The sequence below is a fragment of the Hyperoodon ampullatus genome (genome assembly GCF_949752795.1).
Source record: "Hyperoodon ampullatus genome assembly, chromosome: 2".
NCBI lineage: Eukaryota > Metazoa > Chordata > Mammalia > Artiodactyla > Ziphiidae > Hyperoodon > Hyperoodon ampullatus.
The window spans coordinates 511,284-615,976 of NC_136915.1; the positions used below are offsets into that span (position 1 = coordinate 511,284).

At 59.1% G+C, this 104,693-nt stretch overlaps 10 protein-coding genes across 14 annotated transcripts; 3 read left to right on the plus strand and 7 right to left on the minus strand.

The window, feature by feature from the left end:
- Window positions 1–8,036: 8,036 nt before the first annotated feature.
- AURKAIP1 (aurora kinase A interacting protein 1) lies at window positions 8,037–9,493 on the minus strand. Of its 3 annotated transcripts, none has more exons than XM_079728067.1 (4): window positions 9,312–9,493; window positions 9,029–9,118; window positions 8,309–8,754; window positions 8,037–8,213 (listed from the first exon to the last, which is right to left on the minus strand). In XM_079728067.1, exons 2-4 carry the CDS (start codon window positions 9,078–9,080, stop codon window positions 8,112–8,114), a joined length of 600 nt encoding a protein of 199 aa, XP_079584193.1. In that variant the 5' UTR covers window positions 9,081–9,118; window positions 9,312–9,493; the 3' UTR covers window positions 8,037–8,111. The 3 variants fall into 3 exon arrangements, with proteins under 3 accessions (XP_079584193.1, XP_079584194.1, XP_079584195.1); XM_079728068.1 differs by having other exon boundaries at window positions 9,326–9,477; XM_079728069.1 differs by lacking the exon at window positions 9,029–9,118 and having other exon boundaries at window positions 9,312–9,488.
- A 1,774-nt stretch (window positions 9,494–11,267) lies between these two features.
- On the minus strand, window positions 11,268–16,382 carry CCNL2 (cyclin L2). The gene is made up of 7 exons (XM_079696593.1): window positions 16,361–16,382; window positions 13,814–13,913; window positions 13,522–13,626; window positions 13,299–13,440; window positions 12,739–12,850; window positions 12,561–12,653; window positions 11,268–12,414 (listed from the first exon to the last, which is right to left on the minus strand). The coding sequence occupies exons 2-7, from the start codon at window positions 13,904–13,906 to the stop codon at window positions 12,060–12,062; spliced, it is 900 nt and encodes a 299-aa protein (XP_079552719.1). The 5' UTR covers window positions 13,907–13,913; window positions 16,361–16,382; the 3' UTR covers window positions 11,268–12,059.
- LOC307048985 (cyclin-L2-like) lies at window positions 15,630–19,242 on the minus strand (the record flags this gene model as incomplete). Its single annotated transcript, XM_079698282.1, has 6 exons — window positions 15,630–15,789; window positions 16,361–16,425; window positions 17,371–17,491; window positions 18,109–18,218; window positions 18,493–18,567; window positions 18,955–19,242. The coding sequence occupies 6 exons, from the start codon at window positions 19,240–19,242 to the stop codon at window positions 15,768–15,770; spliced, it is 681 nt and encodes a 226-aa protein (XP_079554408.1). The 3' UTR covers window positions 15,630–15,767.
- Window positions 19,243–22,275: 3,033 nt separating this feature from the next.
- Window positions 22,276–24,858, minus strand: MRPL20 (mitochondrial ribosomal protein L20). Its single transcript, XM_079698067.1, has 4 exons — window positions 24,718–24,858; window positions 24,522–24,632; window positions 23,789–23,866; window positions 22,276–22,695 (listed from the first exon to the last, which is right to left on the minus strand). The coding sequence occupies exons 1-4, from the start codon at window positions 24,802–24,804 to the stop codon at window positions 22,522–22,524; spliced, it is 450 nt and encodes a 149-aa protein (XP_079554193.1). The 5' UTR covers window positions 24,805–24,858; the 3' UTR covers window positions 22,276–22,521.
- A 3,107-nt stretch (window positions 24,859–27,965) lies between these two features.
- Window positions 27,966–32,211, minus strand: ANKRD65 (ankyrin repeat domain 65; the record flags this gene model as incomplete). Its single annotated transcript, XM_079698283.1, has 6 exons — window positions 27,966–28,751; window positions 29,130–29,664; window positions 29,849–30,111; window positions 30,747–30,857; window positions 30,932–31,005; window positions 32,166–32,211. The coding sequence occupies 6 exons, from the start codon at window positions 32,209–32,211 to the stop codon at window positions 27,966–27,968; spliced, it is 1,815 nt and encodes a 604-aa protein (XP_079554409.1).
- Window positions 32,212–33,495: 1,284 nt separating this feature from the next.
- TMEM278 (transmembrane protein 278) lies at window positions 33,496–34,971 on the plus strand (the record flags this gene model as incomplete). The annotated part of the gene is made up of 2 exons (XM_079697348.1): window positions 33,496–33,771; window positions 34,759–34,971. The coding sequence occupies 2 exons, from the start codon at window positions 33,496–33,498 to the stop codon at window positions 34,969–34,971; spliced, it is 489 nt and encodes a 162-aa protein (XP_079553474.1).
- A 6,968-nt stretch (window positions 34,972–41,939) lies between these two features.
- Window positions 41,940–46,036, plus strand: VWA1 (von Willebrand factor A domain containing 1; the record flags this gene model as incomplete). 2 transcript variants are annotated; one of them, XM_079696481.1, is made up of 4 exons in its annotated part: window positions 41,940–42,006; window positions 43,101–43,658; window positions 45,312–45,590; window positions 45,699–46,036. In XM_079696481.1, the coding sequence occupies 4 exons, from the start codon at window positions 41,940–41,942 to the stop codon at window positions 46,034–46,036; spliced, it is 1,242 nt and encodes a 413-aa protein (XP_079552607.1). The 2 variants fall into 2 exon arrangements, with proteins under 2 accessions (XP_079552607.1, XP_079552608.1); XM_079696482.1 differs by lacking the exons at window positions 45,312–45,590; window positions 45,699–46,036 and having other exon boundaries at window positions 43,496–43,617.
- A 6,540-nt stretch (window positions 46,037–52,576) lies between these two features.
- On the plus strand, window positions 52,577–70,845 carry LOC307067525 (ATPase family AAA domain-containing protein 3; the record flags this gene model as incomplete). Its single annotated transcript, XM_079724977.1, has 16 exons — window positions 52,577–52,778; window positions 56,112–56,188; window positions 56,808–56,909; window positions 57,040–57,099; window positions 57,570–57,639; window positions 57,852–58,017; window positions 58,187–58,256; window positions 58,641–58,796; window positions 59,308–59,364; window positions 59,545–59,670; window positions 59,857–59,981; window positions 61,055–61,106; window positions 61,431–61,501; window positions 62,309–62,476; window positions 63,518–63,626; window positions 70,035–70,845. 16 exons carry the CDS (start codon window positions 52,577–52,579, stop codon window positions 70,179–70,181), a joined length of 1,758 nt encoding a protein of 585 aa, XP_079581103.1. The 3' UTR covers window positions 70,182–70,845.
- Window positions 70,846–71,418: 573 nt separating this feature from the next.
- On the minus strand, window positions 71,419–76,561 carry TMEM240 (transmembrane protein 240; the record flags this gene model as incomplete). The annotated part of the gene is made up of 4 exons (XM_079698716.1): window positions 71,419–71,591; window positions 71,724–71,932; window positions 76,201–76,307; window positions 76,505–76,561. The coding sequence occupies 4 exons, from the start codon at window positions 76,559–76,561 to the stop codon at window positions 71,443–71,445; spliced, it is 522 nt and encodes a 173-aa protein (XP_079554842.1). The 3' UTR covers window positions 71,419–71,442.
- A 1,173-nt stretch (window positions 76,562–77,734) lies between these two features.
- SSU72 (SSU72 homolog, RNA polymerase II CTD phosphatase) lies at window positions 77,735–103,419 on the minus strand. Of its 2 annotated transcripts, none has more exons than XM_079698020.1 (5): window positions 103,252–103,419; window positions 93,773–93,916; window positions 80,333–80,472; window positions 79,565–79,683; window positions 77,735–78,200 (listed from the first exon to the last, which is right to left on the minus strand). In XM_079698020.1, exons 1-5 carry the CDS (start codon window positions 103,329–103,331, stop codon window positions 78,099–78,101), a joined length of 585 nt encoding a protein of 194 aa, XP_079554146.1. In that variant the 5' UTR covers window positions 103,332–103,419; the 3' UTR covers window positions 77,735–78,098. The 2 variants fall into 2 exon arrangements, with proteins under 2 accessions (XP_079554146.1, XP_079554147.1); XM_079698021.1 differs by lacking the exon at window positions 103,252–103,419 and adding an exon at window positions 98,759–98,852.
- Between the last annotated feature and the right edge of the window lie 1,274 nt (window positions 103,420–104,693).

A 104,693-nucleotide genomic window follows, 5' to 3' on the forward strand; every position in this document is an offset into this window, starting at 1 on the left:
AATCTAACGTTCTCTATTTTAAATCTATGAAAGCATGCATTAGTCTATTTAAGCCATCAGCATGGGAGCTTTATAATCAGTATACATTATTTTGGTTTCCAGGAAGACAGGGAGTTACACTACAATGCTCAGAGAATGTACCCAGTCACATGGCCCAAGAACCTCATAGAATCTCAGCCGAGACCCTGGGACTGGGGCCTCTGTACCCGCCATGGCTGCCCAGTGGATGGGTCTCAACACGCTTCCTGTGCTTCAGCCCAGTGTGGACACGTCTTCACACGCTTCGTGTGCTCCAGCCCAGTGTGGACGGGTCTCAACACGCTTCATGTGCCTCAGCCCAATGTGGATGGGTCTCAACACGCTTCATGTGCTTTAGCCCTCATATTGTCCCATCTTTGGCCAGGGAAGCCCTTTGCACCCTCCCAGTGCCTCCCGTGGCCTCTGACATGAAGAGTCATGGCAGGTTCTCGTGCGCTTCCTGCCACAGGCCTGGCGTTAGGGTTTCCAGGTAAACATCGCACAGGACATACTGAGAAATTACTTGTTGTCTATCTGAAATTCAAATTTAACTAGGGGCCTGTATTTTTTTTTTAATTTTGCCTTTTAAAAAAAATTATTTATTTATTTATTTATTTATTTATGGCTGTGTTGGCTCTTCGTTCCTGTGCTAGGGCTTTCTCTAGTTGCGGCAAGCGGGGGCCACTCCTCATCGCGGTACGCGGGCCTCTCACTATCGTGGCCTCTCCTGTTGCGGAGCACAGGCTCCAGACGCACAGGCTCAGTAATTGTGGCTCACGGGGCTAGTTGCTCCGCGGCGTGTGGGATCTTCCCAGACTAGGGTTCGAACCCGTGTCCCCTGAATTGGCAGGCGGATTCTCAACCACTGCGCCACCAGGGAAGCCCCGGGGCCTGTATTTTTATTTGCTGAAGTTGGCAACCTTACCAGGAACTAGCCATGTCTCCCAAGAGTCCTGGCTCCCACAGAAGTGGGGGAAGGCACTTAGAGCCACTTCTGGGGGTCTTGGTTGGTAGACCTCACTCTCAAACATAAGCACCCAGCTAAGTGCCACCAGAGGAAGCCCACTGACGTGGGAAACAGAGGCCAAAGTCAACAGAGGAACGCACTTGGCAGAAACAGAAACTAGACTTGGCGGTGGGGGGCAGAGAAAATATGTTAGCATTAACATCCCCACAAGGAGATGCCACCACACCCATGAAACATAAACAGGGTACCACTAAAAACACTCAAAAATCAAGAGTCTCTTAGAAATTAAGAAGGTAACAGAAATGAAAAAAATTCATTAAATAGATTAGAAGAAAATGTTGAAGATGCCAACGAGATAGAATATATAAGAGAAAATCATCCAAAACAACAGGAGTTTCATAAAAAGAGAAGAAACAGAGTGGAAGAAATGATAACAGAACGGTTCGAGAAAATGTCCCCAAACTGAATCCCAGAAGGTTAGGAGTCTCCAGATTGAAATGGGCTCCCATGGGGGCGAAAACAGATCCACACCAAAGTATATATGTCACTGGGAGTGTCTCCCCCAGTGAAGGAAAAGAGGAGCTTCGAGAGAGAACATCACAAAGGCTCTGGACTCAAACTGAGTTCAGTTTCCTCTACAGCAACACTAGGAACCAGAAGACAACAGAGTGACGCCTATGGGGTTTTACAGGAAATAATTTCCAACCTAGAATTCCATATCCAGCCAAACTGTGAACCAAGAAACAGGATCCAATAAAGATGTCTGCAGACTTGCAAGGTCTCAAAATTTTCTCGTGTTTCTTTCCGCCCGAGACTGGAGGATGTGCTCTTTCAAAGTAAGATAAGGAAAAAGGAAAAAAAAAGTAAAAAATGAAAAAAACAAAAAGGGGAAGGAAAAGGGAAGACGAGGGATCAGGGGCGCAGAGAGTCTGAGAGGATCCCCAGGGTGAAAGCTGGGCCAGAGGTCATGGGCAAGCAGCCAGCTGGACAGGTAAGGAGTCCAGGAAGAGACGTCACTCTGAGATGAATGAACCTCAGCTGTTTCTGGGAGTTGGGCTGAGAACTTGGTGTTGAAATTGTGATGAGCGCACAGAAAACTAAAGCAACTGAAAAGAAAGGAAAAAAAACCAACACAATTACTGATTCCAGGGAAAACAAAAACTCACAGGGAAGGAAAAGCAGTGACAGTGTCTCCCTTTATGGTTAGTCACGTGAACAGACACTCACGTCCCCCAACTCACAGGCCACCGAGTCAGAGAAGGAGCAGTGAGGAGAGGCAGCACATGACACCCATGAGGAAAACAAAATGTAGTGCCACGACAGGGGACACAGGTTTGAGCCCTGGTCTGGGAAGATCCCACGTGCCGTGGAGCAACTAGGCCCATGCACCACAACTACTGAGCCTGCGCTCTAGAGCCCGTGAGCCACAACTACTGAGCCCACGAGCCACAACTACTGAGCCCGCACGCTACAATTACTGAGGCCCGCGTGCCTCCGCAACAAGAGAAGCCACCACGAGAAGCCCACACACCATAACGAAGAGTAGCCCCCGCTTGCCGCAACTAGAGAAAGCCCGCACACAGCAACAAAGACCCAATGCAGCCAAAAGTAAATAAACAAATTTATTTTTTTTTTAAATTAAGTTTTGGGGGCTTCCCTGGTGGCGCAGTGGTTGGGGGTCTGCCTGCCAGTGCAGGGGACGTGGGTTCGTGCCCCGGTCCAGGAGGATCCCACATGCCGCGGAGCGGCTGGGACCGGGAGCCATGGCCGCTGGGCCTGCGCGTCCGGAGCCTGTGCTCTGCAACGGGAGAGGCCACAGCGGTGAGAGACCCGCGTACCGCAAAAAATAAAAAATAAAAAAATAAAGTGGGCTTCACTGGTGGCGCAGTGGTTGAGAGTCCGCCTGCCGATGCAGGGGACACGGGTTCGTGCCCCGGTCTGGGAAGATCCCACATGCCGCGGAGCGGCTGGGCCCGTGAGCCATGGCCGCTGAGCCTGCGCGTCCGGAGCCTGTGCTCCACAACGGGAGAGGCCACAACAGTGAGAGGCCCGCGTACCGCAAAAATAAATAAATAAATAAATAAATAATAAAATAAAAAAATAAAGTAAAAATTAAGTTTTGGAGTCAAATAGAGCTGAATCATGGCTTCGCAGCCATGTGACTGTGGGCAAGTTCATCTCTGTACTTAAGGGTCCTCCCTTATCAAACAAGGTTCATTATAGATTTGTTGTGAGGTAAGTCCTGTGAAGAACCTAGCACAATGCCTGTGGTGGAAGGAATCTCTCAAACATGTCCATTACTAATTGTTTAAAAACATAATTCTTAAAAAAAAAAAAAAAAAAAAAAAAAAAAAAAAAAAAAACATAATTCTTATTCTACAATCTATCTCTGACACACCTTTTCTCAGAAAGCCATTCTAGGATGTACTCCGTGAAAACAAGGAAGTAAACCACAAGGCAGGAAAACACGGCATTCCAGAAACAGAGGGTCCAGCTGATGAGACCAAGGGTATCCCAGGGAGACCCTGCTGGTGCCATCAAGGGCCCAGGGCAGCCCAGACAGGGCACCAGGAGGGCGGCTCCACCTGAACAAGAGTCACTCGAGGAGCTGGACGGAAGTGAGAGTTTTTAAATTCCGTCAGCAAGTTTGGAGCTGAGTTAGTGATACATAGAAAAACGTGCAAAAGAAAAAACAAGACTGGAGGATAAAGAGCTGAATGAGAAAGGAAATACAAGCTTGCTGAGCCGTGAGGCCATTTAAACTGTGGTAGACTACACCGGGAGGAGGCCGAGGCCAGCAGAGGAGCTGAAGTTGCCGCCCCTGGCGCAGGCTCGGGGTGGGTGAGGTGAGGTGAGGTGAGGCAGGAGGTGACAACTCCACGCTGAGCCACGAACAATCCTAACTGGCCGGCAAATCAACAAATAAGAATTCAACTGTAAATACAAAGTAACAAAACCAACAAGAACAAGCAAAGCGAACAGGCTCCTCTTGACCCGGAGAGAGTACCCTTGCCCGGATTCACAGGGAAGCTCAGGTCTGAGCCCCAGAGGACCCGGGGGTGACGCACCCACCCTGTTCACATGAGGGTTTTGGTGTTCCAAGGCCTTGGGGACTCCAGGATAGACCCCCAGTCTTGGTGGCCTCTGGGGCCTCCTCCACCCACAGAGGGGCCTCGGGGTGGCCGGGTCCACTCGGCAGGACTCCAGGCTGAATCAGTCTCCTCCCCTGCACCTCAGGTCACCTACACTGGGGTGGCGAGGGTGTGGGGTGCCAGGTCACAGGGCAGTCACCCGTGTCCTGTGCTCCCAAATTCACTGGGTCAATCTACACTCCACACAACACAGGCACGATGAATGCTGGCGACCTGGCTCACCCCGATCGTGAGTCTTGGCCACGGCTCAGAGGCTCCCACGGAGGTGTCACAACTCCCACCCAGCCTGCAGGCTGAGGCCGCCCCTCCTCTTGGCCTCAGGGGCCCTGACAGCCCTGCCGCCGCACAGCTGAAGCAAGGGGGCTGCCGGCCTGGTGCTGCCCCACCTGAGTCTGCGGTGCTTCCCTCCCTACTCAGCTGGGAGGGATCCTCAAAATACACACAGGCCACCCACACCCCACACAGAGAACTCCAATTTGGGAGGTGGCAGTCTCAGCTGGGGTGAACTCGAGCCCCAGCCCTGTTGCTCGGCTGACGTGTGACCCCCCCCAGGTGAGGGACCCAATGCCACGGCTCAGCCTGCTCATCCGAAAATGGCCCAGCAGTGCCCTGTGAAGCTGAGGACAGCACTAGACAGAATCCGACAGGGAGCATGGGCTGTGGCCGCCCAGCCAGGTGGCAGGCTCTGTCAGCCCCTGGCCCCCACCCTCAGGCTAACTCCAGACGCAGGTCTGGACTCCTCCGCCCCATCCTGGGGCTGCAGCTCAAGAGCCCTTCAGCGGCTTTTTCCAAAATTCAGACCTGGAGAGGAATGTTCCCTGCCTCCTCTGTCCCCCCAGGTTCCAGCATCCTTCCAGGCAAGTTCAGCGGGCCGTGGCCAAGCCAGGGGAGTGGGGCCAACCTCTGCCCCACGCCGAGACGCCCTGTCGCCCTCGCCACCCTGCAGGCTCCTTGGAAGGCAGGGAGCGCAGCTATTTGCATGCAGTTTGGGGGCGCACATGTATGTGTGTGTCTGATTGGGGCAGGGCCCCAGCCGGCCCCTCCCAGGGCCCAGTGTCCAGCCTCACACCCTACCGCAGGGATTGAGCCCGCCTGCCTCCCCCTCTTTGGCCCACTGTGTGGGCAGGAATGCCCAGGCCAGAAGACCCTGGCCGTGCCCCAAGCATGGAGGAGCACAGGGACAAGGCGTGGCGGCTGAGCTCACTGAGGTGCCTCCACACTGGGTCCAAAAGGCAGATCCCCAATCGGTGCCCAAAACCACCCCCAGCAGTTTGAGCCCTCGCTGGGGCCCTCCTCTGGCTGAACCCAAGCCCTAGGCACTGCTATGGGCTAAGGGCAGACCACAGGCCAGAACCACATCACACAGGACGGGCCCTCCCTCTGCGCCCCGCCTCAGGGGGTGCCCAGGGCTAGAACGGGAGCTGGCGGGGAGGAGGAGCTTGGGGAGGGTGGAGGCCCCATCGGGAAAGGGGGAGGGGAGCGGCCTCTGGCGGGGGGAGCTATAGAGTAAAAATAAAACCCCCGAACCACCTCCTGAGATCGTGGTTGGGGCCCAGGGCACCCGAGCCACAGGCAGGATGAGGTCTGCACACACGAGCTGGGGCAGGGAGAAGGCGGCCAAGGTGCAGGGCCTGCAAGGCAGGGGAAGGGACAGGGACTGAGGAGACAGAGCCGGGCTGGGCCAGCTCAGGAGCGGACCCGACAGGATCGGTGACCTCAGGAACAGGGGCCTTGACCATGGTACCACTGATGTCCGGGGCTACCTGCTCTCGGGCAGGGGCTGCCCTGTGCACTGTAGGGCATTTCACAGCATCCCCGGCCTCCACCAACTGTGACTCCCACTGTGACAACCAAAACTGCCTCCAGATGTGGCCGAATGCCCACTTAAGAACCACTGCTGTGAAGGAATGGCGAGGCCACGTGGCCTGGAACCACTGGGCAGCCTGCCTTCTGGGGGCGCCCCAGCTGGCACCCACCTCACGGTGGAAGAGGCTGGAGCAGGTGACCCGGGTGCCAGGGCCCTGTGGCGCTCTGCCAGCTGGCAGCCTCCAGGCGTCTGGGTCTGTCCCCCCCTGCACAGGCCGGCCAGTTGTATCCCCAGCACTCGTGGCCCCAGCTGAGCTTTGTCTCCAGACTCAGCCAGGGAAGGGCGGGGTGAGCCACGGGGCAGCCCCCGCACAGGGGCTGAAAGGAACACCGGGAGCAGCTGCTCAGTGGCCGTGGGCGTCAGCCAAGGGCGTCCGCCAAGGGCGTCACTGGCAGGCCAAGGCCCTGCTGGGAGGCCTGGTGGAGCTGGGGCCAGACTTGGCACCAAGAGGGCGTGGTCCATTCCACCCGAGGGAGGCTCCACTGCTGAGGCCCAGACCCTGGCCCTGGGACCCCTGCCCCACCCACAGCTGAGAAAACTGAGACCCAGGAAGGATGCCCGTGTCCTGGTCCTCAGCCGGGACCCCAAGGGCTGCCGGGAACCTAATCACTGCCCCCTAGTGGCCACCCATAGAAGCAATCCTGTGCCCTCAAGGGCCTCTGGTCTCCTCCAGCTCAGGGTCAGCTTCACCCTTCTCACGTCCACTCTACACAGCTACTCTATGAGCCCATCTCCCCTGATGGACAGGGACTCAGACAAGCCCCATGTAAAAGCCTGCTTACCCGGCTGGCAGGCACACACAGGACAGGGGCCCACCTGGCTCACTGAAGCATCGGGGTTGTCTGTTCCCTTCCAGGAGAAATGCTGGGAAGCCCGTGTCCAAGCACACCCCGTCCCCAGATGTGCTCGACCTGCAGGGAACCCAACCCAGGCCACAGACGCATCTCTGACAAAACACGAGGAGCCCGCACCGCCCTGGTGTGAAGCGGGACGGGGGCATCAGCAACAGAACCGTGCCCCCCGCCGATGCCGCTCCGGGGCTCAGGGAAGACGTACCCACCTTCCCCTCCGTGAATCCAACATCAGGAGTACGGCAGAAGCTGAGGATGAGAACGAGCCTCACCTGCACTCACGGACTCCGACCAGGCTCCTCCGCCTGCAGTCCAGCCCCCCAAGCCTGGATACAGAGGCCCAGGAGCCCCCCACCATTAGCGATAACACATTCCCCTCCACGCAGGAGAAACCTGGAATTTCTGAGAAACACTGGCTCACGCTAAGGCTCTAGGCTTCCCCAGCTCCATAAACGGCACCCCTTCCTCAGCCGGCCCAACCCTGAACCTTCCAGAGTGGGCCATCCCTTCCTGGTGAGCCCCTCACAACCCCCCTTCAGGGCCCCAGAAAGTGGCAGAGGCCAAGGAGCCCACAGCAGGCCACGGGTCCCCAGCTGCAGCTGAGCAGGCGACTGCACTTCAGGCCCAGGCAGCAGGGCCTGAAGGACCCCACCCATCATCTCTGAGGTCAGGGCGTCTTTCCTGCCTCCCCTCCCCATCTCCCCAGTGAGGGCCTCTCTGCCCCTTCAACTGTCCGGGTCCAGCTGCACGCATGCTTTTTTTCCCATAAACAGATCTCACAGCACCACACGACGCACAGTTGGTTGAACCTGGCACCACAAAGGAGGAGCGCTGACTATGAGCTCTGCTCGGGTTTTTCGACTGCACAGAGAGTCAACCGTGTACCCTAATCACATCACCACCGCCATCGGGGCACTCCCTAACCTCCAAGCTGGTCCCCTTGGCACAATTCCCATCTGCGTGCTCATTAGGGACAGGGCTGGGACTCTTCTCAGATGTCCCCACAGCACTGGTTCATCAACAGCCAGGCTGTCACTCCTGCAGCCCTGGCACCAGGACAAGGGCCAGCTCAGGGAAGGGACCTCCAATCTGCCACCCAGGGCCCTTGTGTCTCTTGTAACAGCAGACGCCTCAACCCCAAGACAGCTCACCCCAGGCAGAAGAGGGTCCAGGCCAGCAAGGATGGCTAAGGTCTCCGAATATTTATTACAGTGGGTCATCAGCAGTAACAGGGCTGGGGGAGGGACACACGAGGCTCATTTGCCCTTCAGGTAGATCTTGGGGGTCTGCCAGCCTGCAGGGGCTTCCTTCAGGCCCGCCTTCCGCCAGATGCGCCTCAGGTCTCTCTCGAACCTCATCTGCGAGGGCAGAGGGAGGGACCACCAATAGGTCTGCGGCACAGCCACGCACCTCAACCACCCTGCCCAGCTCTGGACCGAGGGCCCACACTCACCTGCTTCTGTTTCAGGCGTCCCTCCCTGACTTTCCGCCGCAGGAACCGGGTCCTCCTGACCAGCTTGCGGTACTTGTGATGATTCATCTTCCGCCGGCGGATCTTGAGCACGTTTTTGCACTGTATCTGGGGTGCGTCCCAGACCTCCTTACCCCCCTGCTCGACCCCTTCCCCCACCTGGCTGGGCGGACATTCATAGACTTGGGCTGGAGACACAGTCCCTGGGGCCCCAGCGCCCAGTCTGGGCAGGAGGTAGCGAACGGTCAGCCAGCTCTCCAGGGGGCTGATAGACATCTTCCTGGGGACCAGCATCTCCTCAAGCTCCATGTGGACCCGCCTTTCAGGGAGGGAGGCAACCCCACTTGGGCCTACTGGTTGCATGCTGTAACGAGGCCTGCAGGCATGCCTGCCCAACACCCCGCGGACAGGCCAAGGCCCACTGCAACCTGCAGGAGACAAGACGGCACAGTTAGTTACCGCTCGTGGGGCTACACGACCTACGCACGGCCACCGGGCCTGGGGAGCAGAACCTCCCGAGGCCCTGCTGACATTCTCAGGCCCAGACTTCCCCTCTGTGAAATCTGGACGTTTACGAAGTAGTTTGTGGCCGGGCCCCGCCTCCAGCTGGTGAGGCACAGCAGCGGGGGGAACTGAGCTGCTGACCCCACATTCCTAACCCAGGTGCGCCTCCCGCCCATCTGCCCCCACGGGGCCTCTCACCTGCCCGGGGAACAGCCCTGAGCAGCTGGGAAGTCAGGCGCACCATGAACATGGTCTGTGCTTGGCGGCGGCCCCAGGCACTCAGCGGAGCTGGAACACAGGTGCACGCCTAGGTCACTCCGGGGACTCCGGTCTCGCCCTGATTCCCGCAACCCGTCTCCCTCACCACCCTATCCCACCACGAGAACGCTGCTTCGAGCACGGCTCCCTCCCTCAAACCCTCCGCCGCTCCCCAGCTGCGCGACTCTGGGTAGGTACTGACTCTCCCTGAACCTGGTTTTACCCCGAGGCGCCCACCGCGCGGGTGGTGTCGACGCTCGGGTCTTAGGCCCCGAGCCCCAGCCGGCCGCAGTCGCCTCCGCCGTCCCTGGAGCTCGCACGCCGCGGTCTCACGCCGACTCTTCCCAGGCGAAACCAGGAGACTCAGCTGACCATTCCGCCGCCGCGCTAAGGCACTTCCGGTCCGTACCTAAACTGGCCCCCAGCCCGCGTGCGGCCGCCCGCTGGTTCCTACGGCCAGCGCCCCCTAGCGCCCCACGGCGCCCCGCTCCGCGTCGGTGCAGGTCCCACCCGGCCCAGAAAGCGACGGTTTCCGGCCGGAGGAGCCGACCCCCGCGCCCCGCCCCAGCTCCCCCTACGGCTCGCCGGCTCCGCCTGTCCCTTGCGGAGGCTAGAAAACTACATTTCCCACAACCCCGCGGGGGCCCCTCTGCGCCTGCGTGGCCCAAACTCCCGTCGCCCCCCCGACTGGTCAGGGGCCCGTGGTCCCGGGAGGTCGGAAGTGGCATTTCGGGACTGCGGAAGGGACGTTATCCCGTCGACGGAAATAGGGTTTGCGGGGGCGACGGAAGTGGCCCGAGATACTGCGGCTGCTGGGGCCGGAGGGGAAGAACCGGAGCTGCCGGGCCTGCGGGGCGTGGCCTCCACCCCTGAGCCCTCCTCCCGAGGATGGGAGGGAAGGTGGCAGACAGGTGACGGCGGCTCGGCCCGGGCTCCCGCAGCCCTGACGCCAGGAGTGCCGTGCCGGGCGTTGGGGGCAGAGCCGGGGCGCTGTCAGGAAGGACTCGGGGGTCTTGGACCCGCCACCCCATCCCTTTGGCTTTCAGCCTCCTCTCTCTGCCAGTCTGGATAAGTGGAGGAGGCCCCGCGTCTAACGCGGGATGGATAGTACGACGCTTTTTGCATAGGTGGAGTGTTTTTTCCTTCCTCAAAGCAAACAAGCTCCCATCCTGTGCCCATGGGAAGTTTTTGTCAGAAAACCAAAAGCAGCCTCCGTGGAGCATGGTGTTTGGCTAAGACCCAGTGTTGCTCCTCAGGGTAGGGGGCTCCGAGGGCACCACTTCACCCATCTAGTCCAGAAAGGCTCCGTTGTTCTCGCTGAGGTTGGCTAGGATGGCAGGATCTCAAGAATGGACGTGCGGGGGCTCCTGCTGGCACTGGGATGTGGGGAGTCTCATTGGCTCTACTGGGAGGCTTGCCCTGTAGGAGGGTCTTCCAGTGAGTCTTAGGCAGGAAATGGCCAGGCCTGGACACCCCCAGGCCCCAACCTGGCTAAGCAGGGAGTGGACGATAGGCCAGTAGGAATGCAGAAACCGTAGGCTCCCGGCCCAGCTCCGTAACTGAGTCACCAGAGGACACCATTCCGCCGAAGGGACTGCTTCCGGTTCCCAGGTCGGAAGGTCTCTGAACACGTCCTGGAGCCCACCCCTCCCTCCAGCTGCACGGCCTCCCCAGGCTTTTGTGGTCTGATCATAAGAGTGAGCCACCTGCACCCTGGGCGCTGACCCTGCCGCTTTCACACCTTCTTGGCTGTACTGACTTCAAGCACCTTTCTCCAGGCCCGCTGGCTCCAGGAAGGCCACGCCTCCCACCCGCACAGAAGTGCTGATCTGGGGAGAGCCAACACGAGGCGTAGGACAGGCCCAACAGCCCTCGATCCGCACAGAGCACACGCAGCACCCAGAGACAGGCCCGACGCCCATCCTCACCTTCACCAGCGACCTGTCTACTCGCCCGCCACCCACTCTGACGGAGGACCCCTCCGGGGTGATGCTCCTCTGGGGTCCTTGCTCCTGGCTGCCGCCAGCCTGACAAAACCTGCAGCGCATTACAAACCAATGTCCCTCAGGCACGAGGGGACTCCAGACCATTGTGTCCTTCTCAAACCCTCCCTCTACCCCACCAGCAGCAGACAGCTCAGACTCCTCACAAACCCTCACAAAGAGCAGGTGCACAAAACTCAATACAAAACCCAATGCTTTAATGAGATGAGAGACGGCAGCGCAGACGTACCACTGGAACCGGTACTGCCAGCTGTGCACGGGAGCAGGCAAGCACATTGACAAACCACAAATCCTTTAACGTTCCAAATATCCTGAGTAGAGAGAATTGTGTTTATTTAACCACATAAAATGCATATATAGGAAACTTCTCTATTTAGGAGCTGGTGGCCTGCACTCAGCATTGCACAGATAAAAATATACGACTTTCAACACAGATCTAAATACCTTCACATTTTAAAAATCAGAATTCTCTACACAATTTTTAAGCTGACGGAATTCAAGTTCTGAGTTTGCGTATATAGCTTTAACTTGTATTAAACATGTTTATTTACAACGTGGACAGAGGGAGGGGCTGTTAAGGCCATTTTCTCATAGTGAAACATTGCAAAATACGTACATAAGTACAACCTAATATAGGCAAAGGTTCGAAAAGTCATTTTCTTGGTTTACCGGAATTGAGTATCGGTACGGAAGTGAAGAGACAGCCTGTCGTAGCACCAAGCCACGCCACCGGGACGTGCGCACCCCGCCTTTGCAACCAGCAGGGCTGCTGCTGAGGCGGGACGGGGAGGGCGGTGAGCTGGGCCCGGGCCACACTAAAGGGCAGCTTGCTGGCCTCTCCATTCCATCTCCAAATTCATCACACAGTCCCGAGTCAACAACCATTTCCAGAAAGAGTCACGCCGTAGGGCCAGTGGCCGAGGTGGGCATGCCGAGGGCCAAAGGGCAGACCTTCAGGGACCCTGCCCTCACCTCCGGTGCCTACTGTGCCCGGGGTGGTCCCGCTCGTAGCGATGGCCCGCTCGCTCGTAAGACCGAGAACGCTCCCGTCGCTGGTCTCTACAGTAATGACTTTTCTTCTTGTATTTTCCAGAATTATCTGCCGGTTCCCGTGAGCGGCTCCGAGAGCGGGAGGAGCTCCGGCTCCGAGACTTGTGTGGCTTCTGGGCGGAGTACTTGCAGTCCTTGGACCTCCGGTAGCTCCTTACCTTGGAGCCTTTGTAGGGAGCGCCCCGATGGGCCTGTCTGGGTGGGGAGTCACTCCGGCTCCGTGAGCGGCTCTGTGACTTGGACCCGCCAGACGTAGAGCCGCTGTCGCTTTTCCTGTGAAGGAGACCACTGGGCAGGTGACCGCCCACCCCGACCACCTCTGGGTCAGGAGCAACTGTCCTGAGGAGAAGCCACACCACCTCCCAGGGAAGACACCCACCCTGCCAGGTGCAGCCCCAAGCGCCCCGAGCGGCACACACCTTCTCTTAGGAGAAGCGGATGGCGACGGGGACCTGGAGTAACTCTGCTCGTGACTCCCACTCCGACTTCGAGCCCCTCGCGCCCTCGGCAAGCTGAGAACAGGGCGGAGAGCAGAGTTTCAGACCCCATGTCTCTGCAGCCAACCCCAGCGGCCCATCGGGGCACGCGGACACTCACCCGTTCACCGGGCTGTCGGCCTTGGCTCTCTTCACGCCCTCCACTTTCCTCCTGGCGTTCTTCACAGAGAGTGGGGAAGGCTTGTCTCCTTGTCCTTCCTTGGGGGATTCCGCTAGAATCAAGTATGAGAAGTTACAACCCGACAGCTGTTCTGCTGAGAAACGGGTCAGCCAAGCAAGGTGGGGCCTCTCCCGCAGGACTGCTGCTGCCGACCGTGACTCCCTGCTCCCCGCCGGGCTCGGAACCACCAGACGCAGGAAGGTCACCCGTCCTGCTCGCCTTGCCTCCGGGACCGGGGAAAGGCGTCACACTTAACTCTAGGATATGACAACATTATCTACTGCTCCAGATTTATGAGTTTTTCATCAAAGACAAACTATTTGGCTAGACTGGATAAACAGCCATTTCAGGAGCCTATCCATACCCCTTCCTAATGAAACCAGAGAAAGACTTTCTAGGAGACCTCGGAGTGCTCAGACTAGCTGCAGACGTGATTCTAAGAGAAATCTGGAGGAGAGGGCCACCACCCAAGAGGAGCACGCGCACGCCCTGACGCTCACCCGGCTTGGGGGCAGGTGAGAACCGCGACGCGCTGTCCAGCACCTGGGTGCCGCAGGGCAACAGGCCCTTGGCTTGTGCCTTTGCCTCGTCGAGGGCGTACCTGCGCTTCTCCACTTCACCTTCCAGGTGGGTCAGGTCAACCTAGAAAAGCCAGAGTGCAGGATTCAGACAGATGCTTCCAGTCAAACACAGAGGTACACGTGACATGAAAAGACACAGAACCTTTTTCCGAGTATATAGCTGCAGAATTTTTAAGCAGATTTCTTGAATTTCTTCTTCAGTTGCTCCAAACAAAAGAAACCAATGGGGACGATTGGGCAAAGGGATCTGTAAACACAAGAGTAATCACCGTTATACTTTTCTTCATTGCCGACAAGATTCTCAGGGCAATAAAAACAAGCCTGCTGGTCACCAGCAAGTAGGCTTTTTACTGGCTCCAATGAGCATAATTTGAAGCACAGTACATAGAAGTTCACTGGGGTCGGTGAATCCCCCGGGGCGGCCCAGCACTGACCTCCAGTGTCCGGGCAGCAAGATAGATGCAGGCACAGGCGATGCTCTCGGGCTGGAACCGCACAAAAACGTCCGTGCGAAGGCTGTCGTTCATGTAGTTCCTGAAAAGCAAATGCAGGAAGAACTGCAACACCTGCGGCAATGCGCGCAACACCTGTCTGCACTACCTAAGTCAAGTCACTGCTCTGCTAAGAGGTCTACTGCCAGGACTTAGAGCTAGACAGTCCTGTGAATCTCACAAGTTCATGGAGAAACGTTCTAGCTGCTTCTTCTGAATACACGACAGGAAGACAGGGAAATAACTGACAAAAATTTTTAAAGCTGGCTGAATGTCAGACAATACGTGTTGCTATGAAAGAGAACCGACTTTAACTTTACTTTTCCCTCTCAACCTCTGGCCTGCGGCTCTCATGCAAAACACAGGCCTCAGAAAGATGTCTACTGTGGCAGTTCAACGTATCTGATTAAGGAAACCTAAATGCTCAAGATCCATAGTGCAGAGAAACATGCAAACTCAAAGGAATGGGCTCAGCACAAAGCCTGCGAGGGCCTTTCTGAGACAAGTCGTCCTCTTGAGCTCCTTTTCCGGGGAGAGGTGCTCACGGCGTGGCTTCTTCCACACGGGGAGTCCACTTGAAAAGGGGGGAAAACGCCCTTGGGTGTATGGGAACGTCATGCAGAGGGCTCAATGCCCCAAGGGAAATCCTCTTCTCAGGCTTATCAAAGAACCGTTTCCAAACTGTCCCATTTCAACAAGGAGTCTTAAAATGAACATTCATAAAATCAGATAAAAGCAACAAAATACTACAAGTTGCATCACAATCAGGACATTTTAAAAACTTTATCACATTTTAGAAGATATAAAAATACAAAACATTTGCATTTTTAAAAAAGTTAAAGAGTTTTGACATTGACTACATTTTCAACATTTTCACTTAGATATATTTCTCTAAGATTTAACAGACCAAAAATCAGATCTCTCCTTAACTTTATCAACATTGCAAAAACAAAAGATTAACTTCACAAGAAAACAGTTGCACAGGTCGCGTATTTAGTGCTTGTAACATCCCCCAATGGTACCAGGCTCCATCCAGAGGGGAGGCAAGTTGTGCTGGGGTCTGACTGATGCACCCCCCACCCTGGTTATCTCTGCCCGAAATCCTGGAGAAGGTGACCTACAAACCCACGGAGAAATTCCTCAGTGATAAATTCTACATCTGCCCACTAGCAGGACCTGGCTCTGAAGCTCTCACTCCAGGCACCCAGAGGGGACCAAGGAAAAGCCTGTGTGATGCAAGGCCACATGTCCCGAGAGTTGCAAGTAAACAGTTCAAACATTTGATAAACGTAACCGTCAGTAACTTTTTTGGTTCTAATAAGAACACCTTTAGTACTCAGACAGTGGTAATATTATTAAACCGTTAACTCTTAGGTCCTAAAAAAAAAACAAATGAAGTCCTCAAAACATATATTTACACTTAATTGCTATTTTTGAAATAAGTTACAATATAAAAAGTGTCCATGGAATGATTTAAAGATGCACACCTTTTACTAGACTGTGTCAACACTTAGTGCTGAAAAAGCAACTCTAGGACTTTCAGAAATAAAAACACCATCCCACACTTGTCTGAACTCCCACCAGCCAGTTTTCACAGCTTCCCCCTTTTTTTAAGAGAAAGGTACTGCATCTTTATTGCACAGGTAGAGCAGTTTCAAATGGACAAAATTCATGTCAAGACAGTTATCAACTCTAATCAATACAATTACCAAGCACGACAGAGGATTAACAAGAAGCACAATCGTCAGAGAACCACAGCAGCAGTGGGCCAGCACTAGACTATCGTGCGCATACCACCATCTAGAGCCAGCCTTCGGCGGAGAGCCTGCACTGGATTGGCTGAGGACGGCCGCTGTCCCTGCACCGAAGCGCTTGGACAGGAGAGGAGAAGTCTTAGTCACTTACCCTCAGAGGCTACCCTTTGATTGAAAGAGTACAGAAAAGAAAAGTCAAAATAGGTTCTCCATTAGACACAGCACAGCACCAGACAATTCAGGCAGCAAAAATATGACCCTTACACACTTCACTGTGGGAAAGCACCCAGCTCTGAACCATTACTTCAGGCTTCACTTCTAGCAAATGCGTTGTTAAAATCAGTCCCCAGATTGTAGGAAGGCTTTACACTCCCTCTTCCTCCCGTAAGATTCCCTTGACCGAGGCAGTCAGAAGCAAGTCCACGCTACCGTGAACCTCTAAGTCCACACTGGCAGCTGCGGGAAAGACCCCGACGTGCCAAGCCCACAGCCCCCAAAGGGCAGCCCAGTGACTGCTCTCCGCCAGGGGCGGGGCGGGTGCGGGCCACCTTACCGTTCCACCAGTGCCTGATATGTGGGGAGTCTGGCTGGAATTTACATGGCAGGAACTGGGCACTCAGACAACTCCAGCCCACAACCAAGTCATGGGACCGACTACCCACTGCCCAAGTGCCTCAAATCAACATACTCCTGCACTGCCCTGGCTGGTCTCATAAAACAAGGAAGGCCAACTCACCATGAGGTCTGGACCAGGTGTCGGTTACGCTCACACTCTAACACCTGAAGGTACATAACGATTATCTGGAAGATACGGGTCAGGCAGTTATTATGAAGCACCTTGCAAACCCCGAATTCAGATCTCGAGGGCATCCATGCAGCAAACAAGAGCCTCGTGCTAGGTCCCAGGGGTGGCTCCTGGTCACACACCCCGTGCACAGCTCAGCTGGAGGGGAGTTTTTGCTGATGCGCCTGCTCCCTGCTTTTGCAGACAGGTGCCACGAAAGCGCGTGAGGACCTAGCTGCACCCAAGTCTGTCTTGGCCGGTACAGGGCCGACGCTCATTCTCGTCTTCGACACACTTTCCACCAGTGAGATTAGCCTGCCCTGAACATTTCTGTACCCCAGTCACCAACTTATACAAAACATGGTGTGAAAATACTTTCAGCAAGTAAAGAAAAAGCTCTTAAATCTACGGTGAGTAATCTACTGAGATTTTGAACTAATGCCAGAAAATCAAACAAGAGAAGATATGAGGAAACACCGAGTAAAAAAAGGATGGAAACAGAGATGAAAATAGCACTCTTCACGTTTGAGTGTAACATAGAAGATATACATGGTATTGTATGCTCAACTGATACACTATGCAAAATAGCTTTCGTTCATCTCCAAATAAAGGGTTCAGAATTCTTCCAATTCCCCCATAAAAGAAAATAGTTATTACTAAAGCAGCTTTAGAAAAAGAGCTGTTGAGAAAGAAAAAGTAAACTGACAGATTTCATTTTTACAAGTTCATCACCATTTTTGAAAGCTCAAACTTAAAAAATGCAATTTCCAAAACTTTAAAAAACATACTACTAAAATAAACATGATACAAGAAGGCTAATAAGAAAACAGTTATTTTCCAATTATAGATAAAAACTGGAAAACCAAATCAGGGACATATTTAATCCTTCTCAATTTCCAATCTAGGTGAGAATGAAACAATGACGCTGGTGGGCTCGCGTGGCAGCGGGGCCTCACACCCACCTTGTGCGGGTGCTTCACGTGGACGCAGAAACCCAGCTCCTTGAGAACTCGCCTTTCCGCCTTTATAATTTGATTCTTTAAGTTAACATAATCTTGATCCAACAGTAGAGGCACAGGTTTTCTACAAATACAAAGCACACGATCTGCATAAGGCTCAATAAGGCTCAAATAAAACAAAGCCTATCAAATCCCACGGTTACTCCCAAACAGCGATAATCCAAACACGATACAGAGTCAGGAAGTTCCACCTCAAGATACAAGCAGATATATTGAGGATGAAGGGAAAACCAAAACACCAACAGAAGCATATGGCATTTAAACAGCCAAGGCTGTATTTTACAAAGGCCCTCCATAAGCTGGAACATTGGAAAGCCCGGATCAAGGATGCTTCTAAATATCCTGCAACGCACAGGACAGTCCCCACAGCAAAAAACCATCCAGCCCAATATGTAAACAGTGCTGGGGTTGACAACCCAGTTCTAGAGCATTTAGGCTGACGTGGGCAAACCATGAAACCAAGGCCAGCCAAACTACAGCCACAGCGCCCGTCCTCCTGACTGTGGTTCCTTCACTGATTAAACAGCATCTGTTGGGTACCCCCCCGCCACAGGCACCAGGCCTCCTCCTGGGCAAAGGTTTAAAACCTCACCCCGTAAACCTTGTTTCAGAAACGTTAATGTAACTGAATAACCGTGAAAACAGAGGCGGATACCTACGGCAGGTCTGATAAAGACTCACTTTTTCTCTCTCAGGTGTCGAAGGCGATGAAACACGTTGATGACGTCCCGTATCCGTCTTGGAGCCTCTTCTATCTTGGAGGCCAGGTGAACACAGGCCATTGACACGTGCTGAAACATAAGCGATGCAACACAGAGATGTTTGTTCCAAGGACGACAGTCTCCAACAGCCGAAGAACGGCGGTTAAGAGCAGAGGGAGTGCACCCTGAGAAAAAGGCCACTTGGAAAGAACCCCTCTGCAGTACAGGGGGCTTCCCAACCCCCCAAGTACAGCGCTGCAATTAGAAGACAAGTACTCGTTCCTCTGAGCAACGGGGAACGCAACAAACCCAGGTTTCCTGTCAACACGTTTCTGGGGGAAAGAAAGACGGGAGGAAGCCTCACCTCCATGGAATGCTTCACAAAGGACTTCGTGTAGAAGAACCGCTGGAACAACACCTGCCCGGTAGCCATGGCAACCTGCACAAGAGGAAGGTTCCATCCTTTTCAAAACCCAATTCAAAGGTCTCAAAGTTAAATTATTAGGTTTCACGAGACTCCTAATAAAACTAAAATGTTTCCGCGTCCACAAAGGCTCTTCGCGTCCCGCTGCCTCGCCTCCCTCATCACCTCCGGTGGGCGGCAGGGGGGACTCTCTGGGCCTGGGTCGGCCGGTGAGCCTGGGGCCAGGTGGGAATAAGGAGCGGGGTCGGGGTCCGAAGAGGGGATCGGCGCTGCGCCCGGGTGCCGGGCGGGGACACGGAGCGGGCTCCGGATAAGCCCCCCCCCGCCAACAAAGGGGCCGGCAGCCTTCCCGGCGCCAGCGCGGCGGTTACCTCGGCCCGAGGCTCGCGGCCGCTCCCTCACCTGCGGCAGGCGGAGCAGGATGCCGGCCGCCTGGATGAGCTCGCAGCCCACCACGCGGAGGTCGGTCTCCGTATCAGTGTCGAGGCCACTCGACATAGACGGCGTGAAGCGGAGCTTGTCGTCCGGCAGGAGGCAGTTCTCCAGAGTGATGAGCACCCCGGAGTACAGCCGGTCCCCGATTAGCACCCCCTGCGACCCGGGGGCTGTGCCCCCGGAGCCCGGCGTCCCGGCCGCTGCCGCGGGGGCCGCCGGCCCCGGAGCCCCGGCCCCGACCGTCGCCGTCGCCATTTTGTGCCGCCGACTCCCTCTTGGGCTCCTTCCCGACTGGGCGGCTCCCCGCAACGCACTACGGCCGCGACCGCCCCGCCCTGCCCCGCCCCGCCGCGTGCCATTGGTTCGACCGGCGGGCCACGCGGCGCCCCCTTGCTGCGATTGGCTTGGCCACCTGCCCGTCAGCGGCGCGCAGACGCCGGAACCCGGCGCGGGCGGGAGCGGGCTCGTTACCCAGGAGGCCCTGCGGCGCCGGGCTAGACCGCGGTCTCGGCCACGACCCGGAAGCACTAGTCACAGGAGCCAGCCTCGGGCACGTTTTATGGGCTAGACGTCCCGGTCCGGCCGTGCAGTCCGTGCAAAGACCCGGCAGCTGTCTAGGTTCCCACCGCAGCCCCAGGCTCCTTAGTGGTCCGGCGGGTGCTGAGGGGGGCTCAGGGGGCCCGGGGGCGACCCCGGGTGGGCAGGGCCAGGCGGGACGCCCCCTGCCCCGAGGGCCCGCGCGGCGGTGCCGGGGGGCGGCTCTCCTTCCGCCTGGATTGCGTCCTTCGGGCCAGTGGTCCAGGACTTGAATGGAGCTGTCGGAGGTTTCCGAGGCCCCCGACCTGAAAGGATGGACGCCCGCGCTAGTAAGTTGTCCCCCATCCCACACACAGCAGCAACGAGATGCTGTTTCCCTGAGTTAATTTGTGGCCGCCGGCGCGGTCAATTACTCTCTAGCCTTTACTGAGTCCAGGTTTTGGGGTACAGGTATTAACGCCAGATTTCCAAAGTTCTCGCCTTCAGAGCTGAGTCCAGAGAGGAGAGAGAGGGTAGCTGTAAACGTTTAATTCGATGTTTCTGCAAAGCCACAGCAGCTACAGAGTTGCAAGAGGCATGAGTTCCCCCAGGTTTGGGAGGAAAGGAGCCAGGTTGGGATGCCCCGGGGACCATGGGAAGGGGCTTGGACTTTATGCTGCCAACAGCAGGGAGCCATCCAGGGGGTTGACCCTCCATTTCCTCATCTGTTGTACCAGGCGCTCTCGGGATTAGTGACCGCCAGCTTCTGGTGGTTTTTACGTCACCTGACAGCAGTGCTCTCGCCTCAGCTGCGACAGCATCCGAGTTATCTAGTTATCCGCTGCTGAACAGTTATCCCAAACTTTCACCAGGACCAGTGAAAGAACCTGTGTGAGGATGACGGGAAAGCAAGACTGGGTGAGGGGGAGCTTGGGGTGGGTGGCAGGTTGGAGAGGAGACTGCAGGGTAGGAGGCTCGGTGGGGGCAGGTTCAAACCCTCGGGAGCTGCCAGTGATTGCACCCAACTCAAACCTGCCCAAACCCAGTGGTTGCCATTGACTTTCACTCCTGCTGAGACTTTATCCTGCAGCTCAGACCTGTGCGAACTAAGTGCCAGTGTCCTGTCTTCACCTACGTGGGCAACATGGCTACAGTGCCCCACCTCCCCTACCCCAGCCGGCAGCTCAGGGAGGTTTCCTCTCTGCGGGCCACAGCAGCACACTCCAGGAAAGGAAACCCCAGGAAACAACTTGTTTCTCGTGGGCCCTGCCTGGGCTGCCTGTCCATCCCCTAACAGTGATTGGCCAGAGGAGAGGGAAAAGCTGATGGCTCTAGACAGTCAGGGCCAGACTCTGGAGCTGGGGACACGGCCACAGCACAAAGGGAAACCTGGTTCTGTGGCCAGGGCAGGGGTGCCAGGAACAGCCCACAGTTGTCTGCCACGTCCCCACCTGCCTTTATCAAGATGAACGAAGAGAAGACAGCTCCGTCACAGCAGTGCATCTTGCACAGAACTTGGTCCGCCACGCCAGAGAGCTCTTTGTATCCTCCACCCTGTTGTTGTCAATAAGAGCCATTTTCTGACAAGGTGCATAGTCAGGCAGTGCACTCAGCATGGCAGAACAGGACTCAGGCACCTGCCTCCAAGTGCTTGGGCCAGTGGCCATGTTTGGACACAGCGACAAGGGCCAGGAGGAGGGGCCTCTTAAGAAGCCAGAGCAGTAATTGCAGCTGGAAGAGCTGTTCACCCGCACGAGGATGGAGGAAAGTGGGCAGAGTGAAAAGATTTGACCAGCTTTGTACTGAGCTGGAGGTGGGTGTCGTCTGAGGGGGGTGACTTCCAGGGCAGGGCTGGCAAAGGGTGGGGGACAGCATCGCCACAGGGCCCAGCATGGGGGTTCGGAGTGCGGTCAGGCGGGCATTGCCAGGTAAACGCGGGGGTCATCAGCAAGCAGACAGCGACTGCTCTCGTGGGCCTGAAGAGCTCTCCTAGAGCAGAGCGTGTGCGGGAAGAGAAGGAGGGCCGAGTCCTGGCGGGAAGGGGTCGCATGGTCCTCCGGGGCAAGGGCTGACTGTGTCCCCTGGACTTGGGGACCAGGAGACGGCTTTGGTGAGAGCTGTCGAGGCGGCAGAGCTGCTCACAGACCCAGTGACAGGAGGCCAGAGCTAGAGGGGGCTCAGAATGCAGACGAGGCTCCCGGAGAAGGCCAAGGGGAGGCCCTGTTCCTGAGCAGGAGGGGCACACAAATTCCATTCCAGCCCAAGAGGAGGGTGGACACCTCTGTGTGGGAGTGGTCAGAGCAGGAGGACAGGGCTGTAAGGGAAGCGCAGGGCTGATGGACCTGATGTGAGGCGGCCCCCGTCAGAGATTTCTGGGCTTGACTCCGGAACTAATGAAGTCAGGTATTTGGGGGAGGGGCTGAAACCCTTACATTAAGGCTCCCCAGGTGATTTGATGGTCACCCTGCCTGCGGGGGCTAAGGTGAGCCCAGGACCCGGACAGCCACCCTGCCTGCTGGTCTGGGGAGTGAGGGAAACCAGCTGGTGCTCAGTGGCTGAAGAGCTGAGCCAGGGAGTCCCTGCTGGAAACCAAAGGAGGGGGAGGGGGAGGTCCAGCACCAGCAGGGCCTGGTGCCACTCCCCAGCCTGCAGGAGGATCTGGGGTTCCTAGGGGAAGCCTTGCCCTAATTACCACCCAGCACACGGGCACTCAGGCAGGGCCGACCCAAGGTGTTTGTGCCAAAGAACGCAATTCATAACGTTGCATTTGCGTTCCACACAAACTTTATTTACACGATCCATGTGAGATTTCTGAATCTGTGCCAAAAGAGGCAAGATAAGGCCTTTTCTCTCAGACCTGTTACTGAAATGTAAATTAACACAAATGCAAGTCAAACTTACTCACTGTTGACAAATAACTTAGTCCCTATTTTAGTATAATCATCACATGGGGGAAAAAAAAAACTTTTCCTAAGATGCTCAGCCTCAAAGGGCAGTCAGTGGGTGTCAGCATCCCCCTCAGAGGTGCTGTACCACCCTGGAAAAAATGCCTTCGGGCTCCTTCCCATCCCCCAAGGCAGCAGCAAATCCTTCTTGTCGCCTCCTTTTGGCCAAAGCAGCCAAAGATTTAAAAGTCTTTGGTTCATAGATGGCTAGATCTGCAAGTACTTTCCTGTTGAGCTCCACCTGGCACTGGGAAGAAAATTAGAGCCTGTATCAGCATCAGAAACGCATTTCAGTGAAACACAGGAAGACTTGGAACACGGCTAAGCACCCCGTGATTTGAATCACCTTAGCACACACCACTTGAGCACCAGTGGGGGAGAGGGAGTGGTGAGTCCTGTTCAAGCAGGATGCGGGAGGAGAAGGGGGGTGGGGGGAACCAAAGGCTGTCAGCCAGACTTCTGGCCTGGGGTACCCTTTAAGGCAGCTGGGAAGAGGAAACCACAATTCCCATTTCACAAACGATGAAAAATGAGACACAGAAAAGGTGTGTGAGGCACAAGCAGAGGAATTAAGATCAAACCCAGGCTCCTTGTTCCCACGAGAGCCAAGGTCATCTATGGAGTGAAGCAACAGAAAATGCATGGACAGTGCCAGCGAGTCTGGGGTGCAGAAAGAAGCGGGGATTGTCTCCTGGCATTAAAGGCAGCTGTGCAGGAGGAGTCAGTCCTGTTCTACCACCTGGGACCCCTGTGCTGTGGGCAGTCCCTCTCCTTTTGAGCCTAGTTCCCCATCAGTAAAACAGAGGTGTCGCACCTACATTTACCCCGAGGATCTTTGTAAAGTGCCAGACACGGCCTGGCACAAGGACCCATTCCCCCTAGCTTTTTAAGAAAAAAAAATGCACACAAAAGCAGAAGGAATAGCATACTCACCAGAGGCAAGTGACCCATATTCTGTGGCACATGCTTGCTCTATCCCCTCCAAGATGTTTCCCTCCTTTTTGACTATGATTCAACTTGATCTGCTACCTCACCAGAATTCAGTGTAAAAACTTTGAAATTAAACTTTAAAGTTAAAGCCAAGTTTTTCTACCTTTTTCTCTTGATGGAGGAACACCAGGGCTTCTGTCTTTGTGCCACAAACCCTATTACCAATCCTGCGACCAGCGGGGCAGCGGCAGAGCCAGTGTGCTGAGTCCCCGAACCCACCAGAACCCCACTCCAAGCACGAAAGCAATGCTGGGCAGCTAACACTCCACTGCCCGCGCTGCTGGACCACGGCAACCGGACGGGTTATGAAGACGTTTAACGTCTCGGCAGGACCACATCCTCGACCATACCTTAATCAAGTTGAGGATGAATGCTGGGTACTTCAGGCCGTGTTCCTGGGAAGCAGCTGTAACTCGACTGATCCAGAGCTGAAATGAGAAACACTGAGATGCTTAGGAACCAGTTGTATGTTACATCCACACCTCCCAACGAAGCCTGTCACTGGACTAAAAGGTTTTTTATGTAAGAGCAAATACAGAAGTCAGTGTCCTATTCAGGCCGAAGTACAAACAACAGTGAGCAAAAGCTGATGCTCTTTATCCAAATGCCGGCTGTAAAGCGTTAACTCCACACACATCTTTAAGCGCCGAGGGAGGATACAAAGATGAGCAAGAGATTCTGGGGCAGACACAGCTCCGGGCGTAGCCAGGGTCCAGGTGGAAGCTTCAGGGAGGTGAAGGCCTGGAGGGGAGGAGGCAGGGGCCTCGAGAAGGGCCAGGCTGGCGGGGCAGCGGCGTCCGCTCCAGGCGCAGCGAGAGATCTGAGCGCTGCAGTGGAAGCCGGGCTGGGGAAGCTCTGCGTGCATCTGTCCAGGTTCCGTGTGAGGCTGCCGCGCCGGACCCGCTGCCACCCTCGCGCCCCCGACTCCCGCACACCGCATCGGGCCCAGCCGGTGCCCACGGGGCTGCGCGCGAACCGCGTGCACAGGAGCGGCTCGCCGGGCGTGGTCCACCTGAGGCCGCGAGGCCCCGCGGGTTCGAGAGGGCGGGGGCGGCGGGGCGAGGCCGAGCGGGCCGCGCTTACCGTCCGCAGGTTCCTCTTCTTCAGCCTGCGGGCTCGGGTGCACTGCACGAACGCTCGCGTCACAGCCCTGACGGCCAACCGGTAGCACCGATTCTTCCTCCCCCGGAAGTGCTGGTCAAGAAACGGGAGAGGAGGCGGTCGGCGGGGCCCGCGCGCGCCGGGCCAGGCAGGGGCGCGGGGCGCACGGCACACTCACCCGTGCGTGCTTCAGCACCTCCTGGACCCGCCAGTAGCGGTCGGTGATGCGGTTCCGCAGCCAGAGCTGCGCCGTGAGGAAGACCATGGCGCCAGGAGCCCGCGCCTCTGCTCACCAAGGTGAGCGTCCCGCCGCCGCCGCCACTCCTCCCCAGCGATTCCGGGTCAGCTCCTCCCTCACCCAGGGGAACTTCCGGGTCTCTGCGCGTGCGCTCTGGGTCCGCGCCGCTATCCCTCTCCTGTGCGCATGCTTGAGCTCAGGGGGCGGTGCCGGGGCTGGGCAGGGCCTAGGCGGTGGAGGAAAGGATCCCGGCCCCCGCGGCAGCTAGAGGGCGGACAGCCGAGGTAGGCGTCCGGCGGAGCGGAGAAGCGCTGCCTCCCACCGAGAGGCCTGGTCCTCTTTACGCCGCGGAGCTGTGCACTTCGTTTTTTTAATGAAGTTATTTATTTATTTTGGCTGCACTGGGTCTTTGTTGCGGTGCGTGGGCTTCTCGTTGAGGTGGCTTCTCTTGTTGTGGAGCACGGGCTGTAGGCGCGCGGGCTTCAGTAGCTGTAGCTCGCGGGCTCTAGAGCGCAGGCTCAGTAGTTGTGGCGCACGCGCTTAGTTGCTCCGCAGCATGTGGGATCTTCCCGGACCAGGGCTCGACCCCCTGTCCCCTGCATTGGCAGGCGGATTCTTAACTACTGCGCCACCAGGGAAGCCCTCCATAATGTTTATAAGCACATTATTGAGGTTTTCTTCTGGTCCATTTGAAAGGAAGTTGGAGATCGCGAAATACTTCACTGTGTGTTTCCTAAGAACAGGGACATTCTCTTACAAATCCCAGCACAAGGATCAAAATCAGGAAATTCAACATTAATGCAATACTGCTGTCTAGTCCACAGTCTGCATTCCAGTTCTGTCACATATTCTTACCGCTTTGTTTTTGGTTTTTCTTGGGCGCGCCAAGTGGCCTGTGGGACCTGTGGGATCTTAGTTCCCCAACCAGGGATCGAACCCGAGTCCTCTGCAGTGGAAGCGTGGGGTTCTTATGCACTGCGTGGAGTTCTTATGTCTAATTTTCAGTGTTAATCTGGAACAGTCCCTCAGCCTTTCTTTGTCTTTCTTGACCTTGGCATTCTTAAAGAGTACAGGCTACTTACTTTGTAGAGTGCCTCTCAATTTGAGTTTGTCTGATGTTTCCTCGTGATTAGACTCAGGTTGCACATTTGTAGCAGGATGCTGCAGAAGTTATATTGTGTCCTTCTCGGTGCTGGCACCAGGAGGCCATGATGGCAGCTTGTCCCAACACGGGGGATGGCAGCTTTGACCATTTGGTTACGGTATTGTTTGCCAGGTTTCTCCACCGCGTTTACGTTTGAACTAACACGTAGTCTGTAGTGAAATACTTTGGGAGTCATCACAGGCTCTCCTGTCAGCAGATGTTGAGGTAGGAGCACGTGCAACGGGCCAGGTCGCTGGGGCATCTGCGAACAACACTGTACACCACATTTGGTCTACACTCTGAAAGGGAGCCACTGGGGGATTATGCAGGAGAGTGAATAGGATTATGGCTACTATTCCGAGAACAGCCCCTTGGGAGTCAAGGAATCAGGCAAGAAGACCAGTTAGGCTGGGGGCTGGCCTGGTTACGGCAGCATTCCAGGCAAGGCTGACGGTGGCCTGGACATGGTGGATGCAGCGGGGGAGGTGAGAGGCAGTCGGGCTGTGGGTGTGCCCTGATGTCGAGCCCACAGGCTGCGCTGAAGGCTGGTGGAGGCTGGCTGGAGGTCCATCCTGCAGCTTTAAAAACCACCCCGGGACTTCCCTTGTGATCCAGTGGTTCAGACTCCACGCTTCCACTGCAGAGGACTCGGGTTCGATCCCTGGTTGGGGAACTAAGGTCCCACAGGTCCCACAGGCCACTTGGCGCGCCCAAGAAAAACCAAAAACAAACAAAAAAAAAAACCCACCCTTACTCTGAGGACTCCAGAGATGTCACTCCAGGCCTCTTCTTTGCCCCATTCTCGTCTCCTGTGCATCTGCTCTCCCACCCGCCCCTCCACCTCGGGCCCAGGCCCCGCCAGGAGTCATTGTTATGTCTCCCTTTCCCTGCCCCTCCCCACGTCCAACCATCAGCAAGTCCCACAGAACTGTCCCAATTCTGCCTGTTTCTCCCACCTCCACTGCTATGCCGCCACCATCTCACTGGTCTCCTGGGTTTCCTTTTCCTAGTTATAGTCCACTCTGCACTTGCAGTCCCCGTGAGCCAAAAAGACCACGTCGCATGAGCTCACGCTCCCCAAAGGCTTCCGTTGTCTTGGGGGTAAAATCCAAGTGCTCCCAGTGTCCCCGGACAGAGGCGCTAATTTAGCAAGACGGCTCTCACTTTCAAAAGATGAAATCTGTCCTCTAAAGCCGTTCTTCCAAAAAACTCTTATAAGGACACTGATTTTCTATGAGGATGCAGGCGTGGACAATCAGAGACAACTGTCACTCTGTATCTGTTGTACTACAGGATTTTTAATTTACGGAGATGGCTGAGTGATGACAGGGAGAGGCTAAAGCTATTGAAAGCAGGTGTTTTTTTTTTGGCTGCGTTGGGTCTTCGTTGCCGCGCACGGGGGCTTTCTCTCTAGTTGTGGCGAGCGGGGCCTGCTCTTCGTTGCGGTGCGCGGGCCTCTCATTGCGGTGGCTTCTCTTGTTGCAGAGCATGGGCTCTAGGCGCGTGGGTTCAGTAGTTGTGGCTTGCAGGCTCTAGAGCGCAGCCTCAGTGGTTGTGGCGCATGAGCTTAGTTGCTCCGCGGCATGTGGGATCTTCCCGGACCAGGGCTCAAAGCTGTGTCCCCTGCATTGGCAGGCGGATTCCTAACCACTGCACCACCAGGGAAGCTCCTGAAAGCAGATTTTTATGCTTTACATTTCCTGAGGGGAGGGCACACCACGCCCCACAGGGACACAGGCGGAAGCAGCAGGGTCGGTCAGGAGACAAGAGCAGGGGCCCGGGGAAGGCTCAGGCCGTTATTGGGGTTCCCGCGGGAAAGGCAGGGCAGGGAAACAGTTTCTGATTGGTTTGTTTGATAATCCAGTGGGCCTTGGTGCACATAGGCAGGCCTGGCCCTGGGTGACTTCGGGCAGGGGGATGTCAGCTGGGCACGTGAGAGAAGGCAGCCGTTCAGGGCATGGGTCGGGACGGCAGGGGAGAGAACAACTGGCCATTCATTTGGCCCTGTCATTAGTGAGTGGATGCCAAGAGACAAATACTGAATCTAAGGAAACACAGTAAGAGTGCCGGTGTGCCCGGGGGGAGCACCGAGGCTGACACCCCGATGGGGGACGGACAAACGGGAGCCCATCGGGTTTTGGTCAGTTCTGTGGCCACGACTCAGTCTCTCCGCCAAAGAGCGTGCACAGGGCTGGAGCTGCAGGGCTGACATGGCCCTGGGAGTCTGGAATGGTTCCAGGTCAGCCACACGCTTCTTGCTGGGTCTCCAGCCACTGCTTCCTTCTTCTCCAGGGACCTCTGGGGTGTTCTCCCGTGCACCCTGGCAGCCGGCCTCAGACCAGCAGAGAGGAGCCTGCGCGCCCTGAAGGCTGTGGGAGACTACAGCCTTTGGCCCTGCTCTGGCCCTGCAGCCCTGGGGCCCCTGGGGCTCCTCCTGCTCTCCACAGACGGCAGGCCCCAGGTCCTGGGCCACCTCCCCCCACTGTGTCCTCCGGGTGGGGCTGGCCCCTCGGCTCAGCAAAAGCTCTGCGGTGGAGCCGTGGCCGCGCTCCACGGCAAGATGCAGGGGGGTCGTGTGGAGCCAGCCAGCAGCGTCGACCTCTGCGCCCCGGGCCAGGAGGTGGCTGGCGACCTCCATGTGGCCTCCCCGGGCAGCGTGGTGCAGCGGGGTGAGGCCCAATGTGTCCCGAGCGTCCACCTCCGCTCCCCAGGTGGCCAGCAGTTGGACGGCGAGCAGATGTCCACCGGCAGCAGCCCTGTGGAGTGCAGAGCGGCCGTGCCTGTCCTTGAGGCTTGGGTCGGCCCCGTGCTCAAGGAGCACCTCCATGTCCTAGAAGAGAAGGGGGTAAGGGGCAGGGCTGGCCTGGGCGGACCACACAGTGCTCAGCTGCCCTCAGCGCCCCCTTTCTCCACACTGCTTCCTTATTTGGTGCCGCCTATGTCACCTGCTGGGGCGCTACTTGGAGACCCCACTTGCCCCCTAATGGTCCTGAGCCTCCTGTGGCCCCTCTGCACTACCCAGGGCCTGGCTGGACTCAGGCCCGTGGCCAGTGCCCAATAAATATTTGGTGCTGCCGGCCCAGCGCCCTCCCTGGGCTTCCAAGAGCTGGTTACCAAGGGGAGTGACGTCAGGGCGGCACTCAGGGCCCTGGTGCCCGGCCCCTCCCCACCACCCGCACGATCACTCGGGGGCCGGGCCGAGATGTACCTGCCTGCGGCCCAGGTCGGCCGTGACGCCCAGCGCCGTGGCCCCCGCGCCGTCCCGGGCGTTGACCCGCGCCCCGTGCGTCAGGAGGAGGCGCAGCGCTGCCGACTGCCCGGCCGCGGCCGCCACGAGCAGGGCGCCGTCCAGGCCCGCGCCACCGCCCGCCGCCAGCAGCTCGAGCACCGGCAGCCGGCCGCCCGCGGCCGCCCAGTGCGTCGCCATCCAGCCGTGTGCGTCCGCCGCCGCGGGGCCCGGGCCCAGTGCGTCCAGCAGGCGCCTGGCCAGCAGCGTGCAGCCCAGCGCGGCGGCCCAGTGCAGCGGCGTGAGACCGGCCCCACAGCGGGCGTTCGCCGACGCCCCGCGCCGTAGGAGCAGCTCGGCCACCCGCGAGGGCCCGTGCCAGGCGGCCTCGTGCAGTGGAGTGCGCCCCGCGCGGTCTGCAGCTATGGCCCGGGCCCCGCGCTGCAGCAGGAGACACACCAGCGGCACGTGGCCGCGCAGCACGGCCAGATGCAGCGGGGTCCTGCCCGCGCGGTCCCTGCGGGGCGGGGAGGGCGGCATGGGCGAGGGTGGGGCACAGGGAAGAGACCTGCTACCTTTGCCCAGGAGGGAACCCTCTCCACCCCGCAAGGGACCGCTGCCTCCGTCTCCCACTGAAGGGACACCAGCCACCACCCCTACCCCCACCCCCGTGGAGTCCCCGGTCCTACCCCTGGGCTCACCTCTCCTCCACACTGGCCCCTTGCCGCAGCAGCTGAGTCACCAGGCCCACGTGACCCTTCCACACGGCCTGCAGCAGGCGCCCCCAGGCCTGTGGGGCGCTGGGCCCCTCTGTCCCGGCTCCTGGGGCCTCCTCGGAGCCCAGCTCCAGCCACCGCAGTTCCTGCTCTGCCCCTGCCTCTGTCAGGTCCTGCTCCCGGGGCTCAGAGACCCTAGAGTCCATCTGGAAAGAACAGGAATCCAGCATGGATGCTGGAGGCCCAGGCTGGACCCAGCCCACTGTCCCCAGGCCGACATGGACCCCTTATCTCCCCAGGGGAACCTGGCTACCACTTAGCCTTCTGACGGCCTTGGCTCTCAGCTACCCCCAAAGCAAGCCCACCAGGGGCTCCGTCCTCCGGCTGGGGGTCCTCTACATGCCGTCCCGGCCCAGCCACAGCCTGGTGGCCCTTTCATGAAACGCCCCCTGAAGGCACAGCGGTGGGGTATCTGCTCCCAGGAGGTGGAAGGCTGGAGCTGCAGTTGTGCGGTGGCGGTGGGGCCTCCCAGGGGCCGGGCTAAGGGCCAGTTCTCCACCTGTTTACCCAGCAACTTAAGGGGAGGCCCTGCCTGCGGGCCACAGCCCCTGTCCCAGCAGCCGTCAGCCCCTGCCAACTGCCAGGGCCTCTGGCTTGTCCTCCCTCCCGGGAGACAAAGACCAGGCAGGCAGGAACTTGCCCGTGGACCACAGATCCTCAAGGAGCACAGCCTTGGATGTGCCACGACTCGCCCCAGGAGACGCCCACACACCTTCCCCCAGGTCCCCACCTCGAGCCCTATCCGCCAGCCCCACTCCTGCCCCTGCTGGCTAAGACCAGGCTGGGGTGGTGGGCAGGGTGATGTGGGACCCTTCCCCCCCACCCAGATGCCGCATGAGGACAGAAGATTCTCCAGGGACACCAGGCAGGCAGCCTGGACCAAGGGGTGGGATAGGAAGCCCCCTGAGAGGAGACTGAGGCAGGTCTCCAGGGGCTGCACAGGGGCAGAGCCCCAGGCAGCTGAAGGCGGGAGCCAGGCGGCGGGAGGACTGACAGGAGACAGGCTACATCTGGACGGTGGACGTGGTGCTGCAGGAAGCCCTCGGTAAGGCCTCCAGGTTGGTCACCTTTGTTCCGGGGCCCTGGGGCAGGGTGGGCCGGGGTGGGTGGCAGGCCCTGAAGGTGCCTTCCCATCCCCCAATCCCTGGGTGAGGCCACCCGTCCAGAGCCCAGATGGGAGAAGGAAGTGGGGCGGCTTCTGCAGCCTTGTCCCTGCAGCGCCTCTCATGACCGCTCACCAAGAGGCAACACGGCTTTGGGGTGGTGGCTCCCACCCCAGCCCCTCCCCAGCTTCCAGAGACAGACGAGGTGTCCTCAGGGCCCTGCCCTCCAGAGAGGGCCGCGCTTGCAGGTGCCGGATCCAAAGGGTGGGTCTCCAGGCAAGGGGTTGAGAGGCCCCGTCCCACTCCCAAGCCACGCGGATCCTAACCCGTAAGCCGCGGTCACCCCTCTTCTAGAATGAGGGCTTCGTGAAAGCACGTCACACAGGCTGGCAGATTCGTTCCGTAAGGAGCAAGGTGTTCTGGGTGGACGCAGACAGTTTACTGGTTAAGCAGCCGGCAAAAGCCAGAAAAGCAAGGGTGTCGGCCCTCTGCACCGTCCCCACAGGATGACCCAGGAAGACGCTGAAAGGAGCAAGGCCAGATGACGGGCACGAGGACACGGGGTGGGAGGGGCCCCCTGTTGCTGAGGAGCAGCCTCTGTGCTGCAGCCGCGCCCTGGGGGCCCCCGAGCACCATCCTGTCCCTCATCAGAGCCAAGGAAGCTAGAAACTGCCTCCTGGTGGCCTCCCCACAGGCAGAAGGCAGTGAGAGTGGGCCGTGGGGCCTGTGCCTCCAGCTTCTGCCATGGCCTGGGCACTGCAGCTTGCTCAGTGACCTGCAAAGAGCTGTCCCGCTACAGGCAGAGGCTTCTGTTGGCCTCCCTCCGCGTTGAATCCACAGGCGTCCATCGTGGCTGGCGCACAGCGGGAGCTCAACGGAGTGCTTGCTGAGTGAGTGAACGAATGAGTGGAGGACCCGGGGGAGAGGGTGGGGCTTAGAAAGGAGATGAGCCCAACACACTTGCTGTCTGAACTCTCTTTTTTACCCCAACTTCACTATCAGAATAAATAAACGGCTACCGTGAAATCTTCACACACGTGCACCAGAGCAAGCAGTTCAATTGCACATGTGCTGGGCAGCAGGGCTTGGCGTGCATTGCAGGGGGCCTCAGCAGCTGTCCTGGCCGGCGTGTCTCCAACCGCGTCGCTTGAACAAGCTGTGCATGTCGCTGTCATCGTCCCGCATCCCTACGTGTCTGAGGGGTGCTGGTTGAGCTTGAGAGGCCTGGAAAACGTTAGAAGAAAAGTTGGAAGGGATGAGGCGGACTGTAGGGGGAGGGAAAGAGAAACATTCGCATCTGGTGCCACCCGGCCTCCCTCATCCAGCTCCCAGACTTTAAGTGTCAGCCAGTTATGTCAGTGGTGTTTATTTACTTATTATTATAACTTTTCAAATAATTTAATTAATTTATTTATTTTGGCTGCGCCGGTTCTTAGTTGCAGCACGTGGGATCTTTAGTTGAAGCATGCAGGCTTCTTAGTTGCAGCATGTGAACTCTTAGTTGTGGCATGCATGCAGGAGCTAGTTCCCCGACCAGGGATCAAACGCAGGCCCCCTGCCTTGGGAGCACAGAGGCTTACCCACTGGACCACCAGGGAAGTCCCTGTAAGTAGTGTTTAAAACACTGTATGTCGTGCACGGAAACCCCGGGAGGCTGTTAGGTGCTAAGAGTATTTTGGTAATATTTGGAGAAATTAGTTGGGGTTTTCGGAGGGGCTGGGAATGCTTCCCCCCCTTACTTGAAATCACAGAATACACGCTCCCCGTTTTCAGGATGGATTGGATTCTGACACAAAGGATACCTGTAATGGTAGCTGCCATTGTTGAGCGTCTACTGTGTGCTGAGTCCCACATTAAGCATTTCACATACGTTACCCATGTGCCCTCTCAACAGCCCTGCAGTGTGGGCACCCAGCATCTTCTGGGGCTGTTGTGATGCTGAGAGGGCCCAGGTTTGGGGAAGAGGGAACCAGGGGGGGCTAGGTCAGATGTTGACCTTCCTGTGGCAGCTACGGATGGGGCAGTTGCCAGAGTTGAGACTGATGAAATGAAACCATTGTGTGCAGGGTCTAGAAGTGGGGAGAGGGCGGGACCTGGGGGGAGGACGGCCCAGTGCTGAGCTCTCAGGACAGCTGTGCAGGCTCTGACCAGAGCACGCAGGGGCTGGCAGGGGAGACTGGGCAGGGCTGGAGCTGCAGTAACCTGGCAGAGAGAGGGTCAGCCTGGCAGCGAGGACCTGAGGCTCAGGTGTGACCCTGGAGACTGATGGTCAGGGCTGGACCTACCTGGACCAGGGTCCTGCCCTCCAGCTGAGTCCACTATCTGGTTGCTGGGGTCTGGGTGGAGGTCTGACCTGGCAACCTAGGGTTAAAAGGTTGCTAATCTGACCTGGGGGCGAGGCGGAGGGTGGGCATCAGTCCTGCCACGTGACCACCGCTGTGAGCCCACCAGGCCCACTGCCAAGAGAGCATGAGTGAGCAGGAGAGGGAGACAGAGGAGGATGAGGGAGGGGGCGCTTCAGACACGGCACCCATGCTGCCCCGAAGGCTTCCTGACCACCAGGCCTCAGACCTGATGTCCCCAGGGTGGGCAGGCCTGGCTGCCCAAGGCCTGGGGGTCCTGCTGCTGCCGGGTCGGGCCCTGGCTGGGCTCGTGCTCCATCTGCTGCTGCCCGCAACCGTGTTCCTGCTGCTGCTGCTGCCCGCAGCCACCACTGTGTACCTGGGATTCCTGTGCCACTCGAGGGTGAGCTAAGCCGTCCACGGGCGCGGGGCTGAGGGACTGTCTGGGGTCCTCGGGGAGTGCAGGTCCCTGGAGGCACGTGTGCCCCTCCCTGAAGAGCTCCTTCTCCTGCCAAGCACCCCCCCCACTGGCCACAGCAAAAGAAGGGTTTTTGTTTGCCACCCAAGGGGAAGGCTCTCTCCCCTCCCCTGAGGCCTCTCAGCCTTGTACCAGGAGCCGCCAGGGCCCGGACAGCTGGGCAGGGTGGGAAGAGGAGGAGGGTTCCAGGAAGAGAAGATAAAGATATTGTCAGATTTAACCAGTCCACAGTCCACATCCTCCCAGCCTCCCCCAACACACAGCCCCCCTGAAGACCCCTCCTCCCCTGGGATGGGTTTCCCCACGTATGGAAGGGGTTATGGCTTGGTCTGGGATAGGGAGGGTATAGGCAGATGGGCCCCTTTCTGCCCATCTGGGGAAAGGGGCCGAACGCTGGGCCGCAGTAGACAAGGTGGCGCCAGCTGGCGACACCCCAGGGTAGGGCCTCGGGGTCAGATGCCAACTTAGGAAAAGGCCATGGAAGAGCAGAGAGAGCTATTATCTGAGCCTCCCCTCAAGGGACTCCTACTCGGGCCATTTACCGCCTGGGTCTGCATCTCCCGTCCTCGGCTCAGAAATGCCTGGCTCACAGCCAGCCCCAGCCCCACCCCCGACGCCGGCTCTGCCAGACCTCAGGCCCAGCCGTCTCCTCTCCCGGCCCCGCCCCAGTCCCCCTGCTCTCAGGCCCCGCCCCAAACCGTCTGCCCCCCTTCGGCCCCGCCCCGGAATTGAGGCCCCGCCCTCTCCCGGTCCTTTTGTTACCAGGCCCCGCCCCGGTCCATCTGCACCGGTTCTCCCCCGCCCAACTCACACCCGAAACGGGGATCAGCCCCCGCCCCGTCCACCTGCTGCCAGGCCTCGTCTCGGAACTGAGGCCCCACCGTCCCGCCTGACCGTCCGCCCCGCCCTCAGGTCCACCCGGCGCCCCGCCCCGCGTGCCGCGCGCTGCTGTCCGACCGCGGCTCCGCGGCGCTCATCGTGTCGGGATTCCTCTCGCTGCCTCCGCTGCTGGTGCTCGCCTCGGCCGCCCGCGCCCGCCTGGCCCGACGCCTCCGCTCGCTGCTGCCACCCCCGAGCTGGAGTCCCGGACCCCGCCGCCACTCCGATGGGGAGGAGCAGCTCTAAGCCTCGGTGTGACCCCAGAGGCCTCTCCAAATCCCGGAGGCCCCCGAACTCCCCCCGTGTCCCCTATCGGTGGCTCCAGGCTGGTGAGCTCAGGGTCTGCGTCCAGGTCCCGGCCGGGAAATCCCGTGCGTGCCGCGCGGCCCCGTGCGCAGTGCTCCGAGGGGCCGCGAGGTGGCACCGGACTCCCCCGGACCGGGGCGGCCCTCCCCCACCCTCACCGGCCTCCGCAGTCCCCGCAGCCGCCGAGGGGCTGGGACGCCCCCAGAGAACAGGGAGATGACTCTCGGAGAAGGGGCGCGTGGCCAGGCTCGGAGAGAGGCGGCCTGCCTGGCTTCTGCCACTGTGGCTGTCCTGGGCCCCTGTGCACCGACAACGGGCAGTCCCTGCGGGCCCCCTGTCTGGTCCGGCAGCGGCCTCCAGCGAGTCCCAGAGGTGGGGAGACTTCCACGCTCCATGGTTCCAGAACTTCAGCGGCCAGAGCACTAGGGCGTGCAGGGCTCAGCCCGAGACCCGGGTCAGCGTTTAGAGTGAGGGCTCTGTCTGTTCTCTCTGGATAATTTTAAGATCTTTTCCGTCTTTTGCTTTCTGTGCTTTTAAGCATGTTTGTGGTTGTGGCTATGTTCTTATTTATCCCCTTGGTACACACGGTGTGTCCCGTTTCTACAGATTCACATCTTTCGTCAGTTCTGGGGAATTCTCAACCATTATTTCTTCAATTCTGCCTCATTCATTCTACATATTCTTTCTTGGGAAACACCTATTACGTGAACGCTTCCCATTGTGCTTTTACCACTCATGTCAGTTCAACTCTCGTCTGTGTTTTCCATCTCCTTGTCTCCCAATCCTGCGTTCTGGGCAATTTCCTCATCTCCCTCTTTGAGTTCACTAAGCACTAGCTGAGTCTAATCTGCTGATTATCACATCCATTTAACTTAAATTATTATGTCGCCCTATCTAAAAGTTATACTACTCACTTCTTATTCTAATCTGATGATTTTGATGATCTCTTGGTGCATGCTCGTGATTTGGATTCCAGCTTTGACTTCTGGAACATTTCACACATAGTTGTTTCTTTTTTTTTCTTTTAATTATTTATTTTTTGGCAGTGCCTTGCGGCATCCGACATCTTAGCTCCCCAACCAGGGATCAAACCCTCACCCCCAATGACATCTTAGCTCCTCAACCAGGGATCAAACCCTCACCCCCTGCATTGGGAGCATGGAGTCTTAACCGCTGGACCGCCAGGGAAGCCCCACACATAGTTATTTTACAGACTGTACCTAACAACTGCACTCCCTTTGCCTTTGGGGGTCTAAATCTGTTATTTGTTGCTTCTGCTGACTCAGTAACAGCATATCGTTTCTTTGAACGTTTGTACTTGTTAAGCATCAGCCCACACCTGTGAACATTCTGAGGCCACATCCCTCCACAGAGGATGCCCTTGTGAGGCGTGACCAACCTGGGCCACTGTTAGGGTCCTGGTTAGTACCCCAGTGTGCAGGGCACCCACACTGTGGCCCTGATGCAGTGTGGCTCTCCATCCCTGTGTTCAGGGAATTCTCTGCTTTCCCATTTGTTTCCGTTCATCATCCTGGGTTTCTGTTCCCTGTTCTTCTATCTGTTTATTTATGCACTTCTTTCTAGCGTTTCCTGGAGGGGAGGGGGCTTGGAAGATATCTACTGCCTTGTAAGCCCAGCAGTGTATTAAAAATGTGTTTGTCGGGCTTCCCTGGTGGCGCAGTGGTTGAGAGTCCGCATGCCAATGCAGGGGACACGGGTTCGTGCCCCGGTCCGGGAAGATTCCACATACCGCGGAGCGGCTGGGCCCGTGAGCCATGGCCGCCGAGCCTGCGCGTCCGGAGCCTGTGCTCCGCAACGGGAGAGGCCACAACAGTGAGAGGCCCGCGTACCGCAAAAAAAAAAAAAAAAAAAAAGTGTTTGTTGTAATTCGTCCAGAATCTAGTAATAGCTGGAAGGCCTTGGGAAGGATCTAGCACACCATGTGGCCAGCAGGGCTCCACCTGTGACCAGGAGGTCAGGGCCCAGATGTGCCCAAGGATCAGCGCTCAGGGCTCACTGGTGGCTTGAACAGGGCCCGAAGTGGGGCTGGCTCAGGTCCAGCAGGAGTCCTTGGGGTTTTCCAATTGTCTGTGGCCGGTCAGATGGGAGCCTGGCTGGCTGCCCCGTGCCCGAGGAGAGCTTCCCTGGTCTGAGGCCGCCTTCCTTCCCCTCCCACCTAGAGTTGGGCAGGCTCTGGCCAGGCGTCAGAGTCAGAGGACTCTCCTGAGGATCCGCCTGGCCCTGGAGTCATCAAAACAACAGCTGGGCCTGGTGGGGGCGGGGAGGCCACCATGGGGAGCTCAGCTGCTGAGCCCACTGGTTCCTAAGATGTGTCCCGGCTTCCCAGGCCTGCCCAAGCCCCACGTGGCCTCCAGCTGGCCCCGGGGACAGCCTGCCTCAGCTCCAGCTCTGCCCACCCACTCACAAAAGGAATACTTGTGGGAGGCTGTGGAAGGTTGACAGAGGAGCCTAGGGGTCTGCTTTAGGGGGCCAGCCATCTGGGAGGACGGGAAAGTGGAGGGTAGAGGCCCTGAGCTACTGGGTGGGTCAGAAGTGACCTCCACTTTGGGCAAAAAATTCTCTTTCTGCAAGTACCCAGGCCCCTGCCCCGAAAGAGCGTGCCTGGCCATGGGGGTGCACGTGCACGCGCGTGCCTGTGTGTGTATGCGCGTATGTGCATCGTGTGTGGGTGTACGTGTGTGTGCATGTGAGGGCGTGCCTGCATCCCCTCTGTCTGCCGGCCCTCACACCCCTGGGGGGGCACCGTCCAGACCCCACAGGTGTAGAGTCTGGGCTTCGCAAGGTTCCCTGATCTGCCCAAGGCCACTTACTGATTCCCAGAGCATTTCCTAGCAGCCCAGGTGTCTGCAGGCACGCTCTGAGTGGGGAGCAGGTAGGTAGGGCTAGGAGGGCTGGCGCGTTCGGTCCCGCAGTCTGTACCCCAGGTGTGAGCCCAGCCCCACCCAGGCATGTGGGCCAGGCAAGGGGTGCTGGGCAGAAACGGAGCTGTGCTGGGTGGGCTGGGGAGGAACAGGCAGAGCCAGCCCTGTGCTGACTCTGGGGGCTGAGGCCCCTCCCCCACCCCCGGGGACTCCCCCCAACCAAGGTGCCGACACAGTCCTGTCCCTCCCTGCTCTCTCTTTCCCCATGGAAGCCAGCCTGAACCCTGCTTGGGGCTAGGACACGGTATGAGGGTCACCTCCCTGTTACAGAAGGTTCCAGCACAGGGAACCCAAACTAGGGAGGGGTCCCACCTCGGGAAGGGCACCACTGTTCAGTTCCCTGCACAGGCTGAAAACCAGGAGCGCCTGGCTGCCTGCCTGCCTTTCTGCCTCCCAGCTGTGCCCTTGGGCCTCTACTTCTTGGAGGCCTGGCATCAATCCCCATCCTGCCCCTGGGCCCTCGCCTCCCCCCGTGAGGCCTGCCCCTGCCCTTTATGCCTCCCAGGCATCCTTGCTGCCCTCGCATACGCTGGCAGGCCCCCACCCCAGGGCTCTGGTACTTCCTCTAGCTCCTGCCCCCCTGGTCTGACGGGACGCCGCCCTCCAAGGGGAAAACGAGTAGACGCGCATCTTTGCAAACTTGCCCGCTGCCCATCCCCCCTTCTAGCCCGGCAGGGCTGGGAGGACAAGGGCTCTGCCCAGTGCCTGCACGTCCCCAGTGCAGAGTCTGTCGTGTGGCTGGGCCCAGCACAGAGATAACTGATGAATGCAGTTGGGGTGGCACCCACCCCCGTACCCAGGCTGCCCACCCCATCAGCTGTCTTCCCTGCCACCCTGGGTGTTGTTGGCTGAAGGACTGGGCAGGGGTCGTCTCTGGGGCCACAAGGGGCAGGCCCGGGCCCCTAGGGAATGAGACGATGGGACCACCAGACCCCCAGGACTGGCCCTCGGGCCCTGGCACGTCCCTGACCACAAACAGGCAAGTCGAGCCTAGAAGAATGTGGGTGGGTGTCGGCAGGGGCCTCTGGGCCCTGCCGCTCTCGGCCACCCCTTTCCTCTGCTCCTGTGACTGTTGCGTGCAGTCAGGGGGCCTCAGGCTCGCCCACGCTACCTCCAGGCCCACAGAACCGACCCCCACTTCTGGTTTCTGTGTTCCCAGCCATGCGTGTGGGTGCCTGTGTAAGATACAACTGACAAAACACCCAGCATCACAGGCATCCCTGCGGGGCGGGGTGGGGCCAAGCCTCTCAGGCTCTCAGCTGGGGTCAGGGGTGGGGTCAGAGGCCCCGGGAGCTGCCCTTTTCCCGGGGGTCAACATGACCACAGTGAGCTGGGGACAAAAGGCCCTTTTTCTCTGCAGAGGCCTGCACGGTGCAGAGGGGGGCGCGTTCCTGCGGACGGGCGGGGAGCAGGGGCGGTGCCTTGGAGAGCAGCGTTGTCGCTGGGTTTTGTGGAGCCCTGTCCACCTGCCTGTGAACCGACAGGCGGGGTGCGCCAGCTGTGGGAAGTGATGCTTGGGGCCTCCCGGACTGGGCCAAGACCACAGGCTGCTCCCTCCTCCTGGTCCCCAGAACACAGGGCCAGGCAGGGGCTGGCCCCGGGGGAGGGAGGGGGCTGGGGCCAGGGCCGGATGTGTCCTGGACGCCTCCGTCCTTCTCTGCCTCCCCTGCCCCCAGGCCTGTCTTCCTTCAGAAAGGATGTTTCCCGGCCATTATATTTGTGCTTCCTCTGGCGTCTGTCTCAAGCCCAGCCCTGGCCCTGACCACTACACCCTTGGCTGACCCCTGTGTTCTCTGGGGACCCTCCATCTGCCCATGTCTCACCTCGGGGGGGTGGGGAGACTCACCATGATGCTGGCAGCAGGGGGGTGTGTGGCCGGCTGAGCCACAGGGCAGATCAGGAGACTGAGGCGGGCAGAGCTGACCCGGTGGGGGTGGGGTGGTCTCGGTTTGCGGGGGTCAGGCCAGAGCTCAGCACGAGCATCGGGAGGGGCTGTCGGCCAAGGCAGGTGGCCGAGCTCGGCCAAGGCTATAGGGAGAGGCCCTGGCTGACCACTCCCAAGGCCAGGCCCCCATCCCTTCTCCCTCTGATGGAGAGGCTGGAGGGAGGAGGACGCCTGCTTCCTCGAGGGCTTGAGTCATGGCCAAGAAGAGTGGCTCAGTTTTTCCAGAAGGGATGGAAGCTTCCCCGTCAGCCCAGCGGCACAGCCAAGGTGTGACAGTGGGCCCAGCGCTGGGCAGGAGTGGGGACCCACAGGGCAGATCCAGTGTGGCCCGCTCCCTGCTGGTGGTGCCCAGCGAGATCGAGCAGGAACCAGGCCGGGTAGGCGTCTGCACATGGGTCAGCTCCCCGCGGGGCCCCGGGTCTCCTCCAGCCGCCTCCGCTCACAGCCCCATCTCTGCAGCAGCCCTGCTCAGCCTCGGGTGCTGGAGGGCTGGGGGCCAGGAATGGTCCCTCTGGGCGGTACACCCTGAACTTTGGGGGTTCGAGCCTATTGCCGCCCCCCCCCGGGCCCCAGGCGGAAGCACCAGGCAGTTTCTGGTCCCAGCCGAGGCCTGAGGTCTGTGGAGCTGAGCCAGCCCCAGCACTGCCAAGATTCCCGGCAGGGGGGGTGGACGGCGGGGACACAGTTCTTGCTTGTTCCTGCCCCAGCTCCTCAGGCTTAGCTGAGCTGCTTCCTTTTTTAGGCAAAGTCAAAGCTCCAGTCTGTCTCCCAGCCTGGCGTCTCACCTGCCAGAGGGAGGAAGGAAAACCATTGAGTCCCATCCGTCCTCCCTGCTGGGCATCCTCCTGGGGAGGGGGGAAAGGGAGGGGACATCCTGGCAGAGATGGCCCTGCCTCCTCCCCGTGGGGGACCTGTGCCCCCACCCAGCTGCACAGAGGAGTGGCTGGGAGAGGGCAGCGGTGACCCCACAGGAAGGCATCTTAGGAGGAAGGGGGGCAGGGCTCTCCTGGACCTCACTCCTGCCCACGGGACACTGCCCCGTCTCACCTAAAGGCAAGGAATCTGCCCTGGGGGCACTGAGTGTCCCTCAGGATGTCCCCTGCAGCCAACCACCTCTGCTCTGGTCTAGCCAAGATCCCAGATGCATGGCTCCTGGTCACAGTGGAGCGTTTCCCCAGTGGGCTGCTTGGGGGGTTCTGTCCTCAGTCCTGGAGTTTGGCCTCAGCCCTGGGCCCCTCATTGGGCAGGGCCTATGGGGACAGCTGTATGCCCAGCAAGATCACACTGGACAGGCCTGAACCAGCCATCCTCAGCTCCTACGCCTCTTCCTCTAGGAAGCCAGGTGAGGTGTCCCCCCGGAAGCTCCCCCTTGAAGGTCTCAGGCTTCTTTCCCCTCCCGACGCCCTGTCTCCTAAGTTCCACCCTCCTGATCTCTGTTGGTCATTCCTTGGAGGAACATGTCACAGCTCCCATACACCTGCCCCTCCCCAGTCTCTGTGGCCAGAGCCTGGGACTTGTTGGGGCGACGTTGTTTTTGCTGTCACCCACACACTCTCATACCCCCCTGGGGCTCTCTTGGGCTTGGCTTCAGGGACTCCCAACACTGCGGGGCCAAGGGCAGCGGGCCTAGGGATGACCCAGCTTGGTGGCTCCCTGCTCGGCCCCTGGCTGGGGGCTGGGGGCAGGGGGTAGGGGACAGGGCTGACTCCAAGACCTTACAGCCGGAAAGGGAGACCGCAGTGTCTGTGTGTGCATGCCACCCGCGTGTGCCTCGGCGGCATCCCGGTGAGTGCCGCGTGTCGCCGCACGTTTGGGCCCTTTGTGCGCGCGCCTCCCCGGAGCCGGTGCTTCTCCGCACGCGGGGCAGCGCGCGCGCCAGGGCGGGACCTCGGGGCGGGGCCGCGGTGGGCGGGGGCTCCAGGGGGCGGGGCCCGGGTCCGACCCGCTCGGCCGCGCGCCCCGCAGCTCATGAGCGAGCGAGCCACGAGCGGAGGCAGAGCGAGGCCGTCCAGTCGCGCGCGATGCTTCCCTGGACGGTGCTCGGCCTGGCCCTGAGCCTGCGGCTGGCGCGGAGCGGCGCGGAGCGTGGTGAGTGCGGCGGGCGGCCGGGCCGGACTCAGGTCCCGGCGCCCCGCCCCCCCCCACACCATGTCCGCACCGAGCCACGCTCTCCTTCCGCGGCTGTGGGGCGGGGGCAGCTGGCAGGGGACCACACCCACCTGCGGCGCGGGCCCCGCCCGCAACTCCGCGGGATCTTGGGGCCTGGACGGGGAGGAGGAGGGGCCTGTCGGGGAGGCTTGTCCCTGCCTCAGTTTCCCTTTCCTTGGAGTGACCGTTAATAGAGGGATGGTGAGAGGGTTGGCGTACGTTATCCCACTGGGTTGGGGGAAACTGAGGCTGCAAGGCCGGGACCAGAACCGAGACACCCCAGGCCCCTGTCTGTTCATGACACAGTGGCCAAGGGCCCCATCTGCTCCCCGGGCTGCCGGGAGGAAGGGGGAGGCCCCGGAGGGGCTGATAGGGCCCTCGGGCTGCTGCAGCAGGTAACCTGCTTCCTGGGTCCAGGTGGGGCAGAGGATGGGGGCCGGGGGGGGCGACATCATCTGTAAGTGAGGTCAGGACTCCAACCGGGACTCCGGGCTGTGAGACGGGCTGCAGTCAGCTCTCTGTTCCCCCCATGCCTCCACCTCTGTCCCCAGTCTGCCCAGCTGCCTTTGTGCCCCCACCGCACGCCCGACCGGTTGCTTTACCTGGAGGCTGAGCGGTGTAGGCTACTTCTTGAAAGCCAAGCCCTGGTGGCCCAGACCCATCCACCCACCACTCCTGGGGGCTGGGCCGGGTCCAGCCTGCACACAGTCTGCTGAAGACAGGGAGGGTGTGGGGGCTTGGAGGGGTCAGCTCTCCTTTGCAGACGAGACATGAGCCCAGGGGGTGCCCCAGGCATTTGGCCAGGGTGCAGAGTTGGAACTGCTGAGTGTGTGGACCTCTTGTTGACTTAGGACCCCTCTCCCCGCTGGGGTGCCACCCCAGGACCTTTGGGGTGTGACTGAGCAGGCTTTCAGGGCTTCCTTGGGTAAGGGCAAGTGCCAGCTTAGGGAAAGCTCAGGCCCTGGGGGTTCTGCCCTGGGTGTGGGGCTGTCTGGGGGCCACCACCTGGGGCTGAACCCTTCCCTCTCCCCCAGGCCCCCCGGCATCTGCCCCCCAGGGGGACCTGCTGTTTCTGTTGGACAGCTCGGCCAGCGTGTCTCATTATGAGTTTTCCCGAGTTCGGGAGTTTTTGGGGCGGCTGGCGGCCCAGCTGCCCCTGGGCCCTGGGGCCCTGCATGCCAGCCTGGTGCACGTGGGCAGTCGGCCGCACACCGAGTTCCCCTTCGGCCAGCACAGCTCAGGCTCGGCCATCCAGGACGCCATACGCGCTGCCGCCCAGCGCATGGGTGACACCAACACTGGCCTGGCGCTGGCATACGCCAAGGAGCAGCTGTTTGCCAAGGCGGCGGGGGCCCGGCCGGGGGTACCCAAGGTGCTGCTGTGGGTGACAGACGGCGGCTCCAGCGACCCCGTGGGGCCCCCCATGCAGGAGCTGAAGGACCTGGGCGTCACCGTCTTCATCGTGAGCACCGGCCGCGGCCACCTCCTGGAGCTGTCGGCCGCCGCCTCGGCCCCCGTGGAGAAGCACCTGCACTTTGTGGATGTGGATGACCTGCACATCATCACCCAGGCGCTGAGGGGCTCCATTCTTGGTAGGTGGGAGGAGGCAGGGCCCGGGGGAGCCCCAGCGGGGAACTCAGGAAGAGGGCCAGGTGAGCCTCCAGGAGGACCTCGCACGCCTGGAGCAGAGGCCAGGGCTGCAGGGACAGGGGTGCCCACGCAGCTTCTCCAGGGACACACTCCAGCCGTTCACCCCAGGTGCCCCCCAGCCTGGGCTGAGGCGGGACCGCGGGGCAGGCTTGAGTAAAACCCCTCCAGGTGGGGCTCTCTGCTGGAGAGTGGGGGACTTGGTATGGGCTGAGGGACTCAGGCGCTGCACCTGGTGGAATGTGTCTACCTGGAGAGGAAGCCTAGGAGGTTCCAAGCCTGGAGACTGCAGAGGGGCCCACCAAGCCTGGAGGGAGGGGGAGGGCCAGGTCAGGAAGGGCCGAGACTGCCCCCCAAGAGCTAGGGCCCTACTTCCCCCGGGGCGAGAGCAGCCGCGGAGGGCTTGGAGTGGGACTGCACCGCAGGCGGTTGTGGGGATTGCTGGAGAGGAGGCCGGACCTTGGAGGGCCCGCTGCGGGGGGGCTAGCAGCTCCCCTCCGAGTTTCTTGTGGAACCCCCGACCCAGCTAAACCTGGCGGGAGGGAGCTGGTGTTGAAGGGCCTGGTCACTGGCAAGGTTGGCTGTAGCCACTGAAAAATGCCAACGACCCCAGGGTCCTCCCAAGTCTCCACCTGTGGCTAATCGTCCACCTGAAACCGGAAGGGTTGAACTGTGGGTTGGAGGGAGGTAGAGTGTCCTTCCGAAGATTTACTCCAGGACACCTGGCCCTGGTGGCCCCTGGGTCAACCACTGTGGCTGAGCCTGGAGGCGACAGCAGGAGAAAGGGCAAGCAGCTGGACAGGAAAAACCCAAGGCTGCAGGGCAGTGAGGCAGTAGGGCGGGGGCTCCTGGGAGCGGGGGCAGGGTCTGAGTGTGGGGGATGGGCGAGGGGCGTGCCAGCCGGGCCGCTGCACACCCAGCATTAAAGAAGGCAGCATGGGGTCCCGAAGGGCTTAACCCTGTCCATTTATCGGCTTCACGCCCCCTGCACGGTCACTCAGACGGCCCGTGGTGCTCGGCGTCAAAGCTCAGGAGTAACACACCCCACCCTGGAGTGCTCCCAACACACTCTCCTGGGGACTGGACGCCGGCAGCACCCGAAACTCCAGGTCCAGCTGCTCCTGGGGTTGTCACATCTCTCCTGCCCCTCGGGGCATTCTCCAGTGGCTCCCGTCTCCTGGCTGTACCGTGGGCCCCCTTTTCCTTGACTGTTCAGAGCTGAGCTGATCCCAGACTCTGTGCTGGCCACTCAGGCTGGATGGGGGGCTGGTCCTCTGTTCTCTCATGACATCAGTTTAGATCCTGCCACCTTTGAGGGGCCCTTGTCCAGGCCACTGGACTGGGTGGGAGGTGGCTGCTATACCTCCGCACTGGTTTGAGCTTGGAGCTGAGGCCAGGAGGGAAGCTCCTGATGGGACAAAGTAGGGGGCTGGCTGCACTCATGTCCTTCTGCGGATCCTTAGCATCTGGTGGGCGTGGCCGGGGCTGGCCTGGCGCCCCGCGCCCTGCTCCCTGCCTCTGGGTGTCTTCCGGGAGTCAAGTCAGAGCCCCAGGGTCGGGCGCGAGGAGGCACCTCTGTTCTCTGCCCACCCCCGCAGACGCGATGTGGCCGCAGCAGCTCCATGCCTCCGAGGTCACGTCCAGCGGCTTCCGTCTGGCCTGGCCGCCCCTACTGACCGCCGACTCGGGCTACTACCTGTTGGAGCTGGCGCCCAGCGCCGATCCGGGAACGGCGCGCCGCCAGCAGCTGCCAGGGAACGCCACGGGCTGGGCCTGGGCCGGCCTGGACCCTGACACGGACTACGACGTGGCGCTGGTGCCGGAGTCCAACGTGCGGCTCCTGAGGCCACAGCACCTGCGGGTGCGCACTCTGCCGGGTGAGGCGGGACGCGGGGCCGGGCGGGCTGGGGGTGCCGGCGCGGCCGGGCAGGGCGTGGGGCCGGGCCGCGCGGCCCCCTCCCAGCTCACAGGCGCTTCCCCCGCAGAGGAGACCGGGCCGGAGCGCATCGTCGTCTCGCACGCCAGGCCGCGCAGCCTGCGCGTGAGCTGGGCCCCGGCGCTGGGCCCGGCCGCCGCTCTCGGCTACCACGTGCAGGTCGGGCCCCTGAGGGGCGGCGCGGCGCAGCTCGTGGAGGTGCCCGCGGGCCAGAACAGCACCACGCTGCAGGGCCTGGCGCCAGGCACCGCCTACCTGGTGACCGTGACGGCGGCCTTCCGCTCCGGCCGCGAGAGGGCGCTGTCGGCCAAGGCCTGCACGCCCGACGGCGAGCGCAGCCGCGCCCCGCGCCCCCAGTCGCCGGGCGCCGGGGGCCGGGAGCCGTGAGCCAGCCGCGCCCGCGCACCCGAGGGCGCCCTTCTCCCGAGCTCGGTGGGTCTTGCCCCGGGGGTGGGGTGCTGGCCGGCCTTTGGCCCGCGCAAGAGGGCGCCCTGCTCCGGCGTCCGCCCTCCAGGACGCGGCCTCGCCTGACCCTCTGCGGCAGCTCTGGCAGCGGCGCGTGCCCTCGCGACTCCCTCCCCTGCCCGGCCCAGAGCTTGGGCAGGATTTAGCGGGGAGATGGACAAGGAGTCGGGGTCCCGTTGAGAACGTGAGACCCGAGATGGCTCTGGGCCCAGGACCACAGGGCGCCTGGGCGGCCGGACCTTACACTTGTATTAAGGGCCACACCCTCTGGTGGCAAAGGCTAGCATTTGTTTGAAGGAGCTTGGTCTCCGTGGCAGCTCCGAGTCCCCTCCAGCCACTCAGGTCCTGGATGGGAAGGGAAGGAGGTGGCTCTGGCCAGGTCCCCAGAGGCTTCCTGGTCTGGGAAAGGGGAGGGGAAGTGCTGGGAGTTGATGATGTGGTCAGCAGCTGGGTGGCTGGAGGGACAGTGTTCACCGGCATGCTCAGCCGGCTTGGGGGACGTGCTTGCTGGGAACAGTGGCCCTTCCTGCCTACCCAGGACCCCACTGGGCCCAGCCACAGCCACTGGGACGCAGATGGCACCTTTTGGGAGGAATGGGACAGGAGCTTGGCATTTGGGACCCTGGAGACAGGCGAGCTTGTTCCTGCGGGACCCCAAGGCTGGCACTTGCAGGGAGCTTTCCCCGCTTCTGGCTGGAGGGCCTCCAGGCAGGGGCAGGCACAAGCAAGGTTCCCCTGGGTGCTGCACCCCAGCCATTCTCTGCAGTGTCTTCTGACCCCACCTCCTGTCACTCCTTACTATCCTGGGGCCACCAGGCAAGTCCCAAGGGCAGGCAGTGCTGCTCCCCCTCAGCCCCACCAGGCGCCTCCTCCTCCGCCTGCGCTGACTCAGCGCTCACTTTGCCTCTTCCCCACTAACGCCCCAGACTTTAAGATACAGTAAATCAGATGTAAACTCAGCCCTGCAGTCTCCTGAGAGTGCTTTATTCCCTGTCAAAACACGCCAGCCCCATAAAAGGTTGCAAGTTAAAAAAAAGGTCTTGGGTGGAGGACGGTTGGTGCCCCGGCTGGTGCTGGAGAAGAGGAGGGGGGAGCCTCCCCCTCCCAGTGCTGGGACTCAGGCCACTGTGCCCCTGCGGCCTCCCTGTGCATCTCCTCTTCAGAGAGCGCAGGCCCCGTTTCTGAGGGCATTGCTGGGACCTGGGCCTGATCCATCCCTGATGGGCAGCATTCCCCCTGTGGAGGCCTGCATCCCCCACCCCAATCCCCTGGGTGCTCGCGGGTCACAGCCCACTGGGCACCCAGAGAGGCACCCCTTTCACGCTGCGCCCCTGAGCCCAGCTTGCAGCGCACCGTGCAGGCAGCAGGAGAAAAAGCAGGAGGTGCTGGCGGGGCGTTTCCTAGTGGCTCAGTGACACACTAAAGACAAGTTGAGCTGTGAGCCCCTTCCCCCAAAACATGCCTCCAACCCCGAGAGAGGGCAGAGCTGCTGGAAGACGCACGCCCCCACCCCCTGGAAGAGGCTCCAGCCTTGCCTCATCTCTGCTGGACGCTGAGGCCCAGAGAGAGGAGCCCCACATCTACCTCCAGGCCAAGGAACGCCCCTCCTGGAAGCCCTTGTCTCGGAAGTGCTGCCCTTGCATCATCCCAAGCAGTTCTTAAAGCTCTTGGAGTCTGGGCCACGTCTGGAAAGAGTCTCCAGGAAACAGCTTTGTCCCGGTCTCCACCCCTTCCCTCTACATCCCCTGACTCGCAGGCCCTGGCTCCGTGGTCCACTCTGGGTCTGGGGCCCAGGCTGAGGCCTGCGGGGACTTACACGTGCCACTTCCTAAGGCAACTACGAGCTTCTGGGAGCACCTGAAAGTCAGAAAGGGCCGTGCAAGAGGTTATGATCCACATGGCAGCCCAGGTCCATGCGGCAGGAGTGGGCCAGGCGGGGGAGGATCCTGGTGCTTCTAGGGGACCCCAAAGGGAGGCTCCTCTGGTGATGCTGGGCGAGCACAGTTCTCACACCCACGAAGGTCGCTGCTGCTTCCTAACTTGACGAGGAGAAGCTAAGGATTTCCCCAAGGCTGCATGTCACACTCACCCCGTGTGGGGTCTTCCCTGCAGCCCAGGGCTTGCCCGACGGCAGGGAGCTGCGAGGGCCAGGTAATGGACAAAGGCTGTCTGTGAGAAGGCCAGATGGCTGCTGGGTCTGGATCAGGTCTCCGGAGGTGGGTGTCCAGAAGTGGATGGTGCAGCCACTGGTAGCTCCCTGGAGCATGAGCTGTTACCATGGCGACAGAAAGACATGGTGTCCGGCTGCTGTGTGAGACGTGTGTCCTCACAGCCTCCTGCTGTGGTGAGGGGGCAGCTCAGGAAGCTTGAGGCGGACAGCTATGTGTCTGTGCTTTTCTTCTGGGATGAAAAGTTTTCTTCCAACATCCATTAAAACAAAAATGCCAGTGGAAGTCATAGCTCCCCCTAGAGGTGAGTGTGGTGAGGAGGGGCCCCCGGGAGACCCTCCCCTGCAGGTCCCAGTCCTTGGGTGGGAGGTGGAGAGGGCAGGGTGTGCTTCTGGCTGCTGGCCGCCGGCAGAGGGCTCCCGGGCCGGAGCCCTTCTTGGGAAAGGAGAGGGCTGAGGTCTCCCAGGCAGGGGCGGGGTGGGGCGGTCGGGAACCCTGTTCACTGACATGTTCTCACCAGGAGTTAAAACTCCTGCCACTCATTGCTTATGTTTCAGAAGTGTCCGTGAATGCACCCATGACAAATCATATCGTCCTAGCCACAGACACTAAAGCCTCGCAGGAAGGACAGGCCCCCATCCCCACCGGGTGCGTGCACGAGCACGGGGAGAGCAGTGGGTGGCCAGCGGCTTGCCTGAGCCCCTGACCACAGTGTCCACAGGAGCGGAGGCCATGACCACCTGGCTCTGGTGCCGCACGTGGGGTGCACAGCACTTCCCAGGGGAGGGGGTGAGAGCCACGAGCTTCTCAACTCGCTGTGGGCCTGGGGCCCTGGGCAGCTCCCAGTCCCACTTCTTCACCAGGGCCAGCCCCTACTGGACGTGAGGGCACTGGAGGCCGGCCCCAAAGGCGCCACTGCCAGCCCCTCCCAGACGACCCCGGGGCTCCATCAGTGCCACAGGGCTTGAGCGGCTTGCTTCCAAGGTCTGTCCAGACTACGCAGCTGACCCCACTCTTCTCCTGGGAAGGCAGAGGTCCCAGCTCAGCCCTTTAAGGGGCAGGCCAATGCTCACGGCATGTCTCCTGTCCTCAGCGTGGTGGCCAGGCAGCTGAGCGCCTGTGCTGAGGGTCCCCCCACCTTGCGTGTGCCACGGGGGATGGCCTGGCTGTGCGGGCCTTCTGCTGGGTGGGCCTGTCGGTCCAGCTGGTGGGGAGGTGGGGCACGGCTCCAGGGCGGGGGAGAGAGCCGCTGGCTCGGCCGGCTCGCCAAGAGCAAACACGATGCAGGAAAATGAGGCCCTGAGGCTCCGTGCTCCCTCCCCTCCAGCCTCTTCACCCTGGAGCCAGGATGGGAGGAGCTGCAGGGGCCCTACAGCTGCAGAGGGCTTTGGTGGGTAGGGTGGGGACCAGCAGCCGGAGGCCCTGCCCCGGGGGCTCAGGCCCAGGGGGACCAGGCCGAGCCAGCAGCTTTTCTTTCGGCTGGACTGGGGCGCGTGAGTTGGGGTTCCAGAGACTGGAACCAGCCGGTCCTTTTGGAGCCTGAAGAGAGAATGGGAGCGGAAGGGGCCCAGCTGGGTGAGGGAGAGAGATCAGCCCCTGAAGGGCCAACTGTCCTAGGAGAGCAAGACCGAAGAGTGATGCTGGGGGGCTCCAGATTCAAGTGGAAAGGCTTCTGTCCCTGGGAGACACTGGGCAGGTTGGGCAGCTGGCGCTGCAGCCTCAGTGTTGGGAAGTCCTGGGGCCTGACGGAAGGCCCCAGCCCCCCAAGGGTCTGGCCAGATGCCGGGGACTCAGGAACCACACCTGCTGCCCAGGCTCTGGGGGCAGAGTCCTCTGCACTGGGCCTGGGTGGGGCCCACTCTGCTCCTGCTGGCCTGGGCTCTCGGGGGCAGCTGTGTCCCCTCACCCTGGGCTGAAGGTCAGGCTGGAGGCCAAGCTGTCCACCTGCACCTTTAACTTCTGCAGTCTCTCCTCCAGGTCTTCAAAGCTGGAGGACTCCTTCAGAGAAAAAAAAAGTCCTGTGGGGAGGGGGGATGTTGGGGGAATCCCGTCAGCAAAACAGCACAGCATGGGCGGCTGAGGACCCCGCGTTTGTCAATTAAACATGAACACGTCAGGTAGAAAGCATCATCCTAATTCCGTTTTATTAACTTAGTGTCTTTAGGAAAGCTGTATCTGTCCTGCCTAGTGGCTTCCACCTAAGACTTTAAGTGACAAACACAAATGGACCGGATATCCTGTGTGGTCCATTGGAAATCGGAAAGTGTGAGCAGCACTGCCCTGATGAGGGAACCTGGAAGGAACCCCTCCATCAAAGGGACGGAGTGCAAGCACCTAAATCTTAACAACTTAAGATTTCTGTTTTTTAAGCCAAGTTAAACGAAACTGACTTTTTTGTGAAGCTGACTTTAAAATATATATATTTATTTATTTGGCTGCCCTGGGTCTTAGTTGCAGCGTGTGGGATCTTTTATTTGTTGTTTGTTTGTTTTCGTTGCAGCGTGTGGAATCTTTAGTTGCGGCATGCGGGATCTTTATTTTATTTTTAAATGATAATTATTATTTTAAATTTTTTGTTATTTTTTTATTTATTGTGGCTGCGCTGGGTCTTCGTTGCAGCATGCGGGCTCTTTGTTGCAGCATGCAGGCTCAGTAGTTGGGGTATGTAGGATCTTAGTTCCCCGACCAGGGATCCAACCCAGGCCCCCTGCATTGGGAGCATGGAGTCTTAACTGCTGGACCACCAGGCAAGTCCCTGAAACTGACTTTTTAAACACAGAGCTTTATTTTCAATTATTCCTTGTCATACAAAAGTACACAAGCTTTCCAAATGCTGGCCTGTGGATGGAGCTAGAGAGTTGCCTGTGACCCAGGACCTCACTTCTCTTACCCATTTCTTCTTTATCCAGCGAAGCCAGCCCGGAGAGTTCTATTGGTTGTATGGTTTGTGGCTGGTCTGTAGAGACCTTGATGATGGCCAGTGAGGGACATCTTTGGTTTTTCTCTTGATTTGGGGAAACGAAACAAACAACAAACCCCAGACAGAATTATCTTAGATTTTTTTTCCCCTATATTTCTTCAAGATTAAGATTAAGACTGTTTTCAGTCTAGTGGAGAAACTCCGTATAATACTGGGAACTCAACAAATTCCATCAGGGAAAGAACGCAGGGGCAACTTAGATATTGGCCCAAGAAGCAAACTCGGCTAACTTTGGACACTGGGTTCTAGAGCAACGCTGGCCTCTGCCCATCCTTGTCTCCCTCTGCCCCAGGCGGTCCAGCCTGCACCTTGGTCCCTGAAGCAGGCACGTGGCCTCTGAGGGTTCCCAAGGAGAAACCTCACCAGGCAGTGACCGGAGCCAGGACCCCTGGGCCTTGAGGAGCTCTCCTTCCGCGAGGGCGCCCTCTGTGGGGTCTCGGGGGCTCTGCCGTCCCATACTTCTGGGGTTGCAGAGCTCTGTCCCTTTCCTTGGGAGCCACTTTACCTACAACCACGGACCGCTGAGTTTTGCCGTGACGCCGAAGAGGAGGCTCTTCATTCTACTGACGGTTGCGGGAGATTGGCCGGGGCCGCGCTTCCGCTCTTCCATCATCTCCGTAGCACTGACTGTATGCGCTAGCACCGAGACCCACTAAGCACCGGGCCGGCTTGCCCCGCGCCGGACACGCCCGGCCCGTGCTCCGCTGTCCGAGGGGGCCGCTCAGCCCGCGGCGCCGGCGCCTGCTCTCGGGCCGGGTCCCCGGACCCCCGACCCCGCGCGCGCCCCGGGCGGGGTCCTCCCCCGCCTATCGGCCGCCTCCCACACTCTTCCTCTCGTAGCCTCTCCCTCGGTCGGGACGCCGCGCATCAAGTGGCCTCGGCTCCAGCACTGGCCTCTCTGCGGCCCCGGGGGCCGGAACTCTGTGGGCGCCCATAGCAACGGGGTCAGTGTCGTTGCCACGCGGAAATGACGAACCCAAGGGCGCGCACGCGCCCAGACCCTCAATTTCGTCCCTGACCAACCCCGGTCACCTGGCACCTCGCCCCGCCCCCTGACGGCCTACCCGCCCCCCCACCGAGCCAGCTCCTGCAATCGCTGCAACGGTGCCGTGACGTCACGGTCCTCGCAGCCAATCCGAGGGCCGCGCGGGGGGGGACGTGGACTTCAGGCGCATCCGTCGCCCGGGAGGAAGGGCCACCGCCGCGCCTGCGCAGTCTCTGCCGCCGGCTCGCGGCGCGTGGACCGTTCTCTGCGCCGCACGCGTCCACACGGCTCCGGGTTCCGGCGGCGGCGGCGCGTGGAGCTCGCGAGCCATGTCGTGGCTCTTCGGCATCAAGGGCCCCAAGGGCGAAGGCGCGGGGTCGCCACTTCCCCTGCCGCCCGTGCAGCCCGGGGCCGAGGGCGGCGGGGACCGCGGCGCGGGGGACCGGCCTGCGCCCAAGGACAAATGGAGCAACTTCGACCCGACGGGCCTGGAGCGCGCGGCCAAGGCGGCACGCGAGCTGGAGCACTCGCGTGAGTGCGGGGGGTGGGCGCGGACAGGGCGGCCGGGCGGCGGGCTCGGGGGCACGGTGGCCCTTAGTGGTCTGAGGGATCGAGCGGCGAGTGGCCGTCGGGGGGAAACCCGTCTCCAGCGGTAAGCCCGCCGGAGCCACCCTGCGTGCAGGGAGGTTCGGGATCCCCTGACCCTCTGGCATCTTCCCAGTTGCCACGCGTCCTTCAAGTGGGGAAACCGGTGCCTAGGGGACTCAGAGGGTACAGGCAGCAGCTGGCAGGGCTGCACCCTGGTCTCCAGTTACCGCCTCTTGCCGTCTGCACGTGGAACGGCCAAGGGTGGCCAGGTCGGGGATCCGTCCGTGGTGGTTGCTCGGCAGTTTTCCGCTTAAGAAGGGAGACGTGTTTGACGGTTGTTGGTCTTAAGAGAAATAAAGCAGGTTTGCATTTATCATTGGAGAAGGTTAGCGTTCAGGTAGGCCCAGGTCTATAAAGCAGCCCTGGGCCAGTTGATGACCTTCCTGACCCAGGCCCTCAAGACATCAGCGGTGAGTGTACCTTCACTAAGCCCATGGGTTTTTCTCACAACCTTATTTTTTCTTGTGGCTTTAACAGTTTGTGTCAAGATCAAGATTAAGAGTCTGGAATATTAGCACATGCTGAGTAGATAACAGCTGAAAGAATACAGTGGCTCTTAAACTTTTAAGCAGAGGTTCTCTATTTTCAAAGAAGGCTTTATAGAGCAGTCTTGATGTGAGCAGAGGTGAGCACAGTCTTCCTGTCTGGGGAGGGGGTGGCCTGGCACTTTGTGGCTCAGTCCTCGCCTTCCCACTGGGGCCACGAGAACGTCCTGGGCAAAGGTCTCCAGCCTTTCTGGTTCTCAGATCCTGGGAGGGACATTCAAAACATGTGGATATTTGGGCCTGGGCCCAGAACAGCCTGTTTCCTTAGGCCTAGCTGGAACACTCCCCTCCTCAGAGTGGGTATTAAGTATATTAGATGTATTAGGTTTACAAGATAATTTCAGTCATCACGTGATGATTGAAGAGAGGCTTGCAGAGGAGCTTGAGAGACAGTGGTTGGGCTTCAAGAAACCTCAGATGACGACAGACTTCTGACACGAGACCTAATTTCTTAGGTTTGTTGGGGGGTGTTGGCCCATTCACCGTGCCCAGAATTTCAAAGTTTGCCTCCTTTTGGAACGTGAAGGCTGACTCCTGGCCTCTGAAAGCCACACAGTTGTACAGGCCGGTGTGAATAGCCTTGGGTGCGTCTGAGGGTAGCAGCGACTTCCCGTCCGCTCCTGCCTGTGAATTGCTCCCAGGTCTCCTGCACCGGCTGCCCCAGAGCTCTTGCCCCAGGACATTCTCCACCTGGGTCCCCAGAGCCTTGACCTGTGCTCCCCCATTTCCCCACCAAGCAGCATCTCCTGCAGAGTCCCCAGCTACCACCACCTAGAGGCATGGTCCACCCCACTGGCCTCCACATGCGGTGATACTGTCTCAAGTGTGGACCTACTTCATTTTTGTTCCTGCCATCCTTCCTGGCTTTTCTGCTGGCCAGTGGGGGAGGTGTCACCCTGGGCTGCCGCCCCGTCTGTCCCCAAACCCTCCTTCCCAGGGTGCCTCAGCCCCTTCTGTCCTTAGCCCCTCTGCAGGCCTGTCTTCTGGAGATGCTCCCAGTTCACAGCCGGAGTGCCTGCCCTGGTTGGCCTGTACCCGCGCTTGTTCACCTCACTGCTCTCTCCACGCAAACCAGAGATGTCCCCAGCTGCTTCTTACAGCCTGACCACCGTCTGTGTCCTTCGGGGCCCAGCCTGATGCTACCCGGTTCCCCAGGCTTCCCAGGCCCTCCTTGGACGCCAGAGCAGCACATTTGGCCTTGAGCTGTGTGCTCCATGCGCGTACAGGGTGCCTGCCTGTGGTGGGTGCGGTTAATGTGGCGGCTCGCACATCTCTCAGTGCAGGACGACTTCTAGGTGACAGTCATCATTGTCAGCACTGAGGTCGTAGCTTGTGATTAGGGGGCTCGCGGGTGCCTGCGCTGAGCGATGACGTGCTTTCTCCACCTCACTCCACGGGTCGGGCGAGGGAGCGCCCTGCCCCATTGGCAGGCAAGTGCTCGGCGCGGTCAGCCTACCTGCCAAAGGTCACGGCGTGAGTAAGCAGGCCAGCTGCAGGTCCTCCCCAAACTCTGAAGCCAAACCACGGGCCCCAGCCTACCTCAGCCCTAGAGCTTCCACCACAGGCCTAACACGTGCTTGGAGCCGGCGAGCCCCAGGGGTTACACTGTAGTCAGTGACGCCGGTGCTGCAGCTTGGGGTCCTGGGGTCTGCAGCTTACCTTGAAGGCCTCAAAAAATAAGAGAGACTGTGGTGGGGGGCTAGAAGGGTGGACGTGTGGGCAGCAGCCTGGGAGCGCGATAGCATCAGGGAGGTGGGCTCGTGGGGTCCCAACCTTCTCTCCGTGCTTTTATGTGTTAGAAAGCTTTTGTAGTGAAGCGTGGCGCACAGGAGAACCGTGTCATCACGGATCTGTTAGAGAGGCCCGACGTGCAGGCTTTTTTAGCGAGGAGAGCAGCGGACACCCACGTATTTCCACATGTGAATTCCCCTGAGGAAGAGAATACACCTGGAAGATGTCAGTCACACACACTCGTGTTTCTAACATGTGGCCTGTGAAGAGCTGTCAGCCTGCGTGCATTGGCTTCTTTCTGGGTTTTGGTGTTTTGTTTTGTTTTGTTTTTTAAACACTTATTTATTTGGCTGCACCAGGTCTTAGTTGCGGCATGCGAACTTGTAGTTGTGACATGTGGGCTCTAGTTCCCGGACCAGGGATCGAACCCGGGCCCCCTGCACTGGGAGCGCGGGGTCTTAGCCACTGGACCACCGGGGAAGTCCCTTCTTTCTGGTTTAATCCTCGTTTGCCCCTTACTCACGTTCTCGCCTGCCTGTGCTCGACTGTCTGTGAATCAGTAACAGGTATCAGAGGCTCAGAAAAAATGTTTGCACTGGAAAAATAAAGGACATTCTAGCCACAGGCTTGATTTTTGTTTAATGGGGAAACGACCACCATGTTGACCCTCCTGCTGTCAACAGGCGGGCGGGGGACAGCCTCTCTGATGGAACCCTTTGGAGTGTGACAGTCCCTTGGGGGCAGACCTCGCACACACGCTTTCCACTGGGGATGGAGCGTACACAGGTGGCCCTTAGAGGGAGGGGTGGCTGAGCAGGTCCGACCAGGGTGGCCACGCGTGCGCTGAGGTCGAGGTGGGCTGTGGTGTCCCCGAGCAGCCCCTGGCACTCGTGAACACTCGCCCGGTGTCCTGATGCCCACACACCTGCCCCCGCTGCAGGACACGCCAAGGAGGCGCTGAGTCTGGCACAGATGCAGGAGCAGACGCTTCAGCTGGAACATCAGGCCAAGCTCAAGGTGAGTGTGGGTGTGGTGCTGGCAGAGGTGGGCTGCAGCCCCGAGGCTGAGGGGCCCCCGGACAGACAGAACATGGGCGGTGGGTGCAGCACCTCCCTCTAGGATTTGAGGGAAGCGGGGATCAAAGACAGGTGTGTGGCCTGAGTTTTGCACAGAACTATCTGGAAGGGCAGATGTGGGTGAGCAGTCTGGTCTCTCCGAGGGGGGACTCCTGCCATCACTCTGAGCACCTAGTGAGCGAGCGTAGGAAAGGCACAGGCTCTACCCTCCACCACGGGCTGTTGTGAAGCGAATCAGAAGGCGAGCACGTGGCATGAGCCCAGCGGAAACGGTGTAGGGGGCTGGGGGAGTGACAGGCGCCCCAGGAGACCGTCTGGCTGCTTTGGGGCCTGGCCCTGTCCATTTTCCTGGCTTCTCTCTGCCTGTGGGTCTGGGTCCTCCCGGGCCTAGGTGAGGCTACAGCTGAGCGCCCACAGGCCTGTGGGGTGCAGACCAGGCTCCATCCCTGCCCGGGGGCTGCACAGCCTGTCCGGCTCCTTTGGGGCCCACGCAGGGGAAGGGCGTCGGGGCGGGAGGCCTGTCCGGGCCCTGGGCTCAGGGCGGCTGGTGTGTGGCGCAGGAGTACGAGGCCGCCGTGGAGCAGCTGAAGGGCGAGCAGGTCCGTGTGCAGGCGGAGGAGCGGAGGAAGACCCTGAGTGAGGAGACCCGGCAGCACCAGGCCGTGAGGAGGCGGGGCCGGGGAGGCAGGGCTGGGGAGGCGGGCGCTCCTCGTGCCCCGCGCCCGCGGAGTCCCACCCTGGACCTCGGCTTCTGTGCCTGGGCCGTGTCCACACCGCCCTTTCCCTCCCCAGAGGGCCCAGTACCAGGACAAGCTGTCCCGGCAGCGCTACGAGGACCAGCTGAGGCAGCAGGTAAGCCCTGCCCGGCTGCCTGTCTTCCCCGAGGGCGTGGACGTCCCTTGGGGTGGGTGGGGGCCAGAGTCTGGGGTCCGCCTGGCAGCAACCACTGTGTTGGAGGGGTGGGCATCTGCCCGCGCCGCCCCGAGGGTCTCCTGGGTGGGACCCTGACTGACAGGTCTGCGGGGGGCATTCAAACGTCGAGCCTGTTGTGGGCATTTTAGCGTTTAAATTAAACAGTCCAGCAGAAAGCCTGTTTTGTGAGGACAGCTGTGGGTCAGGGCTGCTCTGGGGCCGAGCTAGGCTGGGGGCGCGGCTCCTGCATCGGGCCGTGCAGCCTGCAGGCCTCAAGGTGACCGTCCCCTGGGGTCGGAGCCCCTGGGGCGATGGGGACATCTCTGAGGCCGGAGCAGCTAACCTGTTGGTGGGATGCTGACCGTTTCCTAATCTTGAAGCCCTTCCCTTCCCCCGTGCCTCCTATTCAGCAACTTCTCAACGAGGAGAACTTACGAAAGCAGGAGGAGTCCGTGCAGAAGCAGGAGGCCCTGCGGCGAGGTAGGGCCCCGGCCTGGGGGGAGCCCCTGGGCCCAGGGCCACGGGCCTTGCTTTAGGTCCTTCGCTTCCCAAGCAGCATGAAGCAGCGGGCGTGCTGAGACCCTTGGGAGAGCGGGGTCGGGGGGTACCCTGGGCTTGCTCTTCATCCCCAGCCCTGGGTCGGGGGGCCGTGGGCCGCAGGCTGAGCGCTGCTGCCCGCTCTCCCTGGGCAGCCACCGTGGAGCGGGAGATGGAGCTTCGACACAAGAACGAGATGCTACGGGTGGAGGCTGAGGCGCGCGCCCGGGCCAAGGCTGAGCGCGACAATGCTGACATCGCCCGCGAGCAGATCCGCCTGAAGGCTGCTGAGCACCGCCAGACCATCCTGGAGTCCATCAGGTGAGGACGTGCCCAGCGGGCATACTCTTGCCCCTTCCCCTGAGCAGGCACCCCACTACTCCCCTGGCCGGTCCTTCTGCGGTGACTTTTGGGGCTGACCTTGGAGCCTGGGCTAGGCGCACGGGCACAGCCCGATTCCTTCCCGGTCATGCCACTGCTTCCCCTGCAGGACGGCTGGCACTGTGTTTGGTGAAGGATTCCACGCCTTTGTGACAGACTGGGACAAAGTGACAGCCACGGTAAACAACGCTGCCGTTTTCCTTGTGGTCTGTGTCACGTGTCGGGGCGTCTGCTGGCCGTGAGAGGCGCCTGGCGCTCTGAGCGTTCACAGACCTACGGCTGAGGCGGTCGCTGCTCCCGCACCCCCCACTGCCACTGGAAAGCCACAAGTGACGCAGCCTTTGGGTTTGGGGCGCTCGGAACAGCTCAGTGTTGGCCCTGGTGGGGCTGGGAGAAGGGTGTGGGAGGGGTGCCGGGCGTCCGTTTCATCTCCGCACCAGTGCCTGAGGCCCTTTGGAAAGGTACTGGTGGGGCCCAGCTGAGACTCAGGGAGCTGGTGGGGGAGCCCCTCTCTTCTGCCGGGGACGGGGTGGGCGCCACCTGCCTCCTCTGCCCTGTTCCAGGTGGCTGGGCTGACGCTGCTGGCCGTTGGCATCTATTCCGCCAAGAACGCCACGTCGACCATAGGGCGCTACGTGGAGACCCGGCTGGGGAAGCCGTCCCTGGTGCGGGAGACCTCTCGAATCACGGTGCTGGAGCTGCTGAGGCACCCCGTGCAGGTAACCGCGGGCCTCCTGGGTCCGGGTGGCCTTACAGCCGAATCACACACGTGGCCCCTTCCCCTTTTTACCCAAATACTGCCCTGTCCTCCTGCTCGCTGATTGGCATTTGGCTTTTTCTTCTTGATGCTGTCCCTCTGGCCCCGTGGCGTCAGCCCTGTGGGGACCCGCACACTGGTCCGCTCCGTCCCTCCGTGGGTCTGTACACATGACCGTCCCCCTGGGTGGACTGGAGGTTGTATACAAACTTCTGGGGCTCCAGCAAGCCATCTTCCCGTAAGAGAAGTTGCTGGAAGCAGCCCGGTGTCGGCTGCCTTCCTCGAGGGGAGCCAGGCTTCGGGCCTGGCAGGGGTGCTGTGCACCCACGGGCCGCGCTGTGGGCCGTCGCTAGAGGTCAGTGTCGCCGACAGTCTCCCCTGCCGGCCTTCTCCAGGAAAGCTGGTAACGCGTGTTCTGGGGTGGCTGCACCGTGGGCGCCGCCGTTGACTCTGATACCCCCCGCGCCCCGCAGGTCAGCAGGCGGCTCCTCAGTAAGCCTCAGGACGCGTTGGAGGGCGTCGTCCTCAGCGTAAGTGGGGCTGCCTATCCCTGGGACCTTCCCGCCCGGGCGGGGCTCCTTGACCTTCCTGGAGTCCGGTTTGCTGGCTGAGCCCCAGCTGGGGAGAGGCGGCCTCTCGCACAGACCCAGGCACTCAGGAGGGATGGACTCAGCAGCAGAGCGTCCCCAAACCTCCGTGTCCCCTGGCAGCCCAGCCTGGAGGCTCGCGTGCGGGACATCGCCATTGCCACAAGGAATACCAAGAAGAACAGGAGCGTGTACCGGAATATCCTGATGTACGGACCACCTGGCACTGGCAAGACACTGTTTGCCAAGGTGAGGGCACAGTCGCTGGGGGCTGCGGAGTCTCACCGGGGAGAGGTGCCGTGGGCAGGGGACACATGGGAGGCGGCCGCTGCCCAGCTCTTCCAGGCAGGGCGTCTCCCTACACGCGGTCTGGCCCCCAGCGACCGGGGAGGTGGGGTGGAGGGCAGATGGTGTTAAAGTGCCTTTCCCACCCAGAAACTCGCGCTGCACTCAGGCATGGACTACGCCATCATGACGGGTGGGGATGTGGCCCCCATGGGGCGGGACGGCGTGACCGCCATGCACAAGGTCTTCGACTGGGCCAACACCAGCCGGCAAGGGTGAGCCGGGTGCCTCCTGGGTGGCCCTGGGGCTCCTGCTGGGAAGGGGGGTGGTGACTTCCCCCACAGCCTGTCCCCAAGGTCCAGGAGCCTCTTGGTCCCAGAGACTTTATTTTTTGCTGCGTTAGGTTTTCATTGCTGCGCGCGGGCTTTCTCTAGTTGCGGCGAGCGGGGGCTACTCTTCGTTGTGGTGCGCGGGCTTCTGACTGCGGTGGCTTCTCTTGTTGAGGAGCACGGGCTCTGAGCGCATGGGCTTCAGTAGTTGTGGCATGCAGGCTCAGTAGTTGTGGTGCACGGGCTCAGTAGTTGTGGCTCGTGGGCTGTAGGGTGCAGGCTCAGTAGTTGTGGCACACGGGCTCAGTAGTTGTGGCTCATGGGCTCTAGAGCACAGGCTCAGTAGTTGTGGTGCATGGGCTCAGTTGCTCTGCAGCATGTGGGATCTTCCCAGACCAGGGCTCGAACCCGTGTCCCCTGCATTGGCAGGCGGATTGTTTTTTTTCTTTTTTCCTTTTTCTTTAAATCTTATTTATTTATTTACCTATTTATTTTTGGTTGCATTGGATTAGGGTTAGGGTTAGGGTTAGGGTTCCTGCATGTGGGCTTTCTCTAGTTGCAGCGAGCGGGGGCTACTCTTCGTTATGGTGCGCGGGCTTCTCGTTGCAGTGGCTTCTCGTTGCAGAGCACAGGCTCTAGGTGTGTGGGCTGCAGTAGTTGTAGCACGTGGGCTCAGTAGTTGTGGCTCATGGGCTCTAGAGCACAGGCTCAGTAGTTGTGGCTCACGGGCTTAGTTGCTCCGCGGCATTTGGGATCTTCCCGGACCAGGGCCTGAACCCGTGTCCCCTGCATTGGCAGGCAGATTCTTAACTACCGTGCCACCAGGGAGGCCCAGTCCCAGAGACTTTAAAACGTTTAACACAAGGGGTCACCAGCCTGTTTTTAGTTACTTTCTCGTGACACTGGCACTTGACACACCCCCGTCTGCGGCCAAGGTCTGGGTCCCGGTGGGGCAGCGCGAGGTTTGGGGTTCCCGTGGGGCCGCACCCTGCCTGCCTCACGTGGCCCTGCCCTTGCAGCCTCCTGCTCTTCGTGGACGAAGCAGATGCCTTTCTCAGGAAGCGAGCGACTGTGAGTGTCCGGAGGCCGCCCTCTGGCCGGGGGAGCAGGCAGGGCGGGCGGGGAGCTGGCAGGGCGGGCGGCCTGGGCCGCGGCGTCTGCACTTCCCAGGAAGGTCACCGGGAACCTGCTCCTCAGCTGCGCTTTCTTCGTCCATTTAGTTTGAAAAGTGGAAGTTTAGCGTCTTTGGAGTCAAGCTTCAGCCTTCAAATTTAGATTCTTTGTGTCGTGGATGAGCGGGGGCTGTGCCTTTCTGCGGAGCCTTTCCTTAGCGCCCCTGTGGCTGCCTATAGAACTCTGGCGTGTGGACCTGACGCTGCACTTTTCTCTGCGCAGGAGAAGATCAGCGAGGACCTCAGGGCCACCCTGAACGCGTTCCTGCACCGGACGGGCCAGCACAGCAGCAAGTGAGGAGAGCCCCGGTGCGGGGGCCGTGGCCCTGCCTCAGCTCACGCGGCTGCCACGGGGCGGCCGACCGAGCAGGCTCACGCCTGACCCACGTGGCCGGATGCAGTGGGATGGCCGGTTGGGCGCCGTGGGGCGTCTGTGGAGCCACGGAGACAATGTGCTGGGGTCTCTGAGGCAGCGCCGAGGGGCACAGGCGCGTCCACAGGCCACTGCCCTGGGCTCAGGCCCTGGGCATTTCCGGCTGCCCATGAGATGCGTTATCAGGGGCTCACCCCACAGCCAGGGGCCCCAGGTCGCAGGTTGCCCTAGGATTGGGCTGGCCCTTCTGAGCCCCCTAACCTTGCTTCTCCATGTGGGTGAGGCCTCTCCAGCCTCCTGCCCGCTGGTGGCATCTAGCCCTGCCGGTCAGCCACGTGGCTGCCACACCAGACCCATGAGCCTTGCCCACTGCAGCTGCTGCCGGCGGAGACCCTACCCCCACTGAGACCCCCAGGGACGTGTCGAGTTCCTGCTGAGTTGGCACCTCTGCTTAGCTGAACCCCAGGCTTCAAAACCCCAGCACTTGGTGTGGGAGGGGCAGGGGTCTGTCTCAGACCTGGGTCCCTGGGTCCCCGTCCCTCCTGCACACAGGGAGGCTTCCATGGCTGGGCCACCCACCAGTCAGGGAGAAGCATGAGCTGGGGCGAGACGGGGAGGGACGGGAGGCAGAGGGCAGCGCCGGTGCAGCGGGGTCTCGTGTGTTAAGAGGCCGCGCGGCGGGTTCGGCCGGCCCGGAGCCCTGAGCTCTCGCCGTGTGCCGGCTGCAGGTTCATGCTGGTCCTGGCCACCAACCAGCCCGAGCAGCTTGACTGGGCCGTCAGTGACCGCATCGGTGAGATGGTCGGCTTCGACCTGCCGCGGCGAGAGGAGCGGGAGCGCCTGGTGAGAATGTATTTTGACAAGTATGTTCTTAAACCAGCCACAGAAGGAAAGCAGTAAGTGTCCCCGCCGCCACGGCTGCTCCCTGCCCGTCCCCCTGCCCCTGGGTTTCACGTGTGGGGTCACGACCGCCCATCACTGGAGGCCCTGCTGCCCCGTCCTGCCTTTGAGACGCTCAGATCCAGGCCGCAGTCAGGCCCTGGCAGTGACGGGCTGTGACGGCCCATTTCTGGCCTTGCTGAGCCCCCCTACTGGGCCCCTCCCCGGCACACAGCGGGGCCCACCAGGTCGGGGGTGCCCTCCCTGCTCGTCCAGGCCCTCTCTCACCGTTGTCGGGAGCGCTCCAGATAAGCCAGCGCTGGTCTATTTGTAACCCTCTCCGGGGACCAGATCTCAGCCCCACCGACCTGGTTCCCGCCTGGCGCTGCCGAGCCGTCTTCTGTTCTGCAGCGGGCTTTGCCTGCCCCTGCCTCCCGTCTGTCAGCTGCCCCCAGGCTCTCTTATCTGGGTCTCTTTTCCCTTTTGCCCCTGGCTGGCCCCAGCCCCCCACCTCCAGCTCTCCATGGCGCATCCTAGCCCAACTGCAGCCTGGACACTGCACGCAGCCTGAGGTTCTGAGGACGTTTTGAGTCTGAGCAGGCTCTCTTGGGCCTTCAGCCAGGCCTGACTGGGCCTGGGATCCACCTGCAGGGGCGGGATTAGGAGTTCGGCTGCTGTCTGAGTGCTGGGCGGGGTCCCTGCCCCCAGGCAGGCGGTGGAGCTGGGAACAGGCCCCCAGAACTCCTCCGTTCTCACACAGAGGCCCCACGGCCGCCCCTGAGCCCAGCATGTGCCCCGCCCAGGCCCCGTCTTGGGCTCCACGAGGAAGGGACATATGCCCAGCAGGGTAGGAAGGTGGAACGGCCAGACCTGGCCCCAGCAGTGGACGTTGGGCAGGGGGTAGCTCATTAAAGTGAGGGGGTCGGACGTGTCCCGCCTGGGGTTTCCCAGCACAGGCTCCTGCTCTCCGTCTCTGTGGGAGCCTGGGTCCCTCACAGGCCTCTGCTCTGGCCCGGCTCCTGCGGGCGCCCAGGCATCACTTGGGAACTCTTTACCAGGCGCTTGAAGCTGGCCCAGTTTGACTACGGGAAGAAGTGCTCAGAGATCGCACAGCTGACGGAGGGCATGTCGGGCCGGGAGATCTCCCAGCTTGCTGTGGCGTGGCAGGTGAGCTGGGGATGCGCCCCGCAGGCCAGAGCCCGGCCGAGCCAGGGGCCCTCAGAGGTGTCGAAAGGTGACTGGGCTGGCACCTGCACCTCCACCCCACCAGGGTGTTTCTGAGTGATTTGCTGCACAGACGTGACATGATGCCCTCCCTTCCTGCCACCACCCTCCTCTGCCCCCCGCAGCAGGGAGGATGGGCCAGGGCCGTCCGTGGCTTGGCGTATTATGGTCCTTCCCATTGTCATTCTGGCCCAGGTCAGACGTGGCCCTCTCAAATCAGCAGCATGGCCGGTGGTCATCAAGCTCAGTGTCTTGGGAACCTGGGCTTTGTCCCAAGCTGGGGCCCAGGACAGTTGGCACAGCAAACTGCAGACGGGTGGAGGGTCCGGGGGACACAGCCTGGGCCAGGGATGGAGCATCTGTGAGCTGTCAGTGGGCTCGTCCGAGGGCTCAGGACGTGAGGAGCCAGGAGGCCACTGAGCTGACGAGGAGGCAGGCGTCTCCTTCCCGGCCCCAAGAGGGAGACCGCTGCCTTCAGGACTGTCTGCGGGGGCGTGAAGGCCTCAGGTGTTCTGGCTTTTTGGATGGGTTTGCTGAGTCCTGAGGGCCTGAGGACAGCTGGACCACGGGAGGTGATTCCATCTTCACCCTGTGGCTCAGGGCACACAGGCCAGAGTGGCCCTTGTCATTCCCAATACCCAGGCTTTCATCTGAAACATCCCAGCAGTGGTTCCACGGGTGCCCAGGGCAGGGAAGCCCATTGACCCCCAGGAGCCTTGGGTGTAGCCATTCAGAACAAGTTTCCCCGTGGTCCTTGCCAGGTGGAGGGTGCTGAGTGGCTCATGTCTGTGGCCACGTGACAACCTGGCCACTGTCAACTTGGCACGAATGCTAAGTAGACATCTGCTTGGATTTGAACGTCCTTGCCCAGATACACAGGGGGGCTGTATTAGTCAGAATGAGCTACGTCATGCTGCTGTAACAGACAGCCCCGGATTGCAATCTCTGTCCTCGGGTGAGTCACAGGCTGCTGTGCTCCAGGCTGGCCTCACTCAGGAGCCAGGCCTCACGAGGTTGGCTGTTTCCACGACCAACAAAGTGGCAAACGGGGTGTCTTAGCCTGGGCGGCCGTGACAAGATGCCACAGCCAGGCGCTTGAACAGACATTCATCTCATGGTTCTGGAGGCTGGAGGTCCCAAATCAGGATGCCAGTGAGGGGGGTTCCGATGCGGGTCCACTTCCCGGCTGCCAGCCAGCCGCCTTCTTGCTGTGTGCTCGTGCAGAGCCCTTGGGGGTATCTTCGTACAAGGACGCCAGTCCTGTAGGATCAGGGCCCCACCCTTAGGACCTCACCCAACCTGAATCGCTTCCTTAGAAGCCCCATCTCCACGTGCAGCCACACTGGGGGTTAGGGCTTCAGCGTGAACTCGGGAGTGACAAATGCTCAGTTCCAGTGGCACCCAGTCCCAGTGGTGGGAAGCGCCCTGGCGCACCTCCCCTCCCCCGCCCTGCCCTCCCAGGGGACAGGCCTGTGTGTGCCTGTGTGTGGAGAGCTGAGAGTAGTGGACCCTGCACGCGCATGGGACGGTGAGCGTCCGCGTGGAGGCCCAGAGCCCGTGGGTGCTCTCCCTGTGTGTCCAGTCCCTGGGCAGCTGGCCCCTGGGCATGTCTGCTCATCCCCACCCCCACCCCCTGCGAGAGAGGGCCAGAATGCCTTGGGGGTCCCACCGCCTGGGACAGGACGCGTCAGCATGTCCCCTTGGAGTTTCTCCCCTGTGGCCCCAGGTGCACGGGGCTGGGCTGCTGTGGTGGCTCCCGCCCACCCTCCTCCTCCCTCGGGGCTGAGCAGCCGGGGACCCGTGCACCTGCTCCCTGAAGCCCACCTGCTGGTGTCGCATGGACCCCACTGCAGCTGCCACCCCCGTGCAATGGTTTTGTCAGTGCAAGTCCGTGCTTCTTACCCTGCAGCTACCTATCATGGGGACCTACTGTTTTTTGTTTTTTTTTTTAACATAAAACTCATTATTTTAACCTTTTTTTTTTTGCGGTACTCGGGCCTCTCACTGTTGTGGCCTCTCCCGTTGCGGAGCACAGGCTCTGGACGCGCAGGCTCAGCGGCCATGGCTCACGGGACCAGCCGCTCCGCGGCATGTGGGATCTTCCCGGACTGGGGCACGAACCCGTGTCCCCTGCATCGGCAGGCGGATTCTCAACCACTGAGCCACCAGGGAAGCCCTGTTTTAACCATTTTTAAATGCACGGCTCTGGCATTGAGCACATTCACGTTGTGCAACCATCACCATCATCTCCAGAACTTTCTCTTCTTCCTGAACTGAAACCCTGTCCCCGTTAGACACTCACCCCCTCCCCCAGCCCTGGCCCCCACCCTCCTGCTTCCTGTCTCTGAGTGTGATTCCTCCAGGGACCTGATGAGGGCTCATACAGGATTTGTCCTTTTGTAACTGGCTTATTCACTGAGCACAGTGTCCTCGGGGTTCATGTGTGTTGGAGCAGGTGTCAGTCTTTCCTTGTTGGGCTGCCTGATACCCCAGAGTGCGGTGGATGGCCCTTGCACACCCATCCAGCTGTGGATGGACACTTAGGCTGTTTCCACCTCTTGGCTGGTGTGAATAGTGCTGCTGTGAATGGGTTTAGCCTTCTTTCAGTTTTGTCGGGCACGTTCTCACAAGTGGAATGGCTGGTCACACGGTAATTCTGCGTCTGCTTTCTGAGGAACCTCCGGACTGTCTTCCGCAGCAGTGGTGCACCTGCGTCCCAGGTTCCCCATGTCCTCGCCGACACTGGTTTCTGTTTTTTGATGGCGGCCACGGGTGTGAGGTGTTGTCTCGCTGTGCTGTTGATTCGCGTTCCCTGATGGTCAGTGATGCTGAGCGTCTTGTCATGTGGCTGTTGGCCATGTGTGTGTCTTCCTTCGAGAAAGGTCTGTTCGAGTCCTTTGACCTTTTTTGAACTGGGTTGTTGGAGGTTTTCTTGTTGTTGAATTGTAGGGGTTTCTTATGTATTCTGGATATTAACCTTGTATCAGATAGTAATTTGCAACCATTTTCCCCTTTTCTGCGGGTTGCCTTTTTTACTCTGTTGATAGTGTCCTTTGAAGCACAAAAGTTTTTAATTTTGATGAAGTCCAATTTTTATCTAATTTTTTCTTTTGTCACCTGCTTTTTACTGTCAGCCAAAAAGTCATTGCTAAATCCAATGTCTGGAAGCTTCTCCCGTCTGTTTTTGTCTACGAGGTTTATAGTTTGGGGTCTTATGTTTAGATCGCTGATCCATTTAGAGTTGATTTTTGTATATAGGGTACAACTTTGTTCTTCTGTATGTGAATATCCAGTTTTCCCAGCACCATTTGTTGAAAAGACTGTTGTTTCCATTCAGTGATCCCAGCATCCTTGTTGGAGGTCACTTGACCATATGTGAGGGTTTATTTCTGGGCTTTTTGTTCTGTTCCACTGGCCTGTGTCTGTCTTAGTGCCAGTACCACACTGTCTTGATCACTGTAGCTTTGTAGTAGATTTTAAAATCGGGATATGTGAGACTTCCAACATATTCTTATTGAAGATTGTTTTGGCTGCTTGGGGCCCCTTGAGATTGCATATGAATTTTGGGGTGGATTTTTTTTTTCCTGCAAAAAACATCATTGAAATTTTGATAGGGATTGCATTGAATCTGTAGATTGCGTTGGGTGGTACTGACGTCATAACAACGTTGTCTTCCAATGCATGAACGCAGATATTTTTCTATGTTTTCACGTCCTTAATTCTAGCAACATTTTCTAGTTTTCAGTGTACAAGGCTTTCACCTTCTTAGGTAAGGTAATTCCTAAGTATTTTATTCTTTTCGATGGTGTTGTAAATAGAATTGTTTTCTTAATTACTTTTCCAATTATTCAGTGTTACTGTGTAGAGACACAAATGGTTCTGTGCATTAATTTTGTGTCCAGCAACTTTGCTGAATTTATTACTTAGGGTTTACTGTATATAGTAAGATCATATCACCTGCAGACAGTTAATTTTACTTCTTCCTTAACAGTCTGGATGCCTTTTATTTCTTTTTTTTTTTTTTTTTTTTTTTTGCCTGATCTGTCTACAATTTCTAGTGTGCTCTGTTGACGAGAAGTGGTGAAAATGGGCATCCTTGCCTTGATCCTGATCTCAGAGGAAAAGCTTTCAGTCTTTCACCATTGAGATGATGTTTGCTGATGTTTTCTTATATGGCTTTTATCAGGATGAGGAAATTTCCTTGTATTCCCAGTCTATTGTTTGTTTGTTTGGCTGCGCTGCACGACTTGCGGGATCTTAGTTCCCTGACCAGGGATCATACCCGGGCCCTCGGCAGTGAAAGTGTGGAGTCCTAAGCCGTGGACTGCCAGGAAATTCCCCCTTGTTTATTGTTTTCATCAAGAAACGGTGTTGAATTTTGCCAAATGTTTTTCTGTATTAATTGAGACGATCAAGTGGTTTTTGTCCTTCATTCTGTTAATTACTTACCTAGGTTGATATTTCCCTAGGTGAACCATCCTTGCACTCCAGGAAAAATACCCCACTTGGTTGCGGTGTACCAAGTTTGGTTGTTAGTATTTCGTTGAGGGTTTTGCATCAGTTTTCACAGAGGGTCTGGGTCTGTGTGGTGTTTTGTCTGGTTTTAGTATCAGGGTGATGCTGACCTCAGAGTGAGTTAGGAAGTGTTCCTTCCTCTCCAGTGTTTGGAAGAGTTTGAGAAGGATGGGTGTTAGTTCTCCTTTAAGCTTTTTTCAGTGAATTTTTTTGTTTTTGAATAATTCCAGGTTCACAGAAAAGTCACAAGGCTAGCACAGCTCCCTCCACACTGTGGCCGTCTCACCACATCCCTCGATTCCACCTCAGACGTGGTCTCTCCCAGAACCCACCCAAATGCCCATGACATTCAGTCCTCCTGTCTTGGGCTTCTCTGGGCTGTGACAGTTCTCAGACGTCCCTTGTTTCTGACGATCCCAGCAGTTTTGAGGAGTGCTGTAGGACGTCCCTCGTTGGGTCTGTCTGATAGCTTTCTCATGAGTGGACTGGGATTGGGGGTTTTGGGAGGAGACCAGAGGTGAGGGCCCCTTCTGGTCACATCGTATCGGGGGCAGCAGACGTCCACACGACATCACAGGGATGTTGGCCTGGATCCCCTGGTTACCGTGGTGCCCACCTGGCTTCTCCGTGGTCAAGTCGCCACACACCCTCTACCTCCCCCTCCCACCAGGGACCCCCTCTGGCTGCCACCCCACCTCAGCTGCTTTGCAGAACTCGGGCTCCTCACGGGAGGCCTCAGGGACGGCCCCTCCCTCCACAGCTTCAGCCAGGCGCTGAGGACAGCCGTGTCCCATGGATGGGGCCAGCCTGGGGGAGCAAAGTGACTGGTCATCTCGGATGGTGGGAACTTGCTCCCTGTGTCCTGCGTGGGCTGAGGCTCCTAGGGACCTAGAGAGAAACAGTGGGACTGGCTTGGGCTCCCTGCTCGGTGGACACCTGACACATGTCAGAGCCACAGGCTGGGTGACGGGAAGCAGATGGGGCACTGGGTCACCCAGGAGGCGTGCAGCCTGGCCAGAGGTGACCTGCCTTGGCAGCTGAAGTGCTGTGGACCACACTGGGGCCCGATGAGCCGAACTTTGGTTACCCTGCCCACTTGCACAGCCGGGGAGCCTGGGCATTGCGGGTGCAGCGTGCCGCCGGCAGCCTGGACTGCAGCAGCCCGCGGTTCTGGGAGAACCGTCTGCAGACGGTGGGGCCCCGGGCGCTCTGCGTGGAGGGCAGTTGGGCTCCGGGGGCTCTGCCTTTCCTCGGTGTCTGCGTGGCCCGTGGAGGTTCTGTTGGCTGCTCCCTGGCCCTGTGCGCGGCCCTGCTGTCCACGGGGGCAGGGCCCTCCGCTCTGCGGCTGGGGGCTGGGCTGCTCCCTGACAGCGGGCCTCTGGGTTTCTCTTCTTCGAAAGTCACTGAGAAAACCAGTGGAGCAGGCAACACTGGCGCCAGCCGGGGACGCGGGCAGGGCCCCAGGGGTTGCAGGGATGGCGGCCGCTCTGGGCTGCAGGGTCGCCTGTGAGCACGTGTGTGCTGCCGCATGTCGGCGTGCGCCTTCTGCTGAGCGGCCAGGCCCCTCCTGCAGCTGAGCGCAGGCCCGGGAGGGCAGCCCACGCTGTGCCCCCACCTGGCCCTGCCCCAGAGGAGTTGGGTTCTGGAGGGCATCTCCATGGTGGGTGGCAAGTGTAGCAAGGATGGGGCTGGCCAGACTGCCTTGTCCCTGGGTCAGGCCCTGGCCTACACGGGTGAGTGGTGACCGGTGGGCCCTGAGGAGCCTCAGGCTGAGGCCCTTCCCCCACGCGGGCAGCCCCTCTGCTGCCCTGCCTCAGTGCTCTCTTCCCCTGCCAGGCCATGGCATACGCCTCTGAGGATGGGGTCCTCACTGAGGCCATGATGGACGCCCGGGTCCAGGATGCCATCCAGCAGCACAAGCAGAAGATGCAGTGGCTGAAGGTAGACGGGAGCCGGCTGCTCCCAAGTTCACAGGCCGAGTGAGCCGGGCCTGGACACCTGCAGCACGCTGACCAGGTGGCGTCGCCGAGAAGAAACACCCAGGTGCCCCGGCTCCCAGCGGACGTGGTGACACCACACAGCCGCCCCCGTCCCGGCGTGTGTAATCTTCCTCTGGTCAGGCCCAGGGCGGCAGGGCAGCATTAAAGGCCTCTGCTCAGGACCAGCTGCGCCGTGCAGCCTTGAGGTGGAGTTGGTTCCCCTGACCCCCCAGCCGCCCCCAGGACACTTCTGAGAGACGTGTCCCTCCAAGCCCGGCCCAGACGGGGAGCAGGCACTGTCCGCCATGTCCGGGGTAGCGGCCAAGCTGGCAGCACAGCTTCCCAGGCAGATGCTGCTGCAGCTGTGACCAGCAGTAGGGGGCCCGGCCAAGGGAAGGGACCTGACCTTGCCCAGTCCCTCCCAGGGCCAGAACCGAGCCCACGATGAGCAGAGCTGGCCTCCGTGCAGCCCGGCGTGCCTGCCGCCGTCCTTGGGAGGGCAGTGCCCTTGAGGTCTGTGAAGCCGGGTGCCGAGCACCAGCCCACCGGCCCGCGATGGCCCAGGGTGTGCGGAGTGGGGGTGCTGCCCGGCCCGCAGAAGCCGAAGCTCTCCCGGGTTGGAATTGGGGGTCTTTTTATCCAGAATCTAATAAAAACTGACAGATACGTCTCAGTGTCTGTCTCATGGCTGATGTGCGGTTCCCTGGGTCAGAGGTGAAAAGAAGAGGCGGAGGCTGGAGCTTTCTGGAGAATTTACTGACCAGCAGGGGTGGGAGTCACAGTGAGGCGCCCGACCGGGGCTGCCGCCGCGGGGCTCAGGAGCCTTATTGCTGGGCCCGGGCCTCCCCCGGACCCCTGCCCGCGCCCCCCACTGCGGGCCGCGGACGCACACGCCTCATGCACGTGCTCCCGTGTGCAGACGTGGGCGCACCCAGCTCCCGGCCGTGCTCCCCTCCGGCAGAACTGGCTCCGGCTCCGGAAACCAGACGGACGGACGGAGAGACAGACGCGGGCGCACAGGAAGTCGCCGGTTTCCAGCGGCGGACGTGGTCCTGGGCTGGGCGGGCAGTACCACCCGCGCCCCCGGTGCCACCGTCCCCGCGCCCCCGCCCCGGCCCCACCCCGACCCCCTTTATAAAAAGAAGAGGAGACAGCACCTTCTGCCGGACGCGCCCGACGGCCGCGGGCGCCCTGGCCCGGGCCGGCCGTCCAGTCCCGTGAGCGTGGGCGCGGTGGCCGGCGGCCCCGCGAGTCCTGCGCGCGGCTCAGAGGTGCCGCGGGCTCGGGTGACCGTTGTGGTAGAGTTTCTGCTTCACGTGCACCATGTTCCCGGCCGCCTCCTCGAACGGCCTGTGCGGCCGCCGGCCCAGCTCCCGCAGGCTGCACAGCTTGGGCAGCCAGGTCCACGAGCCGTCTGCGGGGCGGGGGGCGCGGTCAGGGCGTGGGCTGGTGGGCGGGGCTGGGAGTGGGCATGGCGTGGGCGTGGGGAGGGCGTGGGCCCGGCGCGGACGAGGCTGTCCCCGGGTCCCCCGCGCCGCGCACTCACCGTAGCGCCGGCCGGCCCTCCAGGCGCGCACGGCGCAGTGCAGGACGCCGTCCATCCACACCAGGAACCAGCTGATGCAGAAGCCGAGCAGCAGCCCCAGCATGAGGTCGATCTCCTGCTTGGTGACGTTGTCTGTCACGAAGTAGTTCTCGGAGGCGTCCACCACAGACTGGTCCCCGTCGTACGGGATCACGTAGTGGACGTGGTGCCTGGGGGCGGCAGGGCGGGCTGGCACCTGTCCCGCGGGGCGGGCGGGGACCCCGCAGCAAGCTGCACCCGTTCACCTGCGGGGGTCTTTGAAGCAGACCTTGTGGGGTGCTGAGGTCGGGAGGGGCCAGCGCACTCGCCCGGGACCCAGGTCACCAGGTGGGAGGCTGCCCGCAGGATGGGAGTGTGCGAGGTCATAGGTCAGCGTGAAGTCCAGTGGCTGGCCTCCACGCATCACCCTCCTCCCTCCTCTGCCCGGCCCGGGGCTCAGAGGCAACCCCGACACGGTGACAGGAGCGCAGCGCAGGTGGAGAAGGCGTTCCGGGGTGAGGGCCCAGGCCGGGTGCCCCCGCGCAGTGACGGGGTCACAGCCCGCCTGTGGGCCTGTGCCCAGAGGCCCCCACTGGCTCCTGGGGCACTGCCCCTCTGGCCTCTCCCTCCCGCCCTGCAGTCACTCCGCCCTTTCCTCAGCTTCCCCTCCAAGGAAAGCCGCGTGGGATGAGCCCTGCCGTGGGCCTCTGGTCTTCCTTCTGCCCCTCTGTTCCTTGCAGGAACCTCCCCTGCCCCAGTTCCCTGTGCTTGAGGCCCGGGGGCACCCCCTTAGCCGTGCCCCACACCGACCCCGGCTCCTGGGACGGACCCTGGACCACGGTCCGTCCCCTACATCCCAGCACCCGCCGAGGCCTGGGCCGTTCCCCTCAGCCTCCCCTCCCTTGACAATCCAGGCGGAGGCCACACTGAACCCTCCCCACAAGGCCCCCTCTAGCCTCAGGCCTGCCTGGATCCTCTCTTCCTCCAGGAAGCCCTTTGGGCCCCAGGCTCCCGGGTGGGGTGGCCCTGCCCAGAGACCAGTACCCAGGGCAACAGACTCTGGGCTCCATGCCCCCCACCCCGACAGGAGGGCTGGGAGAAGGAGCTGCTGGCCCTGGGTGCCCGAGGCGTGTGGGGTCCATGCACCCTGAGCCCCCAGTCACCCTGGGGCCCCTCCTTCCCCAAAGTGCAGGAGCCACCTTGGGGTGCGCCTGCCTGGCTCCCCTCCTACCGAGCCCCTCAGCTGGCTTCTCCAACTCTCCACCCCCAGCACGTCCCCGCAGCCCCCCACGTCTGCTGAGCTCCAGCTGCCTGCATGGCGTCTCCACGTGGGATCTACAGGCACCTCAAATTTGCACCTAAAAATAGCTCCTCCCTCCCCAACCCGCTTCTCCCCATCTTCCCCCGGTTACATGTCGACACCTCTGCCTGGTCTCCAGCTGAGATGGGTCCCCGTCCCCCGCTCGCAACTGGACATGAGCCACCCCCCCTGCCCCCCAGGGACCTCCTCACAAACGGAAACCCCCCAGGACATCCCTGACCCCAGGCCCCCGTTGCCCGTCCATCACCGACATCCCTGTGCCAGCGGGGGCCGCACAGTGCCTTCCACCCCGTGGAGACAGCAGCGGGCAGGCCCCATCTCACCCCCCTCCCGCTCCCCTGGGGACTCCTGGAGCCCATCCCGCTCAGCTTGTCCAGAGTAGGTGGGGCCTCAGCCACCACAGCCCCTTGAGCAGGGGCCACGGCACCCGGGTTAGTTGGAGAGGACTGCCTGACACATGGCGGCGGCCGGAGCTCATGTGGTCACAGTTCGCCAATGGCCCTTATCAATCATCAATAAGAGATGGAGAACCACTGATGCCCGCCCGGAACGCGTAGCAGCAGAGGACGCCCTTTGTCACCCGGTAGCAGCCCCGTCACCCTGGCCAGGCCTCCCAGCAGTGGATAACACTGAGCATCGCCGCCATCTCCTGCCCTCCTGCCTTCTGGACCCCGACAGGGAGGGTCTTCCTCGGGACCACGACTTCCTACCCCTGGACAGGGCAGGAAACTTGAAGATGGAGTCACCAAGGAAGCCAGAAACGCCCCTGCAAGTAGGACAAGGCCAGGGCCCCAACCGCCCCGGGGGTGGGTGGGGGTGTGGGGCCTCCAGGGGGTCAAAGGTCATGACCTGTGCCCCCATCGCTGTCCTAGCATCTGCCGCTCTTCCCCTGCTCCTTGCCCTCCTCCTTCCTCCAAGTCAGGCAGGCCCCGGGGTGGGGGGGGCAGGTGGGGGCTCAGGTCACCCATGTGCACACGTATTTCCGTGATGTGTACATACATGTGTCCTGCCTGGGCCACGCATGTTGCATGTGTCTACCTGAGGTCGGACGCATGTTGTGTATACACGCCGGCCACATGCACAGGACATGGCGTGTATACCATGGACTCGGCCCATGAGCTCCACATGTGTGCATGTGCACGCTCGCCCGGGCACGAGCATGGTGTGTGTCACATGGAGATGCACATGCACTGGGCTTTGCGCACAGCCATCCTCTCTGTGGGCACCGTGGCATATGCACGGGTGTGCACCCACAGACACAGCCTGCTGGCACGCACGCTTCACAGCATTTACACACGTGTCCTCTGTATAAAATTCTCCGTATTGGCACGTAGAAGGCACACAAATGTGTGTGCGCCTTCTCTGCAAACGGGGTGTACACACAAGTAGAGTCCATTGTGGCAACGTGTGTACATGGTTTGTACACAGAGGCCTGATATGCCAGACTATACCTTTCAGACATTCACTGTGCCCACAGGGCGCACACGGGTGCTGTATATTGTTACACACATGTACTGCGCATACACATGCATGTTGTCAATATACAAGAATACTTTGTACACAGAATTTACACATCCTGTATGTAGTGATGTGTACAAAGCACACATACATGGACACATACACACACGGAAACACTCTACGCCTACAGCAGGCGTGGCTCTCGTGTTGTCTGTGTCTAAGCTGTGCACTCAGGCCTCGCTGTGGCTTGCACTCCGTGGGCACTTGTTTTACACAATCCACGTGTACTCTGGACACTACATATGACCCATACACATACCCGGAGCAAATACACTCTGAAAACACACCCTGTCTGCCCAGAAGGGCCTCGATGTGAGGTCCTAGGCACATATGTGCAGGTCACACTGCAATAGCCCCACACGGAAAATGGGCCTTACTAGTGCTTAGGGAGCTGAAGCCTGGGCCGGTGGCGGGCACACCTCCGGTCTCCGGGAGGGTCTCAGGACCCCCGCTTACACCCCCAGTCTGGGTCGGCCCAGGAAGCGTGGAGCTGACCTCCTGCCGTTCCTTGGCCTCGGGCCGTGTGCACCAGGCAGGAACACAGGGATCTCCGCGAGGGTGCGGCCACCCAGCCAGCACTCTGGATGATTCTTGGCCGGCACACGTGAGGGCCGTTTCCACGCCCATCTCCATCTGCCCTGCTGCCCACGTTCTGCTTCGACACCCGGTCTGCACACACAGGCACGTAGCATGCTTAGTGAGGCATGAAACTGTCCTGTCTCTCGCACACCCCTTGCCCAGTACGTGTGCACACGTCCCTGGAGCAGCAGTACAGGGCAGGGTCAAGAGCACAAGTTCCCTGCCGGCTGCATGGCCCTGGGCAAGTCTGTCTGCTCAGCCTCTGTCCGCTGTCTCGGGGCCCCAGCGTGCATGGGGCTGAGGGGCTGCTGCTGCGTGTGCGCACATGTATATGCACAGACGGTACACACATGCGCGTCTCATGAGAAGATGTTTATTTCGTACATGGACGTACAAACATGCATGGCCAGGAAGACTCCATCACTACATGTGCACAGAATGGGGGGGGGTCACAAAGTGGGTGTAGGGGCCTGGGCTCTCCCCTCTCTCTGTGTGACCTTGAGCAGACTCCACCCCCCGCCTCAGTTCCTCCCGTGGACAGCGAGGGGGTTGGGCCAGATGCCCCTCAAGGTAGGCCCTGCCCACCTTGACCTTCTGCTCTTCCCCCTAGCTGGCTCCCAGGAAATTTCATGGACACAGCTCAGGGCCCAGGGAGGAGGATGGCGTCCTCTGTGGGCACAGCTGTGCGCAGGATCCCTCCCGGGGCGCCAGGCTGGGCTGCTGCTCTCCTGGCCTCCACGCCCCGGGCCAGGAGGCCCTGGACCCGTTCTGCCCATCGCCCGCGGGCCCTTTCTCTAAAGGCAATTTGGGAGGGGGTCCTACTGCCTCGGGGCATGCTCCCCACTCCCGGAGCACCTCTGTGCCGCGGAGGCTGGCCGGTCCTTCCCCCACCCGGCCTGGCGCCAGCTTCAGCAGCCCCCACCGGCCTGGCCCAGCTGGGCCTTGCAGCCTGGCCTGCATGGGGCTCGCTGGAGCCCCAGTGGGCCCCACCTCCACCCCACATGTGTGATCACGCGTGTGCCCCTCTGGGCGCAGACTCACCGGCCACAGTTGCAGTGGCAGACGCGGTCCTCGCCCCGCAGGTGCGGGAGGATGTAGTTGTGGAATCGGTCCAGCAGCGCGTTCATGTCCATCAAGCACGCGATGGCCTGGAAGAGCCCATGACCGGTCAGCGCCGAGGAGCGAGAGGCTGGGCCGGCGCCCCCAGGCGGGGGCCGACGCGCTGGGGATGGGGGAGCGCAGGCCGCGCGGGCCGGTAAACAAGGCGCGGGAGGGGGAGGCGGCACGCGGGCGCGGAGGCGGGAGCGGGTGCGGGAGCGGGCGCGCGGGAAGCCCCTCCGCTCACCATCACGATCGACGCCCCCAGAATCATGAAGATCATGGTGTTGGCGCTCATGGACATCGGGCGGGGCCGGGCCGGGCCGGAGCGCCGCCCCCCGGCCCCGGCGCCCCCCCGGCCCCGGCCCGATGCTGAGCCCCCGCCGCCTCTGCAGAGGTCAGCCCGCCGCGCACCCACCGCCGCCGGCCGGGGAGGAGGCGCGGGGCCGGCGCGGGGCAGGGGACGCGGCGCTCCCGGGGTCCTCGGCCGCCCGGCCCGCGCGCTCGCCGCGCCCGCCGCGCTCCGCTCCGCCCTCGGCTCTGCCTCCCGCTCTGCGCGCGGCGCGGCTCCGGCCCCCTCCCCCCGCGGCCTCCCCCGCGCCCGCCTCCCGGGAGGGACCTCGCCGCCCGCGGCCGCTCGCCCCCGCGACGCCGGCCGGACCCCTCCCCGGGGGCCGCAGGGCCCGCTCGCCCCCATCTGGCCAGTGCCGGCCCTGGCTGCCTGCCCAGAGCCCCTGGACCACGGGCCGCGTCCCGTCCCGACCCGCCGGGGCGATCCCGGAGAGGCCCCGGGCTTCCTTCCGCTCTCCTCCTCCCCACTTCTCAGCTGGAGGCCCCTCCTCCCCGCCCGCCCGGGGTCGCCGGGTGAGGGGCTGCGGGCAGACTGGTCAGCACCCAGCCTCCTATGGCAAGAGGCTGCCTTTAGTGGAGGGGCTGCAGGGTCGCTGCCAGGGAGGTCACTCCGGAGCCATGGCCACATGGCGCAAGGATGGGGCCCAACAAAGGCTAAAGGATCCCTTACTGCAGGGGCAGGGGCAGGGCCAGCCTCAGCCGCAGCTCTCCTCAGGGGTGGGCCACGAAGCTCAGAGGCCCGCGTCGTGGCCCTGATGGGGCTGCCCCATGTTGCTGGGGGCTGGGGAGGGGTCATTGAGCCAGCCCATCATCCACAGGCCGGGGGACAGCACTGCCCACAGAGGAGTGCCCACACTTCCCCACGGGGGCCCTGAGAGTTTCCATGGCTGCGGAAACCAGGAAGGGTCACCAGGCATGAGCGGTCCCCGCCCAGGGAGCAGGTTCCACATTCCTCCAGAGTCCCAGTGGACGGGAGGCCCTCGGGGTGGTGCTAGAGAGCTCAGCTTGACCCACAGGCCCGGACTGCCGTCTGAGGACCTGACGGGAGGGCCAGGCCAGGCAGGGTACTCTGGATGAAGCCAGGACGACCAGCAACATCTACTGATTAGACAATGGCAGGTTTTTTCCCAAAAAGTACAGTCTGTTGCTTTATTCAGGGATTTGTACATTGCATCCAGTTAGGGGAGACGGGAAAGGGGCGCTCAGTGAGAGGCAGATGGCTGGGGGAAATGTGCTATCAACCGTTTTTTTCTTTTTTGGTTAAAGAAAAAAAACTATAATCAATATCCCACTCATAAGTAAAAGTGGGATGGGAAAAACTTGATTGTAATCTGGCATTTATGTATATCTTCTCATTTCATATGTACAGTTTATTTGGGCACTGCTACCGTCCACCGGCAGAATACCTAAAGGTAAAAACAAATATCAGGAAGGAAGAAGTATTAACAAAAGGAAGCTCAGCAAGATGGCTCCAGGCGGGCGGCGGGCCATCAGTAGAAGCAGACGGTGTGCAGGAAGGTCCTGCCGCTCTTCTCCTCAAACTCCTGCAGCAGCTCGTCAATCTCGTTCTCCATGTCCTCCGTGTGCTGGATCTGGAGCCACAGGAGAGCCGCACTGAGCCGCCCGCCCCCAACAGGCAGCCCCATCCCAACCCGACCTGGTGCCGCCCGTGCGTGCGGGGCCGAGGGGAGCCCGACGGGGACGAGACACCAAGCGGCTGCAGCAGGGAGGGTGGCCTCAGGTGCCACACACAGGCGCACTGCCGACGCTCGCCGCCTGCACTGTCCCCACCCTGAAAATGAGCAGACCCGACCCAGACGGTACCGTCGTGGGCCCGCAGTCAGCCAGCGAGGAAGCCCAGGGGCCGTCCTGTGCGCTGTGGGGGGTTGAGCAGCACCTGTGGCCCCCACCCGCCAGCTGCCACGAGCGTCTCTCCCGGCTGTGAGGCCCACCGTGCGTGTGGTTAGATGTCCCCTGGTGGAGAACCACTGCGCTGGAAGGAGGCGGCCCTGCCAGGGGACAGCCCCAGCGTGGTCGGGGCCAGCTCCTCAGGCCGCCTGTCCTGGCAGGGGCTGCCCTGCGGCCGAGGCACCTCGTTGCCCCCGGTCTCGGCCTGTGAGCAGTGCCTCTCCTCTGCAAGCTCTCGCCAGCCGGACCCAAGTGGGTGTCACGTGTGCTATTTCTGGGACGTGTCATCCCCTTCAGCCCTGTCTTTTGCGCGATGGCCAGATCATGGGAACAACTGCTGGAGCTTCAGCAGCCACCTTGGACCATGAGACACCTTGGGAACAGAAGCTGTGCTGGGCAAAGTAACAAGAGAGCAGGGGCCTGGGCCCCTCACACAGCAAACCCATCCAGACCTGCCTGTCTCCAGACTTCTTGGTTAAGCCTCGTTTTCTTCATTTTCTATCACTCACGTTAGTTGGCCTAAATGCAGAAGCCACAGGCCAAAGATATGACAAGACATATGAGTTGGGTAGGTCCTTTTGTCACATCTAAGAGGAAATGTTTGGCTCTGAGCACAGCTGCACAGTGGCTGCAAAAGCTCTTGGGGTTTCCTGCACAAGGGAAGATGCCCAGGGCCACTCAGGGAGGGCTAGACGTCTGCAATGAGAAGTGCGGGGGCAGAAGAGGACCAGAGCCCTTTGACGCCATCTCTGGGGGCTCCCAGGCTCCTCTAGCTGTTTGGGGTCTTGGCAGCGGGCCTAAGTCCTGGGAGCCATCTCCACAGAAGCCAGACCCGGGCAGGTCACTCACCACTGCAATCAACTTAAAACGCTCAAAGGTGGATTCTTTAGCCAAAGCTGACTCGGTGACTCTCACCTGTGGGCACCTCTGCATTTACGGGTTTTAAGGTTTGGCAATAAGCAGACCGTGAACCGAGTGGTGTGCTCGTCGCGTTCATGCTGAAGCCCTTGTGTGTGGGACGCAGGCCCGCCCAGGGCCCGATACTCACGCACTGGCAGAGCTCACAGATGAGGAACGCCCCCAGGGTGGCCTCCTCGTGGTTGTCCTGGATGTCCACGTTGATCACATGCACAGGCTGGCAGGTCTCCTGCTCCCTAGAATTCAGATCTGACCGTGATAAGAGGACGAAGTCAGAGGCCTCAGAACAGAGCTCAGGAGGCTGTGTGCTGCCCAGCCTTCCCCGGCCTTCGGGGATACAGTTAAGGACCAACATCAGAGCATCTGACCAGGCCGAGCACTCCCCACCCCACCCCGGGAGGAGCCTCACGCCGAATACGGCTGGGACCGCAGGAAAGCTCACGCTCAGAAGCTGGACCCCAGGCCACCTGGTCACCCCCGTGAACTCCAGCCTGTCCCGTGGGAGAGCAGCTGACAGCACCCTCACTTACAAAGCACCAGGCCCCGGTCCCTGCGCACCACACGTGCTCTGTGCCACAGAGGCCCTAACCCCGCACTATGCTGTTGGCCAGCACAGGTGGTTTTGCCCTGGTGAACACGATCCGCCCAAAGGCCACCACCTCCTGCCCCCACCCCCCTCCCAGGGCCCCACAGGTCAGGGGCCCTGTGTCCACCTCTCCGTGGCCTTGCCCGATTTCCCCTGCCTGCCGGAGCCCACAGACGCACCAGGAACCCTTCTCCAGCCCTGGGCCAGGAAGAGACACCGCGCACAGGACAGCCCAGCTGCCTCAGAGGTGCTGGACGCACAGCAGGACAGAGGACACGGCGCAGGGCCGGGCGCTGGAGCTGCTGCGCTTACCTTCTACCACCTGGTCGTACACCCGCTCTTCACAGGTGAGGATCAGATCAAACAGATCTTTGCAGTTCTGGAACCTTTCTGGCCGGGGCTTGATCCTCTTATTTCTGTCCAGCATGTGTAAAATGCCATTCTGCGTGTAGCTGAGTGCCCGAGTTAAGGAACTCTGGATAAAGGCCCCACCTTCCCCAGCATCCGCGTAGGTGCAGCCCCCCCACCCCACCCCCACCAGCAGGAGCATCAGGGTGACGGAGGCACGGAGGCACGTGGGGGCAGGCTGGGCCGTGATCCCCCACCCCGCCGGGGACAAGTCAGGTGAGGGTGCTTGCCCCCAGACCAGCCTACCGGCTGCCCTTTGACCCACGCCTCTCCAGAAAGCAGACCTAGTGTCTGCAGCCTTCTCCCACGTCTGTGTTTCCCCGACCAGGGATCGAAGCTGCACCCCCTGCAGTGGAAGCTCAGAGCCTTAACCACTGGGCCGCCAGGAAGTCACCGATGGCTGTTTCCGCCCTGCAGAGTCTTGGCAAACGCCCATGCTGAACCCAAGTCCTTCGGCAAAGACAAAGCTAACCTGGAAGCCCAATCCCAAGCCTGGCTCAGCATGGCAGTGAGGAAATCCGGAAGCCCACCCAAGAAAGGACATGAAGAATGTCCAGGAGGGAGAAGCCTTGGGTGAACTGAGAGCAGAGTGAAGGGAGCCCAGGCCCAGGACCTGGAAGGGCCGAGCCCCTCGGAGCTCGGATGGGCCACACAGGTCCCGCAGTCAAGGTTGTGCCAAGCAGGCGGCCCTGAGCTGGAAGTGCCTCCTCTGGGACCCTCCAGACAGGACTCCACACCCACCCCCAACCCCGATGGCTGTGTCCTCGGCCCCAGGAGAGGGCTCACTGCCCCAAAGACGAAGCCCGTGGTCTCTAAGGGTCAATCCGGATAGTTTGGAACAAGCACGTTACCCACTCCACTCAGGGACACAGACGAGCTGACTTAGGAGCTCTGAGGGATACATTTACTGTCTTTCCCAGATTTTAAGTTAGGAGAGTTTATTTCAATAAGCTCGTATTACTCAAAATACATTTCCTACCTTCTTGGATGGTGAAAGCGGCTTTTAAAATACATTTAATTAAGAGTTTTCACTTGAAAAGACACTTGCCCGTAGCTGGGGGCGCTTTTGGCTCTTGCCATTTTTCAGACAAGCGTTAACAACCACGGCCACCTCACACTGGCCTGCGTGCCCGGGCTGGCCCTGCCACCTCCTGGCTGCCCACAGCGGTTGCGCTGCTACATCTAGGTCTTCCTCCCCAGAACCTGGTCCTTCAGACACTGGCATCTACGTCCGGCAGAAAGACACGGGCCAGGGAGGCCCCACGTGGTGCAGGGCTGGTGGTGGAGGCTCCCTGCACTCCCACAGTGGCTCTGAGACCGGCCACCCAGACAGCCCGGCTTCAGGTGACACCAAGGCTCACGGGGACGGCTCCCTCGGAGGGGAGGCCACCAGGTGCTTGGGGGGCTCCTCAGGGTCCCCAGCAGGTCTTGCAAAGCCCCCTCCTTGTTTCCTTGACCCTCAATTATGCACACAGATGACGTAACAGATGAAAGTCAGCTGCACGTAACTGAGGACAAAAGGCCTAGTTCAGAGACCAAAGCCTCACCTTCATCTGAGTAACAAGGAAGGAGTAACAGGGACCTTTTGAGACTATTTTCTGGCAAATCCCGGAGACACAGGGCCCAGGCTGTGCCAGGCAGGACCAAGGACAGCGCACGCTGGGTGCGGGGTGGGGGGGGTGGGGGGGGTGGGGGGGGTCCTTGAGGATGAAGCCACGAAACACTGGATTCCCAGGGACCCACCTGAACTCCCGCCTCACACCACGGTGAGACAGGAAAAGTGGGGATCACGATGGCGACAGCTGTCTGCCACCAAGACAAAGCCTTCATTAGGGTCTGGCTTCTGAGGGAAGGCCCACGCTCTGTGCATGGAGGGAGGGAGGGAGGCAGGGAGCGTGCTCACCCCACGGAGGTTGGGATGCTGCAGACTCAGGGGCCGAGCGCTCCTAGCTGAGCCATGACCTGCAGGGGCCGAGGCAGCAGGGCCCCCCTGCAGGGCCCTGGCCACTCGAGGCATCTGCACCGAACTTCAAGGCCAAGCCCATGGACCAGAGCTGCAAGGGAGCTGGGCAGCCAGGACCACCCCCTGGGGCCCTGCCAGGTGGGAAGGACACGTTAGGTCCCTAGAACCACTCCCACCCCACACAGGTGCTCCTGCAGCCAACAGCGACCTTGGGCCCAGAGGCAGCGGCAGGCCTGGCTGACCACAGTGGGTAAAGGGCCAGCCGACCTGCCAAGGCAGGAAGCCTCCTTGAGGGAGGGAGAGCTGGCTGGGGCCTCCCTTTGAGCTCACACGCTTGTCAGAAATAAACCCCCCGGGCGGGGAAAGCTGGCTCAAGAGCCCAACCCAGGCGGACGGAGGCCCCGGTGGGTGCAGGCAGAGAACGCGGTGTCTGGGCCCCACGTCTCCCGGGCTGCGGCTGTGCACCCCAGCTCACGCCTGGAGCCGGTGCACCTTGAGGGCGGGTCTCCCCCTCTCACCTGGGACAGACGAAGGGCGGCGTGGGCACCTCCTCTGCGGTGCAGATCCGCAGCTCCTCAAGGGTGGGGGCCCCGAAAGATGAGAGGTTCTGTCTGCTGCCACGGGAAGTACGACAACAAAGGATCATTCCGAAACACCCTGGGGTCCCACCCATCAAACGGTGCGGAGCCTGTCGGCGGAGAGCACATGCTCTCGGAACCGCTACGTGGGCACCGGCCAGCCTGCCGGGGCGACCCCGCGGGGGGCACTCAGATTCAGGATGGGCCCAGGGACTGTCCTGAGGGGAACACAGCAGGCACAGGGGGCTCGTGTCCAGAGTTCAAGGGCAAAAGGCAAACATACTGGAGGGTTTGAGATGCACCCAAAGGGACCACAGACCGGCCTCGAGCCAGGACCTGGGCCTGGAGGCTGCCCGCCCGGGATGGCAGAACCTGCTCTGACCCGGGTGCCCGAGGGCTCCAGTCTATTCTAGTTCAAGGTAACTTCTCGGATGTGAGGTTTAGCCCCCAACCACGAGTTCATCCTACATACGTGTGCTCAGCACGGAAAACAGGTTCAGCTGAACGCTTCTGTCTCAACAGTGATGCTGAGAGGTACCGGCCTGACAGTGCGTCTGGCGGCCGTGACTCCCGGGCGCCCAAGGCATCGCCTTCCCGAGCCCTCGGAGCGCACGCACACCATTCCTCCTGCTGCCGCAGCCCAGCCGTGTGGGTGGATTCGGTGAGGTTGCGGCTCTGCTTCCCGTCGGACAAGGAGGGCCCGGGAGGCGGGCAGAGGGGGCCAGGCCGGCACAGAGCAGGGAACCTGGGGTCAAAGGAGAGACGCCCCCTGTGAAGGTAGGTGGCTGAGGGCAGAGGCTGGGGCCGGACCAGTGAGGAGATGGACGGGCCGATTCCAGGGCAGGGGTGAGGCGCCCACAGAACCCACACACGGGGTCAGACGCTCCCTCGGAGGCGTAACGGTGGAGCCACGCCCCCGCGTCCCCTCCCAGCCCAGGGCTCAGGCCTCTGCCGAGGACCGGCCAGCCTCCTGCTCCCCCACGGACAGAAGCGCTTCCCTTCCCAGGGTCAGCGGTGAGACAGCTCAGCCTGGTCGCCCACAAACATCACCCAGCGCACGTGATGGAGACAAACCTGGGCAGAGACAGCCTCGGAACACCGAGAACAGAAGCAGGACCTCCAGGTGGAGTCAGGAACCCGAGGAAGCGGGCGAGGGAGCCGGGGCAGTGCCAACCGAGCCCTGTCGGGAAGGCGCTTCTGGCAAGTGGCCTCCCAGGCCCGCCGGCTGCCACCACCCGTGTTCTCACCCAACAGCCAGGCCCGGGAGCCCGGCTCTGCCCCCGCACTGGGGCTCTGGGAATGGAGCGGGCGGGGGGCGGCTCGGGCAGGCCCTGGTTGGACCGTTGCGGTGTGTGCTTCACCGAGAGGATGCCCTCGTCCGAGCTGTTCCTCGGAGGCTGACCAAACGGAGCCCAAGGACGTTCTGGTCCATCAGCATCAGCACCTCTGCCCCCAAACGGCACCAGGCGTTTCCCGCTTCGAGGCTTAGCCTGGGGTGTGAACCCAAATCCCATGGCTGGGGCTGGCCAGGTGGGCTGTGGCCCCAGAACATGCTCGTCCCAGGCATCCTCCAACCTAATTCTACTTCCGGTTCTGAGCTTGATCCAACTGAAACAGAAGATGCAAAACTCCTCACTCAGGGGCCCAAGTGCCTCTGGGGGAAGGTCCTCAAATACAAGGACCAGCCTCTGGCTGGCGGAGCTCAGGCACTCGCTGGCCTGGACGGGTGACCACTGGCCAGCCACGGGCAAGAGCTGGGGCTTCTGCAAACCCACTGGACCGAGCACAGCACCAAGGTAAGCAGGACCTCGTGCCTCTGGAAGCCCACAGTGACCTCCCAACTCCAAACCCAGGAGTCTGGACCCCTGGTCAGCGGCCCTGCGCTCTTCTCTGCTGGATTCAAGAATCCACTCAGAGCCCTGCCCACCTGTGGGGCTTCCCTCTGGGGTGCCCGTCCCGGGGGAGGGGGAGGCAGCCAGGAGCCCCCTCCCTGCACATGAAGCCTCCTGGGCACTGAGCGGATGCGCAGCTCTGCAGGGAAACGGGCCTCCCACCCCATCTTGGGAACAATCATATCATTTTGCTCAAATTCTAGCCTCACTACCTAACGACAACCTTGCCACCTTCATTTCAGATGGGCACCAACCGTGGCTGCACGGGTCCAGCCCTCACCCACGCCTTCCCTGTGCCACCAACAGTCTGCTGTCACAACACCCCCAGGGTTTTGTGTCAGAGCCATTAGCCTCATAAGGCCTCGTGAAAAGCACAAGCCCAAGAAGCACAGTCACTGGCCACTGGGGGAGGCAGGACGGGTGACAACCTCGTGTCTGTGAAACGGCCACATCCCCAGACAGAAAACTTAAGAACAAACTGGGTGCCACAGACACGCGTGCTGCACAAAGGACACCCCGGAGGACAGCGCAGGGAGCCACGGGATGCATAACCGGGCCGTTTTTTGGAACAGGTATCACGTAGAAAAAGAATGATGAAAATTAGAAAAACAAACCTCTTGAGCAGCACGTGCAAAGGGGGTGCTCCAAACGGCCTGAGGCCCACAGGGACCAGAAGCCTCTCTCTGGTGAACCGCCCGTGGGGCCAGGACCGGGGCCGGGCGAGCAGGGCCACAGGCAGCCAGGAAGGGGCAGGACAAACCGAAGCAGGAGCGACTACAACTCCCAGACTGCAGCGTAGCAGCGAGGTCGCTGTGGTTGGGCCAAAGTCAGCCAAAAATGAATTGGGAAGTAGCAAATACGTTTCACCCGTAATCATGTTCTATACACACTAGTCACGGGCCCGGCTTGCAGAGCACGTTCCGGTCGTGTGGAGCCCCCCGGAGGGCAGCTGCCACCCCCCCACCCCACCCCCGCCAAGAACACAGCCTGGGCTGGCAGGCGAGGAACACTCACCCGTCTGATCAACCAGGGCCCCTCCACCAGCCCTCCCGGGACGGGCACAGCATCCTAAGGGCTCTGCTCGCCTGGCCTCTTCCGCACGGGGCCTGGGGCCCGGGAGGTAAGAACCCGCCATCCCTCTTCTTCAAAGGAAACACTCCCTGCACAATGGTGTTAGAAACAAAACAAAACAGTGACAGCCAGAAAGCAGACTCTGCAACCCTCCAGTCCAATGTCTCCTCCTCAGAAACCCAACCTCAGAAGCCGCCTTAAGTCAGCCTGAAGGGGACAGATGGCAGAGACAGACAACACCGTCTAACCAGGTGTGGCTTTAGCAGACTTTAAATAATACAAGTAGGGCTTCCCTGGTGGTGCAGTGGTTAAGAATCCGCCTGCCAATGCAGGGGACATGGGTTTGAGCCCTGGTCCAGGAAGATTCCGCATGCCGTGGAGCAACTAAGCCCGTGCGCCACAACTACTGAAGCCTGCGCTCTAGAGCCCGTGAACCACAACTACTGAGCCCGTGTGCCACAATTACTGAAGCCCGCGTGCCTAGAGCCCGTGATCCACAACAAGAGAAGCCACCGCAACGAGAAGCCCGCGCACCACAACGAAGAGTAGCCCCTGCTCGCCACAACCAGAGAAAGCCCGCGTGCAGCAACGAAGACCCAACGCAGCCAAAAATAATAAATAAATTTATTTTAAAAAAAATAAATAAAAGTGGTAGACCACTTGTCCAAATAGGGTAAAATGCTACATTTATTTAAATTTGAGAGGAAGCTCAAGAAAATATTTTTTAAATAAATTGGCTGGATAAATAAAAATGCAATGGCAAAAATATCTTTAGTCTTAGTGTTTTGTTTCAAATAGACACATACCTAGCCTCCAGCTGTGTGACATCATAAAAATTTTAATCTCAAAACAAAAGAGAAAACCTGAGTCCTAGGCTGGAGCATTTTAGTGAAAATTAACTTACTTTTTGAGAAAAAACCCTCAGATCATGAATTAGTCTGCAAATACCAAATCATCTCTACATGAATGGTTCAAATCAGACTAAATCCCAAACGTCACAGGGCAGCGGGGGTATGTGTGTGTGTGGTGGGGGAACGACGTGGTGGTGCTCTGGGTGCCGATCTCCTGGCCGCCCACCGCCGACCTCCCAGCAGCGCCCGAGATCCACCCCAAACACTAAGTTCAAGGAAACATAAAATGACCCCTGCCCTCACTGAAATTCCACTTACTGAGTGACTTAAGCAGGAACAACACCAAGCCCAGGGTGGTCACCGACCCAGACATCCCTGGATGACCCCCCGTGCTCCCTGCTGAGCCCTGGCCAAGCTTGGCGTTCCCGAGACCACGCAGTTTGCACAAGAAACCAAACTAGGGGCTTCCCTGGTGGCGCAGTGGTTGAGAGTCCGCCTGCCGATGCAGGGGACGCGGGTTCGTGCCCCGGTCTGGGAGGATCCCGCATGCCGCGGAGCGGCTGGGCCCGTGAGCCATGGCCGTTGAGCCTGCGCGTCCGGAGCCTGTGCTCCGCAACGGGAGAGGCCACAGCAGTGAGAGGCCCACATACCGCAAAAAAAAAAAAAAAAAAAAAAAGAAACCAAACCGTCTGGCTAAGGTGGAGGGAGGGTGGGGGGCTGGTCCAAGAGGCCAGTGGTCACTGCAAACCAACCCACCTGTGCCCAGCAGGGTTCCCCGTGGGGACCCGCGGGAGCAGCCAGGGTGGAGAGGCCTCTGAGAAACACAGCAGCAGAGGAAGGGCCGCGAGCCTCCCAGGCAGGAAGCAGCCAAGAGGAGGAGTACTGCCGAGCGTCCCCAGCTACCGGGGACACACCAAGGGCTGCCCGACACGGCCTGGCAGAGCCTGTCCTGACAGACTGTCCATTCTTATTCTGGTGGTCATGGTGATGCCCTGCCTGTCCTGATGGGGCTGGGGCGGGGTGGCTGTGCTCCTGCACACGAGCCAGGGAAAGGCCGACGGCGGAGTTCAAAAGCTTACAGGTGACACCCACGGGCCAGGGAGATGCTCCATGAAGTGTCCGCGGAGATGGTGCTTTGGGGCCAGATTCCTCGAGCCCAACCCCGTGCCAGGCAGAGGCCCTGCCCTCAGACACGGACGTGCGACCCAGACCCTCCCCGAAGGCCCCCATGACAGCGCTTCTCTAGTTTCCAGCATGTGTGTCCCCAAAGACGCCCTGCTCAAGGCCCTCGCTTTAGAGGACGGCATCGGGAAGGTGCAGGTTCATGTGTGGACGGGGCATCTCGGGGGCAGGAGTCTGGGGCACCTGCTGGCGACGCAGCTTGGGCACAAGGCCGCTGGTGTACTCACTCCTTCAGTCCCCATCCACACAAGGAGCAGTCAGTGCTGAGGTGGACGTGGCTGGACCCTGTCAGGGTTCAGGGCCAGGGGGAAAGCCGTACCCACGCGGTGCTGGCACCTAGACCCACACCCGCCCGCGGCAAGGCCTGCCCAGCACACTCCCACACCTCCTCACAAGCCCTGCCCTGAGGCGGGGGGGAGCGCATTCCTGATGCCCACCCGGCCTCTGACCTCGGAGCTGTCACAGTTCACCCAGATTCCCACCGGGCAGCCAGCCCTCCAACGCTGGCCACAGGCCACGGCCACCTCGAATTCAGACTCCAGACACATGCCAGGTGCCAACGGGAGGGGGCCAGAGGCTGACGACTGCTCCCCCCGCCAGGGAACCCTGACAACCCCTCACCTGTTATGGATGGAGACACCCTCCCTTCCAAGGCGCCCAGTCTGTGTTTTCACGGCAAAGCGTTAAGCAGCACGGATGCAAGAGGTCTCCCTCGAGCCACGGGGCTGGGGCAGCACAGGGGCCCAACTGCAGCCCCCGTGGCTCTGAATCAGGCCCCTTCCTCCCTGGAGCCGGTGGGTGGGCGGGCGGGCGGCGCTGCAGCCGCTGGGTGTGGTCACGAGAACACACTCAGCCACCAGCCGTGGGAGCGGTGCCCTCAGCACACCAGGGCGTGAGCAAGGCCGACAGCAAACAGCTTTAGGCTTGAAATACTCTCAAAGGGTTGTGGCGACTGCTGGGACCCTCGAACATGAAGAGCCGATGCACCACAAGCCGTCACGAGGCCCCACCGCTCCTGAGGCTGGTGGCGGGAGCTCTGGCGTGGTCTGCAATGGCCTCGCCACCCAGGTCCCCAGTCAAAGTGAACCCACCAGCGCGGGCTGTAGCGTCACCCACCGGCTACATGCTGCGTCTGCACCCCACCTGCTGCAGGCTGTGGGGACCAGGCCCGACCTGCCCTACCGTCGCCTCAGGAGGGACCCTGCAGCCACCTTGGGCAGCCAGCTGCTCGACTCGCGGCAATGCCTGTCAGACATGCAAGCTTCTCTTCTGGCCTCATCTGAAATACCTGAAGGCCTTAATTTTTATTTTAAGCCTGACTGCTTTTCTAAAATCCAAAAACTTAAGCATCAGTAAAACTAGATCAGAGTTTCCCTGGGAATCAGTGTCTGGCTTAGGAACACACTCAAATGTTAAAAGAGACACTGTTTTCAGTAACCACTTGAAACCACAGCTGCCAACCAGGGTGAAATGAGATGGGGTCAGATAGGCGAGCTCACGCCAGGCACGCACAGGGCCAGTGAAGGTGACCAGGGACCGTCCGCGACGGGGGTCAGGCAGGACATGCTGAGGGTGGGAGCCCAAGGGGCTTGGACTTGAAGTGCAGGAAGCGTCCTCAGGGCAGGGCCGGGGGCCGGGCAGCCACCCCACGCCACTGAGTGCAGCACGAGAAGGTGAGGAGGGTCTGATGAGACCCCAAGAACAAGGTTCTGGAAAAGCCCAGGGGCCTTGAGTAGGACGGAGCTGCCATGTCCACTAACCTCATACCCAGGATGGAGGCCTGGAGGCTGTGGGATTTATACTCTTAGAAATCACATTTATTATTACCTTTTACCCCAAGACAACAAAAATCACACAGTGGAGAAGTGAGTATACATATAAATTAATCTAAGGCCTAAAAGACAATGAAATTGAGAAACTGAAAATGAATAAACAAATAGTTAAAAAACAATCTAACCCCAAAGGTATTTAATTACAAAAGAGCCACAGGAGAAAAAGGGAAAGTATGCTAGATACAAGTTCAACACGCAGCCTCCACTTACGAGGATAAAGTCAGGATCTGGGCAAGTGTTAGTTATATCTGCACTTCAACTCACTGTTTGGGGAGCAACTGGTCCCATGTATTAAAAATCACATGAACTGTATGTACAGCCACACACTCACTTGCTTTTTAAGACAAGTGGTTTTGTAACTCACAAAGCAATTATCCAAAACCAACCGAAGCCAGCTCTCCTGGAGCCGTGAGGACACCACCGGCCTCACCTTTCCTGGCGGCCCCTCCCCCGTGACTGGGCCCAGGGACCCTGTTCCTTAGGTCACAGGTTGGCCAGTCTTACATTTAGAAGAAAATGACTTATCTTCCCCCAGAAGTGCTCCAAGTAGGCTGAGGTTCAGCCGCAGAGTCTGCTCAACTGATGCTGGAGAGCCCGGGAGGAAGCTCAGGTGTGCAAAGTGGCTCAGGCAGAAAATGGAAAGATCTGGAAGCCTGCACCAACTTGACACAGGAGGTACGCTACAGCCCCCAAACGGAACACCAAGTTTGAAGCTGCTCTGTATTCAAAAGGATTCCAAGGCAAAGGGATGAAAAAACTGAAGGTCCACGGGAATATTTACACGTAAAAGAGGACCGCTCAATGATGACAACAAAAGGACAGCTCAGTTTCGGACGTCAGGCAGAAGCCAGCCCCTAAAGACCCGTGTTGTACGACCTGTGGATCAGAAACGTCCAGAAGAGGCGGAGCCACAGGCGGGGACCGGGCCAGCAGCTGCTAGGTGGCTTCCTGGGGTGAAAACATCCTACAGTCTGCTGGGTGAACCACCCCATGGACCCGCGGAGCCGTGCACTTGAAGCAGGTAGATTGTCTCACAGTCAAGGACAGCTCCCGCCTTAGAGGCGTCCGAAGAGAAGACAGACCCTCTTACATGTCTGGGGAGGGTCAGGTGAACCCAGATTTCCTGCACTATCATTGACAATTCCTGCAGGGGGAGGGAAACGTAAACTTCACCAGGCTGTCTAGCTCCTCACAGGGCTGGGCGACACTGGGCAGGTGCTCCGTGGCCACACCTGTCACCGTAGGACCGAGGCCGGAGCCTCTCAACCCAACCCCACTCCTGCTTGTGGCGAGAAAACCAAAAGCAAAACCCCTATTTACAGCCAAATAATTAACAAATAAACTGCTTGGATACTAACGACTACAGACCAGAACTCACTGGGGGCTCAAGAACCACGAGGTCCCAGGCCCCAGCCCACGGGCGGCAGAGCAGTGCCCAGGCAAAGCCCGCGGACGTCTCCAGGGCCCAGCTGTCCCTGCCAGCCACGTGGCCTCAACTCCCCGGCTCTGCCCAACAAGGAGCATCTTCTCTCCCCTGAAAATTCAAACATTTACTGAATGTTGTTTTATCCTTGGGTTTCATCTGACAAGATTTTCCTAGCTTTGCACTGTAAGTTACAAAAGCCACCACTTCTGCAAATGCCCAGGTATTCTATGCTAGACTTAGGTTTTTAACTCTTGTCTGCTGTGTCCTGAGCACATGGGGAAATGCAGGGCTCCCTGCCCCACACCTGATCACCAACCCTGTCCAAGTTGGCAGGGCCTCCGGCCCCCCACCCCCTGGCAATCTGCCAGTGTCCCAGTGGACTCCCCGCCCCCCAGTGCCGGCAGATGCTCCTGTTACTGGCCAAGGGCTGACGTAGGCAGAGCTGAGCTTAGTGCCAGACATAGCCTTGTTTTGCCCCTTCCCCCCTCCCCCAGAAGGCAGGAATCCCACCCAAGTGAAGCCAGCAAAGCGACAACGGTCCCTCCCAGAGGCTCGTGAAGGGCAACCAACGCGGTGGTGGTGGTGGTGGGGTCTATGGAGGCAGCTTCCCTACACGGGGCCCCGACAGCAGGCACAACCATCCCCTAGACTGGATGCTGCCGGGGAGCCCAGGGGCCTGTACAGTCACCCTGCGAGGAGAGTCTGAGTTCTGAGAGGCTGGGCTGTGCCCCTTCGTTTAGGGACACGCACAAAGTCCCTCCAGATGCGGTCTACAATGTGGAAATGCTGCCCATTCCCAGAAATAGCTCTGATGTGAAAAGACCTAACTTACAGTAATTAAGGGAGTACAGGCAAGTAAGTGCATTATCTGTTTTTGTTTCTCTCGTTGAGTTTAAGAGTCTTTAAAAAACGAATGGTGGGCTTCCCTGGTGGCGCAGTGGTTGAGAGTCCGCCTGCCAATGCAGGGGACACGGGTTCGTGCCCCGGTCCGGGAAAATCCCATGTGCCGCGGAGCGGCTGGGCCCGTGAGCCATGGCCACTGAGCCTGCGCGTCCGGAGCCTGTGCTCCGCAACGGGAGAGGCCACAGCAGTGAGAGGACCGTGTACAGCAAAAACAAAAACAAAAAACAAATGGTGCTAACTGAACAATAATCTTAAAAAAAAAAATACTGGGTTGGCCAAAAAGTTCTTTCGGGTTTTTCTGTAACATCTTATCCTACAGAAAAGCCCAAAGAAATTTCTGGCCAACTCACTAGATGGGGTCTCAAGTTAAGCTTATCAACACAGAGAGTTTGCAGTGCAAGAACCAAAAGCCTGGAGTTGGATCACAGCTTTCCCAGGGGAGCGGCCGTGGCTGGCGCCTCTCCACAAGGTTAGGACGGCTCTCACCACACGGCACCACCAGGCGGAGCCCAGGCCACAGCTGGCATCTCCCCGGCAGTAGGCAGAGCTGCTCCTAACGTGGTCTGCGCCTTCTGAGAAAGGAGTGTGTGCGCAAGGTGCACTGCAGGGTCTCCTGGGGCTCCCACACCCCCGGGAGGGCCTTGGGACTGCATGGGGCAGTGGGGGGTGCTGGTTCTGGTGGGCCTGAGTCCTGGACCCCCAGCATCAGTGCCCGGCTGGGGCACTGACGAGAAATACCTACATTTCTGCCCCAATGCCCCCACCCGACGTTTCCCTTGCAGCCGGGGAGGAGTGGGCACGGGGTGGAGCGTGCAGCAACCACCAGCGTCCAGTACATTTTGCTGGAATGACCTCCAGGGCCCCTCGCAGCTAACTAATTAATCTATAGGTGTACAGAGAACGTTCGTAGTTTATTCACAATTGCAAGAACACCAAAGTGAAGCAAGCTTTCCACCCGGTGTCTATACTCCTCTCGCTTGGGATGTGTCTGGTCTCCATCCTGAGAAGCACCATCACTCACGGTAACATGAGGTGCCCCAGGAATTTAAAGCAGCCCGGGGTGACCGTGAAGTGTCTGGTCAAAACCCAGCCGGCAAGGATGATCTTAATATCCACAGCCTGGGGTCACATTCACATGAATCTGGCTTTAAAATACCTTCCTTTCCCGTGAGTCTTAGGAAGCAGACACAGTCTGTTTTGTCTCTTCCTGAAAGGAAGTCAAGTCCTCTCAAATTCCCTGCTTCTAACATGCTTCCTTCGGCACCCAATGTGGCCCTCTCATGAGCTGACCCTCCAGAAAGAGCACCAGAGTGTGAGGCAGCCGCCCGTGAACCAGTGCACACCCACGCGCACACCTACCTGCAGTGTGCAAAGCCACGGATGGCGGGGTCCCACTTTCCTCACCTAAGCTGCTCTAATACTATATCACAACCTTCCCTGACTGTGTCCACGTGGACTGCAGCCCACGGCCCCAAGTGGCTCCAACCTCTGGACAGTCCCATGAGCACCAGAGCAGAAACCCAGTGACCCCGCACACCTCAAATGGGCCGCCGCGTCCCCTGCCTCACAGGTGCCCCTGAGTGGTGCCCACAGGTGACACCTGTCAGAGACAAGCACACAGGGTTAAAGGGCAACCACTGGGATGCAGTTCTTTGTCTTTCCTAAGGAGATCGTTGTACATCTGGTCATATGTGGTTTTGAAATCATAAACGTTTGGCTTGTCGGGTGCTGGTCCTGGAAGCTTCACGTGAGTTCCTGTTCCAAAGGACCGGACGCTGAATCCTCGTTTGCTGAAAGACACAAAACGACAGAGAATCACAGTTGGATTAAGTGAGACACAAAACGCTAAAAAGGAAAATGAAATGGGAAATGGACTATATGAACAATTTTGTTGGTCTCAAAGAACATGTTTCTCAATTCTTAACTTTAAGTATTTTATTTGCAAATTTTAAAAAATCCTGTAGCACGTTACACAAAAGCTAGGTGAAGCCAATCCAAACACAAGACAAAGGATCCTGGAACGTAGGGGAACGAGGTGGATGTCTGTGATGGCCACAGGACACGTGGTAGAGGGAAGATTTCACCTAGAACGTCTTGACATCTGACTCCTGTCCCGGTCTCTAGAAGGAAACCATTTGTCCAGGTTTCCAGCTGCCGTGATGCAGGCTTCCCAGGACCAAGAACAGAGCTCCCGGAGCCCCAGAGCCCCGGAGCCGAGGGACACACCCCCGGCCTCCTACCTCGAGGCGCTGGCTGCGAGGGCCAGAGATAAGGGAATGGCCAAGTGTCTCTTAATAAACTGAGGGAACCTCCCTGGCAGGCAGCGTCCACGAGCCACAACTGCACCTTAAGGAAGAAAGGTCATCGCACACACTGCGGCCCCAACGCCATCCTCACTCAAGGGGGTCTGCTGCAGACCCCATGTTCCCTCAAACTCACAAGCGGTGAAAGCCAACACTGGGAGTGTTCAAAACGTCTACGTGAAACGGCCTTCTCATCCTAACCTCGTGTTTATACGTCACTAAAACGTGTGGAAGCATCCCTGCCCGTCAACTCGGGAGCAGGCCCCAGGCCCACCAGCCCCAACGGCTCTGAGGCGGCCGCGGTCACTGTCTCAAGCTTTTTTGTACATTTTATTGCAGCTCAGGGGTGTCTGGCCACATCTGGAGATGGTTTTGGTCCTCATGAGCAGGAGGCGCTACAGGCATCTGGAGGCCCACGGAGGAGCGAGCGCATCCATGCACACACGTCCCAGCGCGTGGGGAAGCCCATGCGGGCGCCACTCCCCCAATCCCTCGTGGGCACCGATCCCTCGTGGGCACCGATCCCTCTCTGCTGAAAGGCGGACAAATAAGGGAGGAAACCTCACTCGGCTCCCGGCGCCCGTGGAGCAAGACCCGTGGTCTCTCCCACCAGACACAGCACTTCTAGAAGCCCAGCCCGAGAGTCACTGTCCTCCCACAAAAGACAGGAAGGACCCACTGGTCACTTGCTGTCACTGTGAGAACGGGCAGGGACGCAAGGAGCGCAGCCACTGCGTCTGGTGTGACAGAGCCTCACGGACACGTTTTTAAAGCGCTTCTCATCCGGTTTAGGTCAAACACCTTGCCCGAGTCCTCTGAAGCTGGTAAAAGCCAAGTCATGTCCCTCTGTCCCTGGAAGGCCCGAGCTGTGCCCCCAACCAGGCCCCAGAGGTCACTGTGATGGAGAACACAGGAGACAGCAGGCACGATTGAGGAGTGAATGGGGCCATGGTCACCTGAGCTGTAAATGCACCGCAACCAACCCGGCCCCAGTTTACGTGCAGCTCCGGGCCCCGGGGAGAGGGAGGCTGGGACGCAAGGGCCCAGCCACGCGGACACCTCCACCCACAGGCTCCAGCAGGTGCCCAACAGACCACGTCACCCAACCCGTTTCCTCACCAGGTCAGGTACGTACAATAAAAGAAAGGTTTTCTGTCAAAGCACCAACAAGCCAGGGATGAAGGCCCCCTTAACAACAGCCGCGCGGGGGTCACTCTCCCGAGACAGTGACCGGGAACAGGTCATGGCCACGAGCGCCGTGAGAACACACAGCAGTGGGCCACGCTTGTCTGCTGGCTTCATGATTTGCCACTACTCTACAAGAACTGCCCGAAACAGAGAGCCTATGCTCGAGGTGCCAAGCCCCCCACCCCAAAAATACCCTGGACGGAGCAGGTCCTTGAGGGAGGAACGTGTGCTATGGAAAAACACGAACCCACCGAAGCAAGGTCCCTGAGGGCTTGGAGCGCAGTCCCGTCCCTGCAGAGGGAGCCCAAGGTGTGACCCTGCCAGGAAGCGACACAGTGACTGCGTGAATGCAACTGCTCGACACACACCTGGGGCCACCCCGGGCCTGTCTCCAAAGGCCACGTATCTGTTCACAGGATCTTGGGAGAAAGGCCTGTCTTCTGGTGGATGCTTTAAACAAGTCATTTGAAACCAAATAATGAGTAAGTTAAATATGTGAGAGATGGTGCCTTTACAGGTCAGAATAAGAAACCATGGTTGAGACCACTTTTCTCAGCTAGCTACCTAAGAAGCCTGCTCCAAAAGGGGTCCCAAAAATCATTCTGGGGAACAGTGGGAAAAACAAAACGCTTCCCAACAAAAATAAGTGAAAGATTCATTTAGACACAGTTCCTCCATCACTTTTTAAAAAAAAATCAGTATTTCTACATCTCAGTCATTTCCTTCTGGTCATTCCTTTGAGATACCTACTCATAATTAAAGAACTTATTTACATGAGCCCAACTCTTAAACCTAAGTTCAAATTTATTAAAATGAGCCCAAGCACAACTACTCTTGAAATACATTAATGAAATATATAGTGAATAAGCCTTAATTTAGCCAGGCAGCAGCAAAGGAGACTGTTAAATCCCCAATGGCTAAAGTTTTAAGACTTAAAAAAACCACCATTTCTACTGGTGGCAGGTTAGCCATTCTATTTTTGATCCAACAGTATTTTCTGGAGCTTACTATATGTGCTGGGGATTCAGCAGTGATCGAAACAGACCTAAATCCCTCTCCTCAGATGCTCTGGGAGTGGGAACAAAGTAGGTAACCCTCCAGGACACAGGACGGGGGAAGCGCAGGGATGGCAAAGCTGCAGGGCGGGGGGTGCCTGGGGGCTGCCAACACCTCCTGCACCCCGTGATGCAGGCCCCAGACAGGACCCCAGGGTGTTCCAGGTTGGCGTAGGGCAGGCGTGCCACTGAAGAGCTGCCTACAGGGTTCCCAAGAGGCCCCAGGTGGAGAGGCCCCAGCACAGGGTCTCACATGCCCCCGCGTCCTGCCGGGGCAGCGAGCCTGAACTGCCCGGGTGGACAATCTCCTTCCCTCACCTCCTGTCACAACGGGGGCTGAGGTGTGCGCTAGGTGTCCAAGTGAAACACTGTCCATATCCCTAAAAGTAAATCACCCCAAAGATAACCTGGGCCCATTTTCCACCCGGCTGATCCCTAACAGGGCTTCTAAGAGGACGCCTGCCAGGTCTGTGGAAGGCTGGGTGAGGTCTCTCCTACTAGAAACCGTCGGGGGACGGGGGCCGCAGCTGCTTTCTCCTCACTGCCCTCCCCAACTGCCTGAAATGTTACTCAAGCATAGTTAAAAATAAAATGAAACCCCAAAAGAGGAATTTACTGGCAGAAGAATTTAAACCACACACGCAAAGAGAAACCCAGTTTGTTCCTCCCCAATAAAATGTTCACAAGTGGCAAAAAGGCCAGTTTAACAACAGAAGCCCTGTTTCTTCTAAGCTCATGCAACTGACAAAACAGCCCATCTTGTGTGTGACTATGTACAGTGACAATGTGTTTCTTACATAAGAGGACTGAGCGCTGTAAAAATATTGCTGACCACCAAAAGGCTTTCTCTCAGGGGCCAATTATTTTGTATGTTAAACAAAACTTCCAGACAAGTATTTATCAAACTTGTCTTTATAGGTATCAAAAATCTATCAGAAAAATATAGAAATTATGTTACACGTTAAGATACAGAAATGTTAAGTTATAGAAAAGATAGATTACAGTATCATAAAAAAATGTTGAATTTTGGGAAATAGAATTGTTTCAATTGTTATCCTGATGCCTAAAGGTAAAATAATAAAGTTAAAATGAATACCCATCAAGAAAACACCCAGGGCTTCCCTGGTGGCGCAGTGGTTGAGAGTCCGCCTGCCGATGCAGGGGACACTGGTTCGTGCCCCGGTCTGGGAAGATCCCACATGCTGCGGAGCGGCTGGGCCCGTGAGCCATGGCCGCTGAGCCTGCGCGTCCGGAGCCTGTGCTCCGCAACGGGAGAGGCCACAACAGTGAGAGGCCCGCATACCGCAAAAAAAAAAAGAAAGAAAGAAAGAAAAAGAAAACACCCAAATTAACAGTATGGGTTATGCCATCTTTTTCTATTTTCTATAGTGTGGTTATTAACCTAATTCAAAGCATTATTGTGGCTAAGACTGAAATCCTAGACCACTGCAAACCTTCTGGAAGAATGACCTGTCTCTGAGTAGAACACAAGATGCTTACGAGCATTAAGTCACCTTTACTACAGGTAAAATCGCCCACTGCTTAATCAGCCGTTTCTAGCTACACAATGACCTCATGTTTACCCAACACAAATCAACTGCTCAAGCACCATTACACTTTTAACGCCTGCCTGCAGTTTCACTGTGGTATAGCCACAAGCCTGGGAAGATCAACTTCCTGAAATGTTAATATTCCAGTAAAGTTTATGTCACCACTAGTAAAACGTCGGCCTAAGCACATTTTCTAGGGTTTATTTTATTCTTACCCTCCCATAAGGTCAAGAAGAAACCAAAAGGCCTCTCAGCATGAGATCATCACGCACAGAGCTTGTCAAACGTGCCACTTTGTTTAGCCCCCAAGAGAGCTCCTGCTTAATGTCCCTGCTCCAGGCCGGCTCTTCCTCGACCCCGGCTTCTTGAAGGCCAGCTTGCTCTGCCGGCCACTGTCGGCCTCCCCAGGGTGCAGGGCCAGCGAGTAGGTCCTCAAGATCTGGTACGTCAGCTGTTCCAGCCCCAGCACTGAGCCAAGCGCTACTAACCATGGTGAACCCGCTCAACTATCTTCCCTGGGCTCGACCTGTTCTCACCTACAGAGGTTGGAGATGATGATCCTTAAGGCAGGGGAAAATGTTTTAGCTGCTGGAACTGATACCATGCTTGGTCTACCCAGTTTCGTCTCAATGTTCACATCCAAACAGAAATCTACCTTCTTCCAACCAATCCTTCTGGTCTTAGTTCTGCCTCCTGAAGACAAAAAGCAAAAAAATAATGCAGAGTCCCTTAAAATCTATGATGGCAAACGTGTCCCCTGTAGGCACCTCTTCTATCCTTATACACACAATTTCAAATCTTCCACCTCCCCAGATAGTTTCCAGTTTACCTTCTTCAAGTGTACCCAGAAACAAAGTATCTAAAATGCAGCCAAAGGGGCCGCAGGGCATAGCGGACAATCCCTCCCTGGTTTAGGACAAGAGGCTTCTGGAAATGTGTTGAAGACAAGGGGAGAGTTTAGCACCGTCTGGGAGAGTGCTGTGTCAAGCCACCTGGGCTCACTCAGATCCTGTGTTCAGATCCCAGCAGCCCTGAGACTCAGTCCCCTCTGGGAGAGGATGTCTGAGTACCTCCATCCCAGTGTGGCTAGGGTCCACATACTCTACTCATGACATTAGGTCTTGAGTGCCCCACCCCGAATCGGAGAATCACAGGACCTCGGCTGACTGCTGCGCTCCCCACGGCCTGGATCCTCCTCCAGCTCGTGTTCTATCCCATCGGTTCTGTTACTCATCCATCAGGACTGGAGCCCCTTGTATCCAGATCCTTGCTGTCACTCATGAGCTGGGGCTTCTTGCTCTGGGTGTTATCTCCTCACCTGTGTACGTGTGCACATCCTAGGAGTTGTGAGAATGATATCAGATGGCATTTGTGAAGCACCTGGCACAGAGGAGCTCAAGAGACTGATTCTAACCTTGTTTCTTCCACATCTGCAGCCTCTCTGCTCATCTTCCCAAAATCAAACTGCCCAGGAAGTTATGATTGAAAATAGTAATTTAGAGAAGTCTGTCTTTAAAATCTGTTTTGAATTGCTACAATTAAAAACAGCTTCCAAAAATCAGCAGGCCCCTTGACATCTAAGACAGAGTCTGGAACAAAAAAATAAATTAATTGGCTCCAAAGGGACACCTTAATCCACAGAGTACAAACAGGAGGCTCTGTGGAAACAAACATAGTCTTCCTGCACCCCTTAAAAAACCTGAATGGCTCCAGGACTAGTAGTTCAAACAACTTAGTCTCAAAAGATCAAAAATGATCGCCCCAGGGAACATTATGACTAACTCTAGAAAACGCCAACATTTATTAACACTTGTATTCGACTTCTCAGAAAAATACAGCCTGAGCAGATTTTCAAGGGGGCAAAAATAAAATTGGGTTTCACTAAAAAATGACCTAGCGTGCATGCTTGATCAAGTACATTCCTTATGATAGTTCATTTCAGAAGTTTTCCTATGCATAGTTTTATTTAGTTTTAACCAAACCGCATACACAATTTTCCTGTTTTCACTTATACTTTTCCCGTTTTTTTTTTTGGCCATGCCCTGCAGCATGTGGGATCTTAGTTCCCCCACCAGGAATTGAACCTGTGCCCCCTGCATTGGGAGCTCGGAGTCTTAACCATTGGACTGCAAGGGAAGCCCCTTATCGTACCTTTTTTTTTTTTTGCGGTATGCGGGCCTCTCACTGTTGTGGCCTCTCCCGTTGCGGAGCACAGGCTCTGGACGCGCAGGCTCAGCGGCCATGGCTCACGGGCCCAGCCGCTCCACGGCATTTGGGATCTTCCCAGACTGGGGCACGAACCCGTGTCCCCTGCATCGGCAGGCAGACTCTCAACCACTGCGCCACGAGGGAAGCCCTATCGTACCATTTTTAAATGCTTTTCACAATCATCTTCAAGGCCTAAGTCTCTAAATCTTTTGTAAGCTCTACTAGTTTGTAACAAAAACCATCATATAAATTTCTTAAACATGCTTTTAAACCCTGTAAGTTATCGAGATAAAGCCATAAATAATTTTCAAAAGTGAAAATGACACAAAAAGTTGTTCAATCTCAATAGCAATTTTAAAACTAAAGGGCAAGATACTTTTGCCCCAGCAGCATGAAAAGATGTAAATAATGCCCATATTGTGAGGAAATGGGAATTCTATAAATAGGTACTTTTCTGGAAGGCAGTTTAGCAGAATGTATGAAAATGTAAAATATGCCTACCTTTTGACTCAGCAATTTATGCCAAGGAAATAACTAGAAAAGTGTACAAAGATACTTAAAACAGCACAAGGATGTGGACATTATAAAACTGAAAACCAACCACCTGTTACGGGGAGTGGTTACCAAAGTGACTGCTGCACAGGATTGCTCTGAGTACTGGGTCACGGTTCTGTAACCACTGCTATTACTCAACATGAATAAATATGTTCAAATCCAATGTATAAAAATAAAAGCAGAAATGAATATTGAAATCAAACTACGTTCACGTTCTGTGGAGAGACTACCTAACAGTGTTTTGATCTCCCTTAAGCGTGTGTCTGTATGTTCACAAGAACATCCAGAAAGAAGGATGTACACCTAAATGGTACGGTGATCCTTATCTTCTTCATCTTCTATATTTTCTACAGCGAGGATTTTTTGCAACAAGCAAATACTATCATTTTAAGAAAGGAAAACACCCCCCAAATATAAGCATTTTAGAAATTAAAGATTCACGTCTAAACTAACTTCACATTCATGATACAAATAACGTATGTTACCCTAAACTTACCTCCTTTTGCCCTCATTCTGAATCTACTCTTCTCCTGAGTACATTAGAAAGACAGTAAAATGGGTGAAAGTACACAAGCATTTTCCTACTTGGTGATTATTGGGGGGCTCTTCTGCACCCTCATTTCCGCAGGAGACCCAAGGCTGTGCCAGTTACTTTGAACTAAGCAAGGGCTTAAATCTTGCGGTGGCTGTCTCAGGGCTATCAGATAGGCAAGACTTTGGAACTGATTTACTAACAAAGTTGCTACAGGAAATTTAAAAACATTTCCTTTTGTAAGATTTCACCCCAACTTTGTTATGCAGATAGAGAAGAGCTTAAATAAAGGATCACCAGCCAGAACCAGCAGAATGAGGTGATCTCCAGATCACTTGTTATTCTAATTAAAGACAGTAAATTTTATTTTCCTTGAATAATTTTCCTGGAGTGTGAACCTTGCAATCTTTTCCTTAAATTTACCACTTTTAGTGACCCTGAACAGATAAATGCAGTTTGGGGATCAGATCCAGCACACTGTAATTCTTGCACTTTTCCAATTTTAAAACAACTTCACAGTTTAAAAAATTCTAGTTTAGAAACGAACTCCACATTGGTTTGTTAGGTTCCAAGCATATCACACTAGACCAAAAAACAACATTAACTGAATACTGCAGACAGTGTGGTAGATGTTAGGAAGAATTAAACTCATAACTAGCAGATCGTGGACACCTGGTGCGTCCAGCTTCATTAAAAACGAGGGGCGAGGGAGAATTCTGATTTCCCCAGGAGAGTCAAAGCTGACTGCCGTAGTAGGAGAAGCAGCGAGGCATGGTTGTCCTGTAATGTCCACATAAGGAAACTTCGGAAGAAAAGGCAGTTTCAACTTTTACTATCAAAGTTGACATGTACACCAAACTTTAACTGTAATGCAAGGGGTCAATTTCACATTCTGTAAAGTGATTTTGAACGAAAAAAATTTATCAAACGGGAATAAAATTTTATTAAACATATACAACACCAGGGTCACAAAAGGGGAGTTAGCACTGAAACATGAAACCAAACTCACGTGTGGTTCAGAAATTATCGACTGGAGATTTTCCAAGGGAGGAGAAAGGATTTTTTTGCATGAGACTTGAAAAATGTAGATAGAAGCAAATACACAAATGCATGAAGTTAAAATAGGCCATTTCCGTGTTTTTACGACTTGTTCTATCCTGAGATCCTGTCGCGCAAGTTTTCCATATTTGATAAAAAGGCGACACGCCCTGGACACAACCGGCCTATCCTCTCGTGGACCCTAACCTTCGTCTTGCAACTTACCGCCTCACTGCTGAGCATTTTACAGAGGCCATGATTTTCAGATACACAGACGTGCGTACGAAGTAGACGCGAACAGCATCAGCCTTTCAGGTTTACTAGCAGCTCTGAGGTTTCGGCGACCCGGAAACATTTCGGCTCAGAATGTGAATTTTTCGCGACGCTAAGCACACGTGGGGGACCGCGCGGCGGACCGAATTTTGTCGATTCCTCGCTGCGCTCGGCCCTGGAGCCAAAGAGCCCGGAGGCGGCGAGGCCTCTCGGCCGTCCTTCGGGAGCCGCCACGCACCGCCCGCCTGGGAACCTGGGCCTCCCAGCACGGGTCAGGGAGAACCGGGGCCGGGAACGGCGGCCGCCGCCACCCAGCACGGTCCGGGAGCCGGAACCGCCCAGGACGGGCCGGGAAGGCCGGAGGGACGGCCGGTCGGCCGGCGTCCACGGGGCGCCCTGGGCCAGGGCGGAGGCCCCAACTACCTGAGAATGTTGTGCGCCTCCATGCTCCGGTTCTGGTTGCTCGAGCACACCACCGCCACCCGCAGCGGCGACGACGGCATGGCGGCGGCCGCACGGTCCGCGACTCCCGCTTCGGGACTCCCACCCAGCCGCGCCGCTTCCGCGCGAGCAAGATGGCGGCCCCGGCGCCCGGAAGTCATGACGCGAAGCGGCGGCGCCGGCACGTAGCGCGTCAGGACGCGCGGCACGGGCGTGTGTACTGCGTCCCAGCGGCTTCCCAGCGCCGGCCCAGAGCGCTGAACCGCGGACGGTGGGAGGCCCAGCTCCCCGGGCGCCAGACCGGCCGGCGAGCGCGCCGCCGCTTCGGGCGCGAGCGCCGAGGCCGGCGCTTGGCACGGGAGCCTCCTGGCGCCCTGCGTTGGCGTCTTGACGTCACAAGCCCCCGCCGCCGTCGCCGCTAGTGACGCGCGAGGCGTCGCGCCGGCTCCTGTGTCGTTACGCGCGCCGTCGCCGTCGCTGGGAGTGACGCGAGAGGCGCCGCGGCCCCTGGGGCGGGCGTTGGAGGTGACTGGTCGTGCCCGGCGTCTCCAGGTACCGATCTGCGCGCTCCGTCCACCTCGGTTGTTTTCGCACCTACCGCCCGAACCGGCGGTCCTGCCTCGCCCGCTCTCCGCTCGCCCTCAGCCAGTCCCCGAGATCCTCCATGTCGCTCCTTGCGCGCCTCCACCGCTCTAGGCCGAGCCCCCGCGCCCCTCCTGGGACGACTGCCACGGCCTCTTACCGGTCTCCCGTCCCCAAGCTCGCGCAGAAGCCAGCGCGTGGCTGTCCTCTGAAAGTCTTGGGAAGTTTGACATTTAAGTGAAGTTGTGAAAGTATTTGAAGAGATGATTAGAGAGGAGGCGTAAGGAGGTGTGAGGAGACCTCACGGGTTGGGAGAGCAAATTGACTTAGATCCTTGGGTTGGTTTGGAGGCGCTGCGGGCGTGAGGTTTGGGGTCATGATATGACAGTGAAACTAATCAACCCGGTTTTGTTGTTCTCCAGCCACGTCCGGCCGCTTGGAGTGGCCAATGAGTTGGTGTTTTTTTGTTTTTTGGTTTTTGGGGGTTTTTTTTGCGGTACGCGGGCCTCTCACTGTTGTGGCCTCTCCCGTTGCGGAGCACAGGCTCCGGACGCGCAGGCTCAGCGGCCATAGCTCACGGGCCTAGCCGCTCCGCGGCATGTGGGATCTTCCCGGACCGGGGCACGAACCCGTGTGCCCTGCATCGGCAGGCGGACTCTCAACCACTGCGCCACCAGGGGAGCCCTGAGTTGTGTTTTGATCTGGGAGCGCAGCAAAGGGAGGGGGCAAGGGAATGGCAATTCTCCGCCATGGATCCAGAAATGATGAGACGTGAAGGGACATGAAGGGCTGGCGGCAGTGGAAAGGTACTGTGTACTCTGAATTGGAGATCCCAGTGGAAG

Bases quoted from the DNA above. Each gene is read 5' to 3' on its own strand.
- AURKAIP1 (XM_079728067.1), bottom strand. From the start codon at position 9,080: ATGTTCATGGTGCGCCTGACTTCCCAGCTGCTCAGGGCTGTTCCCCGG. The intron at 8,755-9,028 runs GTGAGAGGCCCC...TGTCTCCTGCAG, and splicing joins CAGGGCTGTTCCCCGGGCAG to GTTGCAGTGGGCCTTGGCCT. The intron at 8,214-8,308 runs GTGAGTGTGGGC...CTGCCCTCGCAG, and splicing joins GACGCCTGAAACAGAAGCAG to ATGAGGTTCGAGAGAGACCT.
- MRPL20 (XM_079698067.1), bottom strand. From the start codon at position 24,804: ATGGTCTTCCTCACGGCGCAGCTCTGGCTGCGGAACCGCATCACCGAC. The intron at 24,633-24,717 runs GTGAGTGTGCCG...TTTCTTGACCAG, and splicing joins AGGTGCTGAAGCACGCACGG to CACTTCCGGGGGAGGAAGAA. The intron at 23,867-24,521 runs GTAAGCGCGGCC...TTCTCATTTCAG, and splicing joins AGAAGAGGAACCTGCGGACG to CTCTGGATCAGTCGAGTTAC.
- CCNL2 (XM_079696593.1), bottom strand. From the start codon at position 13,906: ATGAACGACAGCCTTCGCACGGACGTTTTTGTGCGGTTCCAGCCCGAG. The intron at 13,627-13,813 runs GTCAGTGCTGGG...TTGTGTTTACAG, and splicing joins TTGCTGCCCGGACACTGGAG to ATCCCTTTGCCCAATCGTCC. The intron at 12,415-12,560 runs GTGTGTGCCGCT...TCTCCTTCACAG, and splicing joins TCCGCTTCTCCTAAGAGAAG to GAAAAGCGACAGCGGCTCTA.
- SSU72 (XM_079698020.1), bottom strand. From the start codon at position 103,331: ATGCCGTCGTCGCCGCTGCGGGTGGCGGTGGTGTGCTCGAGCAACCAG. The intron at 93,917-103,251 runs GTAGTTGGGGCC...TGTGTCTTTCAG, and splicing joins GAGGCGCACAACATTCTCAG to CAAACGAGGATTCAGCGTCC. The intron at 80,473-93,772 runs GCATCCCAGTGG...TCGGGCACTCAG, and splicing joins CTTAGGAAAGACAAAGAACT to CTACACGCAGAATGGCATTT.